General features: G+C 36.4%; 5 protein-coding genes and 6 pseudogenes across 5 annotated transcripts; 6 read left to right on the top strand and 5 right to left on the bottom strand.

Annotated features, from left to right (window-relative positions):
- The first annotated feature begins 3,214 nt into the window (after positions 1-3,214).
- LOC100734827 (olfactory receptor 8G50-like) lies at positions 3,215-4,141 on the top strand (annotated as a pseudogene).
- A 15,542-nt stretch (positions 4,142-19,683) lies between these two features.
- LOC100733988 (olfactory receptor 8G1-like) lies at positions 19,684-20,619 on the top strand. Its single transcript, XM_003472744.1, has one exon. It carries the CDS (start codon positions 19,684-19,686, stop codon positions 20,617-20,619), a length of 936 nt encoding a protein of 311 aa, XP_003472792.1.
- A 13,865-nt stretch (positions 20,620-34,484) lies between these two features.
- Positions 34,485-35,435, top strand: LOC100735384 (olfactory receptor 8G5-like; annotated as a pseudogene).
- Positions 35,436-42,965: 7,530 nt separating this feature from the next.
- Positions 42,966-43,878, top strand: LOC100735663 (olfactory receptor 10D1B-like; annotated as a pseudogene).
- Positions 43,879-50,263: 6,385 nt separating this feature from the next.
- Positions 50,264-70,549, top strand: LOC100735942 (olfactory receptor 8D1-like). Its single transcript, XM_013155422.1, is given in 4 exon segments — positions 50,264-50,319; positions 52,322-52,494; positions 68,372-68,384; positions 69,757-70,549. Coding segments are annotated over 4 exon segments (1,035 nt in total).
- A 2,355-nt stretch (positions 70,550-72,904) lies between these two features.
- LOC100734268 (olfactory receptor 8D1-like) lies at positions 72,905-73,833 on the bottom strand (annotated as a pseudogene).
- Positions 73,834-81,913: 8,080 nt separating this feature from the next.
- Positions 81,914-82,740, bottom strand: LOC100736223 (olfactory receptor 8D2-like). The gene is given in 2 exon segments (XM_013155423.2): positions 81,914-82,284; positions 82,287-82,740. Coding segments are annotated over 2 exon segments (825 nt in total).
- Positions 82,741-91,144: 8,404 nt separating this feature from the next.
- On the bottom strand, positions 91,145-92,090 carry LOC100734547 (olfactory receptor 8B3-like; annotated as a pseudogene).
- A 12,255-nt stretch (positions 92,091-104,345) lies between these two features.
- LOC106028240 (olfactory receptor 8B8-like) lies at positions 104,346-105,248 on the bottom strand (annotated as a pseudogene).
- Positions 105,249-112,136: 6,888 nt separating this feature from the next.
- Positions 112,137-113,170, bottom strand: LOC100713114 (olfactory receptor 8B8-like). Its single transcript, XM_003472617.4, has one exon. It carries the CDS (start codon positions 113,156-113,158, stop codon positions 112,226-112,228), a length of 933 nt encoding a protein of 310 aa, XP_003472665.2. The 5' UTR covers positions 113,159-113,170; the 3' UTR covers positions 112,137-112,225.
- A 14,056-nt stretch (positions 113,171-127,226) lies between these two features.
- On the top strand, positions 127,227-128,168 carry LOC100713389 (olfactory receptor 8B8-like). The gene has a single exon (XM_003472618.1). It carries the CDS (start codon positions 127,227-127,229, stop codon positions 128,166-128,168), a length of 942 nt encoding a protein of 313 aa, XP_003472666.1.
- The last annotated feature ends 16,011 nt before the right edge of the window (positions 128,169-144,179 follow it).

The raw sequence follows: 144,179 nt of genomic DNA, 5'->3' as shown, positions 1-144,179 counted from the left end.
CTTTTTGTCTTTAAAAACTTTCACTGGCCCTATTGTGCACCTACATCGTAATAGCTATCTTCCCATAGGACGTCTCCTGTGACCTTTATCCCACCATCTATTCTGCCTTTCTGGCCCATCTGCCCTGAAACATTTTAAAGAGCAAGGATTCCATGCCAGGATCTCTATCCTGAATACCCTCAGGGACCTTTCAAATATATTTTTAAAAATTTTGGGTCAGGGATTTAGCTCAGCAGCGTAAGCATCTGCCTGGTAAGCACGAGGTCATGAATTTGAACTCCAGTACCAAAAAAGCTTCAAAACCCAAAAACTATGTTCTGCTTTAATAGAATTATTAATGAGTTAAAAGAATGAACATAATATGCAGTTTCTTTAAAAGTTTTGGCATTCTGCTTGTGATTCACTTATTTCTAAAATAGACCTGAATAAAAGGAGCTCAGAAAACTGACTCAGAACAAGTTATCTGGAAATGGACACAAGATCAAAGGAATTCAAGCATCCAGGTGTAGCTCTCAGAGCAGAACAGGAAACAAGGGAAGGAAGAATTGTACCATTCATAGTTCATGGGGAGCTGCTCAGACGAGATGGATCAGAGCCCCACAGGTGCTGTCAGGATTGAAAAGACCGAGCAGGCTGTGGAAGGAGGAGGGGTTAGTGGGATGTGTGTGTGTGTGTGTGTGTGTGTGTGTGTGTGTGTGTGTGTGTGTGAATGTGTTTGCGTGTGCAGGGGATCCACATTTCTTGAAAAATCTAATGAGCACATTTGTCATAAAGACACAGAAATCCACAATGTAAAACCCGGGTCAGCAAGGCTTCCAATTGGAGACACTATGTTCTCATGGAATGTTTTGTGGTCCATTTGGTATCATTATTATTTTCTTATGGTTTTAACATTTATTGTGGATTTTACTGTATTGTAAGTGACATGTAGTTCAGCACTTTCAAGTTTATAGATAAGTAGGGGGATGGTAAATTTATGGGTTGTACAAACATAACCATGTTCAACTTGCATTTGCCATACCAGGCCATGTAGAGCTCCACAGCTTTACCAGTCCCATCCAGTATGTCCTTGCCATGGCCCTGGCACCCCCCAGCTGATTTTTAACTCTGTGAATTTGCCTATTTTGAATCAAACTCGTGGATTCTGACAATGGACAGGTTCTGGGTGTAATTTCTCTCATCTCAACTCTTTTAGGTTCATTTAGGCTGTGGCAAAATTCATTAATGTATTCATTTTATTGCAGAATTCTGCTTCTTTGATTTCCACACTTTGCTTCTCCATCCCCACTGGATGAGTATTACATGGATTCCTCTACGGCTGTTTTCAGCAATGTCACTTTATATACCCAAGTACAGTTTTTGTGGAGATGCATGCCTTCTATTCTTTGTATAGCTATGAAACTGCTGGACCGCATCCTAACTCTGTTTTTCAAATTCTGATAACTGCCAGTTTGTTTCCTAGCAGTCTGTACCATTTTACAAAGGCACAAACTGTATAATGGCCACAGTTCACCTTCTTGCCAAGGTGAAGAACTTTCATTTGTCTTTTGATTACAGTCTCCCTGAAGGACATAAAATGCTCTCTTACGGTGGTCTTGTTATGAATTTCCTTAATAATCAAGGCTGATACAGGTATTGTCACATACTTAGCAGCCACTCACATAATTTAAATGTAGCAGTGTTTATTCAGAGTCTCTGAGCATTTAAAATTTTGGCCATTCATCTGTCTACTTACTTATTTCTTTAGGTTTCAAGAACGAAGTAGAGGATGTGGACTCCCCAGACAGGTGCCCTGCTGCTCAGGTGTGACATCCCTGGGCCCTGTCCTTCTAATCTTTGGGTTGTAAAAGTTTATTTTTAATGAATACTAAAGATAAATTATTTTCTTTACAGCATAGAAATCATTTTTCTTTTTCGGTCTGTTTTGGTTTCAAGATCTACATACTGTTTACTAAATTTTCCAATTTTCATGCTCAATTTCCTAATACATGTTCTGTTTCTGTTGTATATCCTAAGACTTCTTTTCCAAATAAGGGACCTCATGTATCTCAGTCTTATGTCATTACACTGAAATGATTTGAAAATGACTCTTACATTTAGTTCTATGATCTATTTGGGTGAATTATAGTGAAGGATCTGAGAATGTGATTCAAATTAATTTTTATCTTTACTTTGCTAATTTTCTCAGAGACATTTGTTGAAATAAAGTATTTATTCCAGTTGAAATATGACATTTTAGTTAATTACACATGTGAGTTTGTCATTGAGTTTCACTATGACAATGTCTTACTCAAGATAACTCAATAGAACCTTTCCAAATGAGTAAGTATGAATCCTGTAACTCCAATCTTGTATTTCAGATCAGCTGGGATAACACAGAGTTCCTTATGTTTTCACTTATTTTTGTCACTATACCATCAATATTTGAATGTAACATAGCTGAGATTTTTTTATAGAGTTGCATTGAATTTATAAATTAATACCAGAAGTATTAAAATTTCTCATTATTCTGTATTTTCATTCAAGTACATGACTGTCAATTTATGAAGAATTTTATTCCACTCAATGCTGTTTAACAATCATATATAAGGTGCTATACATATCTTTTCTTTAATTAAGTCACAAGCTTTTTATTCTTTTTTTTTACACTTTTTTTTTCTTTTTCTTTTTATCGGTACCAGGGATCGAACTCACGACCGCCTGCTTGCAAGGCAGGTGCTTATGCCGCTGAGCTAAATCCCCAGCCCCTAGCTTTTTATTCTTTTATGGATACTATTCCAAATGTAGTTTTACTGAGAATTTCAGGTGTAGAGATTTACAATAGATTTTTGTTATTATTTTCTTCTACTAGCTTCATTAACATTTCTATTAGTTGTCATATTTTTTATACATGCCTATATTTTCTATTTAAAGTTATGTGATTTCAAAATAGAGCAACAGATAATTCTTGGCTTTTGTATTCAGGAACAAGACATTATTACTCATAACAATGAAAATATAGGTAAATATAAATAGCTATATCTGATATTTATTTGCTTGCCTCATGTTTCTGAGATCTAAATGTCTTTCATAGTTGACCAATATCAGAATATGGCTGAGAACTAGAGAAAAGAAGATGAAAATGATAATATTATGTTTTACATTCCATTGTGTGCTATAACAATAGCGAGGCATCATAATTCTCTTCTATTTTTCTTGAAATTCCCATAAGAAAATGGCAAAACAAAATCACTCGATGGTGACTGAATTTATCGTCACTGGATGAACAGAGAACCCAGAGCTCCAGCTGCCCCTCTTCCTCCTCTTCCTGGGAATATATATGTTCATTGTGGTGGGGAACCTCAGCACGATCACCCTGATCGGGCTCAGTGCTCCCCTGCAAACCCCCAATACTATCTCCTCAGCAGTCTCTCCTTCATTGACCTGTCCTGTTCCATGGCCATTGCCCCCAAATGCTGTTCATCTTTGTGACAGAGAAGAATGTCATCTCCTACCCTGAATGCATGACTCAACTCTACCTCTTTGCGTTTTTTATTATCTCAGAGCATCATATGTTGGCTGCAATGGCGTATGACCGCTATGTTGCCATCTGCAGCCCCCTACTTTACAATGTCACCATGTCTCCCCAAGTCTGCTGCTGGATGGTAGCTGTGATATACAGTGTGTGTTTGGGTGGTGCCATGGCTCTCACCGTCTGCATGCTGAGAGTGGATTTTTGCAGTGCTTATGTAATAAACCATTACTTTTTTATCTCCTTCCATTACTGGAGCTCTCCTGCTCCAGTACATTTGTTAAAGAGATAGTGCTTCTGTGATTAAGTGTTTTTAATTTTTTCCTCCCAAACTGACTATGCTTTCCTCCTACATCTCCATCATAACCAGCATCTTCCACATTCGCTCCACCTTGGGCAGGTCCAAAGCCTTCAGCACTTGCAGCAGCAGTAGGTGTCTTCTTTGGTTCTGTTGCATTTATGTACCTGCAGCCTGTATCACTCAATTCCATGCACCCGAGTAAAATGTCATCTGTGTTTTACACAATTATCATCCCCATGCTAAACCCCCTGATATATAGTTTGAGGAATAGGGATGTAAAATTTGCCTTAAAAATATTCTTTGACAACAAAAGTATACAGCTGAATTAGTGAAGTTTTTGTTGCTGTGACCATAGCATTTAGAAAGAAAGGTAACTCACAGGATGAAACATGTATTTTACTTCATGGCTGCAGGCGTCTCCACCATGGATCACTGGTTTCATTGCAGAAGGCTCTGATGTCAGCGAGTGGCTAGTACACTGCTCACCTAATGGTCCTCAGGAAGCAAAGTAAGAAAAAGAACAGGAGCGAAGGCTCACCTTCATAGGCTCACCTTTGCTGACCTACTTCTTATACCAGGCCAAAGCCATGAAAGATCATTTAGCAATGACCCTTCTCATGGTTCATCCATTGATGGAGTTACCAACTTGCTAATCCAGTAACCTCAGTTGGTATCTATTCGTTGATAATCATGTATAATCATCATATATGACAAAAGGAATATTTTGATTAAGTAAAATTTTATAATTTCTGTAGATCCATGGGGGAAATATTTAACAACCATGTATGTGAGACAAATTATGAATTTATTCCCCGTAGTATGTTATTTGGAGAACAATTGTAAGAATAGTACTTGATTCACAGGGTCTGACACAGAGGATGTGACTTTTGAGTTGTGCCAATATTCATTCACCCAGGATAATACAAATAGCTTTGAAAATTGACAACCTGTGTGCTTTTTCATCTGTCTAATATTGTTCCATTTATGTAAGATTCATTTATCTTTTTTGTGGTGATAAATACATTTGGTCAGTTTTCTATGATAATCTGACTATTTTGTTTATGATATTTTCTAATCTAAATTATTATCAAATATTTCTGAAAATCTGTACTGTAAAAATAAATATTGTTGACCGTTTAGAATATATAAAATACAGCTTGGAGGGGCTGGGGATTTAGCTCAGCGGCCTAAGCGCCTGCCTTGTAAGCAGGCAGTCGTGAGTTCAATCCCCGGTACCGATAAAAAGGAAAAAGACAAAAAAAAAAAAAAAAAAAAATACAACTCGGAATTCTTACTACTTGTGTAGAATTATAAAAAGAAATATGGGATCATATGATAGGTGGTAAGAAATTTCTTACCCACAAGGAAATAACAACATACTGGACAATATTTACAGTATTAACCGGGGTGAACGCAATAGTTACGTTTTAACATATGTTTATGTAATTCCTTTCCAAAAGTTGGGGATGATTCCACGTCCTCATTTTCCTGTGACTTCTGGTTTCATTTTCTCTTATTCCAAAGAGATTATATTTTGTTTTTCCCCCAATTCAAACTCAAATTTAACATTGGCTTTCTTTCACTATTGCAATTAATGTGAGTTCTTTACTCTTAGGAAAGCCAGAGATGATAATTTTTTTCTGACTAATGATAAATAACCCTTCTTCACAAAACTCACTATCTACTCAGGGCAAAAAAAAATACATTTCAGTAAGATATTTTTAAGCCAATAAATTGCCTTCTGTAGTTGGCCCAGTTATGCTGATGTTCTTGAAAAATTACAATCCAAAGATATGAGGTAATCTTCTGTAAAGTCATCATTCTCCTGATTAAGTTTCACTGTCTCTTTATAGGCATACATATGTGAGATAAATAAATATATACATGTACAACAATGTGCATCACATGCTAATAAGTTGGAATTTAATTTGTATTATTTGAATGTGCTTTTCAAGATTCATATGTATGATTTTTATATTTATTACCCTAGACATTAAACAAGTAAGTCCATGTTTTTCATGTAAATGAACATTAAACATATGACTGTAAAAGGTTTGATATTTTCGCTAATATTTCTGTTTGCCTGAAACTATTAATATATTTTAAAAAGATTAGAAATGGCTGTACTATTTTTAAAATCATGTTTAGGGATCTGGGAAGACATGTTGTTAAAATATTATCTCAAATATTATATGTAGTCCAAATCGGAGATGGAGCTCTGTTATGACTTGTGTCTAGATGACCCCCCAAAGCTTCATGTGGGCAGAGATGGGATTTTTAGGAGGTGGCTGGAACTAGAGTGTATTATGCAGCAACATAGGGCAATGCTAGCCTCCTGGGCTCTAGGTTGAAGGATGTGATTGCTACCTGCACTCAGTAGCCTTGGTAATATAATAAAAGGGGCACAACCCATTGTGGTTCTCCCTTGTTTATTTTTCTACCTTCTGTTTACTATGAACCCAATCTCCAATAAGCCACCTTGCCCTAGAGCCAGCCAATCATGGACTGAAATGTGTACATACTGTGAACTAAATAAATCTTTTTCCCTCTAACTGTGGGTATTGGAAATTTTCTCTCAGCAATGATAGAAAAGAAACCAAGACAAGGTGTATCACATAAATGAGAAGCAGAGAACTTTGAAGGAAGGGTGTTATTGCAAAGGAGAAAAACAGATCTAGAGAATGTAATACATAAGCTTACAGAAAAATGCACATAATTACAATTTTAACAGTTGAACACAAGAGTAAATATGCTTATTATAACATCAAACAGTCTGATTAGTGTGGTATTTTCAGAGCTTACATCACATCTCTCATGAAAACATGCATTTACTTCCCAGAGAAAGTAGTTTCTAACTTATAATCAGCATTTTAATGGACCAAAGTATGTTATATAGGCAGACTTATAATCATTTTCCCCCTGTTTTAATTATGATTAGATTTGGATATGGATCACACACATGTGTTTCCACACAGTGCACATTTACACACATACACACACACACATAGACCCCTCCTTAAACTAGTTGATTTGGGCTGCTCTGTGGCTCCTCACAGAAGCAAACTTCTTGCTGCTGTCTTGTGACACACAGTTTCCAAATGGATCTCAAAGGATGGTACCAGGTTTATCTCTCATCTCCTCTTTGCCATCAGCCAGAATACATGGAAGGAGAAAGGATCATTTCCAATGCAGAATCCTGCCTGATGGTAATAAATGGTCCTTCTATTTTATCCCTTTAATTGAAAGCTAGTCACCTAGATTATTCCACATGAAAGAGTGGTTGAGAGGTTGACCAAACAGAAGTTGTCATTACAGATGCAGGAAATTCTTTATTTAGGAAAGAAGGGAGACTAAAGATTGGTGATGATGATTTCACCTGCATTTCCCAACTTTCAGAGATTTGAAAATTTCCAGCTTAAAATTTTAATGCAAATATTTTCCAGTGTTTAGAGAGACAACTTTGTCCTTTCATTCTTGGAGATTAGCATTTGATTTTTGCATTGAATCTAAGAAGGAGAACAGTGTTCAGTGTGATTTGAGATAAGATATTTGACACATAAGAGAAATGTGTAATATTTTGTCAGCTGATAAGGTACTTCAGAGAGGCACATGCTGTGCTGGATGAAGGAGTCTTTACAATATCTCAACAACTGTTGAATCATTCATATGATTTGCGTTCATTCTTTTTCTTTACTTTTCTTTTCCTTGAGACAGGGTCTAGCTCTGCAAATCAGGCAGGTCTTCAACTCACTATGTAATCAGGGTGGCCTTAATCTCATGGCAATCCTTCTACCTCAGACTCCCGTATGCTAGGATTATGGGCCGGGAAAAATAAAAGGTCCCAGTAATATCTTTAAAATTTTCAGGAAACTTTCATTCCATTTTATTTTATTTATTGCATTTTACTTTTTCTAAATGAATTTCCAGGGTGGCAAAACAGGGCATTGTAACCTTGGTCTGCTGTGCTTTTGTCCAGAAGGTACAGTTTTCTTGAAAATGTAGTTTTAAAATTACAATAGTCCTGGTCTGCTTTCTAATATATCCTTTGTTTCTTCTTTCCACTCTGGAATTAGTTGATTGCATTCTTGGAATTGCATAGATATTCACTTGAGCTTTATTTGAGGTAAGGGAAAATATTGAAAATTTAAGAACTTCATTGTCATTTACTCTTGGAAAAGCTGCTGAGATATAAAAGCATGATCTGTAAAGCAGTAGGTTCCTGAGTTATCGGGTAGCAACTCGAGTGAACAAAGTTGGGGCAGGCAGAGCAGAATTTTCTAGATGGGAATATAACACACCACACAGTTGCCCTATTATTAAGCTATTTGTAGGTGGAACCCTAGCAAGGACAGCAGTTAAGGCTCACAACTACTACAGTAGTTTTAGATCTCATTTTTTTTTTCTTTTCAGCACCAGAAATTGAACACATGACCTCACTCTCTTCACGTGGGCACTGTGGCACTGAGCTACACCCCTGGCCCTCCTACAGTAATTTTAAAAGTAGCGAATCCTGTGTTAAAATTTAGAAAGCAGTGTTCTGCTTTTCCTTTCTCTCTATCAAATGAAAACTTAATGTGCCACTGATGTGCATGACATTAACAAATAGTATAGCATATGAGACAGAAGATCAGAGTACTCACGATATCCTTTTTTCACTGAGATAAAAATCCAAAACGTAATACTTTCTTTTAAAAGTTGAAAAACTGTCTCAAATTAAAGACCTTGAAGGTATCTTTCCTGGTGTGTGTGAGCAGAATCATCAATTTCCCCATGATCGCAGGAAATTTGCAAGAGATTTTGCCGTGATTGTCTCCTCTTATAAAGATAAAATAACTTCCATGCAATCTTCCCCAACTGACACAAATACTATGCACACTCAAGGAAAAATACATGTCAAGTTTTTAACAAATAATGTACTTGCAGTGGTGAGGAACCGGGGTACAAACACTGTGATTAGACTCGGTTCTCCCCTGCACATCCCATGTATTATGTCCTCAGCAGTCTGCCCCTCACTGACCTCTGCCATTCCATGGTCCTCACCCCAAAAATGCTGGTGAACTTTCTGTGAGAAAAGATTTTTATGTCCTACACTGAATGCATGTATCACCTCTACTTCTCTGCATTTGTTACTGTAGTGTCACATGTTGGTTTCAATATCACGTGACCACTATGTTACCATTTAATCCCTTGCTGTCCAGTGCCATCATGTCTTATTCCTGTGCTTCTGACTCTAGCAGGTGTTTATATCTGGGGTATTACTGGATCTACAATTCCCACAGGCTTTATGTGGAAACTCATTTTGTGCAAAACCAATGTCATTAACTACTGTTTCTGTGATATTTTTTCACTCTTAGAACTACACGTCTCCAGTGTCTGCATCAGTGAATTACTGGTTTCCTTCTTAAGTGCATCTAACATCCTGACACCCACCTGACCCATCCTTACCTCTTACACCTCCATCACAGCCAGCACTAGCTCCACTGTTGGCAGGTCCAAAGCCTTCAGCACTTGTAGCTGTCATATCTCGGTTGTTGCTGGTTTTCTTTGATTCTGCTGCATTCATGTACCTGAAACCCTCATAAATCAGTTACATGTAATGACAAAAAGTATTCTCTGTGTTTCATACAGCTTTTGTACCTATGCGGAACCCACTTATCTATAGCCAGAGGGGTAAGTATGTCACATGTGCCCTGATGAAAATTCTGGACAGGTGAGCAGACCCACAAATAGAATAAATGTTACCCTGACATATTAGACATGAGCCACTGTTTTTCCAGGTATTTAACTTGTTACGTTTATTTTTTTTTTTTTGAGGTTTTCAAATATTGGCAATGCCTGTGTATTCACACAACTCCATAATCCTCTCCTGTTTACTTTCTTTGAATTTGTGTGTAATCAATGTATCAGGATAAGAACAAAAGTAAAGATTCTTGAGTATCAAAGAAAACGTAGTTTTATATTTCAGCAACAACAAACCAAGAACAAGGATAAGATGATAATGATAGAAATAAGATACTGTTGAGATTTCATGAAATATCAAGAACTGTGCTTAGAACTTTGAATGGGCCTCTTCATTTAATCCTTACATTATCCCTCAGGGATTGTTCTTTAAAACATTATATAACCAAAGCTTATTTGAGTGTATTCCCTGGATCTTCAACATAAGAAGATATTAAATCTATGAAGTTTGTCTCTAGGAGCTGTGATATGATTCAGGGTGACTCTTGGCCCAGATAATTTTGGAGATCTCTAAAGTATCTTGAGAATCCCCTTGTATACACTGAACTCTACAGTTTCCTACATGATCGTGTTGCTGTTTTCTTGATAAATTTCACATTTTCATTGTCACTTCACCCAATACCATAAAAATGGCCAAAAATCCACACTTACGGAAAATGATAGGGCACAACAATGTGCCCTACTGTTTTTCTGTTGCCGTCTCTCCCCTGTGTTCTACAGTGTCGCCAGGTTCCATGAGGCCTGATTTTTCCTGATGTTAGAATTGTTAAATACAGGGGTGGTCTGATTTGTGTATCAGCATCCACAGGCTGCATGGTCAGAATTCATTTCTGCTGAGTTTATGTGATCAACCATTTTTTTTCCTGTGATCTTTCTCCATTTCTCAAGCTCTCTTATTTGTACATATGTCAGTAAACTGATAATTCTATGTAGGCTATATCTATTTGCCACAGGAATTCTCAGTTTATAAACCTTAGGAGCAGTTCACCACTAGGCTACTTCTGTCACTCACTGATAAATTAAATGATTTATAAAAGCAACGGATTTTTGCATTCTGACTGTTACATCCCAGGACAATGAGTGAGCAAGATGCCAGAATCTGTGCTGGAAAATGGACTTCTCAAGAATATAGGAACTTAAACTTTTCTTCCCCAGGAGACTCCTCTTTGACATTTCACCTAAATTAATTATGAGGAAATGACTGTAACTTTTTGCTGGCTGCTTATGATAAGTATGTAAGACTTAAATATTCCTTGCATTTTCCCCACCTCACTGGACTATAATCTCTGGTGGAACAGATAAACACTCAAATAGGTTTTGATGCTCACACTAGACTTTTCTGCTTTCCCTGTTTTCCTCAGACTACCTTCCATTCAAAAGATATGAGACAGATAACTACTGCTGTAAAAACAGGATTTCACTACAAACTAAATCATAAGCCTTTCTCTTTCATTTCAGAAACATCTCCACACTTCCAGAACCCAGTTATCCTTTGAACAAGTCAGCAGGGAAGTTTTTGTCTTTGTGCTTAACCTTACCCAGGAGGACCAGGGACTCTATCAACAATTTAGCTCCCTGCCCCTTGTGGGGGCTACCTAACAAATCACTGTATCCTGTTTCAGGAGGTTTGGGCAAAGATGAGTTCCTATTTCCCTTAGTAACTCCTCCTCACCGCACTCCTATGTTGGCTTTCCCCACTTCCTAAATCTGTAATTCCTACTCAAATCAAAGGATCAAAGCTTTGCAGATCATACTGTAAAGCAATTTCTAAGTAAATTCAATTACAAGTAATGTAATTATTTTCTCAAAATTATATTTTTGACGTTTTCCTTAAGAATTTAAATGTAATTTTTTTAATTTCTAAACAGATAATCTTGCATAGAACCTAAATAATTTTTGTAAGGTATACATTTGCATTCTTCCTCAGTATTCCATATTTACTTATTTATTTTGGTGTTGATGGATTGAATATATGATCTCAACTTGGCCAGTCAGGCACTTGTGCTGCTGAGATAAATCCCTGGCCTCCTCTTTAATTTCTAAAAGATTATTTCATCATCTCTCTTATCAGTGCATTAAGGACTGCTGCCAGTGTTACCAGAGGTCTCATTCAATAGCCACTCTTCCAAGCATTTCTCTTTTTGATTCTCTGTCTCAATCTCTCTGTCTCTTTGTCTCTCTCTCACTCTTGCAGCTATTGGTCAAACCTACAACTTCACTTGATGAATAATGACTGTGAGCTATACCCTCAACCTCGCATTCCAGTTATATGATAAATCAGGATATTTAATAGACTTGGTGAACGTTGGTGAAAAGTAAAATTTTGATATAAATGCAAGCAGTGAAATGACTGTACTCAAGCAGATTAACATATTAATTGCTTCTCGTTATTTATATAGGGTGATAACATCACTTAAATATGCTCTCTTAACAAATTTTCCTCTTATCACAATGCTAACTGCAGCCACCTTTCTTTGTCTTCCTGTTTATCTGTCCCCACTCATACCTGGTATGGAGTGTTCATTAAAGGAAACGACACTGAAATTTTAACTACATATTTTAAATCTGACAGGCACTATGATTTGAGCAACTATTTCTAAGATGATAATATGTAATCTATTAACAGGTGATTTCTTACTGTTATGTTTTTTTTTTTGTAGTTCTGTATTATGTGTAATCTTACACTGCTTTGTTTTGTTTTGTGTTTTTCTCTTTTTCCTCTTAAAAAAAAATCTGTAAAAACTGAAAACATAAACCCAGTAAGTAATTTACCTTGTGTGTGAAATCTGTGACTGTAAAGGACGTCTTAGGGACTTGTGTGGTGTCTCTTTCAAAGTCGAGTGTCTTACCTGTCACTGTCTGATCAATCTTCATTTGATATCTTTTGTATTACTTACTTACCTGATATAGAACTTGCATGCTCTATTTTATCATTCCTGTTTTATACGTAAATCACAATCTTTATCTGAAGTAGATAAATCAATAAATATGACACCTTTTGAATCATTCATTGAGAAAACCTAACAGCGAATCTAGTGACTCAGAGCAGCTCACTATTACTACCATACAGCTGGGCAGTTTGGAAGTCCAAATCCAGCCTCAGTAGTTAACAAACTGTCAGAGCTGCTTCCTTTGGGGCCCAGATGGAGGTTTCCTTTCCATGCTTTCATCAGCTCAGAAGCTTCTGGAAATCCCCTGAGCTCTGCCAAATTTCAGCCATATGCTCAGTCAGTGTATCTCACACCTTGTTCATCTGGTCTCCCTTTTACTGGAACTCCTGGGATACATGAGGCCCACCCAGACAGGAAAATGAGCTTCTCTGTATCAGCACTTTAAACCACCACACCTCAAAGTCCCCTTTACTATTTTATAAAATGCTTGCACAGCCCTGGTTGGACTCCCTGGTTATACCGAAAGCCAGCTTAGGAAAGTCACCTCTAAACATCCTGTGCTGCTCACTGGTAAGCACAATCACCCTGGGTCTGAGGGACAGTGACACGGGGTCCTCCACAGGTGCTAAAAGACATTCGTGCTCCACTGAGCTCCTGATTCTCATTCATTCAGCAGCCTCAGGTATGAATCAGCCAGAGTCTACGCCATGAAGCAGTAAGGTGACTAAAAGTATTGTCTTAAAGGAAGCCCAGAATCCGGCCTGCACTAAAATTCCAAATGCGTCTTTCTGAAGCTTTGGTGTGCTAGGACTTGCTAAAATATGAAAATGATATAGATTAGTCATATGTAAATCTAGAGATTATCTAACATGTTACTCTCAAAGAAAGAGGTTCCACAGGTGAACAGCGTAGGCAAATTTCATGGGGTGCTTACAAAATATAATCTCAGACATTTGACAGACCAGTACCTGAATCCAAATATGGTATTAACCAGATCGTTAAATGATTCTCTTCACAATATAATTTAAGAAGCATTTATTTATATTTACCAAACTTTTATATCTACCCCTTGACTTATAGATTTTGGTTTAATTCTGTATTGCTTAGCATAAACATGAAACAAATGACTTCATTCTCTTTAAAGATAAATGAGTCTTACTGATTTATACTATTCTTTAGGGCTCATAATATGACTTTCCCAGATTTATTCAATTTCTTTGTTAATATTTAATTAAAAGATTATTGAAAATTTATAAGAATGTGAGATATATCACATGTATAATTATTAAGTAATGCTTTAGATTTTAAATCCAGGAAGCAGTATTGAGATCAACAAGAAGCCCCAATAAATATGATACCAGTTTCCCCAATGTAAACATTAGGATTCCTAAAATATAATTTAAAGTGGAGATTTTTAATAAAATATGTGAGCTATCCATTTATGCATGATATAAAATTAAACATTTGTGTGCAAGAAAATGAATGGCTTATTGTTTTAAATTCTCTAATCCTAATACCAGAAATATATAATTTGACAAAATGTTCCCTGGTCCTCTAAAATTTACTTATTACAGTGTAGTCTGTGAACCGATGACACTAACTAGGAGCTTTTCAGTATGCAGAATCTCAAACCATACTCAGTTCTGGTAGATTGCAATGTGCGTTTTAACACAAATAGTCCCTTGTGCAAATCTTTACCACTAATTGGAAAGTTTAGAGCTGACACAGAAGATTAAGCAACTGGGGGAAAATGTAATTAATAACTGGTTCCTTTCTACAAGTCCCTAAGAAACAGAGATCCTTGGAGACTGCTCTGTGTTATTTGCTGCCTGGTGCACATGTACGCATTGAAAAACCTTCTGAACACAGAAACCAGAGCTGCTTAGGTGATTATGAAACTGAGGATGTTTCTATGTCTCCCTGAAATTGGGGACACATAGAGGACAAAGGAAGCACTGGAATTCCTGAACAGTATAGCAGACCAGCTTCAAAACCAATGCACTGAGAGTGAGCCCCACCCTCTCAGCATTTAAGATTGTCAAATACTGAGGATCTGTGACTCACACTGCCAGACTTAGAGTCATTTACAAAGTGGAAAATCAAACCCAGCATTCAGGTGCTCAGTCTGAAGAACAGTGAGTATGTTCATCTTGCACTTGTAATTTGAAATTAGGATTAATGGTACACTATATGGCATCAAGAAATAAGATACTGGAATGAACACCATGATTATTAAAGGCTTTTTATCATGTTCTCTGACTTACTCTTGATTACCTCAGTTATAGTGAGGGAAAGAGTTGTTGGAAAGAGATCTGTGGAATTAAACTTTATGAATTATGAACATGATTAAGTATAATAGACAAGAAATTTGAATTAGGAAATTAGGAGAATTGGGAGTTCTGATTTTAATTACTGAAAGATCCAGGGAAATAGTTTTCAGTGATTTATTCAGTCATTGGCAAAATGTTCTTTTAAATGTATGACAGTGTGCGAGCTGTTTTGTCAGTTACTGAGGTTTCAGAGAATAGATGGTTCCATCACTAGACTATAGCATTTTTCACATTTTTGGAAAGCACTTTTTCAGAAGTCAGCTTTTAGTAGGAGGTGCAGTCAGTTACACTAAGTTGGAAGGCGTTTCTGTGATGGTTTCAATTCTAAATGAGTTTTGAAAAGACAAATATTTATCAAACGAGAGAAAAAGTTGTCATTAACATTATTTAGTATAGAAGAAATAGTGAATAAAAGGATACACAGCTGAGTGAATGTGACTTAATCCAGGAACTGAAACACTCCTGTAACCAAGAGTGAAAACCAGAACTAAACAGACAAAGAGAGACAAGAGACGCTGTAAATGTGTGGGCTTTCTCTTTAGCGCAGTCACAGAATATGTTGCAGTGTCCCTGAAGATGGACCATCATCTTCTTCAGGTAGACCACACCTTATGTCCAGAAGTAAGTAGCTCATTCATTTCAAAGAACTCTAACATTTATATGGCTTTTATATTGATTTAGAGATTATAACTAACTCAATTGTCTAATTATATCTAACTTAATTATCTAATATATTGATTAAAGGATGTGTTATTGAATATTGCAGACAACATACAAAAGCTGAAACTTTCCCTTGTGTTCTATTAGGGTATATAAAATTGCCTGTCAATTGTCTCCAAATATCTTCCTTGGTATTACTGCTTAGGCCTACCTTGTACCTTGTGAATGTCCCTCTCTAAAATGTGCACTTACGACTGAGCATCAGGCTCTAGATGTAACACTATGGGGGTGCAGAGCAGTGCTTCCTGACATCATGAACGCTTAGTAATTGGTAATTTTATATTCTGATTTATGGCACTTTGGTTGGACATTTACACATCTTATCTGCATTGTGATTCATCATAGTCTAACCAGTGTATCTTTACATTGGGAATGTTAATCTCCTATTGCTTAATTTTCCATCAAGCGCTCTACAAACAGCATTAAGTTGATGAGGAATTATGAATTTGTTTTATATTAGCAATATTGAATGAGATATTTGTATGTGAAAAGTCTATTATTTAACTAAGATTAGAAATGGATACATGTTTTTCTTGGTAAATTTTGTTTTACTATTTTCATAGTCTGCCAACAATTTTTGGTTGTTCTAGTGCTTTCAGGATGAAGAGGCAGCAACTAGACAGTAGCGTTGAGTACAGGGAGTGTCTCATTCCAAGGGAATAAGCAACAGCTAACTCAAGGTAAGCCTCTCTCTCTCTCTCTCTCTCTCTCTCTCTCTCTCTCTCTCTCTCTCTCTCCACACACACACACACACACACACACACACACACACACACACACACAAATTTTAACTCCACAGATCTCTTTCCAACAACACCAACTCTCTCCCTCACTGTAATTCAAGTAATCAAGAGTAAGTCAGATTGTGTGAAACAAAGTCTTTACTAATCATGGTGTTCAGTACACTACCTTATTCCTGGATGTTACCTAGTGTACCCTTTACTGACTTTATCCATCTATGTTTAATAACATGATTAAGTATAACAGACAAGAAGTCCTGTGTTCTCCTTTTAATCTTGTGAGGATAGAGGATTATGACTTGTCTTACCACCAAAGGCATTTTTCACAACCTTGTATTAATCATAGCGTTTTAGAATGACTAAATAATAGAAACTATATTTTTAAAGGCTGCACACAATCAAACATATTTATCCTCACAGCTTTGAATCAGTTAGGGGAAATACTACAATGTTATATGCTTATCTGACTATATCACAGTTTTACGGCCATATTATACATCATTTTGGTGTATGAAAATAAAATATTTCTCTATTTCTTAGCACAAGTTAATTGGCATGAATTAATAAACAACTCAGCTATTAATTGTACTGCCTGTTCCTTCCAGTTTTATTCCATGTGTGACTTTGATGATCACGCATCTTAAGTTAAACTAAAATGCTGAAACAGGAAAGAATTACATTATGAGTTCTAGTACAATAGAGTAGGTTTCATTTTATCTTTGGTATCTGTAGGTCTGAGTCTAGTGTCTTTGTTTTTTTATAAATATTTGCTTTGAAAGAAACATATGTAGAGAAAGAGGGGAGGAGAGAAGAGGAGAGCTGAGCAGAGCAGAGGAAAGGAGAAGAGAAAAAGGAGAAGGGGAGAGAACAGGTGAGGACAGAAGAGGAGAATATGGGAGGGGAAGGGAGGAGAGGAGATGGGAGAAGAGAGGGTGGGAACAGGAGAAGAAAGAAATGCGAGGAGACCACATCCTGAAGCTTCCCTTCAGGCCCCCACTAGACCAGTGATGGCGAACCTTTCAGTTCTCCTTGATAGTGAACAGCCAGCGGTGGCATGAATGCCATAGTTTCACCACCATTGCACTAGACCGATTTTAATTTCTTAACACAGTCACTCTCATGTCTAGCAGATCATAAGAACTATATGGATAGTATTGGGTTAATATGTTGTTCTATCTCAATGTTTTTAAGGATCAAATCTCTAAGCCCTACCATAAGAGATTGTCACTCATAAAGTGTGGTGTAGAATGTAGAGACATATATTAAACAAAGGAATCTGTGTTGTAAATATTTTAGTAACTTATGAAACTGTTAAATACTTTCAAAACTTTATTGTGCTTTAATAAGCTTTCAAATTTTTCTCCATTCATCTTGAGAAATTGTGTTTTTCTAAAAACCCATTCCTGTGTAACTGTACAAAAGTATCTTGTTTTCTTTCCTGTTAAATATGACATGCATTTATTGACTATTTCTCACAGAGTTTGCCTGTTTTTAAAGAAAATTAATATTTCTGGTATTTTGCTTATTAAAAATTTCATCATTGTACTATCATTTATGAATCTATTTTATATAGTTTGAAGGATGTCCTTTTTGCATTTGGTTTGTTTTTTGGTCTTTTTTGAGACAGGGTCTTACTATGCTTTTTTGGTTTTTTGAGACAAGGTCTCACTATGCAGTTCAGGCTGGCTTTGGGCTCACTTTGTAGGCCAACCTGGTCTCAAACTTGCGATGATTACCCTGCTTGAGCTTTTGAAGTGCTGGGATTGCAGGAGTGCACCACCATGCCCAGCTTATTTGAGCTGCATTTTCTTGATGCCTTTTGAAAAACAGTTCTTAATTTTATTCAAATATGAATTCCCTATCTTTCAGTTAGGCTTTTTGTTTGGGTTTGTTTTTATTAGTATTTTACTTGGGTGAAAATGTCCATATTAAGAAATCTTAAACTTCTCCAACATGTCAAAGATTTTCTTTAGTATTTTCTTCCATATGTCTTTGTTTTAGACATTTTGCTTATGTCTGTGAATTTAGGTTTATTTTCCCATACAAGAAAGGTATAGCTTTTTACATTTGCTTTGTATTTCTCATTTTTAATAATTCAACAGTAATCCATTTGTGATTTCATTTATGTATGCCATGATTAAATTATCTTTTCACAGTTTAAAACACTATGTTATAAGACATAAAATAATGTTTCCCCAGTGTATGTGTTTTACTTTGCACTGCGTCCTTTTATAACAGATAAAGTATTCAGAAGAATCATTGGGATGTTCTTTCTTGTATTTTGAACAGGTCTCTGTCCCTTGCTTTCCAATTGATAGAATGTTAATTGATCAAAACACAACAACCACATAGGTCATTATCTCATTATTGGGTCTCTGCAAATTTTATTGTGAATTAGGTTTCACTTTCCCTTCTCAAATACAGTTGTAAAGTTAAATAAACACTAGTTTATCACTTACAGGGTGTCACTTAGCCCATGGGAAGCTCAGAGTACGAACATAGGCCCTTAAGGCCTGGCTGTGTAACCTCTGCTGATCCCACTTCTCTCAAGCATTGATCTGGAGATCTCAAGCTGGAACAATTGTGAATCAGTCCACCCAGTGGATTGTTTAAAGGCGCTTAGAGAAGTCACTGCACTTTAGTAATATCTGAAAACCTGAGCATTTTATGGGGCCTAGATTTTCTGATGTAATGAAATGTCTGAAGATAGTATCTACATCCATCCCTGCTAGAAATTAAGTTGCGTTTACTAAAGGTTATTTCCAAAAAAAAGGGCTTGCTTTCCCTTAGGTTGTGGCTCAAGTCAGGTTTACTCTTTGACCTTGGCTTCTCTGAATATGTAAGCCTTCAAGTCTTGGTTTAGTAAGGTTGGTCAGAAAGCAGTGTAAGAGAGAGACACTCCAAAAGAGTTCCAGATAAGGTAGAGACATTTCAAATAACTCAGTGATTACGAATGTTGCTACAACAGTATATGTGTCCCAGCAGACACCTGCAGTCCCAGCTCAGGCAAGACTGCCAGCTGGAGGCCCTTTTAGGCAACATAGAGAGACCTCATCTTAAGAAAGAAAGTAATTGAGGCTAGGCATTTAGCTCAGTAGCAAAAGCACCTGTTTTGCATGTGCATGTTCATGAGTTTGATCCCCAATGCCAAAAAAAAAAAAAAAAAAAAAAAGATAAAAGAAGAAAAGCAAAGAATTTGGAGGTGAATTCCACAAAGTGTTTGACTTCAAGCTCAGTACTAAAAAAAATTGCAAATGGAGAAATAAGGCTTAATAAATATCAAACTAGGAAAAACTCATTCATGTTAAGCATCCACATTAAATAATCATATAGAGACCAATGAAATGCTTAACTAGAAATAGGGAGAACACATATAAATGGAAAAGTTGATGTAGTACCTCAACAACCAATCTTCCTCCTCTTTCTCCTCTTTAGAACCTGCACAGAAGACATGGAAACTGGAAACCATTCCAGAGTCACTGAATTCATCCTGGCTGGGATCTCAGAGCAGCCAGAGCTCCAGCTGCCCCTCTTCCTCCTCTTCCTGGGAATCTATGTGTTCACAGTGGTGGGGAACCTGGGCATGATCATCCTGATCGGGCTCAGTTCTCACCTGCACACTCCCATGTACTATCTCCTCAGCAGTCTGTCCTTCATTGACCTCTGCCATTCCACTGTCATCACCCCCAGAATGCTGATCAGCTTTGTGTCAAAGAAGAATGTCATCTCCTACCCCGAGTGCATGACACAACTCTACTTCTTCTTGGTTTTTGCTATCTCAGAGTGTCACATGTTGGCTGCAATGGCATATGACCGCTATGTTGCCATCTGTAGCCCCTTGCTTTACAGCATCACCATGTCTCAGCAGGCTTGCATTTCCCTGATTTCAGCGGTGTATGCAATAGCTGTGGTTTTTGCATCCGTTCACACAGGCTGCTTGGTCAGAGTTCACTTCTGCAAGCTGAATGTGATCAATCATTATTTCTGTGATCTTCCTCCACTCCTGAAACTCTCTTGCTCTAGTACTGACATCAATGAATTGTTGATTCTGTGCTTTAGTACGTTTAACATTTGTGCCCCAAGTCTCCTCATCCTTACCTCCTACATCTTCATCATAGCCAGCATCCTCCGCATTCGCTCCACCTCGGGCAGGTCCAAAGCCTTCAGCACCTGCAGCTCCCACCTCTCAGCTGTTGCTGTGTTCTTTGGTTCTGCTGCGTTCATGTACCTGCAGCCCTCATCAGTCAGCTCCATGGGCCCAGGGAATGTGTCCTCTGTGTTTTACACCATTATTGTTCCCATGCTGAACCCTCTGATCTACAGCCTGAGGAATAAGGATGTCAGTATCGCCCTAAAGAAAATATTAGACAGAAAATTATTCCTGTGAGAAGATGTAAAGTGAGGATACTTTATTAGATAAAAATCATTTACTATTATGTGAGTGACTTAATATTCCTATTAGACCATTTGTCACTATGTTCACTCATGTCCTGTATTTTTGAGATATTTTTTACAACTCTGATATTTTCATGCCATTTTCTTGTGCAGAATTAGACTTCAAATGTATGGTAGAAGCGTGTGGATCTAGGTGTCCATTAATGCCTAACTTGTTACCTTACTTTTCTTCCATACATTTGGCAAAATCTCAGGACTCAGCTTTAATGAAATGACATTTTTCGGAAGTGACTACAAACCTCCCTTCTTCAGTATATACAAAACATCTTAAAGCACAGCAGTGTCATGGCTATGACTTCTAGTTTTGGACCCAGTCTACCCTGGAAAAGTCCTTCTCTTGTCCTACTCTTTCACATAAATCATGTCTTGCTTTGTCTTTTAATTTGCAAACCTAAAATTTTAAAATATAAGATAAAGACACATGTAAACATTAAGCATTAGTTCATCCAGTACTTTAACTATTTTTCCAGTTTTTATTTTTTTAATTTAATTTCATATTTTAAATTTGGTTGTAACCACACTGGACTGAGATTTCCTGTAGGTACTTTCAGTATCTGCAGCTCATCACCCCATTTCCGGAGCATAGAATACTTCCTACATACAATTGCATCCTTGATAATTTTCTTATTTTACTCTTATGAAATATTTCAAGCAAAATATGTGTCCCACACACTACCTGCATTCATTAACCTCTTCCAGGTTTCACCACCACCTTCTAGGAACTACTTATATTTCAAAAAGTGGATTGAATTAAATTGAATTAAATCTAATTTAAATTTTACAGTTAAAGCCCCTTAAGTTTAATTTTGGTGAATTCTTCAAAGATCTGAAAATAATAACATTTCTACTGTACACAAAGCTTTAGAAATTTCTGTCCTGACTACAGAAAACTCAGTAGAAATATGATAATGCAATTTCTCCAGTAATTAATTGTTCCCACAGAATAAGAAATTTTTCTTGATTTTTCATTCATGCGGTTTAAAGAGGTTAAAAATAACAAGATGTTTGTCACCTGATGAGCCAACATAGAAAATTTGATGGCAAATTGATATCTGGATTCCAACAGGCCTGATCTAAACCATGGCAGTTCAGTGTCTGTACTGATAATACTGCTAATAAAATTCTCTTACATAGATTTTCAGTGAAATGAAGTTAATTTTAAAAAGAGAAAAAAGTGCACTGCATTATTGGATACAATAACCTGGGTTGCTGTATCCAAAAGAAATATTTTTCCTCTTTTTTGTTGTTTTTTTGGCTGGGGCTAATCAAATGGTTTCTATTAAAAGCTGTGAAATGCAGCTCACTTTACCTATTTATGTTTATTCTCAAGTTCCTGACCATCCTAATGGCTGTCTTCCCACACTCTTAGCGGTGGGAAATGCAGGTGAATGAGCCATAGCTGTAGATGTCTGTCCCCTAGGAATTCTAAAACATGTGGCACAGCCTAGTTGATCACACCAAGGAGCTGGACCTCTTTGCTTGAGAAAACAATTAGTCATGAGTTCTCCGAACTTGAGCCTAGGAAGATACTATTATTAATCTAATGTTTTCCAGTTGAAGCTGAGTAAATGATTTCTCTAAGCTTCTGAGTTACTATGAACAATGTACTGTGGGCTCATTACAGAAATCAATATGCCAGAATCTCTCTTCAAAACTATACCTCTCCAGGCTATGGAGACTTAAAATCATGTCCTTAGAAAATTCATCTTTAAAACTACCTTAAATTACTTTTTCACATTAAAACCCTCTCTCTCATAAAAAAATTTGTTTAATTTATCGGTAGCCTGTACTATTTGCTGCTGTGTTTTTTAGCTTGTGCTGCTGCTTGAGGTAATCATTTAAATGTTTATTCTTTTGCTTTCCCTTACATCAATGGACTTTTTGCCCCAGTATGGTGCAGAATACACAATTATATTCACAATCATACCAGAGTCCTGGAATCTCTCATTTTGGACATGGGGCATGATTTCAGTTCTGGGCATGCTCCCAATGAGATTTAAATTTTCATTTCATTTGAATCTTAGAAATTAAACCTAGTTGTCAATCAGGCATCTGCACTCCCGTGTTTACTGCAGCACTATTCATGAGAGTTGTGAAACAGAAAGGGAATAGTCTGTCTTCTGGTGACTGGATAAAGCAGATTCATTGTACATACACAGTAGAATATTAATCAGCCTTTAAAAAGAAATACTACCTTTTGTGACAATGCAGATGGCCCTAGAAGACGGTATTACACTGAGTGAAATCAAGTGGACACAGTGACACAAATATTTCATGATCTCACTTATATGTGCGGGATCACACTGTAGTTCTGTTTTTACCTTTTTGAAGAACCACTGTACTCTTCTGTATGTTGACTGTATTATAGTAATTTTCACTCCCACCAGCAGCATGCAAGGGTTTGCTTCTCTTACACCATCACCAACATTTGCTCTTTTTTGCTTACAGCCATCCCTAAAAGAGTGAAGTGATGTAAAACTGTTGTTTTACTTTGCATTTCTCGGATGATTATTGATTTTGAACATTTTTTCATATGACTGTTGGTCATTCACATTTTGTTTTGATAAATTTTATTTTGATTCTTTCCCTTGTTTAATCAACTACTTTTCTTTCTATTTTAATAATTTGAACTCCTTACATGTTATGACTTGTGCTTTTCCAAATATAGTTTTATTAAGCAAATTGTTGCAATTGTTGCCTCCAAATGTTATATTTAACCATTTTGCATAAAACTTTAAATATAAATTTTCTTTCCAAGCTAGTCTATACATAGACCCAAGATAATCTGTATCATGTGTATATTTTAGTTAGTTCTCAAAACTTTTCTTTAATTTTTAGAAGAAACAAAAGTCCTCATCTCTCCTTGTTTACAAACTTAGGAAGTCCTTGTATGTTTATGGCAATATCTCCTAGAGGCTCTCATTCAGCCTCTAGGTTAAAGTTTCTCAAACCTTATCACTGTGTTATTATATCACAGCATTTGTGTAAGTCAGGATCAATGGAAATAAATATGTCCAATCCTTAACTAATGCATCTACTTAGTGAGTTTGTATCCTGAAATTCTGTGGAATTCATTTATTAGCTTTAATAGTGTTTTGTGCATAACTTAGAGTTTTCTGTGTGTAAGATCATACTCTCTGCTAGCAGTGACAATTTGATTTCTTTTTCTTTCCATATATATGCCCTTGTATTTTTATTTTTCCTTGATTGGTCTAGCTAGAACTTCTACGACTATACAGATTAAAGTGGCAAAAATGGGAATTCTTGATCCATATCTTAGAAAGCTCTTAGTTTTTGTCCATTAAGTATAATGTCAAGTATAGGTTTATATTACACATTTATTTTGTTGAGGTATGTTCCTCCTATTCCTAAATTGTTCAGATATATTTTCATAGAAGACGTAAAATTAAGTTAAATTTTATCAAATGCCTTTTCTCCATCTATTGAAGAGATCTTATGAACACCCTGGAGCAAAACAATACAAACCCTAAAGGTAAACAATTTTCAGTCCAGAAATAAAACTACCTTTCACAGTTAATGGACAAATAGGGTATCTTCTTTTTTCTCATTTTTTAAATTTCATTTTTGAAAGTAGTAAAAATTTGCCCTTGATTATGAGGAGGTGATTTTTTCACATTTATTCAGTAGAGTCTATCGAACCATCAAACCCTAGGATGAATTTCACTTGACCAAGGTAAGTGATCTTTTTAATACATTATTCAATTTAATTTGCTAATATTTTGTTAAAGATCTTTGTATGTGTACTGAAATTCTGAATTTTTCGTTATATAGATATCATTCTGGAGTCCTAACAATGGCACATTCTAGTTTCTAAATCATAGTCAGCAAAACAAACAAATAATAGTGATGTGAAATATTAAGTAATAGGAAAAAACGGCAATAAAGGAAAACTCTGCTTATTTTCCCAAGAGTTGATAATGTGGGGACATGATTCTGGCAGGAAGTTATTATCACTGTGCTTATAATAAATTCGCACACTTTATATTTTGAGCATATTTGAATATTTATGTTTAAATATAACATTATACCCAGTCAGTCCTCATAGAGGATTTGTAGTTCTGGGACATTAGCTTTATTATGTGTTCACACAAATAACTCAGTATAATTCTACAGGAAACTATTAAGCTATGATCTCATCAGCACCAAAGAACCTTGAAAGTTCAGTATTCAGTGTTCTCTTCTAATATTCTTAACAGCCTTTAATCCCAGAGTGCAGTGAAATTCCATATAACTTTGCAGAAATAAAAAGAGGTTCATCTGTGTTCTAATCGCTGACTTTTACAACCTTGGGATCCTCTATATGACCAGCACTGCCAGGGCACATAGTGATTCACATGACTGTTTACCTCTCTACCTGCCCACATTCCAGTACTGATAAAGCCTAATGATGTCTCCTTCCCTTATATTTAGCATGTCCTGGAATATTAAAGGAAGTACACACTGCATGCTTTCTCATTTAAAGAAATAGGGAAAAAGGTTTTGTTTTTAAGATTAAGCTAACACTAACTTATCTGTAAACTTCTTTCAGAAATTCGACGTAACATTTTTATTGAGACTTTCTATATGCTAGATACTGGTAGGCACGATACTCAATTTATAATCCAGTGTAAAAATATAGTCAATATTTCATGACAATAGAAAATTAAATAATATTAAACATAAACTTGAGAAGTGTATTGAAGAGTACATAAGAAATGGTCTTGTTAAACCCTTTGTGGCTGCTCTTTAGCTGTTAAGTAGCATTTAACAGGATGGAAAGTTTGGAGAATTAGAAAATCTGAAAGAAAACAAAACTGAGAAACTTTTAAATGATTTCTTATGGTTCAGCCAAAGAATGGGATATTTTTTGAGCTATCAGATATACTCTACATACTCTCTGTCAGATTACAAAAATTTTTCAAAGGTAGAATGATTGGTTTGATCTGTATTTGGGTATCATGAAAGGATGATGGTTTTTAGTTTGATGTTTGGTAAAAATATCCTGAATTTATCTATATTAAAGGGAATTAAGGTAGATAGGACTTTCAAGGAACAGACACAGAGGTAAATCAACTACCATTGCTATTTTTTGAAATGAAAATGTTTGAGAAATGAAAGATGTTTCAGGGAGAAACACAATGATTTACAATAAGAATAACGATTATAACATTTGTTAAGTTCTTACAAAGAGCAAAAAAAATAATACACACCTTGCAAGCATCATTCTATTTAATATTCATAACAGAAAATACTTACATAGTTTATTTTAATAGGAAAAATAATAAAAACAATGAATGAAAATTCAAAACAAGACAGTAGCAGAGTAACAATGGTTAATAAGTTGCTTATTATCTTCAATGCAATTGCTCATATTACAAAATATAGGCATGAAAGACTGATCAAACAAACACAAAACTTTCTTTTCAGTGAACAAGTACAAATCAGTAGTGTAACTATCTTAAGTATGTTGCATGTATGTGTGTGTGCATTTGTATTATTATTAATCAGATGCAAAGTGAAAGTAGTTTTTCTACAGCCACATAGCAAATACGAGTTAGAGCTGATGTTTGAACATTGGTTTGTCTATTTTAATACAAGTTACTGTTAGTAATTTTAACCTCAGGAAATATTATAATTGGAAGAAATTTTGAAGATGATTTAACCACCTTCCCCCACCCTGTACAATGTCCTTGATCATCATCTTCTCAGTGATTGCTATCGGTTGGGCTGTAACATATTTGACTGTAAGTAACTAACACATATTAAGATATCTACTTCCATTCACAGTTGGACCTATTGGTAAGATTTTTGTTGTGAAATAAGGTATGTCTTCAAATCTTATTAGCAGTTTGTATTGTATCTGTCTTTTAGATTATGAAAACAAAAACAAAAACAAAAAAACCAAACAGCAACAACAACAAAAAAACGGAACCCAACCAAAGACTTCAGACTGCAGTGACATATACATACTAATGTTTATGACAGCACAATTCATAGTAACTAAATCTTGGAGGGGTAAGAAAAATGCAGTACTTATATACAGTGTAGTATTACTCTACCATAAAGAAAGCTAAACTTGAGTCATTTGTAGGAAAATGGATGTACTTGGAGACCATAACTTTAAATAAATTAAATTAGGCACACAAATTTAAATAATGCATTTTTTTCTTTTATGGGACAAATTCAAAGAGTAAATAGAGGGTAAAATATGTGATAGAGTACAGTAGGGAGATAGATCTTTTTTGGGTGGAGGTAGATCTTTCTAAATGGGAAAAATATCAAGAGAGAGAAGGAGAGGGAACAGAGAAGAAGAAAAGAGGATGAAAAAAGGGATTAAGAAGTGTTATGTACACAAACTCCACACCACAAACATAAATACTAATGTACTAATAAAAAATGAATCTAAAAAATAAAAGAATATATTCAACATTGATGGCAGTTGCAGCATTTTAAATGGACTGTATCTTTGTTAGCTAAATTAACTTTAGTTCTTCCAACCACACTCCAAATGATAAGGTTTTCAGAATATTTTTTCTGGAATTTTTAAGTTTTTCAATCTCATATAATTTATCTTATTACACACTGAACATACTAGTCCTATGATCTCAACTGTTAAGTCTATGCATTTCTTTTTTCTAAAATCGATTATTTTGCACATTATAACTAAAGTAATATTCACTGTCTTCTAAAGAGCAGCATCATATAGTCGACTAGAACTGAAACAGATTGAAATTTCTAATTGTATCTCATACAAATTTCACTAATCCAGAAGTTATCATATTTTTAACTTTTATAGCAATACACATAAAGTATAAATTATTAAAGACAAAAGACACTGATCAGTATAGAAGATAGCTAGAGTTCATTTTGTGAAACTCTTTTAGTATTTTGAGAATTTAAGCAGCTCTGACTTCAACCATGAAATCAAGTTAGCATATATGAATCATAATCCACTGCTGCCCAGGTTAGAGTGGTAAAAGTCCACGAGTTAAATACAGGACATTCTATTACCTCCTGTGATTGCTCAAATTATCAAGACAGTTCCTTGGTAATGGAAAAGTTATTGATAATACACATGAGAACCACATGTAATTTAATTAATGATTTTAAAATCATCAATCCAATTGCCCGTACTATGTAACTTACTGGTAAATGGCTTGCTCCTGTGAAATCTGTTCGGAGCTAGGGATGTAGTACAGTAGCAGAATTCTTGTCTTACAGGCTCAAGGTCCTGAGTTTGATCCCAGAACCACACACAAAAATAGATCAATCAAATATAAAAATAAAACCTGTTAATCACAACGTGTTTGAGAACCAGTGACATCTTCTAGGAGCTGGTAATCCATGTAGTCTCAAAATCTACTAAGACTCAGTAATTCAGGACATGCATTTTTAGAAAGACCATGGCTGATCTGTATGCACAAATCTTTATTGTAATTAACAAGTTAACATTCACAAGAATCCATTTAAAGAAATAGTAGAGAATTAGAAAAATTTAAGTTGCAGTCCTCCTCATCCCCTCCTTCCCTGTCACCAGGAGCTTTATTCCCAAGAAACAAAAATGCCTGGAAACTATTTCTTTCTGTGATATTTGGTGCCTGGCTTACTTAAACCAAGGAAAAGCCTCAAAACACAGCAATCAGAACATTCCAGGTGACTGTGAAAGAGAGAAATGTTTAACAACATGAAGATGGAAATGTACAAACTAAAAGTTAAATTTCAAGCTGCTGACTTGTGATGCAGATAGGATTAAATACTCTGGACTGAGGCCAGACCATGCACTCACTGCTCCAAACTGGGTGCCTGGGACTCTCACTGGCAGCGTTCATGCCATTCTTCTACAGGTCAAAGAGAGAAAACTGCAAGCAAAATTTGACATTAAGGCATCAGACATACAATGGTGAGTTTCTTACTCTGTGGCTCTGATTTGGAACTATTAATTAGGTCCAATAATAACCATTGTGAAACCTCAGGCAAATGTTCCTGTATTTATTTATTTATTGTTATTTTTTACACTTCCTGTTACGTGTCAGAAGTGTAACAGTTACTGGCAAGTCATAGGAGGAGATCTCTGAGATACTGTCAGCCTTATAAGGTAGGTCAGAGTTAGTTGCTGCTGGTTACAGACCTGGCTCTTGGGAGACTGGAACAGGAGGATCACTTGAGCCCAGGAGTCTGAGGTAAACTGGGACATCACAAGAAGAGCCCCTTAGGGAAGAAAATGCTCTTTAGAAATTAAAGCAATCAGAGCAAGTAGCTGAAAGGTCCAATCAAGGATAACAAAGATGAATATAATTTTAGATGAAATACAAAAGGAAATAAATATTTACCAGACAACAGAGAAGGTGTCTGCTAACATCATTTGGGGTATAAGCAACAGCAAATAAAAATGTGAACAACTGAGTAAATGTGACAGACTATAGGAATTCAAAGAAGCCAAAATTGTCATTGCAAAGGAAGAGGAAGACATCTTGGGCTATGTAAGGTTGGAGAAGTGATAGTATTATTATAAAATCACTTAAAATCCTTTTTTCCCATTCTCTAGTGGATTATCATTGTTTGTTTTGCAATATCTTCACCAGTTTCTCTGTATGCTCTATCTTGTCAGTGTCCACACATATAAATTAATTCATAGCTGAAAATATAACGCACTAGTCTCAGCACAGGTCTTGCTAACCTCCTGCATGTGTGTGAAACAGTAATACTTATACCAGTGCAAGTACTGTGAAAATTGAGCATATCGTGTAAGTAGTAAATAGTTTATGGCAAATGGTGGTATCTAAGAATTTTTGGGTATTACAGGTACGTCTTCTCTAAGAGCTAAGGAAAACAATTCTATGCCATAATGACATATTGAAAGAAATTCAATTCTATGGCACATGGTTTTGGAAACTATGTTATAGCTTATGGCAATTATTGTATAATAAAAAAGCAATTAAGACCAATCCACTATAGTATTTCAATAATACTTTTAAGTGAATTCCAACTTTCCAATTTTTTTCACCGTATAGTTTTCCATGGGCTTCATTATGTTTCGTAACATGAGCAACTACTTTGAAGATAACAATACCTAATGTACAAAGCATTGTTACGCTACTATGATCTTGTTTCAAAATGTTGTATGATTGTTATCAATTTCTTTAAAAATGAATAAATAGAAGAAGGAGAAGGAGAATGAGAAGGAAAAGAAGAAGAAGAAGAAGAAGAGGAAGAGGAGGAGCAGGAGGAGGAGGAGGAGGAGGAGGAGGAGGAGGAGGAGGAGGAAGAAGAAGAAGAAGAAGAAGAAGAAGAAGAAGAAGAAGAAGAAGAAGAAGAAGAAGAAGAAGAAGAAAAAGAAGTGATGCTTTTATGTCTTGTTGCCAAACAGCATGAGGTCCCTGTGCTCTGTTGAGACAGAGCTGTGCACGGCATTTCCCCTCTGCCAGGCTCTGATGTCTGCTGTCAGTTTTATCTCACTGCTGGTGTCTGGAGCTTATCAGAGCCAACAGCCCCCAATGCTTACCACTATTTATTTTTCAAGGACCCCTGCTGCATCACAAGGAGTCAGTACAGTGGAGGGGTCTCCTAGACTGATTGAGAGGTGCTCAGAGTGCTGTTTGTAGAGCAGCTGCAGGCCTGATTGGCTCGGGGATCCAGGCCAGGCTGAGCTGTCCTGGTGGGATCCTATGAAGGGGTGGGGTGGAAATCAGGGAAGATTCTGGAATGCTAGCTGGGGACGGGGAGGTAAGAATGTTAAATATGGTCCCAGGTATCTCCCTCCCTGATCTTAGCCACACCTGGTTGCCCGCTTGTTTATTTAAAATGGCAAGAGTAGCACCTGAAATGGCAGGAGATGAGGAGGGAAAACTGACACTGGCACTGCACCCACGCTGAGAGCCAGAATGGAGAACACTGGGCTGCCAGGCAGCCAGGGAAGCCACAGAAGGCAGGGCTGCAGCCCACGGGAGGGCAGAGGAGGCAAAAGGAGGGAAGGAGAAGGGTGTGACAAACCGGATCTAAACTACAGGTCCCAGAAGGCAAGAAAAACAGGACTTTGGGGTCTTGGCTGTCTCATTTCCATATGAATTTTCTCAACCAGGATGTATTGTTTGTGAAGGATTTTTATTTAAACTAAATTTAGAAGTTAACAAGTACTTTTTGTTCGTTTAGTTTCAACTTGCTTGTTTCAACTATTTTCCTAAATATAGCTAATCATATTTGAGAGTTTATTTTATTTTACTATTGAGAGAGTGTAACTTTCTGAATTTTATCTTTAGCGATTCGGATTTACTAAGTCTGGTAAGGCCTGAGCAAGCCTACCCTAACACTGTAACTGCCAAAATCGTTTTACATATGAATTTTGAAAATTGATAGACTTTTGAGAAGATTTGCAAAATTCCAGGAGCTTGCAGGGAAATGTCTGAAATATATTACAGTTTTCAAGTATTCGACTGAGAAAGAAGTGGTACCAGTTTAACTGGTAATCAATCTTACCTGACAGTGGATATGATACTATTGCTAACTATAAGCATATTAATGTAGTAGTTTACTGATCATGAGTAACAAAGTCAGAACACCCCAACTACAGCGTCCCACAAAAAAAAAAAAAAAAAAAAAAAAAAAAAAATAAGAGCCCACTTGAGTAACTTAGCTAACTCAAGCAGCTAAGCCAAGGTTAGAGATACAAAGATAAACACGGAAAGAAGCAATATAAAAAGGAGAGGAGAACCCTTTCTCCTGGAAGAAGCTATGCTAAGCTGTTTGACAGCCCCTCACAACCTCAGATTTCTGGACTTCCAGTGGATTTTGAGACAACACTTGATATGCAAGGTTATTAGTTGTCTTTTGAACCCTTTGAACTCGCTTCTTTTGAAATAAGTCCCCATGCCCTATGTAAAGATAAGACAAAGAAAATGTTTAGCACTTTTTTTTCCCTTCATTGTTTTTTAATTTTGATAAACATCCTTATAAATTCTACCTGTTGTTCTCAAATTTATTCTTCACTTTTGGGATGCAAAGAACTTGGGTTTATATAAAATTAGCTTTTTTCTATGTGAACCAATCAATTAGAGCTATGGAGATTATCTTTACAAGAAGTAAAAACAAATGACCAAATTCTACAGAGATGAAGTTGTCTGGGGAACAGGGCCAAGGGAAGCGATTCAGAAAGCTGTTTGTATTTATAAATGTGTAGCTTTCACCATGCATTACTAGATGCAATAATCTCCATGAGACACCTTAATGATCACCTATACCGAGAAATCTCTGTTATAGTATGTTGTCTTTGTACTCAAATATATTCCACATCTTGTTGTAAAACAACACTCCCTCTACCTAAACTCTGTCTGTGTCCTATTCACACTGAGGAACTAAAATGTTGGCTCTGTCATAAAATTCCTTTCTCTGGGACCTGCTGGCTGTAGAAACATGGGCATTTACTGATCTTATATATGATATTGATCCAAGACACAGCCACAAATCAGTGTTTATGATTCCAAGGACAGCAGATTATTACACCCACCTGTTCTGAAAGCCCAGTATTAGTAAATTTTTGAGAATCAACATTTTGATTCTACAAAACAGTAGACTAAAACTACATTTTTCCATAAATTCTAAAGGCTAAATGATTCCTTCAAGATTCTACCATTGACTTAAGGTGTTGGTTATCTGATTAAGTATTATATCCAGGAATAAGATTTGAATCTAAACATGTGTTTGATTGTCTTCGTAATAATGAATCTTTTAATCCATCAACATGGTGAATCTTCCCCCTTAAGTCTTTCAACTTTGACTCAAAGTGATTTAAGTTTCTGTGTGTAAACCTTGTGTGTATCTTGTTGCTTTTATTTCTAGGGCTTTGATGCTACCTTGTTAATACTTTCTGTAACACTGTTTTAAAATTTGTTTGTAGATTTTTTTAAATGCAGTTTAATGTAAGAATACAAAAAATCTAATGGGAGATGAGGAATGGTATGCAACCATTAACCAAGATGAGTGCTATTATTAATTAAAATCAGAGTAAAATTCCTGTTAAACAAAACACGTTATCAAATATAAATTGGGCTATTTCAGAATGACAAAGGGTTCAACCTAAAATGTGAACATCTGAGGGAGAAAAAAATAAGGAATTTTAGAGGTATATTTAGCATAATTTGCTGAATAATTATCGCAGCACCAGATGAAAATGTCATAAAACATATAAAGCATACAAGCATAATTGGTGAATTAAGAATAACTGAAATAAATACACACACACACATATATATGTATGTATGTGTGTGTGTATCTTCTCATAACTAGACAGTATAGTCTTTAAAATGCATTGGAAAATGTATAAAACCTGGTGATTCTGTATTAAAAAGTAAACCTCAGGAATTGACAATATTATAAAATTTAGTGTGTGTTCATTGACCACAATGAAGTTGAGAGATTTTTAAAATAGGAATAGGAAAAAACCTGTAACATATATAAAATTGCCAGTTCTCTTTTACATAATACATGACAGTGAAAAAATGAAACAAATTATATAATATTTTGAACTGAATGATATTGTAAGTTTAATACATAAAAACTTTTGAGATGTAACTTATTGAGACTGACAAGGAAATTGATAATGTATACGAACATAGGAAAAAGAACACAAAGTGTTAATTTAAGATTGCATTTTAAGAAGTTAGGCAAAGAAGATGAAATCGTAAACGAAGACATATGTAGAGATGGGAATGAAGTAATTATAAGTAGCTATTCGATATTTCATCCTGTTTAACATTCAGGTTTAAATCACTTGGAACTTTACTGTTGTATGACATAGTTAAAATATCTATTCAATGTTTAATAGAATAGGAGGCCAAATTTATAATTTTAAAAATTAGATTAAACATATAATCATAAATGATTATGATTCTAAGTTTCCTAATTGTGTGTCTCCACTTTCTGTTTTCTAATTCACAACAAAAAACAGAAATACTAAGATTTTTCCTTCTATAATTTGGAATCAATAAGTACCTCACTTTCTAGTTGGTACAGTGTTAATGTGTATTAATGCAGTGACAATTATGTTTACTTTCTGATTGATAAATCTCTTTCCAGTTATAAATTAGTTAATACTGTTTTCTTAAAGATTTAAAAATCATGAGGCGAGCAGGTCATTTTACTTGTCCTATGGTATCAATGAATAAAAGATGAGGTTGGGATGTGAACACAGTAGCTTTGACTTCAAGACTTAGATGTTAAATGAATAGTCCTGTTTCCCTCAAAGGAAATCAAGGGTAATTGTTATATGAAACAACCACAAATAGCTAAGTGTGGCTACTACAGCCTGATAGAGTTGTACAATGATTGTTGCAGGTGTTGATTCTTTTTAATAATATTTGAAGGGCACATTATTTTATGCAGAAATCCTAATTTCTTAATATTGTATGAAAGTGGAAAATTTCAAAATAATGAGATCTCTGTTCACTCTTACCAAAATTAGTTCTCTCTGTGCAACACTGTGGCCAATAGAACTTGTTCTCATCAGATCTAAATCACTATAATTCATGAACATCTCTATATGTTTAAGTTTGCAATACTCAAGTCAGATATATTGGCTTGAAATTATTGAAATGTTCAAGCCATAACAGCCTGAAGATTCTGAATTATTACACACATAAGGAAATTATTCTATATAAAAATTCTAATACATTTGAAAAAGCATATTAATAGATATTAAATTGATACAAATTCTGCTTAATTAATTGACCAGACTGAAACAATCATATAGAAACCAAGAAGGCACCTTATCCCCCAAAGAGGTACAGCAATCACATCCCTCCAGCAATGACTTTTCTCTCCCCTTCAGAAACTGCACAGAAGACATGGAAGCCAGAAACCTTTCCACAGTCACTGAATTCATCCTGGGTGGGATTTCAGAGCAGCCAGAGCTTCAGCTGCCCCTCTTCCTTCTCTTCCCGAGAATCTAAGTGTTCCCAGTGGTGGGGAACCTGGGCGTGATCACCTTGATCGGGCTCAGTGCTCACCTGCACACACTCATGTACTATCTCCTCAGCATTCTGTCCTTCATTGACCTCTGCCATTCCACTGTTATCATCCCCAAAATGCTGGTCAGCTTTGTGACAGAGAAGAATGTCATCTCCTACTCCGTGTGCATGATAAAACTCTACTTTTTCTTGTTTTTTGCTATCTCAGAGTGTCACGTGTTGGCTGCAATGGCCTATGATGGCTATGTTGCCATCTGTAGCCCTTTACAGTGTGACTATGTCTCACCAGGGTTGCATTTCCCTGATTTCAGCGGTGTATGCATTAGGTGTGGTTTGTGCATTGATTCACACAGGCTGCTTGGTTAGGGTTTATTTCTGCAAGTTGAATATGATCAACCACTATTTCTGTGATCTAATTTCCATCCTGAAGTTCTCTTGTTGCGGTATTTAAATCAATGAGTTATTGATACTTTAGTGGAATTAATATCCTTTTCCCAGCCTGACCATTCTCAGCTCCTACATCTTCATCATAGCCAGCATTTGCTCCACCGCAGGCGGGTCCAAAACCTTCAGCACCTGCAGCTCCCACCTCTCAGCTGTTGCTGTATTCTTCAGTTCTGCTGCATTTGTGTATCTGAATCCATCAACATTCAGCTCCATGCACGAGGGGAAAGTGTCCTCTGTGTTTTATACTATTGTTGTCCCCATGCTGAACCCCCTCATCTATAGGCGAAGGAATAAAGATGTCAATGTTGCTCTGAAGATGTTAGAGAGAAGAATATTCCTGTGAACAAAGTACTATGGAAGACATCTTTCATACACATCATGAGACTCAAGGCTTTGACTATTTTACTACATGAATTAATATGTGTCATTTTTAGTCTGTAAAAATGTTTTTCACATGTTGGGATTCTGTTGACATTTTTTCTTATTATCATATTCCTTTTAATACTATTTCTCTCTAGATTATCTCACAAGTATAACTAAGACACAGACTAAAAGAAGTAACAGAGCATGACATGATTATGTAAATCCCCTAAGGCCATCTCCATCACTTTCTCCATTTTCTTCATGTGTTCATTCCATAGTCCTGGCACAGTGACAACACCATCTTCCAGCAGTGACTGGTGCTCACTCTTCATCTACACACTCCAAAAACAACATGAATCAACTCAATGCTATGCCTGTAATCGTTAGCTTTGTCTGGCTCTAGGCTAGGCAAGTATTTCCCCACCATAATCAATCCCTGGTCTTCTTTAAGGTTATTCCTGTTTCTCTGACTTAGTAAAAACTAAACACAGTTTAAAATCTGTTGTCGACCCATGTACATGCTGTGATATGCCAAGTCTAATGGGTCGCCATTTGCCTTTTATTATTCTCACTTTATAAGAGCCTGGTTGTAGCTGAGGTCTGCATGGACTGTGGCCTCCACATCTGTCTTGCACGTGTGCTCTCAGTCACAGTCCCATTCCCTGGGGAGCACCAGTATGCAATAAGCTCTTGGTTTATTTAATATTTATGTGGCCTGCACAGTGATTGTGTGAAACCTGCACACCCAACATAGCTCCCACTCATGAGTTCACTCAACTGCTACACACAACTTGTTCACTTTTTTTTTCACACTTTTTATTTGTTTTTTGTTTTTATCAGTACTGGGGATTGAACTCACGACTGCCTGCTTGCAAGGCAGGTGCTTATGCCTTTGGGCTAAATCCTCCAACTTGTTTATTTTTAATTCAAACACTTTATGTCCAAGTTTTGAAAATTCTTCAAGAATCAGTCTGAGAACTTATTTGTAACTAATTTTTAAACATATATTGAAATACTAGCATAGGGTTACTCCTGTAGTAAATCAAGTCTCAAGTGTGATAACTTTTGAATGAAAAATTTCTAGAGTGCTTATATCTCACTGAAAAGCATGGTCTCACTGAGGCAGATAGTTATTTACCTGGGACAGATGAAGGGGAAAATGTTGATGATGAAATATATATATATTTTCACATATGTAAATGATGATGTCTTTATGTCAGTTGTATACATTTACATGTAATTATTTATCTATGCATGTGATCAGGGAAAAAATCCTTACTAAGCTACGTGTTTAAGTATAGAGAGACAATTTTATGTCAACTGTGTCATACTACAGGTCCTGAAATCATAAATAAAAATTGAAAAAAACTAAAATACATTCATCATTTACATTCTATCATAGCATGTTGTTTATACTCAATCACAAATTTATCTAAATTTTTCTTTATTTTTCTTTCTCTTTCTGTCTGTCTTGTCTTGTCTACTTTTCATGCATAATTCTATGCAGAAAATTTATCTAATTTAGATTTTCTACCAACGTTATTAATATTAAAAATCTTTTCAGGGACATTTTAATTTACTGTACATTTTTAGGTGAACAGCATTCATTTAGTTCTCAAAAGGTGCTCAAATCATGCTCTACATATATCTGATTGTGAACTTGAAATTGTCACAGTAGAAAACTTCTTAAATTTCAGAAGGTTTCTAGTTACTAACATTCTTAAAATTTTTCTTTTTAGATATGTTTGATAAGTATGCATTTGCAGTACGTAACAGTTACATCTATTATGGGGACACACACATGCACATAAGACATCTTAATTCTTTTTACTTCCCCATCTCTCCTTCCTTCCCTTTCTCCTTTCTTGAATAAAAAATGTAGATAAGAAACTAGGACTTGTATAAAGAAATAAAGAGGACTAGAGAAGACATATTTCATACTCTTAATTGATTTCACTATTCAGATTAATAATCATGATGTTGTGTTTAATTACCTCTCTATGTTTATGTGAGAGTAAAATGAGTAACAGCAGTAACACAAGCTGGATAAATAACTCTTGTTAATTTAGAAGTATGAAGCCTGTAATCTAGATGGAGTCCATTCTCCAAATGAACAAACTAGAAAGGGGTGCAGGCACTTTGCAATTTAAAGCATCTCCCTACTACTCTACTTGAATGGTGAATATGGTTAATTGTAATTTCTCCCTCTAAGCAAGCAATGATTGAGTCATGAGAAAGTCACACAGTAGATTGGAAGGGGGTGACCCAAAGGGAACAAATCTATTCAAGTTCCCACAGCAGGTGTCCATGACACCTTATAGAAATATTGAATCTCAATTCCTAAGCCTGGGCTGCTGTCGTCTCCTGAGAACTAGAGAATACGACTTAGGTTGCCTTTTACAGCACAGTAGAAAATACTGCCATTGTTTCTGTGGAAAATATATATGCTTGTATTTTTTTCCTCACCTTTGACAGATTTGACAGATTTCTTAACAGAATCCCAATTTTGGAAGCGTCTGGAGTTTTAGTTTTTTAGGATAATTCTTGGTAAAGACTCAAAAATGAACAGGATTACAAATTTAGTACCTTAAAGACATGTTTCTGGGTAATAATAAGTTTTTACTTCTCTTGAATTAAACACAGGGAAGTTGAAGAGTAGTTGGTCTGTATTCTCATGGCAGTAGGTTCTGTCAGGTTCCTTTCCAGCTCATCCTAGTACATGTGGTTTAATGTGTATTTCTGTTGTTAATGATGCTGAATATCTTTTAATGGTTTTTTGGCATCTATATATTTTTAAATGAAATGTCTGCTTAAATAATTTGCCCTTTTTTCTTCGGGGAGGTAAATGGTTTATAAATATGTCCTGGATGCTATTTCTTTGTTGAACGTGTGGTTTCTCAGTCTCAGTTATTTTTATAATTCTCTCATTAGTGATTCACACAGAAGTTTGCAGTTTTCTTTTTGGTTGTTTTCTACTGGGGCCTGAAATCATGACCTCACACTTGCCAGGTAGGGGCTTGTGACACTGAGCTGAATCCCCAGCCCCAAGTTTTCAAGTTTTTAAATTTTTTATTCTGAGTCAATCAGAAATAATATCTAAATTTTCCATATATCAGTTTCCCAGAATTCTTAATGGTTACACTTTATAGGAATTTAGTATTTGTAATCCAATAATAATATTTACACTATTGTGATTACTAAGGCTTATTTTAAATTGACTAATTCATCAGCCAAGTCTTTTTATTGTTACTATTTTTTAAAAATTTTTGGTGACAGGATCCTAGTGAGGGTTTCTCATTGCCTTCAATTACTATATTTATTTTTTTTTTCAATTACTCTACTTCTTTATACCCTTTTAGTTCATAACAGCTCTTTATTGTTTAACTATCTTTCTCGCCTCAACAGAGCAAGTTGTAATTTTCAAGTCATTCTTAACTATCATTTAAAAAATATGGGTTGTCCTTTCAGTGTATTGGATACACTTGTCCAAACTAAGATCACAAACATATTCTGTCTGTTTCCAGAACTATTTTAGTTTCAGGTTTTTCATTTCAATCTATAATTTATGCAAAGTATACTTTTGTACAGTATTATTGTAATTTGATGATTTTTCTTTTATTTTGCTTTTTATGTAGAGGTTCCATTGTTCCATAAATCACTGCAGGATTAACAATGAAAAGATTATTTTTGTTAGCCTTCAAACAGTTTGTTAAAAATCAATTGACTATGTATATGTATATCTTCTTGGTTTCCCTATTTGCATTTTAATGACCATTATAAATATGTGATCTTAGTTAATATTAGATTTTAAAATCTAGTGATGTAAGCTTTCCAACTTATCATTTTTAATTTATTTTTCTAATACATGTTTTGTTGTCAATTTAAACTTTGTAATAAGCATTATAATATCAAGAAAATAGTGACTGAGGTTCAGATTCTGGCTATGTTGATTATATAGGTTAGTTTGGAACTCACTTCATAAACACTGAGTCTTCTGATTGTAAATGCAGTTTGTTTCTCCTTTTATGCAGGCTTTGAGTAATCCTTTTATTAATGGTTTGCAATATCTTACTAGCTTTTTTCTATTGCTTTTTTATTTAAAAGAAAAAAACAAAACAGTATAAGAGTACAAGTAATACAGAATTTCAAAATATCAGTAAAAAATCACTAGTTAATAGATTACATATTGTCATCTTAGAAATAGTTTTTCAAGTTATAGGATTAAAGCATACAAAGTGGACATTCAAACAATGAGACTGAAAACAGTTGTGTTCAATGATGCAACAAAAACTTGATAATGTGGCCACCTATTTTAACACTGTGTTCAATGATCCACCAAAAACTTAGTAATGTGATCATCTATCTTAAAAAACCTAAACACACTAGCAGTTGTATCTTTTAGAGCACTTTTTTTTCCTCTCTGTTTTACAACAACATTTACACATTTTGCGTTTTATTACTCCCATAGTTCTTAGTACTTTTTTTTTGGAAGAGAATAACCAAATAAGACAAAACAAAGCAGTCAGTCAAAACAAAGGATCGACATAGCACATGATATAAAAACAGAATGCAAGGTAATCAACAACAGCTGCCATAATGCTTCTTGCTACCTTAAAAAGAATTGCCTATATCATTAGGTATAATAAAATTGAGCAAAACAGTACTGAACAAGACCAATTAAACCTAAACATTGGAGACATTACAGGACTTAAAAAGAAGGTAGCAGTCAAATCAGAATGGGCGTCATAGTGAATTTTATTGCGTTTAAAGTAGTTGACTACCCTCAAAATTGATACTATCAAACAGAACAGAGTAAAATCAGTCAAAACAAGATAGTGGGAGCAATACAGGGCTTAAAACCAAGTTAACAGGAAATCAAAAAAGTTACTACAATATATCCTGCTTTTTTTCTTAATTAAAGAAATAATAATAAAAAATAAATGAATATTTTTAAAGGGGGAGATTGAGATAAAAGAGGACATAACAACATAACAATACAGGTCAAAGCATAACAATTTCAGCAAACTAGTGCTTCACCTCAAGATAACGGAACTTAATAGTAGTTACCAAAGTGTCTCTTTGCCTGAAATATTTGAATATAACTTTGTATACTATGACGTCAAACATATCAAGGCAGTGTGAAACCATTCAAGAGGATGAAAGTATTACAGGGTATTAAGAACCAGCTAACGGAAAATGAACAATGGTTTCTATATTATCACTGTGCCTATAAAAGTTTTTGTTTATACTATCACATATAATAAAATCCAGTAAGATACAACATGATAAAACTAATGGAGACAGAAGAACAACAGTTTGGTGGGACTTCAAAACAAGATGATATTAAATCAGCACTGGCTATTATGATGTCTTGTTTTCTTCAAAATAGCTGTTCATATCATCACAGGCAATAATATCAAACAGCCCAGAATAAATCCATTTCAAATGAGTGAAAATTTTATAAGGCTTCAAAGCCATGTAATGGGGAATCATGATAATCACATACTTTTATATATTTGAATTATTTCTTAAAGTAGGGAAATATTTGGTATTCATACATGTGAGTTTAATTTATTTCACTTATGAGTATGTTCTCAAGCTGAGTCCATATATTTATAAATATCTCAATGTGATCCTTCTTTATAGCTGAGTAGTACTCAGTTGTATAAAAATACCACAACTTTCTTATCCATTATCTTGGTAGCTTTTAAACTGTGTACTTTGGTGTTGTTACTAGTGCAATATCAGTTTTAATTTAGCTTCTAGAAGTGGTAGAGGTCCTATGGCCCTTGTGCTATTTATTTTTCCTTTAAATCAGAAAATGTTAGTCCATGAGTTGTTTTTTTCTAACTAAAATCTCATTGTTTAGGTTTAGTTACAGGCTTGGTACTTTGTGAGAAATAGGTGGATTTTGGGTTGCAGTTTGGAAATTCATTTGTAACAGGCTTGACATCAGTGCTATAAGATAGTGATGCAAATTTTGTAAGTTATTTTTATCTATTCAGTTACCTTGATAAATTTGCTTATTAATTCCAGAACCATTTATTATAGTATTTTGAGATTTATTTATAAACACATTGTTATTGAAAAGTTTTTTATTCCTTTGTTTTCATTCCCTTGTGTTTCGCTTTTCTTCCTTGTTACAGTGATTACAATTAAAAGTTTCTGATATTTTAAGCATCAACTATAATTTTCAACACTGCTGTTTCTCTCTGTATGGGTTTTAATATATCAAACAATCCTGCAGAAAATGTCTATCCTTTCATTCATTTTTTTTGTATGCTTGTCCATTCTTCCCGGAAAGTTTATCTTTGATAATTTCAATGTGTGGGTAATCTCTCTTAAAACTGGTGATATATTCTTGTTTGTTCATATTTAAATGTTAAATAATTTCATCTTCAATTCTGGAAAAATTTCTTTTATGTTTCTTAGATTCAATTCTGCTAAAATTCTTTATGAATCATTACTCCTTTATTTATTTGTTTTTAGTGAGTGGTCATTGTCGTTACACTCAGAGATGTATTTCCTCTTGTCTTCTGTAAGCAATGTTTCCGATGTCAGTTTCTCTTTAAAAGCTTTAATTTACTGCATTGTGCTTGTCCTTCAAAGGTATCACTGACTAGCTTGAGATTTTGCCCTTCCAGTATAATATGACACCTTGATATATTTCAAATTGTTGTTTAATGCCCTGAGTCTTTATAGTATTTCATTGGAAATGTATTTGTAGCCTAGAGTAAAATTTGACTATGTTCTCTTCCACGATACCCTTTTCTGCAGAATTATACACCCCACCAACAAATATATGCACACACATGCCATCCTTCAGAAATCCAGTGTCCATCCACTGAAGTTTCTCTACAAGTTTTGACTTTTTGCACTATCGGTATGTTGTTCCCAAAATGATAGTACTTCATGGGTACAACTGAACATGAAGAAATGGAGAAACAGAAGAAAAGAAAGAAGAGGGAAAAATGGGATTCACAGAGAGATGAAGTAATAGGGATTCCTTCACATATTTTGTTGACAAAGGGCCCTTTTATCGGGTTCCCTTGTCAAAAGATGAGTAAACCACTGGATTTCCATTATTTCTGGTAACCACCACACGATTCTGTACTTTTAGCCCTACTTTATCAAAAAGAGAAAAGATAGGAAACAATACAAACTCACATTTGCTCAGGTTTCTTTTCTAGATTTTATTTCCTTTACCGGTTTGTCTCTTTCTGATTACTGTTCAGAGTTCTTTAGAATGTAATTTTTATTATCTGAAGTTGTGATGTAAGATCACTATAGTGATCTTAGTCCAACTGGACCAAAACAAAAAAGTAAATCATATTGTAGTAAGGAAATTTTATTGATCTTGTGTTTTTATGTAGATGTCTGCTAATATTAGAAGGTTGATTGTTGATTGATGAAAAATGAAAACAACACATCCATCAGGGAGACTCTTCCTGTGAGAGCAGGATGTACACTTTGGAGCCAAAGGTTCACTGTGAAGCCCATTTTAAGGAGGATGAGGAATCTCTCAGCGGTGACTGAGGTTATCCTGCTGGTTATTCTGTAACAGAGGGTCTGCAGACCATGCTCTTTGCCTTGTTTCTGTCCTTCTACATCTTCACCCTTGTCAGGAACCTCATGTCCTCCCCTGGGCTCCACACTCCATGCACTTCTTTCTATGTGAGTTATCCCTATGCGACATTTTCCCCCTTCTGTGAGTTCCCCCAAAATGCTGTTCTACCTCTTGGGGAACAGTCAAGCCATCTCCTATGCAGCATGTGCATCCCAGCTCTTCTTCTTCCACTTCCTGGGCTGCATCAAGTGCTTCCTGTACATAGTGATGGCCTATGACCACTTGGTTGCCATCTGTCACCCTCTATGCTAAGCTGCGATAATCATGAGCCACAGAGTGTGTGCCATCTTGGCCTCAGGAACCTTTCTTTGGCTGCATTCAGGCCACTTTTCTCACCACTCTCACCTTCCAGTTGCCTTACTGTGGTCCCAACGAGGTGAACTATTACTTCTGTGATATCCCAGTGATGCTGAAGCTGGCTTGTGCAGACACCATGGTCTTGGGGATATTGGGGTTCATCAGTGTTGGCCTCATGCCCCTCAGCTGCTTCCTTCTTATCCTGACCTCCTACAGCTGCATTGTCTGCTCCATTCTGAATATGTGCTCTGAGGAGGGCCAATGTCATGCCTTCTCCACCTGCAGGGCCCACCTCATGGCCATCCTGCTTTCCTTTATGCCAGTGGTCCTCATCTATCTGCAGCCAACTTCAAACCCTTGGCTTAATGCAACTGTGCAGGACCTGAACAATCTGGTCACTTCCATGCTGAATCCTGTGATCTACAGCTTGAGAAATAAGGAAGTAAAATCTTCCCTGAGGAAGGTGCTTCAGCAAGTGGCTTTCCTTCCTGAGAAGTGATGGAGGATCAGTAACTAAGATTTTAATGACATGAAATAATTATGGTCAGATTAAAAACCATTGTCATGGTGCATCATCCATCAACAAACTTTCCAGGCTCTTCAACAGTTTTATGCAGGTTTTCTTTGCATCACTGAATATCCAAGACTCTAAAACCAAATGTGACAAAATAAAACAGAGTCAGTCAAATCACAAGGATGGACATAGTACACGATGTAAAAACAGAATACAAGGTAATCAACAATGGATACAATAATGCCACTTGCTATCTTAAAAAGAATTGCCTATATCATCAACTTATAAAACAATTGAACAAAACAGTACAGAACAAAAGCAATAAAACCAAAACTCTGGAGAGATTACAGGATTTCAAAAGAAGATAATAGTCAAACCCGAATGGACATCATAGTAAATATTATTGTCTTCAAAGTAGTTGCCTATACCCTCAAACTTGATACGATCAAGTAAATAGAATAGAGTAAAATCAGTCAAACAAGATAGTGAGAGCAATACAGGGCTTCAAATCATGTTAATAGAAAATCAAAAAAAGTTACTATAATATATTCTGCTAATTTTTAACATTTTCCCTTAATTAAAAAATAATTTTAAAAAATTAAATTTTAAAAAGGGGGGAGACTGAGATAAAAGAGGACATAACAGCATAACAATACAAGTCAGAACAGAAAAATTTAAGCAACATAGTGTTTCACTACAATATACCCTCACTTAATAGTAATTACTATAGTGTCTCTTTCCTGGAAATATTAGAGTGTAACTTTGAATACTATAGCATCAAACATATCAAGACAGTGTAAAACCATTCAAGAGATTGAAAGTATTACAGGGCTAACAGAAAATGAACAATAGTTTCTATATTATCTCTTTGTCTATAAAAAATTTTATACATAATATCACATACAATAAAATCCAATAAGATACAACATGATAAAAGCAATGGAGACAGAAGAACAACAGTTTGATGGAACATCAAAACAAGATGATATTAAAACAGCACTAGCTATTATGATGTCTTGTTTTCTTCAAAATATCTGTTCATATCATCACAGACAATAAAATCAAGTAGCCCAGAATAAAATCATTCCAATTAATGAGTGAAAACTTTATAAGAATTCAAAGCCCTATAATGGGGAATCATGATTACCACATACTTTTATGTATTCTTACCTTTTTTTACACTAGGGAAACTATTTGGTATTCATACAAGTGAGTTTGATTTATTTCACTTTTGAGTATTGTCTCAAGCTGCGCCCATTTATTTATAAATATCTCAATGTGATCCTTCTTTATAGCTGAATAATACTCCACTGTATAAAAATACCACAACTTTTTTTATCCATTCCTCAATTCATGGACACTTAGGTTGTTTCCAAGACCTGGCTGTTGCAAATTGTGCTGCTATAAACGTGGGTGCACATATATCACTGTGGTATGATGCTTTCAGTTCTTTTGGGAATATACCTACAAGTGGAATAGCTGGGTCAAATGGGGATCCCAATCCCAACTTTCTGAGAAGTCTCCAGACTGACCTCCACAAAGTTTGCACCAATCTAAATTCCCACCAGCAGTGCAGGAGAGTTCATTTTTCACCACAGCCTCTCCAGCACTTGTTGTTGGTAGTTTTCTTCATCTTGGTCTTCTTTCAGGAATGAGATGAAATCTCAGTGTGGTCTTAATTTGCATTTCTGCCATGACTAATAATGATGAACATTTTTTCATGTATTTATTTGCCATTTGTATTTCTTCATCTGAGAATTGTGTATTCATCTCAGATGCCCATTTTGGATTGAGTCTTTGAATTTTGGGGGTCTGAATTTTTTAAATTCTTTATATGTTTTAGACAGAAATCCTTGGTCTGAGGGGCTGTTCATGAAGTTTTTTCCCAGTTTGTGGGTTTTCTTTTCACTATGCTCGAGATTTCTTTTTACATGTAGAAACATTTTAATAAGAGGTGATCCCATTTATTAACTCTGAGAAGTATTTCCCTTGCGGTTTGAATTCTGTTCATGAATTCTCTATCTACTCCTATGTCTTCAATATTTTACCCAATTTGTCTTCCAATAGATTTAGTGTTTCTGTTTTAATATTTAGGTCTTTGATCCATTTAGATTTTATTGTAGTGCACGGTGATAGGCACGGTTCTAGTTTTAGTTTTTGGGATATTGAACCAGTTTTTCCAACACCATTTATTAAACAGACTCTCATTTGTCCACTGAACATGTTTGGCCCTTTTCTCTAAGATAAGGTAGTTGAGTGTGTTTGTAGTTGTGATTGTATCTTGTAATCTATTCCACTGATGTTCGGATCTATTTTGGTTCCAGTACCATGCTGATTTTACTACAGTTGCTTTGTAGTATAACTTCAAGTCAGGGATTGTGATGCCTTCTGCCTTGCATTTGCTACTTAGAAATGTCCTTGCTATTTTAGGTCTCTTCTCACTCCAGTTGAATTTTAGGAGTGATTTCTCGAGATCTATGAGGTATTTTTATGGTATTTTTATTGGGATTGCATTGAATCTGTATAAGTTTTGGGAGAATGGCCATTTTCACAAAATTTATTCTTCCTATCTATGAGCAAAGGATGTCTTTCCATTTTCTGAGATCCTCTTCAGTTTCTTTTTTCAGTGTATTATAATTTTCCCTATATAGGAAAATTTTACTTCTTTTATGAGAGTAGTTCCTAAATATTTCAATTTATTGGTTGCTAGTGTGAAAAATGTGGCTTCTCTTATTTCTCTGTCAGTGATTTTGTTGTTAGAGTATAGGAATTCTACTGATTTTGAGTATTGATTTTGTTTTTTTTTTTTTTTTTTTTTTTTTTTTTTTGTCTTTTTCATTTTTTTTACCGGTACCGGGGATCGAACTCACGACCGCCTGCTTTCAAGGCAGGTGCTTATGCCGCTGAGCTAAATCCCCAGTCCCGAGTATTGATTTTGTATCCAGCTACATTGTTGAATTTATTTATTATATCTAGGAGTTTTTCAATGGAGTTTTAGGGGTCTTCTATGTAGAGTATCATGTCATCTGCAAACAATCATAATTTAACTTCTTTATTTCCTATCTTTACCCCATTTATTTCTCTCTTGTCTAATTGCTCTGGCTAATACTTTCAGTCCTTAGTTAAATAGGAGTGGTGATAAGTGACATCCTTGTGTTGTGCCTGATTTTAAAGTAAGGGCCTTCAGTTTCTGGCCATTTATTATGATACTGGCTGTTGGTTTGTCATAGATGGACTTTATTACATTGAGGTAAAGACTATCTATTGCAATTTTCTGTAGGGTTCTTATCATAAATAAATGTTGGACCTTATCCAAAGCTTTTCCTGCATCTATAGAAATGATGGTGTGATTCTTATTTTTGGCTTTATTGATATGATGGATTACGTTTATTGATTAACATATGTTGAACCATCCCTGTATGCCTGGGATGAATCTCACTTGTTCATGGTGTATAATCTTGATGATTTGCTGCATCCCATTCGCCAATATTTTACTGAGGGTTTTTGCATCTGTGTTCGTTAGGGATATTGGTCTATAGTTCTCTTTTTTAGTTGGGTCTTTCTCCAGTTTTGGTACTAGTGTAATATTTGCTTCCAGGAATCACTTAGGAAGGATTGCTTCCCTTTCAAATTCACTGAAGAGTTTGACGAGTGTTGGCATTAAGTCTTCATTGTATTTCTTTAGAATTCTGCAGTGAATCCATCTGGGTCTGGGATCTTCTTTGTAGATAAGGGCTTAATCACATTTTTTATTTCATTAATAGAAATTAGGTTATTCAGCAGTTTTAAATCTTCTTGACCTAGCTTTGGTACTTCATATGTATCTAGGAATCTGTCTATTTCTTCTGTACTATCAAATCTTTGAGAGTAGAGGTTTTTGAAATAGGTTTTGATGATCTTCTGTATTTCTATAGCGTCTGTAGTGATTTCACGTTTTTCATTTTTTATTGCATGAATTTGAACTTTTTCTTCTCTTTTTTTAATAACTTTTTGGGGATTATTAACTTTATTTATTCTTTCAAAGAACCAACCCTTTGATTCATTGATTCTTTGGATTATTTACTTAGTCTCTATTGTATTGATTTCTTCTTTGATTTTTATAATTTCCTCTCTTTTTTTGGCTTTGGGCTTGGCTTACTCTTGTTTTTCTGTATGTTTGAGGTGTAACATCAGGTTACTTATTTGTATTCGTTCTGTTTTCCTGATGTGGGATCTCAGTGCAATAAATTTTCCTCATTGCTTCCCACAGATTCTGGTAAGTTGTATTTGTATTTTCATTTGCTTGTAAGTATTGTTTAATTTCTTCTTTAATTTCCCCTGTGACACACTGATTACTCAACAGTGTGTTATTCAGTTTCCATGCATTTGTGGGATTTTTGTAGTATCTTGTATCATTAATTTCAAATTTCAAGGTGCTATGATCCAATAACATGCTAATATATGGTGAGAATGACCCATTTACTGCTGAGAAGAATATGTATTCTGGTGTTGTTCGATGGAACACTCTGTATATGTCTATCAAGTCCATTTGTTCACATGTGTGATTCAGTTCTGTTATTTCTTTGCTTATTTTCTGTCTGGTTGATCTGCCCTTTGGTGTCAATGGTGTCTTAAGGTCTCATGTTATATTTGTGTTACTAATAATTTGGTTTTTCTTTTCTATCAATACTTGTTTTATATAACTTGGTGCTCTGGAATTTGGTGCATGTATATTTAAGATAGTTATCTCTGCCTCTTTTTTTTTTTAATTTAAGAGGAAAAAGAGAAAAACACAACTTGAAGTTTTCCCCTAAGCAGTATGTAGTGACCTTCTTTATCCCTTCTGATCATTATTGTTTTGAAGTTCACATTGTCTGCAAACAGAATAGATAATCCTACCTTTTTGGGGGTTTCTGTTGCATGAAGTATTGTTTTCCAGCCTTTGAATTTCAGTCTGTGAGTATCCTTTTGCATTAGATGGGTTTCTTGTAGACCGCACATGGTTGAATTTTGTTTCTTGGTCAATTCTGTCAGTCTGTTTCTTTTAATTGGCGCATTGAGACCATTTATATTAATGGCTATAACTGTTATATATTGGCTTATTGTTGACATGTTATCTTTCTGCTGTTACATCTTTGTCTTTCTGTTTTGTTTAATTGTCTGCTTTGCTTAGTGGGTTTTCCTAAGTGTATCTAAACTGTCTTTCAATATTCTTTGCAATGTTGGCTCAGTGATCATGAAGTTCTTTAGCTGTTCTTTGTCATGGAAGTATCTTATTTCTACATTGATATTGAAGGACAGTCTTTCAGGGTACATCAGTCTAGGTTGGAAATCATTTTTCCTTTAGGGTTTGAAATACTTCACTCCATGCTCTCCTTGACTTTATTGTTTGTGCTGAGAAGTCTGATGTGATTCTGGTAGATTTTCCTTTATAAGTGATCTGTCTTTTCTCTCTGACAGCTTTTAATATTCTGTTCCTTTGTTGGATTTCTTGGATGGTGATTATTATATGTCTGGGTGTAGTTTTATTTTTGTTATGACTATTTGGAGTTCTATATGTTTCACTGATCCTGATGTCAATTTCCAAATTCATGTTTAGGAAATTTTCAGCTATTACTTCTCTAAATATCCTCTTGACATCCTTTATGTTGTCCCCCCCCTTTTTTTTTCATTTATCCTTATCAATCTTATGTTGTTTTTCTTTGTGCATCTTACAGTTGTGAATTGTTATTTTCTGATGCCTTGTTACTTTTAAAAGACCTTTCCTTTCCTTTTCACAATCTGCAATCTTGTATTCAAGTTCTGAAATTCTATCTGCACTTTCATTGAGGTGATTTTTACAGCTTTCAATGGAATTTTTGATTTCCTGTATAACTCTTTGCATCTTCTTTATGTATCCTGTTTGTTTCTTATATTGTTCATCCAGGGATTCTATCTTTTTGGTTCCTCCAATTTTGTAACTGTCTTCTTTAGATATGTTCAATATCTCCTTCATTTCTTTATCATTTCTTCTTTTACCTGGGATATTATTACTAGTTTGAATTCCTTTAAAGCTTCCTAGATTTGCTTCTTTATTTCAGTGCCATTATTTCAGATATTTCAGGTGTATGGCATATATTTTCTTCTATGTACATAGCTCCTAAGGTTTCTTGGGATGAGCTTGAGGTTTGAGTTTGTAATTTGGTATTTCATTTTGTATTTTCCTATATTTCTGTGTTTCAATTGTTTCAAATGTTATTCTAAGGCTTCCTCAGAGTCTGCTGGAAATTGTCTTCTATACACTCAGTTCCTGGGACTCTGACCACCCAGTACCCCGGATTGACAGAGGGCCACTGGGGATTGGGCAGGAAGGCTCAAGATCTGCAAAGCTGGTCAAGTGCAACAGGAAGCCATGAAGTTCCTGTCTGGGCTGATCGAGGATCCCAAACTAGCTGGGCTCGGGGAAAGGTGCGGGGGACACTCCCCGAGGCCACCCAGCCTCTGGAACTGTTGGTGTTCACTTGTTTGCTTTGAACTCCAGAGTCCGCCAAGCAGAGCCAGGAATGGGGAGGCAGCTGCAGCTGAATACATGTTTCTTAAGTACATATTTTGTAGGTTTTTTGTTTGTTTCACTCCTGAGGATCAAACTCACTATCTTGCGCTTGTCAGGCAGACATTTGTGCCACTGAGATAAATTCCAACCCCCCTCTGTGTTCTTTTGATGATTCTTAGATTTATTCATTAAAGAGAATTTCAAAGCAGATGATAAGAAAATGTTTGAGAAAATGAGAAAAATACAGATTGAGTTTGCTTTTTGAAAGCCTTTTATATTATATTATACTTCCCAATAGATTTAAAATTTTAGCATTTATATTTCAAAATTTTAAATTATGTTCATTGTACTGGCATATAAATATAAAAATATATATAATAATGGAGTATCATGTGATTTTTTTAAATAAATTCATGCATTGTATTACGTTTAAATCAGGCTAAACACATCTTACATCTGAGATTTATTTCCAGTGAAAACAGTCAAGTACTCTTTCTAGTTTTTGAGATATACAGTAATTAGCTGTAATCTGTAGCCCCTGATACACACCATTCTATTCTGAACTTGTATGAAAAGTTGAGGTAAGAAAATCAAAGTAACAGTACTTAACTTCCAACCATTGTTAAGTCTATGATCACCTGTATTCAATGTGTGGCTTACTTAACTGATGTAAGCCTATAATTTTGATATGTTTTGTTATATGCCAAAATAAATTTTTCATTTATGTTTCTAAGTAGTGTTCCATGTATGAATACTATAATTTGTTTAACAATTCATTAGGTGATGGGCATTTCCCTGAATTGTTTCTAAATTGTTACTTTACATAAAACTGCATTAGACATTCTAGTATATTTTTTATTTCCACAATGTTTGTAAGGTTTTACACATCTAGAGAGATGCCACTGTCCTCCATTTGTGTGTGTGTGTGTGCATATGTGTGTATGTGTGTGCAGGCACATATGCAAATAATTTTCTTGTAGCTTGTGGGGTGCCATTTCTTTTCTGTTAAAATGATGCCATTTGGTAATCATACATTTTGTACTATATGTAATGTTATTTATCATTTTTGTTGATGTTCTATTTCAGTAATGTTTGTATTTCTATGAATCACAAGGTACCCTCTTTTACTTTCTTCTGTAATTGATCTCTAGTTAGTGTGTATCTTAGTCACATTCCCTCTCATTGGTGACATCCTCATATTAAAGGAAAACAGGTTTATTTTGGCTCATGGATGTAGTTCCTGATCAATTGACTCCAAGAGAAAAACAAAATCGTAGAAGGGTCTGCTGCAGGGAAAACCCATGCATATCATGATGACCAGGAAATAGAAAGAGAAGGGAAGAAACAAGCAAAGAGATATACCATTCTAGATAACACTCCCAATGGGCCACGTATTCTGGATTGGTGCACCTCGGTCCAAAGCAAGTGGGTTCCCAATGGTTCATTTACATTCCTAAGACCACACCTTTGAGTACTTGAGATCTTTGGAGGCTGTTCTCAATCTGAGCCATAATATTCTTCTCCTGGCTTGAAAAAGATTCATTTGTACATCTATATATCAAATACACTTAGCCCATCTCTAAGAATCACCAACATTAGCAGTTATAACTGTGCAGAGAAACCCAACTCCCAAATCTCCTCTAAGTCCAAAGAAAAACACAGCTGTGAGCTTCTGTGAAAACTAGATAAAAGAGAAACTCTGGTCACATAAATGACCCAGGGTAAGCCTCCAGTTCCAAAGTTGAGAAAGGGATAGAAAGGAATGGAACCAAACACGACTAAAACCCAGCAGGGCCAAGATTAAATCTTGTGGCTCCATGTTCAGCTGCAGTGGTAATGTGTGGTAAGAAGTGGACCCAAGTGATTTGGTTGTCCTCCTCCCTACTCTTGGCTTCAGTTCTTGTGTCTTACTTTCAGGTGCTGTGCTCACAGCCTGCAGCTTCTGTCACCAGACTTTCCACATTGCTGGCTTCTCCAGATTCTTGGAGTCTCCTGCGACTTGCAATTTCACCCTCAAAACTTCACAGGATCATCTCATTTCTTCTGCAATCTGACTGAAAGTCTCCCTGACACTATAACTCTTGGATTCTGTATGTCTGTAAATCCAATACCACATGGATGATTGAGATGTTGCCAGGCTCCTTTGCACAGTGGATGAAGAGGCCTCTGAGGATCTGGATGGTTGAGCATGAGAACCTAGATAGCCAATGCACTAGGCAGCTCCTCATCAGCATTATACATGGGTTCTCTTCTTAAAGCAAAGTATTTCACTTTTGCATCTCGTAGCCAGTGTAAGTGGGATACTAGTGAGTAACCCGCAAGCATGTGATGTAAATTACTTAGTTTTTTCAGCCCCAGTCTTTTCAGCAAAAAAACCTTTTCTCAGTTAGATGTTTTCAGGTCCCAGTTTTACAGATGCCAATTTTATAACTCCAATTTTATAACTTAAAAGTTTCTTTTCTAACTCCTGGCTAGGTTTTTCAAGTTATTCAGTTATCCTCTTTGATCCTAGGTTTTATGGTACATTTAGTTCATAAGTACCAGTAGTACCATGTCATAAACTTAGCATTGGGATGCCTTGAAATTCCCTCTGTGAAATTAATTAGTCCATCATCTTAACCTCAGTCTCTTGCACAGTCTCAGAAATTGAGCAAAATGTAGACAAATTTTCTTTTATATTGTAACACACTGAGCTTAAAGTCCACTTGCCAGTCAAGCCTTTGTTTCAACCTGAAACCTCCTGAGATTTGTCTTTACTGTCTGAATTTCTAAGCATTCTTTTTTGAACCCTGAGCAGAAATGCTCATTGAGCATGACTTATAGCATTCTAGGAGTTCTCTAGATAGCATCTCCATACTTTTCCAAACCCCTCTTACAAACCAGTTATAAAACCTTCTAAACCACATGGTGAGTACTGTCATAGCAACAAGCCCACTTCTGCTACTAAAATCTGTATAACTGTGGTTCACTAAAGGAAAAGAAACAATATACAATTCTGTATAATTATGCAAGGGATTGGTATGCAAGGGCTTACAAGATCAAAGCAGGAAAAATCCCAGTGGTTGTCTGCACATTCTTAGGAGAAAGAATCCAAAATTACCATCTTGACACTGCAGGACTGGAGGGTCCATTAGCAGTTTATGGTCAAAGATCTGGAAACTCACCATAGTCACTGGTGAGAGTTTTAGAAGGCTGAAATGTCTGGATTGAGAGACTGAGGCATCTATAGCCAGAAAGCTAAAGTGTTTCCAGAAAGACCAACATCCAGAAGCAATGGCAAGGGCCAGAGCTCTTCCAATAAAAACAAAAAAAACCAAGACTTCCTCTTTTTTTTTTCTTTTTATTTTACCCAGACTTAAACCTACTTATTGCTTCCACCGACTTCCAGGGTGAGTCTTTCCTCCTCAATTTGTAACCTACTTGTCAATCACCTAAATATTTACCCAGAGCTTTCCTAATCTGCTAGGCAGTTCTTACTCAAATCAAATAGATACGCAGCAATGAATAATTATAGTGTGTAAATTTTATGGGGTATGTAAACATGTTCAAGCTTTACATGTTGATATTCATTCATTAAATCAGCACCAATTTGTTGAAAAGATTTTCTTGTTCTCATTGAATCCATTGGTGCGTCTGTCAAAAATTACTCTTGTCAACACCTCTGTCTCCTGGTACACATTTCATTATGTTTCACTGACAGATTTTTTGCCTTATTAGAGTAAAATACTGTCATAAACATGGCAGTAAGTAATAAATTAAGATCATCTAAATTTCCCAAGTTTTCCTATTTTGAAATTGTCTTAACTATTCTAGTTCCTTTCTATCTTCCATAAAATTTAGGATCAGCTTCTTAAAAAGTCAGCAAGGGTTTGCGGAAATATTTCATTGAATTTTAAGTCAACAGATGTTACACATCTTAAAACAGTGAGACTTTACATCCATGAGCATGGCGTATTTTTTATTTATATGTTTCGTTTTTCTCAGTGATATGCTATAAATTTTAGTGAAAAAATTTCTTTTTACATTTTTAAAATTTGAATTCTCTTATTGTGTTGATGTTATTATGTTGAAATTTAGGTTTTTTCCATTGTTTGTAGAAAATATTTAGGAAATTAGTTTATTTTCAAATTGATTTTTAGACTCTGTGTTTCATGAACACATTCACTAGTTTAAATAACTTTTGGAGAGAGGTACTTCAGTTTGGGATAGACATTTATGACAGTTGGAAAAGCACAATTTTCCCCTTTGCTTTTTGATATATATTTCTGTGGTTTTTACTTTTTGTTTCATTAGCCATGAATCCAGGCATATTACTCAATGAGTTGTAACAATAATAATCCTTTTATTGTTCTTGATTTTCATGAAAATATATTCAGTATTTCCACATTAAGTACAATGCTAGTGCTTGGTATTTTATGTAATCCTTCTTTAAAAATGTATATGTTTGTCATATATTTTGATCATTTCATGAATGTCAGTTTTTTATATTGCTGGATTCAGTTTGCTGACAGTTCGTTCATTAAAGGTTTTCACATCTATATGTAATATTCTTTTTCATTGCAGCAACCTTGTCTAGTTCTGAATCTGGTAATACTTTCTCACAAATTGAAATGAGAGAAGTTCCTTGTGATTTCCTTAAATGGTTAGCTTAAGACTTGGTACCATTGTTTCTTTAAAATTGTGAGAAAGTGTGCAAACATAAATATGGGTAGAGTACTTATTTGAGAGGATTGTATTTATACAAACAAATTATAAGGTTAAAACTACAAAACTCACCTACCCACTACTGTATATATTTAATATACTGTTTCAACATGGAAAATTGCAGCTACATTGGCAACAGCCACCAGCCACTTGCAGCTTGAGAGCCTGGGTTGGGAGTTGGGAAAATCAAAGATGAGGCCAATTTTCTTAAACTCCCAGTTAGGCCCACATCAGCTTAATAGGCAATAATCTAAATTATCACTTATTTTGATTGTGAAACATAGGTCAGATCTCCTATAATCTGAGAAAATAGAACAAATCAGAAATACTTGCCAGCCTCCACTATGGTTCTACAGGGATCTGACATGATCTGATCCAAGTGATCATTAAGTCTATGTTTATGCATATGTGTGTCATGAAAAAAGGAGAGAAACTGGTCATTTTCAAGGAAAAATACCCCAGGAATTAATGAAAATGCAGCAAACATGAACTTAGCTTCTCCCATGCTGCTTGGATGACAGCCCCTGAGGGAAACATCTGCTCATAACCATCTCAGGTCCAGAGAGATTCAAATGAACATTTCCTTTAACAAGAGAAGTTTAGGATTTGTAGGATTAGTTTTCTTACTCTGCTTGGTTGGATCTAAACTGCCATTTTTCAGTACTCCTTACATTCTTGTACAGACTTGACTCCACTATTTATAGGATCTTGAAGGCACAGGATGTTAATATTCAATAATAAGTTCATCTGGTAATTGTGCATGCTCACATACATCTAATAATGAAACTAAAATTAAAATTTCATCTGAGACCAGCGCATTTTCCCTGGTGATAATATTATGGTAAGTCACTCAGATCTACCGTGCTTTGATGACATATTATAATTAAAATTTAAATTTGGAAAATCATCCAAAATGTTTATTATTTGTGTGAATAGAGCTACTGTTTTGTACAGGACAGACAAGATTGATGAGAGGACAATCTCTGCTCCACATCAGAGTGCAGTGCATGGAATCTGTTTCTTTCTCTTATTCTGCATCTGTCCTGATCTCTATCTCTTCACTCTCTTTCCTATTTTCAGTCTCCTCATCATAAGGCCCCTCATTTGTATTGAACTTTTAAATTCACAGAATGTTCTCAGATGCATTAAATAACTCTCACAATCATAATGTTTAGTCAGGTCATAAATTCCTCACACAAAAAAAGACACTGATATTAACTTATTTATCCAGTATCTCTTAGTAAGAAATGTTTAAACCTATAAATAAAAACCCAAGTACCTGTGTTATAGCCCAGCTGATAACCTACTATATTCAGGGTATAAAATGAAGTCCTTCCATACTTTATGCTTTTGCAAAAGTGAATTTAGAGGAGCCCCTAAACCTAGCCTTAAGAATAAAAGGAAAATACTACTGGCACTGCCTCTGACTTATTAATTCCAGGTAATTTTTCTGCATATTCCTCTCTCCTCTTTTATAATTCCAGTATGAAAAAAAATATTCTACAGCATTCATTAGGACAGATGGCCTCAACAAAAATCCTACTTGTGCAAACACCAACACTCCTCCAGGACTCCCTCCTCCAGGTGGCTTTTTATATTTGTAAATGACCAAGAATCTTTGTATCTAATATCTTGACAAGCATAAAAAGATCAGATCATGGTAACTGTATAATCCACCTGGAAAACATGTTTAATAGTTATAAGAAGTATAATAGTTATAAGAAGTATAGCAAGCTGGAACTGCAGTGCTTAGTTCAAAATTGATCTTAATTTATAGTGCTCATTACTTGAACACTTCTAAGAAATACAATTGTGAAAAAGGTTAAGGCAAAGCAAATAATTGAAAGAAAATATGAGGCAATCTATTGCATTTCTGATATGTTAATACTTGAGCATTATAAAATATTAAAAGTCAAGAAGTGTCCACAAATCACTTTGGTGGTAGAAGTTGAAGGAAGAGAAAAGAAAACAGAAACATTCAGAATCTCCACCAGGTCCCAGATATGGTGCTAGGTGCTTCTGATTAATCAAGGTGGGTTCTCAGTTGGACATTCACTACAGATTTACAGCAATGGGAAATGATTTAAGAAGACAAAGAAGTAAAAGGGAACAGAAAACTGAATGGATTCTAAAATTTCCTTTTGTCCAGCACAATATCCAGTAAAAAAAAATAGCAGTGCCAGGTGGCAATGCCAAAAATATTGATGACAACTTCTGGGATAACATGGCGGACAGATACCAACAGCTATGGAGGCTCTCTGAAAGACCCAGCTTAGAACCCAGGAATGGTGAGGAGTGAGGAATCCTAAGCAAGAGAGGAGATATACCCTGCTGACCCAAGAACGAACTGGGCTGAGAGAAACCAACTGGGAATGCAATCCTGGTGTTACAACAGGAACAGATAATGCCTCAGCGTGAAAGCTGGAGCCTGCGCCATTGAAAACTGCAATTTGGGTTTCCTGCCACCGCGGCTACATCTGAATCAGCTCAGTAGGGAGACAGATGTGCGAAAGCTCTGAGAACAGGAATCAGTGAACGGAGTTGAGAGCAGGACGGGTGGGGAGCCGTGCATCGACCTGCGGTGAGTCAGAGAAACTGGGACTCTTCCACGATCTAGGAGGCTCCAATAGAGGACATTCTGGGACCGGGCAGACTTGCCGGAACAGGGTGCTGTAGTGACTTCAGTCACATATTCCCCTCTCAAGCGGGACTGGTGAGCAGTGCCTAGCCTATGTGACGCTGCTGGCTGAGACCCAGTAGGCTAGCACAGCCCAGGTCCCAGCTTCTGAAGGAGACCTGGAGGGGCGGGCCCCGCATAGGCTGCCTAATCCAACTCCCTGGTGCGCTGCGGTGGGCAGGAACATCTAGCCAGTGCAATTCAATCAGACTGTGGCCAACAGGGAAGGAAGCTGGGCCGCCTACATATGCTTGCATATATAAGGAACAAAGAATATGGGAAGAGGGAGTAACAAGAAAGGCCCCTCAGCCCCCAATCCTGAGAAACAGGCAATAGTGGACACCGCACCAATAGACATAAAGCACTATCTCCAGAGCCTCATAAATGAGATTAGGAATGAAGTTATTAATGACCTGAAGCTAGAAATAAGCAGAATAGTTAGAGAAATGCTAAGTATCACCCAAGAAAAAACAGATGGTGGAATGGAAGAACAGCAAAAGAGGGGAAAATTGTTTGATGGATAAAATAGAGAAAGCATAGAATATGTGAAGCATGTTCAAAGAGATTACCAGGAAAATAAAAACTCTATCTAAAACTGGCATAACAGCTTGAAAGAAACTAAGGATAGATTATCTGAACTGGAGGCCAGATTTGTAATATGGGAGCATGAAATGAAAAACTTCTTAAAAATAACAAAGAAACAAACAGCAATAATACAAAGACTAGAAGATGAGAAGAGGATCTATAACTTAAGACTTAAGAACATAAAAGAAGAAGTAGGGACACAAACAAATGAACTACAAAAGCTACTCACAGAAATAATCCAGGAGAATTTTCCTAATATAGCAAAAGGTAAAGATACACAGATGTATGAAGCATTCAGGACCCCAGCTACCTACAACCCAAACAGAGCTACACCCAGGCATATAATAATCAAACTACCAGAAATCCAATATAAGAACAGAATATTAAAAGCCGTCAGAGACAAGAAACAGATCTCTTACAAGGGAACACCCATTAGAATTACAGCAGACTTCTTGGCACAAACCATCAAATCACGAAGAGCATGGGGGGAAATAATTCAAGCTTTGAAAGATAATAACGTCCAGCCAAGATTGAAATATCCTGCACAACTATCCCTGGAAATTGATTGAAAAACAAGGTGCTTCCAGGATAAAGAGGAACTAGGGGAATATGCAACCACCAATTCAACTCTACAGAGAATACTGCAGGATATTCTAAAAAAGAAAAATACAAAGAATCCAGAAATAGTGGCAGAGAGGCCACAACGAATGGAGCAGAAAACAAAGTGAAGAAGGCAAACTGACAACTAATGACAGAAAAAGAGCTCAACAGAAATGAGGCAGAGAAGACTGGATAATAGGAACAGCTATTTTGGAGAAAACAACATCATAATAGGTAATGCTGATTTAGTATCATCTTGTTTTGAAGTTTCATCAAGCTTTTGCTCTTCTGTCTCCATTGGTCTTAGCATGTTGTATCTTATTGGATTTTATTATATGTGATAGTATAAACAAAAACTTTTATAGACAAGGAGATTATACAGAAACCATTGTTCATTTTCTGTTACTTGATTCTAAATACCCTGTAATACTGTCATTCTCTTGAATGGTTTTACATTGTTTTGATATATTTGATGCTACAATATACCAAGTTATACTCAAAGATCTCAAGGAAAGAGACAATATGGTAAATACTTTTATGTCAGGATTATCTTGTGGTAAAACACTACTTTGCTTAAATGGTCATGATTTTTTCTGCATTGTTTTGTTGTTATGCCCTCTTTTATATCAATCTCCATTTTATTATTTACTTTTTTATTTTTATCCTTTTAATTAAGGGAGGAACAAATAAAAAAATAGCAGGATATATTATAATAACCCACTTTGATTTACTATTAACTTGATTTGAAGCCCTGTATTGCTCTCACCATCTTGTTTTGACTGATGTTCCTCTATTCTGTTTTGCTTGATAGTACCAGGTTTGAAAGTATAGGCAACAGCTGTGAAGATAGTGGGATTCATTATGACGCCCATTCTGGTTGACTATTATCTACTTTTGAAGAACTGTAATGTCTCCAATGTTTTGGTTTTGTTTGTTTTGTGCTTTACTGTTTTGTTCAATTTTATTATAACTGATGATATAGGCAATTCTATTAGAGATAGCAGGAGGTATTATGGTAACCATTGTTGATCACCTTGTATTATGTTTTTACATTATCTATTATGTCCACCCTTTTGCTTTGACTGACTCTGTTCTGTTATGTCACATTTGGTTTTACTCTCTTCCAAAAAAAGTAATAAGAACTGTGGGAGCAATAAAACCCAAAATGTATAATAGTCATTGTACAAAAGAGAGGAAAAGAAAGTGCTCTAAACAATATAACTGCATGTATATTTAAGTGTATAAGATAGACAATGATATTACTGAGTTTTTTTGGATCATTGAACAGAACTGTTTGGTCTCACTGTTTGAATGTCCACTATATAAGCTTTAATTTTGTAACTTGGACAAATATTTCTAAGATGACAATATGTAATCCATTAACTAGTGATTTCCTACTGTTTATTATTTTTCTGAAATTCTGTATAACATGTACCCTTTCTCTGTTTTTTTTTTCTTTTTCTCCTTAAATAAAATTTTAAAAAAATGTTGATGACCTTCTGTGTGCCTGTCACTGTTGTGAAGTCTTTTCACATGGCATACTTTGGAAATATCATCTGATTTCCCTTTTTTAAATACTATACGTGCTCTGATGACTCAAATAATCATATGTTAGCTATAACTTTTTATGAATCCCTGACTCTGCACCATATTTCCTACTCAACATATCTGCTGGCCATAAAGCAGAAATCGGACTTACTATATAGAAACAGAAAAAATACCTCCCAATCCTGGTCTTTTACTATCACCATTAATCTGTCTGATACCAACTTCCTTGGTCCAAAAATGTTCCTCTTCTCAGGTAAAACATTCAGCAGTTGCCATCCATACAAAGTTTCTCTGACTTCATTTTGCCACTTCTCTCATTACCAGTCCGGATTATGCATTTCTTTTAACTGAAGTATATTCTGTCTCTGGGACTCTCTAAATGTGTTTCTGCTTGACTTCTTAATGGATATTCTTGATATTATGAACAGATCTTAATGGATCCTTTTAAAATATGAGTCAGAGCACATAACGCTCGGCATACTTCAGACTGTCCAAGAGTGTCCCATCACACCTCGAATAAAAGTTCTCACCAATATTGTCTATCAGAATCTAAATCTACTACTATCATTTTCTTTCTTTCTGTTTCTAGATTTTCCTCAAACATGCCAACCTAACCTCTCTCTCTCTCTCTCTCTCTCTCTCTCTCTCTCTCTCTCTCTCTCTTCCTTTCAGGTTGATATTCCCTCTTTTGAAATGTTCTTTCATGTGGACACTCTTTGCTGCCTCTTTCAATACAGTCTGTACTCAGCTCCAGGGCCTTCCCTCAGCTCCCTCCCTAATCACAGAACTGTGCTCCTTACATTACTTCATTTCTTTCAAAATAGTTCTCACTGCTTCACTCCAAATTGTCTGTGTCTTTGTTTATTAAGATCCTCCATTAGAATGCAATGATTAAGAGTGGAGAAATTAGTTTCTCATAATGAACCTTCAGAACACAGATAATTCTCAGTAGAGTCCTGGAAAATAAAAGACAAAACCATACTGTAAAAGCTTCATATGATACAAGGTGTTTTCTTTTATTTGTGAACAAACTGCAGTTCATACAGGTGGGGGAACCTCTTCAACGTCTCGCAGCTGATATGTGGCCATACCTGAAAATCCATGTGGTTCCATTTCCCTTTCAACCACTGACATCTTTATCACTCCCAGATGACTAAAGTACAGATGTGATACAAGAAATTGTAAGATATGTGTTACTAAAGAGTTAAGAAAAACCTTTTATGAAGAGAAGTCAAAAAGAAAACAAATAAGATGAAATCAGAGGATTTGTAAGCTGAGCAAAACTTTGGAAACAGTCACGCTGCCTTGTGCACTCAGTAAGGATGCATCACATTCTTGTAGGCACAGGCTTGTTTGCTTAGTGGAAGCACTGTCCACACACCCACTTCATTTTAATATGATAACTCCCTTATACTTAGTTACTAAGGCACGTTTTCCCGGGCACTTTGTGTGTGCAGTGAGCACAGGTTTAGCTTCCAGTTCTTTTTTCTCCCTTAAGGCTGTTGAAAGGACAGGAATCCTGCTTGAATGTGAGGTCAAAATGCTTTCAGTGCTTATCCAAGTGTCAAACAGATTACCCTAGTGTTCTCTAGCAAAAGGAAGAAAACATTAGAGAAGATTATTTAGAAGTAAAATTATAAGTGACATAATAACTGAAGATGTGCAGAAGTTACTGAAGTTTCCAGGATTAGGGAAAAACTGTGATTTACAGGAAACATTGGGCTTTAATTAAAATGGGTAAGTCCTGAGTCTAACACTTACTAGATGATTCTGCAAAGTTTTTATAAACTCATTTGGTTTTTTTTTAAGGGTACAAATAATACAGTATTTCTAGAAAAAAAAATATATATACAGTACGAAATCACCAGTTAACAGGCTACACATTATCTTCCCAGAAACAGTTGTCCATATCATTAAAGTATATAAAGTGAACATTCATACAGTGGAATTGGAGACAGTTCCATTAAATGATCCAACAAAAGTTCAGTTATATGGTTTTCTGTCCTACACTCTCGAACATACCTGCGGTTATATCCCTTAGTCCACCTTACGTTCCTCTCTTTTTTACAATAACAATTAGACTTTTAGGGTTTTATTACTCTCGCGGTCCTTATTACTTTTTTGAAGAGAATGAAAACAAATGTGACTAAGCAAAACAGAGTCAGTTAGGACAGAAGGGTGGGCATAGCATGTGATGCAAAAATAGAATAGCAGGTGATCAAAAATGGTTACCATTCTGCCTCTTGCTATTTTCAAATTGAGTTGTCTATATCATGAGGTATAATAGAATTGATCAAAACAATATGGAACAAAACCAATAAAATCTACACTGAGGACCTTACAAGACTTCAAAAAAAAAAAAAAAAAGGATGATAGTCAATCCATATTGGGCATCATAGTATATCTTATTGCCTTCAAAGTGATTGCCTATACCCTCAAACTTGATACTATCAACCAAAATAGAATATATAATAATCAGACAGAACAAGATGGGGAGAGCAATACTGGGGTTCAAGTCAGGTTAATAGGACAACAAAAAAGTTACTATAATATGTCCTGTTATTCTTTAATTTAGTTTTCCCTTAATTAAAAGTATGAGAGAAATAGATTAATTTAAAAATAGGGGGAACATTGAGATAAAAGAGGATATTGTAATAGAACAATGCAGGGCAGAACAGAGCAATTCAAGCATCATTGTGTTTCACCACCAGATAATCTAACATAATAGTAGTCACCATAGTGCCTCTTTCCTAATTATTTGAGTGTAACTTCAAGTGCTATAATATCAAGTGTATATAGACAGTGTGAAGACTTTTAAGAGAATGCAAGAATTACAGGGCATTTAGAACCTGCTAATAGAAAACAAACAATGGTTTCTATAATATCTCTTTGCCTATAAAGAGTTTTTTTTATACTATAGCATATAGTGAAATATAGTAAGAAACAACATGTTAAAAACAGTGCAAACAGATGCACTACACCTTGATGGGACTTTAAAACAAGAAGATAGTAAATCAGCACTAGCTTTTATGTTGTGTTGCTTGCATCAAAATAGCTATTCGTGCTATCATAGATACTAAAATCGAACAACCCAGTTTAAAACCATTGTGGTTAATGAGTGAAAACATTATATGGCTTCAAACCAATATGACTGGGAATCGTGATTACCACATACTTCTATGTAATCTTATTATTTCTTACACTAGGGAAACTATTTGGTATTTATACATGTGAGTTTGATTTATTTCACTTATGAGTATAGTGTCGAGCTGTCTCTATTTATTTATCAATGTCTCAATGTGGTCATTCTTTATAGCGGAGTAGTACTCCATTGTATAAAAAATACCACAACTTTTTTATCCATTCTACAGTCGATGGACACTTAGGTTGTTTCCAAGATCTGGCTATTACAAATTGTGCTGCTATAAACATGGGTGCACATATATCACTGTGGTATGATGCTTTCAGTTCTTCTGGGAATATGTCTAGAAGTGGTATAGCTGGGTCATAATGGGCTTCCAGTCCTAGTTTTCTGAGAAATCTCCAGACTGACCTCCACAATGGTTGCACTAGGCTACACTCCCACCAACAGTGCAGGAGAGTTCCTTTTTCCCCACAGTCTCTCCAGCATTTGTTGTTGTTGGTTTTCTTGATCTTGGCCATTCTTTCAGGAGTGAGGTGAAATCTCAGTGTGGTTTTGATTTGCATTTCTCTAATGACCAACGATGATGAACATTTTTTCATATATTTATTTGCCATTTGTATTTCTTCATCTGAAAATTGTTTATTCATCTCAGATGCCCATTTTTGGATTGGGTCTTTGAATTTTGGGGGTCTGATTTTTTTTTTAATTCTTTGTATGTTCTAGACAGAAGTCCTTTGTCTGAGGGGCAGTTCATTAAGATTTTTTCCCAGTTTGTGGGTTTTCTTCTCACCACACTGGAGACTTCTTTTGATGTGCAGAAACTTTTTAATAAGAGGTGATCCCAGTTATTGATTCTGGGAAGTATTTCCCGTGCGGTTTGAGTCCTGTTCATGAATTCTTTACCTACTCTTATATCTTCAAGGTTTTTACCCAATTTGTCTTCCAATAGATTTAGTGTTTCTGTTTTAATATTAAGATCTTTGATCCATTTAGATTTTATTTTAGTACATGGTGATAGGCATGGGTCTAGTTTTAGTTTTCAACATATGGAGAGTTGAAAACTAAATGGTTTAATAAATGGTGGTTCCAGCACCATTTATTAAAGAGACTGTCGTTCTCCCAGTGAACATGTTTGGCTCCTTTATCGAAGACAAGTTGGTTGAGTGTGTTTGCAGTTGTGGTTGTATCTTCTAATCTATTCCACTGATCTTCAGCTCTGTTTTGGTTCCAGTACCATGTTGATTTTACTACGGTTGCTTTGTAGTATAATTTCAAGTCAGGGATTGCGGTACACCCTGCCTTGCCTTTGCTGCTTAGAACTGTCCTTGCTATTCTAGGTCTCTTCTCACTCCAGATGAATTTTAGGAGTAATTTCTTGAGTTCTATGAGGTATGTTGATGGTATTTTTATCAGATTGCATTGAATCTGTATAGCAGTTTTGGGAGAATGGCCAGTTTCACAATATTTATTCTTCCTATCCGTGAGCACGAGATGTTTTTCCATTTTCTGAGATAATCTTCAATTTCATTTTTCAGTGTAACATAATTTTCCCTGTACAGGTCTTTCACTTCTTTTGTGAGAGTAATTCCTAGATATTTCATTTTTGGGGTTGCTAGTGTGAAGGGTGTGGTTTCTCTTATTTTTCTTTCTGTGACTTTTTTGTTAGTGTATAGGAATGCTATTGATTTTTGAGTATTGATTGTGTATCTAGCTACATTACTAAATTTATTTATTATATCTAGCAGTCTTTCAATGGAGTTTTGGGGATCTTCTATATAGAGTATCATGTCATCTGAAAATAATGATAGCTTAACTACTTTTTTTCCTATCTTTATGCCTTTTATTTCTCTCTCTTGTCTAATTGCTCTGGCTAGTATTTCCAGTACTATATTAAATAGGAGCAGAGATAAGAGACATCCTTGTCTTGTGCCTGACTTTAAAGTAAAGGCCTTCAAGTTTTGGCCATTTAGAATGATATTGGCTATTGGTTTCTCATAGATGGCCTTTATTATATTGAGATAAAGACAATCTATTCCAACTTTCTGCAGAGTTCTTATCATGAATTAATGTTGGACCTTATCAAAAGCTTTTTATGCATCTATAGAAATGATCATATGGTTCTTACTTTTGGCTCTATTGATATGGTGTATTAAATTTTTTGATTTATGTATATTGAACCATCCCTGCATGCCTGGGATGAATCCCACTTGGTCATGGTGTATGATCTTCTTGATGATTTGCTGCATCCTACTTGCTAATATGTAATTGAGGATTTTTGCATCTGTGTTCATTAGGGAGATTGGTCTACTGTTCTCTTTTTTAGTTGGGTCTTTCTCAGGTTTTGGTACTAGAGTAATATATACTTCCAGGAATGACTTAGGAAGGATTGTTTCCCTTTCAATTTCATTGTAGAGAATGAAGAATGTCGGCATTAGGTCTTCATTGTATTTCTTATAGAATTCTGCAGTGAATCCATTTGGGCCTGGGCTCTTCTTTGTAGGTAAGAATTTAATTACTTTTTTTATTTCATTAAAGAAATTGGGTTATTCAGTAGTTTTACATCTTCATGACCTAGCTTTGGTACTTCATATGCTTCTAGGAATCTGTCCATTTCCTCTGTGTTATCAAACCATTGAGAGTAGAGGTTTTTGAAATAGGTGTTGATTATTTTCTGTATTTCTATAGGGTCTGTAGTGATTTCTCCTCTTTCATTCATTATTGCATGAATTTGAGCTTTTTCATCCCTTTTTTAAAATAAGGTTGACTAGGGGCTTATCAATTTTATTAATTCTTTCAAAGAACCAACTCTTTGATTCATTGATTTTTTGGATTTTTTTTTTAGTCTCTATTGCATTTATTTTTGCTTTGATTTTTATAATTTCTTCTCTTCTTTTGATTTTGGGCTTGACTAGCTCTTCTTTTTCTAGATGTTTGACGTGTAACATCAGGTTATTTATTTGTGTTCATTCTGTTTTCCTGATGTGTGAACACAGTGCTATAAATTTTCCTCTGAGGACAGCTTTCATTGCATCCCACAAATTCCGGTAAGTTGTATTTGTGTTTCCATTTTTCTGTAGGTAGTGTTTAATTTCTTCTTTGATTTCCTCTATGATCCACTGATTACTCAAGAGTGTGTTATTCAGTTTCCATGTCTCTGTGGGAATTTTGTAGTATCTTTCATCATTAATTTCTAATTTTATAGCGCTATGGTCCAATAGCATGCAAGGGATGATTTCAACCATTTTGCATTTATTTAGATATGTTTTGTGAATTAATATATGAGAAGGACTCATGTACTGCTGAGAAGAATGTGTATTCTTTTGTTTCTGGGTGAAATACTCTGTATATGTCTATTAAGTCCATTTGTTCACAAGTGAAATTCATTTCTTTTATTTATTTGCTGATTTTCTGTCTGGTTGATCTGTCCATTGGTGTCAATGGTGTGTTAAGATCTCCTGTTAGAATTGTGTTACTGCTGATTTGATTTTTCATTTCTGTTAGTACTTGTTTTATATAACTGGGTGCTCTGGAATTTGGTGCATATATAGTTAAGATAGTTATCGCTTCCTCTTGAAGTTTTCCCCTAACCAGTATGTAGTGACCTTCTTTATCCCTTCTGATCATTATTGGCTTGAAGTTCACACTGTCTGCAAACAGAATATCCACCCCCACTTTTTTGGGGGTTCCTGTTGCATGAAGTATTGTTTTCCATCATTTGACTTTCAGTCTGTGGGTATCCTTTTGGGTAGATGGGTTTCTTGTAGACAGCATATGGTTGGATTTTGTTTCTTGATCCATTCTGCCAGTCTGTTTCTTTTAATTGGTGCATTGAGACCATTTACATTAATGCTTAAAACTGTTATATATTGGTTTATTGTTGATACGTTATCTTTCTGCTGTTGCATCTTTGTCTTTCGGTTCTGTTTAATTGTCTCCTTTGTTTAGTGGTTTTTTTCCTAGATGCATCTAGGCTGTCTTTCAGTATTCTTTGCAGGGTTGGCTTGGTGATCATGTAGTTTTTCAGCTGTTCTTTGTCATGGAAGTATCTTATTTCTCCATTTTGAAGGACAGTTTTGCAGGATACATCAGCCTAGGTTGGAAATCATTTTCCTTTAGGATCTGAAAAACTTCACTCCATGCTCTTCTTGACTTTATTGTTTGTGCTGAGAAGTCTGCTGTGATTTTGATAGGTTTTCCTTTATAGGTGATCTGTCTTTTCTCTCTTACAGCTTTTAATATTCTATTCTTTTGTTCAATTTCTGGGATGGCCATTACTATGTGTCTGGGTGTAGTTTTATTTTGGTTATGGCTATTTGGAGTTCTATTCCTTTCACTGATCTTAATATCAGTTTCCAGTCTCATGTTTGGGAAATTTTCAGCGATTACTTCTCTAAATATACCCTTGACATCCTTTATGTTGTTCCCTTCTTTTTCATTTATCCCTATTAACCTTATGTTGTTCCTTTTTGTGTCATCTTGCAGGTGTTGAATTGTTATTTCCTGATTTCTTGTTATTTTTAAAAGATCTTTCATTTCTTGTTTGCAGGCTGCAATCTTGTCTTCAAGGTCTGAAATTCCATCTTCACATTCATTGAGGCGGTTTTTACAACTTTCGATGGAGTTTTTGATTTCTTGTATATCTCTTTGCGTCTGTTTTATATATTCTGTTTGTTTCTTATATTGTTCATCCTGGGATTATATCTTTTAGTTTATCTCCTCAAGTTTTTAAACTGTGTGTTCTTTAGATATGTTCAGCATCTCCTTCTTTTCTTTTATCATTTCTTCTTTTACCTGAGAGATTATTACTAGTTTGATTTCCTTTAAGGCTTCCCAGAGTTGCTTCTTTATTTTAGTTACTATTATTTCAGGTATTTCAGGTATGTGTCATATATTTTCTTCTATGCACATGGCTCCTAGGCTTTCTTGGGCTGGGCTGGATGTTTGAGACTGCATTTTGGTCTTTTGTTTTGTCATTTTCCTATTTTATTGAGCCTCAAGTTTTGTTCCAAGTGAGGGAGGGAGGTCAGCCAAGCTGGGACAGAGGTCTCTGCTCCCTCCCTACTCACTGATTTTGACAGGAAGCTGAATTCTGGGCACCAGGCAAAAAAAAAAAAAGTTTGCCAGCCTTGGGCGCTGTTCCCTGCCTCTGCTTGTCTTACCTGACCAACAGGGAGCTGGAGGAGCCCGTCCTGCAGGCAGATAGGAGAGTTCCATGCCTTCCCTGGACTTAGGTGACCCACAGGCAGCAGGATCCTGGGCCCCAAGCAGAGAAAACAGTTTGCCAGCCTAGGGGGAGGTTCCCTGCCTCCTCTGGTCTTACCGGACCAACAGGGAGAAGGAGGAGCCCCTAAACTCATTTTTAAAATAGTGAAAAAAATGTTATCTTAAAGCTCTGTGACTTGTAAATATGTAATCTCCTTCTCAGTCCATTCATATAATGGAGAACATTACATGAACTTTCAAGTTACTTTGAAGGTTATTAGCATCATTAATACAATGCTTTTTCTGCTGCACTGGTTCCTTTCCTTTTCAACCCCAGTTTCCCTCAGCATATGACAGGAGTTGTTTTCCAGCATCCTAGTGTCACTTTACTCCTTCTATTTTCAGCCTAGCTCCATTCCCCTTGTTTCCACATGATAACATAATAGAAGAAGACAAAGAGGAAAGGAATTCTCAGGACCAGGAATTGGGGGGGTGGGGCAGGCAGTAGAAATCTCAGGTGTGTTCAAAGCCCTTTGGGATTACAGTCCAGAACTCAATAAACTATATAAATACAATGAAGTCAGAATGGAAATCCAAGTGCCATCAGTAATGAAGTGGTCAAGCTTCAAGACATCAGAGAAAAAAACTACAAGTCACTGCAGATAGAAAGCCAACTAAAGAACAAGAGCTGTGGATAGAAATTGTTTGAAGAGACTGAATAGCATAAAGATCATTTTTCTTTTCTAGGAAAAGCTAAATTTGGATTCGTGGAGGTAAAATGAATTTCACTTCTAAATATGAGTAAAAACAGGCATCAAAGGAAGTATCACCATTGTGATAAGAATTTAAATTAAAAATTGGTGGGAAACTTGTGTCTACTTGTTTAATCAGGATCAGTCCTTGGCTTCACCCTCCCATGTATTATTTTCTCAGTCACTTGTCCTTCATAGATCTCTGCTACTCCTCTATCATAATCCCATAGATGTCAGAGAGCTTTGTGTTAGAGAGGAACTTCACATCCTTTCTGGAATGCATGGCTCAACTCTTCTTGTTCTGCTTCTTTGGTATTGATGATTCCTACATGCTGGCAGCCATGGCATATGATCGCTACTTTGCCATCTGCAATCCTTTGCTCTATCATGTCACCATGTCTCACAGAGTCTGTTTGCTGCTGGTCACCAATGTGTATGCAGCGGGGGTTCTGGGGGAATTAGCTCACACTAGCTATGTTTCCACTTGCTCCTTCTGTGGAACTAAAGTAATCCATCATTACTTCTGTGACATCTTTCCTCTTCTGAATATCACTTGTACAAGAGACTACACCAAGGAGCTGTTGGTGACAATGTTGCTTGGATTTAATGTGTTCACCTGTGCTTCAGCCATCTTTGTCTCTTATGCCTTCATCATTTCCAGGATTCTGCATGTACTTTCAGCTGGAGGCAGGTCCAAAGCCTTCAGTACCTGCAGCTCCCATCTTGCAGCTGTTGGGATTTTCTATGGCTCCACCACTTTCATGTATTTGAAACCAGCTAGCAATGATATGACCCAGGAGAAGAGGGCTTCTGTGTTTTACACCACTGTGGTTCCCGTGCTTAACTTCCTGATCTACAGCCTGAGAAACAAGGAAGTCAAAGAAGCCCTAAAATCAGTTCTGAATTGTAGGATGCTCTCCAGGTCTGCATAGAAAATGACACATTAAAAAAAATGAAAACAATTTTAAACATACATTTTGTCTTTTATTTTTGTTTGTTTGTCATAGTAACTAGTATCGCATTTCAGGGCCATTTTAAACTAAAACAGCTGAGTGATTTATTTTCTCCTTTTAGTCGCCTTACTATCAACACCCAGCTCACATTTTCAGTCTCCCGAGCCTATTTTCCTACCGCTTTAGGCCCCTGTTATGTCATTGTATTCTAAAACTAATCTTGATGAAGAAAGAAAGCAAACCCAACTTGGAGTAATCTGTAAAAGATCAGCACATTTTTGTTTTAAATATAAAGGCAGAAAATGATAGAAAAATAATTCTACATTAATGTACACTAAAGGAAAGTTACATTTGTTCTGCAAGTTAGATGTTGGATTTTAAAAAAGAAGATCTTATAATAAATATTATTTGATCAACTAAAAATGTTTAAATGTGGATTATCTCTTCAAATACAGTCAATTATACAATCATGATGATATTAAATTTCCAGAGTATGATAGTTGTATTGTGTTAACGTAGGCAAATGTTTCCATTCGTAGAAGATGCGTGCTGGAATATTTAAGAATGCAGTGTCCTTCTGTGTAGTCTTTTCTCAAATGGCACAGCACATGTTTGCATAAGTGTGTGTGAGTGCACATGTATATAGGATGACCCAGGAAAAGAGAACACTGAAATCAATGTGACTAGATGTTAACGAAGAAACAGCACACTGTTATACTCTTGGAACTGCTTTTTTTGTTTTGTTTTATTTTTTGTCTTTCTGGAAAGGGTCTCATTATGCAGTTCAGGCTGGCCTTGAGCTCACTGTGTAGCCAAAGGTGATTTCAAACTTGCAATGATTCTCCTGCATCAGCCTCCCGAGTGTTGGGATTACAGGTGTGTTCTACCATGTCTGGCATATTCTTGGAACTTTCTCTAGATAATGCATTGAAATAAAAGACACAATAAATAGTCACCCAGTTTGCTCTATTCCCAATAAAATATTGTAGGACTGGAAGCAGGCAGATCAGTTAGGAACCTACTACATGAAAGAATGAAAAGAGACTTAGGCCAGGATGGATATAGAAAAGGCAGTGAGAGAAGTCTGGATGTATCTTGAAGACTAACTCATGATTTAGTGAGTTTAGTGAGGTTTGGATGGGGGCTTTAAATAAAGTAAAATGTAATTGAAGATTACCCCCAATACTTTAGACTCAGCAACTAGAAAGATTGGGTTGCAATTTCCAAACATATAGAAAATTGTGAGAACCATTTTCGGCAAGGATATGTTTAACCCACTTAACAATGGTCATCTCTCCCTTACGAAAGACCTACCAATGCACTACTAATGTTGTAATTTCATTTATATGGCATAAAATATCAATGAAAAAATGTTGTACTAAAGTGGAAAAATATTCTAGATTTCAACAATAAACAAAACATTAAGAAAACAGTAAAAAAATAGTGAGTGGATCATAAGTCAGTCACACTTGTACTCACATAATGATGAAAGTTGTATAGTTGTCACTTTGAACAGAGTGACCTTCTTTTGCAATTAGATTGAGATTAAATCTAAGCTGAAAGGCACATAGATGGGCCAGTGTTGCAAACAACAAGAAGAAATGAAGTTGAAATAACATGTTCTCACTTTAGGATGTTCATTCTTCACCTTGAAATCTATCAGAAGAAAATCATTGTAATTGGTAGGATATCTTAACAAACATGATCCAAAATAGTTCTATAAAACTTTATGATTTTTTGTATAGCTTTGGTATACAGCTTATTAAGTTTCACAAGTTCACTTACTGCTTTCATTTTCTTAGGGAAAAAAATAAAGTTGTGTGGCACATGAATTCATAGAAAACTATACAGTTGACAAAAGCATTTGTTACACCTGAAATAAGGACTGATACTGAGGAACAAGTGCATGTCTCCTCATATTTACACCAATGGAAAATTCAGCATCTCACTCACAGCAGCCATTCAGTAAGCAAGCTCAGATATGAAGAAAAGAATAACTCTGAAGGAAATCTAAATTCTTATTCCTTTTCTTTCATACTCAATGTAGTTAAAAAATCTAAATCTCAATGTTCCTGTCAAAATATAAACACATTAAAATAATTAATATATACTTAACAATTTTTTTTTCATTTTATTAGTAATTTTGAGTCTCCTGTGGATTAGACAGCAATAGTAAAAGGCTAAGGAGAGAGCTCACTAACAGAGCACTCACTTAGCTTATAGGAGGCACCAGTTTGGCTCTTCAGGAAGTCCAAAAATAATCCCAACTATTACAAAGATTGTATTTTCATCTGAACTATTGATCTCCCATCCATCAGCTTTTTAAAATAAGGTTCATCTTCCCATCCAGACCTTTCTGAGTGCTTTATCTTCACATCCTGGTTCTGCAGACTGTAGATCAGAGGGTTCAGCATGGGGATCCCTGTGGTGTAGAACACGGAGGACACCTTCTCTTGCTCCAGGGAGTTACTTGAAGAGGGCTTGAAATACATGTAGATGATGGACCCAAAGAAGATGCCCACAGTCAGGAGATGAGAGCTGCAAGTTCCAAAAGCTTTAGACCGTCCTTCTGAGGACTGGATATGAAGGACGCTGCGGAAGATGAAGATGTAGGAGACAGCAACAGCAAGGGTGGGCACCAGTGTGTTAAACCCAACAATGAAAAACAGTAGAAGCTCACTGAGGTGTGTACTGGAGCGGGAGAGACTGAGGAGGGGAAGAACATCGCAGAAGTGATGACTGATGATATGGGATTGGAAGAAGTGTAATTTCATCATGTTGCTTGTATGGGCCACAGCAGACAGAATGCCCAGGGTGAAAGAGACCAGCACTAGCAGAGAGCAGAACCGAGGTGGCATGATCACATGATAGAGGAGTGGGTTGCAGACGGCAATGTAGCGATCATATGCCATGGCAGTCAGGAGGTAACCCTCAGCTACTGCAAAGACTACAAAGAAAAAGAGCTGGTCCATGCACTCAGAATAGAGGATTGTATTCTTCTTCCCCAGGAAGTTCACCAGCATTTAGGGGGTAATGACAGAGGAATAGCAGAGATCAATGAAAGACAGGCTGCCAAGGAAATACTACATGAGAGTGTGAAGCAGAAGGCAGACAGCAATCAGGAGGAACATGCCCAGGTTCCCCATCACCGTCGCCCCATCAAGCCCCAGGAAGAGGAGGAAGAGGGGCAGCTGGAGCTCTTGCTGCTGATTCAAGTCTACTAAGACAAACATGTGCACTGTGGAATGATTTCTGCTAGCCATTGTTCTTTGGAGATTTCTGTAAAATTGAAAATAAGAATTGCATCAAAATGGACTTTCAGTATTCTTCCCTAACCCTTACAAATGATAGCAAATTTGCATAAGAGATTAGCATAACAGAAAATCTGAGTCAAAGTTTTCATCATCTGTGGTCCTCATATGCTTTCCCCTTCACTGAAAGCTTCTGAGGTTTTCTGCAAATTGGCCCAAATGTTAAGTCACAAAACTGCCCCTTGACTGATTTAGAAGATTTTACCCTGCGAATTTGGTAGTAAAAATAATTTTTATGTGAGAAAATTACTGCTAGCCATTTGCTCACAATTAAACAAAATAAATAATTGATAAATACATCTTCACTTACAATTTTCGCAGATTTTTCAAATCTAAGACCTCTAGGCAGCTCCTACAACTATGGACACAAGGCAGGCATAAAGCAATAGCACAGAACACTGAAAACTCTCAATTTAGCTGGAGTCAGGGTGACCATGAGACTGGGTGTCAGTTGTCTATTTACCACTCTGTGAAGAAAAGTGTCTCTAACAAAACAGAGTAAGAGCACGGGACAAGTACTCTTCTGACATGTATTCCTCTTGCACTCAGTTGGTAAATTGTGGGAGGCGGGGGCAGAAGCTCTAACCTTGTGACCCCCAGTGAAGCACAGGCTCCTGAAACTCAAGTTCTCAACAACAGTGTTCATAAGAGGAGTCTTCAGTCCTCACTCCCTGAAATTTGGCTTTCTTGAGCACTAGCAGTGAACTAGTGTGGCCTTGTTATTCAGACTCCAAACTCATTCACCATCTCTTTTGTGCAGGGTGAAGAAGATCCTCTGTGGTTGCCTGAATGAATGTTGGTAATGGGGACACCCTTGGTCTTCCCACTGTTGACACTCATGACAGTTGAGATGCTGGCTGAAGAAATGAGAAAGTGTGCTGTATTATTTCCTGAAAGAAACACTGGGATCTATTTGTTGCACACATTTCACCATGAACTAGCTCCCTGACAAAGCCATTTTAGGTGTTGTATATGGCATCAGGGTACAAAGTTTTCCATTCTTCATTTAGAAAAGTCAACCAGAGAAGATAATGATTCTCCCACTCATCATTTCTGTCTTCTCCTTCCTTCTTTTTTTTTTCTTCCCTCTTCTGTATCCTTATCTTCCTTATGGACTGCAAATTACTTGTATGCTTTACATATGCTATAGCATTTAGTTAATGAAAAATGCTCAACATAGAACCTCTTACTTTCCTGTTTTGCCCATAAAGGAATTGAGATTTAGAAAATTTCAGAGTCAGGATTTGAGTCCAGGGAGTACAGGCCCAGAGTCCTCTTTTTCTCAGCTCTTTGGAGTGATAGATTAATGTCTTCATACCGATTATTTTCTAACTCATTGTAATACTCATGGAAATGTGAACACGGTTAGCTGTAACAGAATGACCGGTCTTTTAGTTGCTTCCTGTGAAGAACATGTCTAGGTGTACTACAGGTGGGTGGGACTCCTGAACAGTGAGAAAACTGGGAAGACTGCCACTCGGAAGTTTTCAGAAGATGAGAACCAGAGACCTCGAACAAAATCTTTTGTGCATGATTATTTCTAAAACTAAAAGAGACTTGCGCAAAGTACAAAGGAAAAAAAGAGTTTCTTTTGACATAGAATATTAAATATTAAAAGATAACACTGAAATAATATTTTGCCATTATACCTTAAGAGAGGTACTTGAAGCACTGCATTCGTAGATGTGAGAAACATCTTCCTGATGTAATAGATTTCTTGCAGAACAAAAAAACAAAGAAAAAATAAGCAGATGTGCTTGAGTTTTCTGTAAGTATTTCTATACACTTTTCTGGAAGTTCACAGTGAGTATTTATATATTACAGTCCTTAAATAATCCTGAGGAAAAAAAATCATATGCTATAGCAGGTCTTAAACTCTGTATTTCCCATGTCTAATTAATAATGAAAATGATAAACAACCTTCACAAGATAAACTTATACTTGATAGAATAAACTAATCAGAAACTTCTGGTGGCAACAGAAGGTTAAGTCGGAATTAACTGGTAACTAGTTCACAATACTTAAGACTTTCACATAAATAATATTACTCAAATGTATTACTTCACTAAAATACTTTAGCATAAATTTTCTTTTATATATAAATTGAATATAAATGTTAATATATAAGCCACTGAATGTAGTTTACAATGTAAAAATCCAGGAGTATTTGTAAGATTGTTTTGTTTTTTTGGGTTTTTTTGTTTTGTTTTGTTTTGTTTTTTACTGCTACCGGGGATCGAACTCACGACCGCCTGCTTGCAAGGCAGATGCTTATGCCGCTGAGCTAAATCCCCAGCCCCAAAAATCCAGGAGTATGAATGACAGTTTTTCAGAGTGTTTTTAATATCAACTAAAATAATAAACTTAAAGATTGATTATCTAAAAACATGAATCAAAATTTATGTGCTAATTTTAAATTATAATGGGAAGAGCAGAGAGTGTGGGGAGACAGAAATATAACATTTTGATATGAAGATTCTCTGTATTTTGTTCATTTTTATTCTCACCATGGCTTGAATAATGAAAATATATTACAAGTTTAACACTGCTTAATTGTGTAAATATTTGTGCCTCTAGATTTGAAAATCGAGAAAGGGATAGGAGTTCGAGAAAGGGTAGGGAATTTAAGACACTGCAGCCTCTTTATTCCATAAGGAAATCACTGCCCAGTATCATTAGTTTCATGAAGAAGCAAATCAGAACTACAATCGCTGAATGAACTACAAGTCCAGCGCTGCAAGTGCAGAGCTCCAAGGGCACCGAGTAACCCAAAGCAGCCTGAGCGCCTGCTGTCAGCACAGATGAGAATGTAGATATTCATGTCTAATATTCTGGCACAAAAATTTCCTGCACATTGTATTGTGCCCTTGTTAACTTTATCTCCTGGAAATCCATGTATATAAGTTCATGTGCAAGAAGAAAAGGAAACAAATGGAGAAACCAGAAGTTCTTTGCTCTAGCAAACACTGCAGAGTCACAGAAACCTCAGTGAGGCCTGCACTCCAGAGCTTGTTAGATCAAAAACTGGAATCACTCTCACAGACTGTGTGATGTAAGCCACAAAGAAATGACAAAGTAAGATCAATAGAAAGAGAAGAGGGAGGCACAACCAACCAGAGAAAATGTGAGAGGTGAATGGCCCTGTGTAGAGCCAGTCTGCTGCACATGGGCTGGCACTGGTGATGATCACAGCACAGCTTCTCTGCTGTTAGATGTGTCACAGTGCTGTCAGAGAAGTGGACACACACCTTGATCCTGCAGGGAAACTGAAGTTCTCAAAATTTTCTCCATGTATTCATGTCAGAGATTCTTGTTACAGCCATCGAAAAACAATTCTCTACTACTGCTTCATGCAAACATTTATGTATCAAGTGAATTACTTGATTGGGAAAACATGCAATTCATCCAGTAGTACAACCTCTCAGTACCTTCACATAGATCAAGGTATCTAGCTTTCCCAATCTTCAAAGCAAAAGAGTAATAGTAAAGACATCTTTTATCTGAGATTCAGTGAGCTGAGGGATCTCATTACAAACACAAAATGCACATGTGAGAACACAATCCCTCCAAGATTTATTGAGCCCAGAGATACATGGAGTGTTCAGACTGTAATAATCCTATACAAAAGTACTCTGTCCCAAGAGTAAGTTTCTAGAATTGATTTCTTTTTACAATACTCTTAAAGGGTCAGTGAAGATTCTGTACCACCAAAGAATCAGATTAATAATTCACCAAGAGGGCTGGGGATTTAGCTCAGTGGCATAAGCGCCTGCCTTGCAAGCAGGTGGTCGTGAGTTCGATCCCCGATACCTATAAAAATGAAAAAGACAAAAAAAAAAAAAAAAAAAGAAAAAAGAAATTCACCAAAGCAAGCTAGAACTCAGTTCCTTATTATCTGCATGGTATCTATGAGAAAAAAAAAGTGGTTGGGAAGATGTGTATAGAGTAAGGACATTCACAATTTTGATCTGAAAATATTCTTAGGATTCAAGATTTATTTTATTTTTGATATGGTCCATGTAAAAAGTCTTATTTTTATGACAGTTTGCTCGGTTATTTGATTATTACCTTTAATTTACAAATCAAACATTGACAGCCCTGTGGGAGTCCTTCATTAGAATTTTGTGGTTGTGAAAATTCCTTTTTCTGAGAATTGTAGAATTGTTAACATAAGTATAACCACCTGTTTTTCCTTCTTATTCAAGAGCTCAGGTAAGAGGTCTTGTAGGACCCTAAGAAAAATTTCCCATGAACTTTTTCACAGGGAAGCAATCATTAATTTTGAAAATGTAGTCATTACTTTTGTTCTTAGCTTATGACTCTAGTTTATGTCATTAGTAGTTTAAATATCTTTCATCAATTTTTGTCACTACATCTATCCAAGTTCGCTCTGTTCCAGGACAGTCCATGTACACCCATTGTCAGAGATGTGACATTCACATCGTTGGAGTGCATTGGCTTTGCATTGCTGTGACAAAAAGAAAAGCAGTTTACAGTAGGAAAGGTTTATTTTGGCTGATGAATACAAGTGTGGGGTCTGAGACAAGGCAGAGCACGACAATGAAAGTGCAAGAGGCTGCTCCCCTCAGCCCGCTGGAAACAGAGGCCCAGGGAGGAAGCGGCTGGGACAGGAAATAGTTCACAAGTTCACACCGTGACACCCTCCCTTCTGTTTTCTACTCTTCCAAATAATGCATCAAATTATTACTCTATTAATGATTGGTCCACTGGACTAGTCAGAGTCCTCATGACCTAGTCATCTCCCAAATGTCTATCAGTGGGCAGTGAAGTCCTTTAGCACATGACATTAGAGGGGCATTTTAGATGCGAACCATAACGCTTGCTCAGATACCCTTGCTGCACTGCAGAGCAACTCCAAGATTTCCTCCAGTAAATTGCCTTCTCTGAATAAAAACCACCCAAAATTGCTAGTCATGTTTATTCATCAATAATATATTAATACAACTCAATCAAAATTAGATTTTCTGAATTGCATGTTTTAATTTTAAATTTCCCATAGTAACTAACAATAGTACTAACTACAGCAACTGAATTTATAGTATTATAACCTACAATGTTGTATAGGTACTCATTGTGGAGTGAACATTGGGGTATATATAGTATAAACTAAAAATATATTTGCTTGATTGGAAAATTATGTTACTCTGAAAAGTCATTGGTATGCTGAGATTTAGCTTTTTCATCAATAAAATAAATTCAAGTCTATATTTTAAAAATGTTTTATTAGTATAAATTTTATGATCAAAATGCTTATGCTGGAAGCAGAAGGGCAATACTTGTAATTGAGTTATTCTTTAATTCAGATCCATGTTACCACTATTTTGAATTTCATCTTCAAAATTATTTGTAAAGGTATAAGATAGAAATAATCCTCGACTGACTTTTCAGAAAATCAAACTATATTTCAAATTTTCTAATTATTATCCATGTAAATTCAAGTTTCCTGGTCTTTTATTTTCTCATTAGTTAAAAAGCTCCATCTGCTTCGTAGGAAAGGCATATGAATAACTAATATTTCATCCCCATGTTGGTTACTTTTCTCTTGTTTCTGAGAGAAAATAGTTGTCTCCCAAAATGAAGGAAGGAAAGGTTTATTGAGCTTAAAGTTTGTGAAGGTTTCCGACTTTACTTGGCTGGCTCCAAGGCAGAGTGGCACGGCTGAGGTGCAACACTTTAGGGCAGTCACAACAGTCCTTTAGGGCAGTCCCCTTTAGGGACAGGGCAACAAGGACAGAAGGGAAAAGTGCTCCTCCATCTCTTCCTTATACTTTACCCTGTGTCCCCAGCCCTGGGCGGGTGCAGCACTCACACTCATACCACTAGACTCAGCAGCTTTCAAAACGCCTGCACTGCATGACTATATGAGGTTTGGGGAGCATTTAAACACAAACCATAACAATCCCAAAAGCAAACTGAAAATTTTGAAACACTTTATAAAGTAGGGATTAATTTCACAATTTTCCAAAGACAGCCTAGAAGTAATGTCTTGTCATTGGTATCTGTTTTGGCCTGTTACTCGAGCTGCTATATTTCTACAAAATTATTCCTTCTGTAGATTATGTGAGGCATATCAATTGCCTGAAAATAATATATACAACCAATTCTGCCCTACTTCAGCTTAAAAAATATTCGTGTAAAATAGAGAAGCCCAGAGAATTTACAATGCTTCTTTTGAATCCAAGGAAGCCAATAGCTCTTAGAACAGAAAGATGTAAAATTTACATGTTTGATCTTAAGACTGGTGCTTATTATAAGTAACACATTTATGGACCTTTATAACAAATCTGCAAAGTATATAATATGAAGCAAAGGTACCATTTTTATATGATGACAACACTGGCTTGAGCTCAAAATATATCCTGCTTTCAAGAATTAGGATGTGTGTTTTGTGTAAGATAAGATTTTGAGATTTTGTGACCCACACAACTTTAGAATTATTTTTTCTGTGCCATGCCTCAGTCAATACTTTAAGAATTCCAGATGGAATATGTGATATTCAAATTAATCTCAGAGATTCTATGTTCCTGAAATTCTCTGGTAGGCTAAAGCAAATGTCTCTCAAATATATCTATGGTACTCAGGAAATCCACTTTATATGAAAGAGGGTAGAGCTTTCCAAAAGTACTACAGTGAGGATCATGATATAGAGAGATGTATGATCCAGATTGTTCCTTAATCCGAAATGTAGTCATGTGCATCCTTCCAATTTTGCATAGTAATCTTCACTCAAAACTGTCTCTTTTTTTGAGATAGCAAAGGCAGAAATAAGAGTGATACAACTACAACCTAAGCTGGAACAGACAAAGAAGGAATGATCTATAGGTCTTCCTGAAGGAATGAAAATGAATCAAAATTTTACTGTGGGCCCATTATCTCTATTGTAGGAGAATAAATATTATTGGTTTAAAATACCACATTAGTGAAAATTTGTTCCATAGAAAACTAATAAAGAGTCCAATATAATGGATTTTCATCAACACCTGGAAGGAAGAATTTCCCACACACTGAGTTATAAGTTTTGTGGTGCTCATGACACTGCAGGCTAAGACTGGAAGCTGTATGTGATTTCATCCCAAATGCTTATGGTAGGAGAGATCACATATATGGGAAGTGGTTATAGGGTCCTAACGATAGAAAGCTCATCTGTGTTTGTCTACTTGAAGCAGTGAAACCAATCAACTAAAATACACTATTCCATACTTACAGTGAGGACCACTTTGCATTTTTGTTAATTGACTAGACTGATGCCTTAATGTTCTTTTAACATTTAATCTAAAACTTGAATTTTGAAGTTTGACAAATTTATCAAAACACTTTTAATCTCAAAAAAAGAATCAATCAAAAGTGCATACACTATTCAGGAGAAAAATTTGTATGAATATTTTAAAAGTAAATTTATTTAGACATCATGAGATTAGTCCAAGTTATCCTTACACTATATATTTACAAAAGATGGTGACATGGTGGCCATTAGGTCCCAGACATTTATTTTCTTCTGAAGTATGTATACATTTTTTATACTCTGTGTACAGTATGATTACATTTTATCTTTTAAAAAGTGTACCTGAATTTTAATTAAGGACTTAATTCTGTTTAATTCTGAGGCTTTCCCAAGGAAACCAAATCCCGTTCTTTTGTACAATGTTTTTTTTTTTTCAAATTGAATGAATCTATACAGCTCTCCATGGAAATTTAATAGTAACTCAAAGTGCATATAATTCATTCAAATACATTCTTGTCCCAATCCTCAGGAAAACCTTCTTATCCATTTAACTATATCAGCTCTGGTTTCAATCAGGAAAGAACAATATTGCCATTCTAATAATAAAATCTGTGATATTTACTTGCCTTTTCTCTTCTAATACCTATTTTTCTGAAACATTTCCAGACTGTCTTATCAGAATATTTTATGTCTTTGTTCGAATTATCATCAAGTCTAAAATACATACTTTGACAGCTTTCCGTCTGATTTCTTTTCTTGCTACTGATAAGATCCCACTTTATCAGGTACCTACATCTGCACAACCACTTTCTTCAATGCATTCTTCACATCCTTGTTCCTCAGGCTATAGATCAGGGGATTCAGCATGGGAATCACTGTGGTGTAGAACACAGAAGACACTTTCTCCTGGTCCATATTGCTGGAAGGGGGCTTGAAATACATGAATGTTATAGACCCAAAAAAGATGCCCACTGCCATGAGATGGGAGCTACAAGTGCTGAAGGCTTTGGACCATCCTTCACTGGGGCGAATATGGAAGATGCTGGAGAGAATGAAACCATAAGAGATGAGGACAGCTAGATTAGGTGCTAAGGTATTAACTCCTCCGATAATAAACAGCAGTACCTCGTTAATGTGAGTGCTGGAGCAAGACAGAGTCAGCCCAGTGAGTATACCACAGCCATCATTATGGAGCAGACCCTGTGAGACATAACAATATTATAAAGCAGTGGCCTGCAAATAGCAACGTAACGGTCATAGGCCATGGCCGTCAGAAGGTAGCCTTCCGCAATGACAAAAACAAGGAAGAAGTAAAGCTGAGTCATGCACTCCAGGAAGGAGATAAAGTTCCTTTCTGACAGAAAGTTCACCAGCATTTTAGGGGTAATGACTGAGGAGTAGCACAGGTCAATGAGGGACAAATGACTGAGAAAATAATACATTGGAGAGTGAAGTTGAGAGCTGACGATGACCAAGAGGATGATGCCCAGATTGCCTGCCACTGTGACCATGTAGATTCCAAGAAACAAGAGAAAGAGTGCCCACTGAAGCTCTGGATGTTTTATTAACCCTTCAAGGATGAAATCAGTCACAGAAGAGTAGTTCGAAGTAGTCATTTCTTACAAAATATTATCTGCAGGAAGAATAAGAGAGAGGAGGAACAGTAGATATATTTTTTAATTCCCAAAGCAAAAAGATCTTTCTGATTGTTTTCTGCTTGATGGCTTTGTATGTGTCATGATTTTGTTCTTTCCAAGGACCTCTTAAAAACTCAAAATCTCTGAATGGAACAGGCTTGGCTCCAATCGAACTGATCCATTTCAATGTTCCGGTTTAAGGCAGTGCCATTTGCTTTTGTAGCTTCACTTTGGGAAGTGTTAATTACGAGATTTTCATAAAAACCACAATCTTCACAGACTGCTGGTCAAGAATCCCCATCTTCCTGTATGAGGGGTACAGCAAACAGTGAAAAAAAAAAAAAAAAAAAAAAACACAAGACAATATAGAAGTGTAGGGCAGGGCTGGAATGTCAGTGCCTCAGGATGGGCAAAGACCAAAACGTCTTTGGCTGGCCCAGTTTTATTTTTTCCAGTGAGAGGTGCAGAGAGAGGGTGAAGATACACTTCCCAGAACAGGGATAAAGTAATAGAAAAAGATAGACATCACAAAGAAAGAAGGCCCTTTCCCATACATGGGTACCTGCCCTCCTTGTATGGTCCTCACCAGATCTCATCCTGCTCTGTGAGCACCACAGCCTCTGACCATTAAGGTCTCAGCAGTGGCCAGGAGAAAGGGGAGTTTCCCTGTTCCAAACCAACCCACAAGGCAAGGCAAACACTGACTTTGAGCAGACCCTAGCCCCAATTTATGATTTGCGGTCCCCAACATTTCTCCTTTCTGTGTATTTGATTTTAAGTTGAGTCAGAGTTAGCTAGGGCTGTAGAGCCGCTAGACATTGATGAGTTTGACCTCTTCCATGGCTAAGAATAAAATCAGATGACATAAACAAATCACTATGAGTGTAACAACACACAACTGGAAGTGAGCTTTGAGATATTTAAAAGAATCTAATTGGTGGAGGGTATCAGAAAATTTACCTCAATCTAGTATTTGTTTATCAAAACCTTGCATTTGTTCATCACACTAATTAGTAATTAGAGCTTGGTATCTATTTTGTGCTGCATCTTTTAAGCCTGCATGCAGTGAGCATGAGCAGCAGAAGAGACAGCCACACAGATCAGCAGCACTGAAGAGATAATTTTAGCAAAATTAGAGTTCGTATGTAGATCATGTTAATCTACATTTTTGTTTACAGTATTAAAATACCTCAGTACATGCAAAAGCATCTTCAGACTCTGACCTCAGGGTTTCCAAATCTAGATCTGAAGTTATAAAAGTAGGACATTCCAATTTCCCAACCTGCATACCTGAATCAATATAATTAGCATTCTACACAATTGGGAGATGTCTACAAAGACATCTATGAAGAGGTCTCAGGTGTAGAAAGCACTGGTAGAAATGACTACAAACCTCTTCAGACCCTGGTCCTCTCTCTTCTGTCCTCTGAATGAACATCTTGTGTGAGCCTAGACTTTTTCAGGGTGAATGTGACAGACAGAAGTGTGGTGCCATTCTTTTCTTGCAGCACAGTTTAGACTTTTCTAGTTCCAGAAGCAGTAAAGCAGTAGGGTTGACTTTCAAGCATTAAAAAAACAGTACTGCCCATCCTGATGCATCCCTCCTCCTGTCCATCATCCAAGACAAACCCTCACTGACCATCTTTCCAAAGGAGGTAGAATAAAACTGCCGATTTTATGGATCATTGACAATTTGTTCCTAAATTTCAATCAGAGCAGAAATATTTCATATTGTCTAAAGTATTAAGAATGGTAGCTTTTCATTGAATCATGTGGATAACAAAAAATGTTACTCTGATTCATAATACAGTATCATAACTGTGACATGGCTTTAAACTATTTTTCAAAATGGAAGAATCAATGTATATATTCCATATGTAAAACAATAGCTTGCTTTTATTTTTGCAAAAACCAATATTTGTGATCACAAACGTATTAAAAGTTGCTAAGGTATATTTTCATTGTATACCTTCTCTAACATGTGAAGGATATTCAATATATGTATTGATTTAAAGGCAGAATTAGATGAGGCTCTATCTCCAAGAGAACATGAGAAAAGTGCCAGGTCTCTGATTGCAGCAAGTTAGATTCTACGCTAAGAGAAAAAGCACCCGAGAATCAACATTCAGCTCCAAGTAGCCCCATCAACAACTGTGAAACTGGACCATCTGAGGGCAAATGCTCTGAACTTGTTCCTTGAATCTTAAGAATCCGAGTGATGAAACAGATTAGAACAAATGTCATCACACTGTGAAAGTCAGCCCAGGCAGAGATGGGCATTATGGATTTAGATCCATTCAGGGTGTACCACAGTTTATGAATAGATTTACACAAGCTAACAAATTCCCTTTCATAATCCCAAATGACACAGAATTTTTCCATGAGGAAGAGTAGTCTAGAGTCAGATCCACAGAATGTATGTCTTTTTGTGTTGGAAAGAAATTCCTGATTATTTTGAGATTAAAACTACTGATCTGTTAGGGTAAGTAAAACTAATTATTGTTTTCTTTGATGAGCTCAGTAGTTTGAAGAAAGTAACAGAGAGGTAGCAGGATTTTATGTGTCTATAGATAATTGCTGAGTCACTTAAAAATTCCAAAACAAAACGTGTGACTAAACACATTTCAGAAGCCAATGTATCACAATATGAGTATGCAATATCCATTTAGTAATGGCCCACATTGGTAATCTGTAAGAGCCATGAGGAAATAATTTTTCATACGCTTGCAGGCATAAAAGCATGAAGCACTGAAATTTAAAGGGGTGGGGAGGGTGAAGAAGCTGTTAGATAAAGCTGCGGGTAGCAAGAAGAGTGGTGAATAGCCACATGGAAGGACTCCAGAAAACTATTTTTCAGTGGTAAAAAGAGACTCTCAAAATACAAAGTTATCTAATATGCCAGAAAATTTGATCATGTGAAAATAGACACAAATACTTATGATAGTTCATGTGCAAAACGGTTGGCCCCCGCTTCATCCAGATGAACATTTATTTGTTTTTAACATATTCAGCTCACAGAGGCAGGGGAATATGCAACGTGCAATATTTAAATATCCTATGAAAGTAATTGAGTGAGTGCCTTATGGATGATCAAAAATAATAAGGCATTCACATCTATGCAATTTCACTGAAGATGAACATTCTTTATATCCAGTGAAAATGCAAATAAGGAACTACTATCTGTAGTACTCTCTATAAGCAGAGAAAATGCTGCTTTATTTTTCTGCATATTTTTCTCCCCCCATCTTTAGTGACCTATGATGTTACTACCTTTGAAGGTTTGTCTAAAACTATAGTAAAACACATAAAAGTGAGTGCTTTCAATTCTGAGACACACGAAACCATTACCATAAAAGCAGCTGGTTGTTTGTAGTATCTGAATTTAAGAATGGAAGAATATACACTGCTCATCATATCCATCATCATGTCACTCATAAATTTAATATAAATAAATATAAAATATGTATTTGTCTAATGGGAAGAAAAATAAATTTTGGTGTTTGCTTCTTTCATCTAACATGTATAATTGTACAACAATGATCACAAATCACTAGTTTTTAGATATACTCTCTAGAGTGGGTATTGATCTGTTATTTTCTTCCATAGTGAAGACAGCATTTAATAAAATTAACCTAAACTAATTTCTTTATGGCTACAGAATACATAGTTACAATAATTGCAGAAATCCTACTGTTTTCCCTTTTAAAACATAATTTATTTAAAAGACAAGAAAATTGCAAAGACAGAAATTCATATTGCAAAGTCTCTTGTACTCTGTTAAGGCAGGTGTTTTTGTCAAAATAAAAGGATGCTTAAATCGAATCCTTTAGGTGGTGAATGTGTTCGGAATTTTCATGAGATTCAAAGACAGTGGGAAGGATGTCCTCCTATACAGCATGTGCTGATCTGTCCCAAGATAATGTTATGAAACACCTGTGTGGAGGTCATTAGAACAAGATCTTTATTAATTTCACATCTTTTGCTCTCTGGCTGAATGGTTGCATCCACAGAAGAATTTCCTACTTGGAGATAGAAGGATGGACTAAACCCTGACTCCAGTCCGGGGCGTAGGTCTATGTGACCCGCGTATATTATTTACCTTGGGGCTTCATTCCTCCCACCATTGACGAAATAGCTGATAAAATAAAATCTGCTCAGAACCTTACGAGTATTAGGCCCCCAGATAATTATCAGTTACTCTTGTCTTTTTTTTTTAAATTCATACAATGCTTCATGAATTTGATTTCTGAATTATTCCAAAGCAGCAAGTACCCTTAACTAGGGACTTGAATTGGAAAGGAAGCAAATGCCCTCATTGCTTGAGATGATTCAGAGAAGAGTGTTTGTTCATGGCTCTCAGCAAGAAAAGTACTCTTGCATTTGGAAAATCAAACAAAACCAAAACCAACCCAAACAGAAGAACCCTTTGGATTATTTTGAAATAAATATGGATTGAAAGATTTCTGGGGTTTCTACATTGATTGTGGAAAAATGGTCAAAATTCAGTGTTCAGGGAAGGCTATAAATAGGACACATGATTTAGAGTGCAGAAGCTGTGTCTGCCTTGTGCCTCCTCTCTCTGCCCCGTCAAGGACATTTTTGACAGCAAACTGCTCACATTAGTACTGGGAGCAATAGGATATGCAGACACAATTGCTGTCAGCCTAGCTGAGCGTATGTGAGCCTTTCCTCATACAAAATGATCTCAGCCATTTATTAATCACTCACTACATGGTTAAGAGCCCAGACATAGCTTTATTTTGTTAATTTAGTAACAAGATTGCCAATTGTGCCTTTTGCGTGGCACGATTTACTATACAAAGACATCTACAAATGTAGATTCACAGGCAAGCCAATATGACAGACTTCAGGACAATCAGAGATTGAAGTACTTTCTCTGCAAGATGTGTTTGACTCATTTATGTTGCTTCTGACAGGAAACAGCAACACCGAAATGCAGATCATGGAAAATCGAGCCATTGAAATTAAGACACTCAGGTTATATACAGACAGAAAATAAATAAATGAATCTGTGTTACACTCAGGGTTATCCTACTCCAGTCAAAGTCTTCAGGTTACTTTGTCATTTTACAGTGTTTTGCATTCATTTAAAAATAAATAAATAAAATATAAAACAATAAATGAATACTGCTAGGAGCCAGTCTACCTGGAATAAAATCTTCACTTTGCCACTTGTCAGTTGTGTGACTGAGGTCGAATTGTACTACCCAAGATCCATAGTATCCTCAATATTCTCACCTGTAAAGATTACAGAGGTTTTTTTTTTAGAATTAAGTGAGTTATAATAAGTTAAAACATTTTTTAAAATCCAGTATTTATTAATTGTAATAAAACTGGTAATACAAATATAATATATAGGATAACTAATATCGATTAAAACAATCCAAACACCATGCAGGACTACATGACCTGCTGAGAAAGTGAAACTCACCTTAAGGCAATTACCTTCAAAATTTGCCATTCTACATTATTCAGAAATGTTTTTATGGGATTCAGAAATATACAACTAGTTCCCCAAAGGCATATGAAATCTCTCAAGACTGAGCTCCATGTGCAATATATAATTTAAAAAATGCAACCTACAGTTTAAATCTCAAAAGCTTTCATTGCCCATGGGATTGGTCTCTGTTAGTGAAAATGAATGATAAAGTATATTTTGTCCATGTAAATAACACTAGAATTTACTAAGTGTTTTGCCTAAAATAATCATTCCTGACAAAGTTTTCTGTCTGAATCTCTTACTCTAGTTTATCGAAAAGAGCTCTGCCTGGGAAAACTCTTGAATTCTTCCTGTTTAGTAGCCCACCTGATTTCTGTCATACATTCAATAAGGAAATACCAGGTGCCAAGTAGAGTTATTACTGGAACAAATTTAGGTTAAGTATTTCTCTTCTGTGAAGAACAATATTAATATTTTGATTAGTTTAGGGCACTTGTTCAAATCCCCACTTCTGAATCTGTGAACTGTTACCAGGTTATGTACAGATTTCTGTAGAACAACAATGTAAATAGACTGTTAATACTTTCACACGTGTAACTCCATCAGCTCTCCCTTCTCCTTATCTGTGCATGTTGTTTTTGACAAATTACTGCCATCTTGTTTTTACATACACACATGTACTTCTCATAATCTCTGTATAGTGAGTACCTGCTTAAAGCCACCATAATGTTTACTGCTTGCTACTCCATGGTTTTCTGTCTCAGTGCTTCATTCCTGTCTCTGTGTCCTTAACTTTAAAGTGTGTCTGTTGAAGGTTCTTGCAGTGAGAATGTAGCATAAAGTGAAGGGAAAGTCCTGGGTCTTCGTCTGAAACTGCTAGATTTCACCATGATTCATCAGCGCTCACTTCCCTGCACATAGGACCCCAGACTGAGTGCTTACCTCCCCACAGCCCAGGAGACACGTTATCCCAGGGCTGTGGATTGTGCTTTTGCTATAGAAACTTTTCTTACCTGTTGTTTCTCTTTTATGTAGAAGTTTCTCTTTCTCTGTTTCTTGCTTTTCGATTCTTACTACCTATTTTCTTCGGAAGATATCACAATTTTGCTATAGTATCTGCAGTTTTTGCTTTTAAGCTTATTATTGTGAGTGTGTATAAGGACAGATGAGATTTTAAAATTAATTCTGCCTTCCTGGAACTTTTTCATTCATTTTTTCCTGATCAGTTAGAGACTTTCACATGGAAAGAAACTTCAGCATTCAAGTGTCCACTTAGTGGTTCACAATAACCTTTTACAGGTCCATACCATGCAAACAGAATTCACTGAGTTTTTAATGTTTCTCTTTGTTGTACATAATTCTTTCCACTCATAAGCAATCATTTTTGTTTGTCGATTGTTTGTTTTTCTGAAGTAATCTCCTGTAGCCTGATTTATTAAGTGTTTCCAGAGTCATTTTGAATTTTCAGGCAGCCAGGCTTATTTCACAGAATGTTGGAACAAGAGAATTTCAAAGTAAAAAAAGGCATGAAATAAAGACACAAAGGTGAAAGCTGTCAAGAATATCAGAAAAGTTTCTAGGGGGAAAACAGAAGTACCACTCGTGGAGGAAATGGTGTAGTTTGAATAAAGGTGAAATTATGAAAGGCAATACTGATCATGACATTCTCTTTTAATTTTAATGCTACCTTAGGTCTCAGTCACTCTTTTGTCTCTGGGGAAAATGTCACATGTTTGCAACCTGAAGAGAGTTTTGTGTTTTAACTGATGATTTTAGTCCTTGATGAGCTGACACTGAGACACAAACAACACAGTGAAGGCAGATGGTGAAGGAAAAGGTGTTCAATTCATGGCAGCCACTAAAACAGACAAAAAAGGAGGAGCTGGCCACAGAGGGCGCCCCTCCTGGCCCAGCCCCCGTGACCCACCTCCTACCAGCACCTTCAGCTACTGAACTCATCCTTAGAGGAAGCGATCCGCGGAGGAGTGTAGCACACCTGTGCGCAGAACACCTCCCTCACACCTGAACATTCTGGTGAGCATGTTATTCTAAATGGTAGCCTCTTACTCTACCAATGCAGTGTAACTAGGAGTCCTCAAAGGCTGTGTCAAATAATTTGCATTTAAACAACTATAAGACAAATTTGATAAAATTAATAAAATGTCAATGTCTTGAATGATGAGCATAAAAATTTTAGGATTTCTTGGACATTCCTTCAAGACAGTTTTCTTCTATCTGGTGAAATAAAGCAATGTCTTAGAGACAACCATAGAGAAAAATTTTTCTTTATTTTCCCTGTAGAGAAAAAAATGAAAATTGCTAAAAGTGTCATTGAAATATTGTTGTTTCACTACTTCTAAAATTTCTTTTTCACTTGTTCTTAAGAAATTTCCTGGTTCTTGTTTCCCTGCTCAACTTCTCTGGAGATGACAAAAAAAAAATATGCTTACCATTGGAAAATCTACTTTTCATTTTCCAACAAGCCCTAGGGCAAATCTGAAATGGTGTTTTCATCACATAAACTGTACTGTCACACAGAAGACATACCTAGCAGAATCATGCTATCATCAACATGTCAGTGTGGTGTGTTGACAGATACTTTGTGATGTTAACATGTTAAGGCATTTTTCCAAGAGATAGAAACCTTTCCCACCTTCACCTTTATTATAGAGATAGGGTCTCAACAAGTCACTAAATCATCCTCAAACAGGATGGCCTCAAACTTGCAAACCTCCTGCCTCCCTGCCCAGAGTGTTAGGATTACAGGTATACTCCACCACATTTGACTTAAAAATTCCTTAAATAAAAAGGATTCTGAATTAAAAGACCAATGTCTTGTATTTGATTGATGTGAATATCTAGCCATGAAGAAATACTGGTAAAAATACCAAAAACTTCTTTGTACAATTTCCTTCCACCTGCTCAAGAAAATACCTTTCTCCTTAGAGTCATCTTCAGAGGAAGTTTGACATCTTTGTTCTTCAAGCTATAGATCAAGGGGTTCAGCATAGACACCACACTTGTGTAAAAGACTGAGGCCACTTTTCCTGGTCCATAGACTCGATATCAGAACATTGGAGATACATAAATGATGCTGCCCCAAAGAGAAACAGTCACTATGTGAGAGCTGCAGGTGTTGAAGGCCTTAATCCTGCCCTGTGTTGAGCTGATATGGAGGATGCTGGAGATGATAAAGCCATAGGAGATAAAAATGGTTCTGGTAGACACCAAAATGTTCAGGCCAATCAGAACAAATACCACAAACTCATTGTCATAGGTGCCAGTGCAGGAAAGCTGGAGTACTGGGAAGATGTCACACAAATAATGATTGATGGTTTTGGTACCACAGAGAGTCAATCTCACCATACAGAGAGTGTGGGCCAGAGAACCCCAATACCCATCACATTCACTCCAAATACGGACAGAGTACAGACCCGCAGGGACAGTGTAACACTGTACAGCAGTGGCTTGCAAATGGCAACACAGCAATCATAAGCCATTGCTGTCAGTGTGTAACATTCTGTGCTCACAAGGAAGCAGAAGAACTACAGCTGAGGCAGACACCCTGGGCAGGAAATGGTGTTTTCCTCCAGTACGAAGCTCATTAACATTTTGGGGTAAAGATAGAAGAATAACAGGTGTCAACAAAAGACAGATTAAAATGGAAGTAACACATGGATGTGTGGAGGTGTGCGTTCAGCGAGATTAAGGTAATCAAACTCAGCTTGGCCACCACGGTCACCACATAGATCCCAAGGAATATGGAGAAGAGAGGGAGCTGGAGCTCTGGGCTGTCTGTTAGAGCCTCCAGGATAAATTCTGTCACGAAGGAGTCATTTCTGCCTGTCATTCTTTTATGGGAGCTCATCTACAAAGATGGAAGAAGAGCCAACTAGAGGAAAAGTGAACTGTCCGTGTCACTTCTTATACATCAAATGTCCACACTCAAGGGCACTTTGGACTCTGGATGCTCAGTGACATCTTCTGATTTGTGCAAAGTGCAGCATCAGAGAATGGTTCCGGGGTGCCTGAAAGTGAGAAGTCTGAGAAATTGAGGTTTGCACAGAGCTTTTGGAAACCTTAGGATTTGAGAATTATGTTGACCTCAAATAAGTACATGACAATTTGGCACTCTTACTTTAATGGGGTTGATATTTTAACCTGCACATCTGTTTCACAATGTTAAAATATTGAATGTTAGCAGTTTTATAATCACTAAATCTCCTTCAGTCTCTAGCTTTCACTTCAGTAGGTGAACTTCCATGACACTTTGGCTCAGATCTGCAGATAGTGGCCTTCTGAGGCCCTGTGGGTCATATCCTCAGATAAGTGAGGGTCAGCACTGTGTGAGGTACATGAGTACAGGGAGAAAAGATGAGAAGTTCAAGGATGGTGTAGACCTGGAGGATGTGGTGATTGACTAAATGAGGTCTGTAGACAGAGAGAAGGGCAAACCTGAGAGAAACTGACAGGTAAGGAATGGATGGACCTGGAAAGTTATCTAAGGCTCAAGGTTAGCAGAGGGTTCAGAGGGGGAGTGGGGGATACAAGGGAGAATGAGAAGGGGTGAGAACTCATAATTAAGGACGATGGGTGGGGTTACATCTGGAATGCAGTAAGGAAAGGGAGATAGAATAGGAGCCCAGGCAGAGTGAGGGATGAGGAAAAATAATGAACAAAGTATAGAGAGAAAAGTCAGGTTTAAAGGATAGAGAGAAGTGTATGGTAAGAAAGTGAAAAGTGAGCAGGGCTTTCAAATGAGTGGGGTTTGTGAGACTCTAATGATAAACCAAGTGTCGGAGTTGGGGAGGTATTTCTATAATTAATATCTTATCTTTTGCTAGACTGTAACCTTGCTCAAGACAATCCACCTCACTCACTGTATATCCCTTTTACAGAGCATAGACCTGACACAGAGTAAGGGTGAAAAACACGTGTTGTTAGCTGTGGAATAAAAGACTCTTCTTGCAGATTTGCCCACAAATGTTTCCTACATTTATTTTAATGTCTTTGTGTTCTTCCCTTCAGCACTAGGCTCTGCAGAGGTAACTGCCCTCCCCACCTCAGAAATGATTGAGTAACATAAATACTGTGCCTCCTTCAAGGCCAAAAAACTAGAATACCACGAAGTTTAGCTCTTGTCATAGAAAATCCTCAAGAGACCGAGAATCTGTCTCTTCTCATAGTGACTGGAATTTTCACTCTATGCTGTCCATCCTCTCACCTCTTGGCAGGTCCTATAGTGACAAAATTCTCAACGCTGCCTTCAGGAGAAGGACTGATGGTGCCAAGTTCTCTTCATGCCATCGGTTATGAGGTCAAAATAAAGAATCTTTCCAAGAGGTATTAGATTCCGACACTCACAGATTTTCTTCTTGAGAACCTCGTGCTGGTCCTTATTTTATCTCTGTGGCAAATGCTTTGGGAAAAAACAATTGTAATAATATCAGCCAAAAAAAAAAGTTGTCAGAATTTTTAGGTACCCAAAGTGCTGAGGGCATCGGGACACACATGCCACTGTGAAATGGCCCTGGGACTACTCCAGGGAGAAACATGAAGAATTTTCTTCACTGGACTCTTGCCAAGGAGTCCGCCCCAGTTGTAACAAAAGTAAACAATCTCTTCAGTATGGGAAGAACAACCTAGTGATGCAGCACAGAAGACTTAATTTCCCATTTGCAACGTTGCAATAACTGTTTAGTCCCCAGAGGCAGAGCCTCACACTGACAACTGAGAGCCATGTTTACGTCTGACTGTGATAATCAGTGTCTCCTTAGACATGGCATCTTTCACTCAGACAGCACCTCTGCTCTAGAGATTCCCTGGTCTCCAGTTCCGTGAGGGAATTATCTTCTGTGTCTCGAATCCCTATGTGATAAACATTAAGGATACACCTCTCCTCCAGTGCTTGACATTTATGAAAAGTCAACACTAGCATTTTACAATAAGGTGTAATTTTTGGAGCCGGCATATAAGAGCTATAGTTGCCTGTTCATGGACACACACAGGTCACGCCCAGCCCGGTTATCGGCTGTTCCCTTATAACAGTGTCTCGTAGCACTGCCTCTGCTCACTGCACTAGAAGGGAAATGTCTGTCTTCCGTCTTCTTAGAAGTTACAGCTGCAGCATCCCCAATGTTGTCCTATTTGAGAAACAAAAGTTTAATTAAATTTATTCTCAATTAACTCCACTAAGCATCCTAAATGTCCTTTAAATTTTCTGAGCATTCTTGTTAGAAAAAGTGCACAGCATGTACCAAACATCATAGTACATTCCCAATACAAATATTTTATGGGTTAGTTAAAATTTTAAATGATAAGTTCTCAGAAAATTACAAAAATGAAAAGGTCATAGATGTTTGTCCTTAATAGATGTGATTGAAGAGGCATATAGAATAATCATTTATTCCTACCCAATGCTCATAAATAGCACTGTCTTATATGAGAATAACACAGGCCACAGAGTAAGCCACAGAGATATTTTTAGTAAACACATTAAATAAGTAAAAACAAATGGGTAAAATTAATTTCAATATGTTGTATCTAACCTAATCAGTATGTTGTATCCATATCAAAATATGTTTGCTTCAGAGTGTGTAAAAAGAAATGGACATATTTTGTAAGTCTGAAAATTTTTTATGTTAATTTTATAATCACAGAGCATCTCTGTTTACATTGTCAGCACTGTAATGGTTCCATAGAGCACAGGGCTGGTGAACTGCATACCACAGTTCTAGAACTGTTTTGATTACGGTTATTTGAAAATATTACATGGAACACTTTGAGTTTTATGTGCATGTTTCCCATTTTATTGAAATGTAATTGCTATAAAGAGCTGCATCTCATTAGTGAACACAATGTTGTGAGTTTGGACACGCATACACCCTCATTTTAACATCAGGACAGTCAAAGTAGTAATCAGGCTCATCACCTCCAAACTTTTCATATAACTTTGGTTTTGTTTCCAGTGTGGGTTTCATTTAATAAGAAAATTTAGGAACATGGCAGACAAATAAGAGCAGCCACGGAGGCTCTCTGAGATTACCAGTTTAGAATCCAGGAGCAGTGCCATGTGAGGAGTCCTATGCAAGGGGAGATGTACCCTGCTGACCCAGAAACGAACTAAGCTGAGAGAAACCAACTGAAAATGCAATTCTGATGCTATAACAGGAACAGATAAAATCTCAGTATGGAAGGTGGATCCCATGCAGTTGGAAGCCATGATTTGAATTGCCTGCTGCCGATACTGCATCCCAATCCACACAGCAGGGAGAGAGATGCGTGGAAGCTCTGAGAGCTGGAATTGGCAAACCAAATGGTGTTGAGAGCAGTACTGGCAGGTAGCCCTACATCTACCTGCGGTGAGTGAGAGAAATGGGGATCCTTTCATAGACTAGGAGGTTCCAAATGAGGACATTCTGGGAATAAACAGACTAGTCGGAACAGGGCCCTGCAGTGACATTAGTCACATATTCCCCTCTCAAGCAGGATTGGTGGGGAGCACTTGGCCTGGTGACACCTTGGACTCAGATTCAGTAGGCTAGCCAAGATCAGGTCCCTGCGCCCCGTGGTGCACCCTAGCAGTGAAGCATTCAGTAATTTGACCTGGAGGGGCGGGCCCAGCAGAGGCTGCCCAGGTCTGTGTCTCCCTAGTACTCTGCAGTGGGTGGGAACACCTAGCTGGTGGATTCAAACAAACTGTAACAAACTAAGAGGAAAAAAAAAAAACTGGGCCTCCTACATATGCTTGTATGGAAGGAACAAAAAGTATGGGAAAAGGGAACAACAAGAAAGGGTCCTCAGTCCACAATCCTGGGAACACTGATCCAGGAAAGGTAAAGGCAAAGGAGAATGAGGACAGAAAACATGCAGTATCAGACACGGCACCTATAGACATAAAGCGATATCTCCGGAGCCTCATAGACGAGTTCAAAAATGAAGTATTTAATGAAATAAAGCAAGAAAGAAGTAGAATAGTTAGAGACATGCTAAGCACTGCCCAACAAAAAACAAATGGTGGAATGGAAGAATGCAAAAAAGGGGAGAATTGTTTGATGGAGAAAATAGAGAAAACATAGAATACGTGAAGCAGGTTCAAAGAGATTACCAGGAAGCTAAAAACTCTATTGAAAGCTGGCATAACAGCTTGAAAGAAACTAAGGATAGATTATCAGAACTGGAGGGCAGATTTGTAAGGTGGGAGCATGAAATGAAAAACTTCTTAAAAATAACAAGAAAACAAACAGCAATAATACAAAGATCAGAAGATGATAAGAGGATCTATAACTTAAGAATTACGAACATAAAAAAAGAAGTAGGGACTCAAACAAATGAACTACAAAATCTGTTCACAGAAATAATCCAGGAAAATTTCCCTAATTTAGCAAAAGGTAAAGATACTCAGATGTATGAGATATACAGGACCCCAGCCACCTACAACAAAAACAGAGCTACACCCAGGCATATAATAATCAAAATTCCAGAAATCCAATATAAGAATAGAATACTGAAAGCCTTCAGAGACAAGAAACAGATCACTAACAAGGGAACACCCATCAGAATTACAGCAGACTTCTTGGCACAAACCATCAAATCACGAAGAACATGGAGGGAAATAATTCAAGCTTTGAAAGATAATAACCTCTAGCCAAGATTGACATATCCTGCACAACTGTCCCTAGAAATTGATGGAAAAACAATGTGCTTCCAGGATAAAGAGGAACTAAGGGAATTTGCAACCACCAATTCAACTCTACAGAGATTACTGCAGGATATTCTAAAAATGAAAAATATCAAGACTCCAAAAACAGTGGCAGAGAGGCCACAATGAATGGAGCAGAAAGTGAAGTGAAGGGGACAAACTGACAACTAATGACAGAAAAAGAGCTCAACAGAAATGTGGCAGAGAAAGTTGGATGGTAGGAACAGCCATTTTGGAGAAAACAAGACATCATAATAGGTAGTGTTGATTTAATATCATCTTGTTTTGAAGTCCCATCAAGCTTTTGTTCTTCTGTCTCCATCGGTTTTATCGTGTTGTATCTCATTGGATTTTATTATATGTGATAATATAAATAAAAACTTTTATAGACAAGGAGATTGTACAGAAACCATTGTTCATTTTCTGTTAGTTGATTCTAAATACCGTGTAATACTGTCATTCTCTTGAATGGTTTTACATTGTCTTGATATGTTTGATGCTACAGTATACAAAGTTATACCCAAAGATTTTAAAGGAAGAGAAGCTATGGTAACTACTATTATGTCGAGACTATCTTGTGGTGAAACACTATTTTGCTTAAATGGCTATGATTTGACCTGCACTGTTTTGTGGTTATACTCTCTTTTTAATCTCAATCTCCTTTTTATTATCTACTTTTTCATTTTTATCCTTTTAATTAAGAGAAAAATAAAAAAATAGCAGGATATATTATAGTAACCCACTTTGATTTCCTATTAACTTGATTTGAAACTCTGTATTGCTCTCACCATCTTGTTTGACTGATTTTCCTCTATTCCATTATGCTTGATAGTACCAAGTTTGAAAGTATAGGCAACAACTATGAAGACAATATGATTCATTGTGACGCCCATTCTGGTTGATTATTACCTTCTTTTGAAGTCCTCTAATTCTCCAAAGTTTTGGTTTTATTGGTCTTATTCTTTACTGTTTTGTTCAATTTTATTATAACTGATGATATAGGGTCTTTTTAAGATAACAAGAGGCATTATGGTAACCATTGTTGATCACCTTGTATTTTGTTTTTACATTATGTATTATGTCCATGCTTTTGATTTGACTGACTCTGTCCTGGTATGTCACATTTTGTTTTACTTTCTTCAAAAAAGTAATAAGAACTTTGGAGCAATAAAACCCAAAATGTGTAATTGTCATTGTACAAAAGAATGGAAAATAAAGTTCTGTAAAAAATATAACTGCATATATATTTAAGTGTATAAGACAGATAACCATATTACTGAGTTTTGTTGGATCATTGAACAAAACTGTTTGCAGTCTCACTGTTTGAAAGTCCCCTCTATATGCTTTAATTTTGTAACTTCAACTATTTCTAAGATAACAATATATAATTAACTGGAGATTTTCTACTGTTTATTCTTTCTGAAATTCTGTATAACTTGTACCCTTTTTCTGTTTTTTTTTCCTTTTTCTCCTTAAATAAAATTTAAAAAAAAGAAAAAGAAAATTTAACATTAGGTGTACCTTTTCAATACATATTAAATGCTTGATATTGTATGGTTAATTCTAGGCACTGTATTGTACAATTGCTCTCTGGAAGTTACTGATATTATATAATTACAATTTTATACTATTAAAAAATCTCCATATTAAATTTTTCCTGACCTTGGAGGCCACAATTCTATGTTCTCTTTTTATGTATCTTACTATTAAATGACTTGTGCAAGAGGAATCTTATGGTATTTATTGTTCCATGTTTGACTTACTTCGCTTAATGTAATATATTCCAGGCTCATCCATGCCACAAAGAGAATCTTCTTTTTAAAGGGTGAGTTTTATTCCACCATAGTTATATTTCATATTTTACACAGCTAGTCCTCCATGGTTGGGCATTAGGGTTGCTTTCACCCCTTAGCTGCGATGAACTTAGTAATAAACAGAAGACTTTGAAATTCTGATTTCAATTATTTTTCACATATTTTCAGAAGTGGGATTGTTGGATTATAAGATAGTTTTATTTTTTGAGGAATTTCCATTTTATTTTCCATATATTGATCAAATGCAAAGCATGGCTGCACTGTGCACTGAGAAGAACACAGGGAAGCATATCTTACCTTGAGCCAAAATTCCCGAGTGAACCATAAAGTCTGAAGGGAGAAACCATGAAGACAGAGATTTCATTATGAGATTTCCAGAAGAAAACCACTGCTGACCTAACAGGCTTTGAGAAGAGGTACAGAAGCAGACTCTGAGGGGAGCCTTGAGACAGCGGTCAAGCAGATGGTTCGTATAATAATGAAAGAATAAAGAGCTAAGACCTGTGAGACACAGGAGGACCTCGCCCGACACGCAAAACAGTGAGCAAGGAAAAAGTGCAAAATGATCAGAGCCATGGATCTTTGAAACCAGGACAATGAGGTTGCCATTAGCAAAGAATGAGAAGATGATAACCGAAGTTAGTTGAGGGGACGCTGATGAATTCACCACTGTTAATATGAAGAATGAGAACAAAGCAACGCATCTTCTGGTGATCACGGAAAGGCAAATAGAGGTGCAGGTTGAGACGTTCACCTTCCCCACCCCAGGGTCATAGCTAGATGAGCCCTACTGTGCTAAGGCCCCCAATCACATGTTTTCCTGACGTTTCTTGTTTGGTCAACTATTTATGGTGATTTTTTTCAATTGCCAGCTTGAGAGAAAAAAATTGCATCATTTTATATGCATATTACTGATGAGTTTGGCTATTTTACATATATTTAATAGCAATTATTATTTTTACAATAAATTTATCTTACCAAATTTTTATGGCTTCCATGTAGATAGAGACAAACACTGATTTTGTATTGGTTTCTAAAAATTGATAAATATTTATTTTGACTCATATTCAACTTTTAATTTTTTTTTTTTTTCTGTACCAGGATGGAACTCACAACCTTGAGCTTGTCAGGCAGGTGCTTACACCACTGAGCTAAATCCCTGGCTCAGATTTTTAATTTTTTTAAATAAATGTTAGATATGTTAAATGCTTATATATAGACATGAAAATTATGAGGAGTAGTAATAAAATACAAATTTGAAACTACCATTCAGCCTAAGAACAAAAAATAAATACCTAAAGTTATTATAAGTTATATTACTTATTTATATTAAAAATAATGAAGACAGGGCAATTTTTAAATTTACTAGAAATGTATTTGTCATGGTTCTGGAGACTATGATGTCCTTGTTCACGAAACAAGGGATGTCCTTGTTCAGCAGAACTGGGACTATCTGGTGACAAGTTGCCTCCTGAGGTCTGGAAAGCCTTCTTCAGGTTGTATCTTCACATGAAGAAGAGCAGAGACAGAAAATAAACCCACCCCTGTTCTTTCCTAAGGACACTAATCCTACACAGGAGGGGCCCACCCTCATAATTTATGTACTTCCCTAGACCTCATCTTCCAATACTATTTCACTGGTCCTGGATTTCAATGTACAAATGGACCGGGGTGCAAATCTCCAGTCCATGGCAGAGGGCCAGACTGGATGAAGTTTTCTGTGACACCTTTTTCTCTTTGGTAACAATATTTACCACCCATACACTCTGAGAGGTGTGTTACATAATGTGAGGTGTGACATGCAGCAAATGTTCTGTAAACTGCTGTCATAATCACACCGTCCTCCTCCTCCTGTCACCATCAGGCTCATCCCTCCAGAGCATCTCTGAGTAGGAGCACTGACGGAGAACATGCTTACCTTGGTCCTGATAGTGAACAGCACATCTCACACATAGTAAAACAGATGATCCATTTAGGGTTTTGGTAGCTAGCATAAATCCATTTAGAGGCTTTTTAGGTTGGCCTATGCAGCGGGCCTCTAACACTAGCACTCTGACAGAGTGAGGCAGAGGATAACACATTTGAGTCTAAGTAAGGCCAGAGCAATTTAGTGACTTAATAAAACCCTATTTCAAAATTTAAAAAAATAACAAGTCATAGGTATGGGATGTGCTCAGTGTAAAGGTCCTGAATCAACTCCCAGTACAAGTAAAAATTAAACAATAAAGTATGTATTACTAAATTTTCAGACTTTTAACTATTATGTTGAATAAGAGAATCAAAATCGTTTTTCAAATAATTTGATTGACTCCTATATATTCCATTACTAAACCATTTCACTCTAGAAATAAAACAAATTGATATGATTTTTATTCTTGTCATTTTTAATTTGCTAATCTATTAATCAAAGTTCATATTTACCATTATAACAAGAATTTCCTCAAATTTTACTTCTCTGGGTTTATTTTCAAATCAATCTTCATATAATGTCATTGTTTGATGGACACGATAAGTACTAAAATTCTATGAAATGGTAGAATAAGTATAATTAGAAACCTTACATATTAAGTACCTTACATAATTAGTACCTTACATATCCCAAAATAGAAGAGAGAAATTTTAAAAAATCATAAAAGCTTAAGGTAATAGAGACACTAATTATACTGAATTGATCACTGTTCAAAAATACATAAACCAAAATTACACATTGTACCTTATAAATATGTACAAGTAGAATAGGGAAACCAAAAGATAACATGCAAGAATAAAAAAATTTAAAGAAAATTCTTTGTATAAGCAAAAGAAACATTTTGCTCTCAAAAAGTAAGGTTGCACAGATTCCTCTTTTTGTTTAGCCTCTGGGAAACTGATTAGAGGCTTATTTTCCATCCTTTGACAGCTGTGAGGATCACTCTATAAAACTGTTTGAGCCAAACTGGTCTATGTGGAAAATATTTTTTAACCATGTATTTGATTTGTGGAATGGGTGGCATTTAAAAGAAGCCTTAAGCTCTCTTTCTATTGTAAATTTTATTTTCCCATAAATATTTCTATTATATGTTTGATTTTTGGATTTATGCCTTGAAATCAATCACAAAACTTCTTCACTGTGAATATCTAGAGTACCTGTAGTTATATATTTACCTAAATTAATAATTTCCACTTCTATACTATTTGCATTCATCTATTTTTCTAGTTTGGGCTATTTTTCTAATTCACCACTTTTACAAGTTTCTACTTTTGTAATATAAGAAAATAAGATTCTTATTTCTTTCTAATCTCCTCTGGTAAATCTTAGATTTCTATAAGAAAAATATCAACTATTCTTTCCACCTTGAGTTCATACTTTATTTATAAACATTCCTATAATTTTAAAGTTTTAAATATAAATCATGGTATTTAAATCAGTATCTTCTAATATAATTCTATTTCTAGTAGAAAATTCTTTCTATAGTACTGAGCCTGAAATATTTGTGAAATGATTTGGGCATAGTCCATGCACATTAAGATGGTGTATTCTTGAGTATAATTTTGTTTTTTTTTCAATAATAGCTAGAGTACTGTAAATATTCAGTAATAAAGTTTGTTACCTGTGCTATTTAAGTCTTTAAATTTTTAATTACATCTTTGGATGTGAAAATGGTTGACAAAGGAATTTTCAATTCACCTACAAGGTGGAGAATATAAAAATAATAGTTTTAAAAATCTACATAATGTTAGGAATACAAAGCCCTAAATGACTAGTTACTCAAGTAGAAATCTTATAACAACTTTTTATTTTTATTTTTAAGAGAAAAAACAGAAAAATGAAAACTTAAACAAAAATACCAACAAAAGCAAAATGACAAGAAGAACGATAATAAAAAATGGCAAAATAGGATTTCAAAGCAAGATGATAGGAATTTAAAAATAATCATACAGTAATTTTTAAAATTTTTTAAAAGTATAGACAAGTGATTCCTGTTCACAGGTCCTTCTACTGAGTAGATCTTAGATGGAAATTGGGAGGAGGTTTTGTCTTAAACATTTCAAGAGTCATTCTGACATGCACGCAGGCTGCAAATCATTGATTCAGAAAATCTCTAACTCTTTACAATTGAAAAAAAAATACAAGTTTCAAAAATAGATAAACACCAGGATGACTCCAGCTCAACCTATTTTATAAGATCTCAGCCCGTGGATCAGTAAGGGATAGGACACAGATGTAGTGCAAACCCAGGTCAATACTCAGAGCAGCTTGAATTCCAAGCAAGTCAGAGAAAATTTTCCAACTCCCTTTGCCAGAGGTAGTATTATGTTTTTCATCCTTAGGATGAGGACACTGGTGTCTGAATAAGTTTGACAACTTTTATTAATTCACATAATTGGCACGTCTTTCATTAGTTTCAAAAGCCAAGCGAGATAGGTCTTCCTTGTGTAATACATTTCTTGAAATGGATTTCAGAGTATTTTCTTGTAATGAAGCACACAGGATCAGATTGCAGTATAATTGTAACATTTATTAAGATTTGTTTTACCAGAGACTTGATATCATGTTATGGGTAAGAGAAATACCATAGCGGAGAAGCACATTCCACCCAGAGACTAGTGGGGGACACATTTGAGGAAGGAATGCTAACGCACTGGGAGCTATGTCTAATGTGTAAGCGCTGAATGCCACAGGAACATACCCCGGAGTCTTCTGAACCTGCCTTTCAGTGTTGAAAGGTTTCCCTGAGGTTGTGATAACTGCCTACGTGCAGGATGGACAGGTCAAGCAGGCCAACCAAGCAGAGATGATGGCGTGGTCAGCTAAAGAGTTACTGTGTACACAACGTTGAACGTCGCAGCTGAATCTGAGTCTGCTCATACAAGGCAGGTTCACAGGAGGCATAATCACTGCATTGGGTCATACTAGAAGGAACACGGAGAGAGAACATTCTAGAGGTTCCCTGTAATCGGGCATTGAGTGCTGCAGAAAGGTGTGAGTGGTAATGAATAAGAAGAGTAATGAAGGGAGACCCCATCTGAGGATTTAACAATTAGGTAAGTGATCCTGCTTTCACTGTGGTGGTGATCTTGGAAAAGGATGGAATTTCCTGCAATGATGAAGGTTAATTTCACACATTAAATTCAGGTGTCTATGGAGAATTCAACTGTAGATATAAGCAATGAAATACACAGGTCCAAATTCCAAATGTGAACTCTGGAACTATCTGAGAAGGAATTCTTTACATAATCAGTATATATTCATCTACAAAAACTAGTGCATCTATTTTGAAATCTATGGAAATTATCTCTAAAATGTAAGTAGAAAAAATTGGAAGAGTTCAGGAGGAAAGTAAGAAAGAAAAGAATGAGGTAATGAATTTTGCAATTATTAGGCCTTTGAGCTACACACTGTAATTTGTGCTGAATTAGTTCGTTAATGAGATGTCTTTTTTTTTTCAAGGGTTTCAGTCCAGGCTTTCTGACCCCAGTGCTCTTTCAGTTACTCCTCTTTTCTTTCTATATGAGAAAATTCCATGCTGTATGTGAGAGGAAGGACTGTTTAAAGGGAAACCTGTATTCCTGCATAATAAATACTACTGCTTGCAGATGGAAAATATTTCCCTCCTGAAGGCTTTTGTCAAGGCAACCTTGCATCACTATTCCTGAAGCTGTCGATGAGCAGGTTAAGCATGAGTACCACAATGGTGTAAAACACAGTGGACCCTTTCCCCTGGTCCATAAACAGGACTGCAGAAGGATGGAGGTACATAAAGGCCCCCATCCAAAGAAAACAGAAACAACAATTACATGCGAACTACAAGTGCTAAAGGCTTTAAAACTCCCTTCATTAGAATGGATGTGAAGAATGCTGCAGAGGATGAATGTGTAAGAGACAATGACAGTAAGGCTGGGCACACCCACATCAAAGCCTACTACAGTGAGCACCACCAGCTCATTGGCCTGAGTACTAGTGCAAGACAGCTCCAGCAGCGGAAGAATGTCACACATGTAGTGATTGATGGTGTTGGCCTCACAGAAAGTCAACTTCAGCATGCACCCTGTGTCGGCCCAGGCACCAGCAAAAGCTCCCACATACACAACCACAGACATCAGGGAGCAGACCCGAGGAGACATGGTCACCGTTATAGCAGGGGCTTGCAGATGGCCACATAGCAGTCATAGGCCAGGACTGTCAACAAATATAATTCTGCACTGACAAAGAAGCAGTAGAAAAAGAGCTGAGTCATGCATCCTGCATAGGAAATGGTGTTTATCTTTGAAACAAAATTTACTCCAGTAGTTTTGGGGTAATAAAAGAAGAGTAGCAGAGATCAATATAGGATAAATTGAAGAGGAAGTGATACATGGGAGTGTGAAGGTGTGAATTCCATCTGATCAGAGTGAGTAAGGCCAGGTTTCCTGCCACAGTGACCGTACAGATTCCTAGGAAGAGAAAGAAGAAAAGGAGCTTTGTCCATGAGAATTCTGTTAAACCCACCAGGATAAACTCAGTGACAAGAGTCGTGTTTCCAATGGCCATTCTCTCTGAGCAGAATCTGCAGCACAAGAGAGTGGAGTTATATTTGAGGTAGAATCCGAATTTGCCACGCAGTGCTCTGCCTATATCCTTCTGGATCCCAGAAGCCCAGAGACTCCACAAAGTTTTATTTTATTTTCTAGAAAGCTCCATCTGGCTCTGCCTGTATGAGGAAAGCAGGTGCATGAGAGAGAGAAGCACAGCGTAACCACGAGGGGGCGATGTGTAAAGAGGGGAGACATGCAGATACTTGGCTTTAGCTGTGGCTAACCGCTCCTCCAGTTTGTTCTTGTTAATCTTCACTCACTACACTCTGGATTCCCTGAGCTGGAAATTGGGTGCTATGCAGGCCGCATGCCATGAGCGCTATGTTCACTGCAGACTTCAGGACACAGACGCAAAATTCTTTAACTCCCAAAGATGCATAGCAAGAGTCAGTAAGCCACCCTGGGAACCTGTGTGTCCTTCATAGAAAACTTGCTACAGGGCAGAAAGATTGAAGGCCCTGAAAATTCTGTCCTCTCAGTGGTATTTCTTACCTCTGCTTTCTTCCCACACAAACCTTGTAGTTATCTGCAACTCGGGGGGTTGAGAAAATCAGAAAAGGTCACAGGGCATAAACACATGAAGACTCAGTGATCACCCTTCTTATGCCAGGGGCTTCTGAACTGTTCTTTTGGTATCTGTGCTACTTTTCCCCAAAGAGAAATAGCTCTGCGGCTTCAGGACGTAATAATTCTGAACTGAAGCCTCCTCCTCTTTGTGTGAGGAACAGCTCACTACACTCATAAATCAGCCTTTGAGTTACTCTGCAAGTTAAAGACCATGATTTTTAATCAGGAGTTTCCCTGCTGTGATAATTAACTACAAAAACAAAGCCCAAGGAACATTCTTTTCTCTCAATTAATAGCAAGTGGCATTTTGTAAATCATTTTATCCTAAGCATCAAATACTCTGGGAATTAATTCTGAATCTTTGTCAGAAATCTCTCCATAATTAAAATCTTTTAGGCAAAATGAATTTTAAACAAATGTTTATGCAGCAACGAAGATGTTTCTACACTGGTATTTGTAGAGATGATACTATATTCAGATTTCAGCTCGGAAACTGCACATCTCCTGGGTGCATGAAATAGAAAACTTACTCTATGTTCTTCTTTCTCCATGTGCTTCTTCGATTTGTACAGATAGTTGTTAACATAGTAATGTAGTATAAGATATATTTTAAAATGTTAAAGATTTGTAGATATCCTCACACATATGCAATTTCATGTTTTAACATCTATCAGTATGTGATACACAGGGCTTTACACAGTTGATCACAAATTTCTGCCTTTTACCATTTTCAATAGTATTTCCTTTTCTTAATCAGCTCTACAATCCCATCTCTCCCCAGTATTCACGTGGGAATACTCCCCAATATTCTGGCATGCACATGCCCATAGTTTCCTAGTTACTCATATAATCAAATACATTTCTGAGGCTTCACACTTGATACACAAAGTACACATTTTTTATCTCTTTCTGTTTTTAGTTAAAAACACTATATTGAGGTATCTCCAATATCCTGGTTTATGGATAAATCATAATATATGCAAGCATTCCACATAAATGTAATAACTATTTTCCAGGTTTTTAATCACCAAAAGCAATACTAAAATTATCATTACTAAATATACATCTTGATCTGACAATTTACTTCCATGTCATCTTTCATTTACTATCACGTACTTTCTACAAAACTAAAACCGCATCACCACAGGCAGTGTGAGAAATCACCTTTCTCTCTCCCAGCACACCCATCAGTAATCATGGTAGTGTTTTTTAAGTGTGACAGTCCGATAGAGGTACACATTACTGTTCCTTTAATTGCGTTTCCCTGTCTACTACCCAACTGAGTGAACTTGTCATAAATTTGTAAATCTTTTTAATTGTTTTTCTATAACTTGCTTATCCATGTCCTTTCCTCCTTTCTGTAGCATTGTTCTCTCCCTCTTTTTTTTTTCTTTGAGAGGATACACTGGACAATACTTTTGTTGTTGTCATTTATCATTAATATTTAAACAACATTTTTCTTTTAATCTCATTCCACTGAAATGTGTAATGTTTGTTTTGTTCAGGAAAAAAATGTAAAACCTTTTGCAGTGAAAATATCACACTAACATGTATACTTCTTCTCTAACATAACTATGCACAACTACAAAGCCTTCAGGACTAAATTTTGGCTTCATCTGTAGCCACCAGCAGTTTACCACCAAGGCGAGGGAGCGCCAGGGTTCATCTTTTAAACTCTCTAAGTTTGTTTTCAGTCTCCTGCACTCCATTTAACTTAGAGAAGAAGCTCAGGTTACAGAAGTCTGCAGGCATGTCACATCTTGGCAGTGTTCTGTTCCTGTCCCCACCGCAGCCGACCTCTTCCCTGCAGTGCTCCCACTCACCGTAGCAGCCTTTAATCTTTTCAGACATGCAAGTTACCCATAATATCTGTCCCCACAGATTCCTCTCCAGATATCTACTCTAAATATCACCTTCTGATGAATTAGGGACCATCTGTGCTTTATCTTCGTATTTCTGATATGTAAATAATCCTGACACAAACATCATTCTCTCCTTTCGTTTGCTTCCCAGAGACAGTGGGGTTGGACTGGAACTGCTCTAAGGCTGGAACTCAAAATACAAATTCAGTGTGGTTGACTACGAAAATGTTTATTTGAGAATTTGGCTTTTGAACTAGTGTTTCAATATCATATTCTTGTTTTAATATGAGAACATGCAGTGATGAGAATCCTAAATTCATCAACACAATATATGCACTGATTCATTCCCAATTCATGACATAGGTCTCCTGTATGCTCATAATGGGAGACTTCACTGCAAGAGAAGGAAGAGAAGACTAGTGGAGTTGATTTTCTTTCAGGTTTTCTGCTCAGGATGCTCTTCATTGTGACACAGCTGTGTATCTCAAGAAGGCCTATCTTTACTAGAAGATTTTAAGAATACAGATTGGCCTTAATAGCACACATTAAAATATTACCTATACTTCTGAGTCATAGCTGAGTAGCCGAATAGGCTGAAATTAATAAATGACCATGAGAAACATTTTTTTGATATAAAGTAGACAGTGTTAATTTGGGGTATGCTTAAATAAAATCTGAAGTAAGACCTCTGCTTTTCAATTTACTGTTACATAATTTCTATAGTATTTATGAATATCTGTCCATGTGAATATAACAATTCATATTTTAAAGGGAGGCTTCTCTCTTCATACATATATATATATGTATATATATATGAATACAGATATATTTTATAAACTTTTGATAAACATAGACAGTGAACTGATTACCACAGTAAATCAAATTAATGTATTCTTCTCTTCACACATTTACTTTTTCTGCATATGGGAAAGCATCTAATTGTCTTTTGTAGTGATTTTTTGGAAAAATTATTAAGCATAAAACTAATATTAATGAGTTAGCCACTTCCTCATGACAGTATCAAACTACTCAAGTATTTTGATCAGTATCAAAATACCTAAAGGTAGAATGATTTAGTTTTGGTTTTTCGGTGATTCAGAAAGGTCTGATGGGGAAAACTTTTTAAAGCACAGCAGCCAGAGAGCAGACAGTGAGGGAGGAGTGCTAGAGAATATACAAGATATCCTCCAAGTCACCCTCCAGTGACCTGTCTCTTCCACGTCTTTCATCTAGGGTCACCTCCTTCCTGACACCACATCAGGCTTCGTTTCACGAGTGGATTAATTCATTAGTGAGCATAGCACCTGCATCATCCAATCACCTTCCAGAAACCAACTCTCTGAACACATGAGCATTTGGTGGGATATTCTAGATTTAAACCATAGAAAACATACATGACAGCCATAGAATTAGTCAACCTAAACATAACCACAAGCTTGAATCCTGCATCTACTTTTAAATCTATATTTCCCTACACCTACCTTCATCACAACCAAAAATATCATTATACTGTGTCTATATGTTTAATGATTCAAAGATTCCATATATAAATGAGATTATGAATTATTTCTCTTTCTGTGCCATGCTTATTACACCTCACATATTTTCCTCCAGATTTAGCTCATATGTTGTCACAAGCGTACGAGTTTCTTTGAAAAGCTAAGAAATATTCCAGTGTGCACGTGTATATCACCACACTGCTTTATCCATTCACTTGCCAAAGGACACTTAACTGAATACATATCTGACTGTGACTAACGCTGCAGTGAATATGAGAAGGCAGGCACCTAAGAGGAATTAACATCAGTGTCTGTGGAAGCAGGTAGGATTCTGTGTCAACTGCTTATTCTGAATTAAATTTAGTTAACTTCATGTGGTTTTCTAATAATGGTTGCAATAATCTCTATTTTCAACCAAGAGCATACAAAGCACCTTTCCTGTATACCCTTGCTAAAATGTCTCTGTCTTTGTGATAATGACCATCCCAGCAGGTGTGTGGTGATGTTTCACCATGATTTTCACTTGAATTTTCCTGGTATTAGTGATGTGAAGCAGCGTGTAACAACCACACTGAACTACAACTAGAATATCCCAGAACCTTTTCAGATCTTTACTAAGAAGACCTTTTTTTCCCTCAAATTTCAAGCTGTCACATTAACATAGAAATATTCTTTCAGAGTACATTCTGGGAAATCCCATGACTTCCAACTTAACTCTCAGCTATGACAACCCCAAATCTTTTATATGTTCTGCATTATTTCTTTAGTGCCGTTCACCTAGTAAACAATAACAACCAAAACCTGTGGATAATTCTGTGTAGTGTATGTAAACAGCCAGACTTAGCTTCCTTTTGAAGCTATCCAAACAGATAACTAAGCTTAGCTTAGGGGCTACGTCAGCTATTTATTTTTAAGGCTCTACTGCCTTCAACATTTTAAAAAGTGCATTTAAAATGACTTCATTTTAAAAGAAATCTACTTTTATGAAAATAAAATAGGCATCCATTGTATTTTGATATTCTTCAGATGAAAGATCAGGATTCCTGTTTGGTGCAGACCTGACCACATGAGTAGTAATGAATTGGATGAGGAGTAACCCAGCTCTGCGATGCCTGCAAAGTCACCAATGAACACTCGCGCTAATCATAAGTAATGACAAGCCTTTTATAAAAAAAACAAAGCTCAGCTGTTTTATATAAGAATAATTTGCTGAGAGCAATCACAGTGTTGATTTTTTAGTCACCCATGAAGAAATGGTAACTTTCTTAAAATAAGAATTTAGCAGTCCTGTGCATTTAAATACAAACAAGTCAACAAAGCATATATTCTGAATATAAAAATACGCAAATATGAAATAGAAAACAGAAAAAGGTGAAAATGGTATGCATTTTTACAGTTCCTTGGGAAAATATTTAATGTCACTTGTGACATCAGACTAAGAATTTTAGAGTAGGCACTTTTTTTATTGTTTTCTCACAAGGAAAATCATCTACCACTCTGCTTACAGTCTTAACCTCCATATGGAAATAACATATGAAAGCCAGATATGATTTAATTATTCCATAGTCTGCCTGCCCTCTAAGCTGAAGTATCTTTAAGATAAAATGACACAAACCTGAAAAAATTATGACTTTATATTGCTAGCTTCTTCCACAGAAGAGAGAATAATAGCCTCCATGTTCCTACTCATTTACTCTTGTATTCAAAAGATTTATCAAAGCTTTATAAATGGCTTTTAAATTACATCACTCTAGAGAACACATTCAAACTAAAAGGTTTTTTGAAATTTTCATTGGCATTCTCCACTCAGAAATATCTTTTTAATTGTCCATTTTTAAAAAACCAGTCTGAGGGGCTGAGGATTTAGCTCAGCAGCATAAGCGCCTGCCTTGCAAGCAGGCAGTGGTGAGTTTGATCCCTGGTACCAATAAAAATGAAAAAGACAAAAAAAAAATCAGTATGAGTTCTGTTCTCTTTCAGGTCAATTACTTCTCAATTAAAAGACCTTGAAAGTCAGTTCTAACTTTGTCCCAGACTACTCTGTTCCAAAATGGAGTCACTTGCCTCTCATCTACAGTAAGCTGAAAGGTATTCTCCTTCCCAGCAAAAAGGTCTTTCACATTATTGTCTGGATCAAAAATAGCAACAATAATAATAATGTAACAAGAATCCTTAGACAATGTTGTGCATTCTCCTAGAATAGCATCGACTTTCAAAGCAGAGTCACTTTCTTATATTTCATATTTAACTAAATAGTCTGAGAACATGAAGTAGAAAGTATTCCAGAATAAGGGGTAGACTTGAAATTGGAGGACTAGTGGTCTAGTCTCAGCTATTTAATTAAAGAGCTGTAGCACTGCTGAGTACTTTATTGACCTCTTTCAACTTCAGTATCTCACCTATAAAAAAATCCATGTGCTGACAGCCTAGTATTTGTGATTTCAACTGTATGGAATATATACAAAGTCTCTGAGTAAAAGCTATATTATGTTAATACCTGTAATATGGGTAGCATTGGATAGATTATGAAGTATGCATTGGATAGATTTTGCAGTGATATCTATGTCTGTGAAACATCACCATTAGGAAAACACACATTGCCCAGTGTACGATGGGAAGCACAGAGTGGAGATAAATCACCTGGTTCAATCGTGGTTGTAAGTTGCATAGGAATGGTCCTGTGCCAATGCTGCAATGTCCACCCAGATTGTCTTTATTAATTCATATGAAGAAACATCTGTTATTTTAGAGGAAAAGATCGTAGTGATAATAAAAAAGAAAAGGAAGAAAATTATTTTCCAAACATGACTTGTAAACAGGAAAGTTTGTAGAGGAGAAATTGTGGAACTGGCAAGGGAAGAAATAAAACCTACTGTAAAAATTTAGAAACTAAAGCAAGGTTCAAATTTCCTCCTTCAGATAATAAAGAAATATAAGAAAGCTGCCACTAAATTATTTTAAGTAAGGATAATCTCTCCACAACTTCACAGACATATTGAATTTGATCAAAACTTTCCTTTCCTCAAGGTTTTTATCAGGGCAACTTTAACATCTTTATTCCTTAAACTATAGATTAAAGGGTTCATCATAGGAACCACAATAGTGTAGAAAACAGAAGAGATTTTTCCCTCATCCATAGACCCAGCAGAGGATGGTTTGAGATACATGAACGCACCTGATCCAAAGAACAGAGAAACTGCAACTATGTGGGCGCTGCAGGTGCTGAAGGCTTTGGACCTGCCCCCGGTGGAGCTTAGCTGAAAGATGTTGCAGAGGATGAAACCATAAGAGATGAAGATGGTGACACTGGGCACAATGATGTTGATCCCCACCACAATGAAAACCTCTAACTCATTGATGTAGGTGCTGGTGCAGGAGAGCTCAAGCAGAGGGAAAATGTCACAGAAATAGTGGTTGATGGTGTTTGCATCACAGAAGGTCAGCCTCAGCATGCATCCTGTGTGGGCCATGGCACCAGAAAACGCCATCAGGTAGGAGCCAAGCATAAGGCTGAGACACACTCTGGGGGACATGGCCATGTTATATAGAAGTGGGTTACAGATGGCTGCATAGCGGTCATAGGCCATTGAGGTCAGCATGTAACATTCAGAAATGATAAAGAAACTGAAAAAGTACAGCTGGGCCATGCACCCTCTGTAAGAGATCACATTCTTTTCTGATATGAAGTTCATTAACATTTTAGGTGTAAACACAGAAGAATAACAGAGATCAATAAAGGACAAGTTGAAGAGGAAAAAGTACATGGGTGTGTGCAGGTGTGTGTTCAGCCCAATTAGAGTTACCAAACCCAAATTCCCCATCACAGTTACCATGAATATCACTAGGAAAAGGAAGAAGAGGGGAAGTTGGAGGTCAGGCTTGTCTGTCAATCCCATCAGAACAAATTCATTCACCAAAGAGCCATTTTCAGGTGCCATTCTTCTCTGAGACAGCCTGTGGGCAGAGAAAAGCAGGTTCCATCAGACGTCATCTAACTTGTCCAACGATATGTGAGGAATGTCTGGAAATAACAAACCCACCTATAAAGGACTCGCCTTTAATGTCACCATGATAAAAGCAACACTTGTCTTCTTCTTACAGCTTAAACACCTAATCATAGTGAAGAGCATTACCAACTTAGCCAGGGAGCTGAGGTCAGCACTGCTACAAGGAAACATGATTGCCAGATAAATCAAGCAAGAAGGGAGAAAAGTGCTAGGTTATATAAGTATATAATTGCCTTCCTCTCATATTATCATTTCTTTCCTTGCCTGGAATCTTCCTTTACAAGAACTGGAGGCAGAGGCCTTTCCTCTTCATGTTGACCTTTAAAGCTAGTTAGGCTCTGATGAGGTTGTAATCATGAACAGTTTCTACTCTAAAACAAAATAAACAGACTCTAGAAATCATTTAGTTACTGCCTCCTATCACACGGAAACTTCTTGAAAAATGAGAGATATGGTTATGAACAAAGAAGTTATTCATAAAATTACTGCACCCCTAGGTCCACTAATCCTCTGAACACTCTTTGTTACCCTCAAAGACATTCTTCTACTTGTTTCGCTTGATTGTTAGTTTGTGGATAATCAACAAATTACATATTTTAGAGCCTGCGACTTTATCCAAAAGTATGACATTATTATGCTAAGCATAAAAAACAAGACACATGCAGAAATAATTCTGACTCTTATCTAAATGTAAAAATATAAAATAGCTACATTTACATAAACAAAGAGAAGGATGTTTGATGCTATTGGCTAGTGGACGAACAGATCTGGTGAGATTTGCCAAAGACTCAAATTACTCAGCTATACAAGATAATAAATCTTTGGAGATCTATTTTGTAAAATGTTTACAGTAGTTAACAGTGTAACCTTGCATAATTACAATTAGATGAGAAGATCTTAGTTCTCCTCTTGCTATGTGCATGTGCATACAGATTACACACAACAAAGGTGATTGTAGAAACAGTGGATGTGTTAATCATACTCTTTGTCCAGATCATTTTATAATCTTTATGTCAGCACATTAATTTATAAACTTCTAAATATAAGTGTTAGTAATTTCTGAAGGAGGTATTCAAATGCAGGGCATTAATACCAATAGATTTCAAAACTAACCTTCCTTAAGAGAGGAAATTTTAATCTTCCTTTATTGATTTTCACCCCCGTGGCATGTAAAGGACAAATCAGTTTTTCAGGCTTTGTTTGCTTCAATTTCAGGAGGATGCGGCACAGACTAATTTTTCTTATTTCTTGGAAATCTTCCTGAAAGGGTGGCAATAATTAATAATGAGAAGTATTTCTCCTATAAAACATCAGTCTTGAAGAAAAATAACAAGCTTTTCTTATCACATTTTCTACTGCACATGAAGCCAGAAGGTTTAACATGAGTTTAATGACATAATGCAATTGGCTACAAGCAAGGAAGATGCTTCTGAGTGTCTCGGAAGAACAAACCTCGACATAGGAAGGTAATGAAGGGATTGTGTTTACTCCTTAAATCATGATCTGTCTTAAGTCCTTAGAGACTCAGTTCTTCACGTGGGTTTTTTCTTCTCTGTAGGGATTGTACATCCTCCATTTCCCATTTACCTTGATTTCTTAAGGGAATTTTATTTTTTGGGTTCTTCTCTCTTTATTCCCACATCTCTAACAGTAATTATCCCTGGAGTGTATGTCCAAATGTCCATGTTTATATATTTGAAAATTTTCAAGGACCATAGTAATTTCCTGCATTATCATTCCTGTGATAACTCCAAAGTACCTTTTAACTTGTGGCATGTACACTAGAGATTTAACCTCTTAACACTGACTGGAAATGTCTACCTGAGAATCTTGCTGAGGAAAATGGTGATGAAGTGAGCGATTTCCAAATTTCTCACAGAAAAAAGTAGATAGAGACTCAAAGGATTTGTGTGTGAATTCTCCAAATTTCCTCATTCCAATATTTCGAAGAATTGCTTAGCATGTCTGTAGAACATACATTTGTAGAATAGTGATGGCTTAAATAACCCTGGATGTTTGAATTTAAACACTGGATGTTTGAATTGTTCACTGGATAATTGGATTTTAAAAAGATATGAGTGGCTGGGTATTTATCTCAACAGCTCAAGTGCCTGCCTGGCACACACAAGGTCCTGAGTTTGATACCCGGTACAAGGTCCACCCTCTAAAACAATATATGAGAAAGTTCGGGTCAAAATAATACTCTGAGTGAGGGAAATAGTCCACCATCAACTGCTATGGCTCGTGTCTAAATGTCTCCACAAAGCCTCATGGCATTTCAGTAGAGAAGGAAGAGTTTGATTGCTCTTTTCCTGGTTCTCTGTCCAGAGGATCCCAGCTTTTTTATTGTCACTATTTACTGATATTCTCCTGTTGCCAATTTCTTCAACTCTAGATCAGGAACACAAAAGGTAAAAAGAAAATATGAGGATCTCATTAGTATATCTTCTTTTGTTTCTTCAGATTCGTAAGAGATTTGCCTTTTATACATTTTAGAGCCTTTTCATCTTTGTTTTATATATAGGTTCCAGGGTTTTTCGTTGTATGTAAAAGGAGAAATATTTAATTTACACTGTATTCTCAGAAGTGTATTTCCTTGCATATTACTTCTTCATTCGTTTGAAAGAAATAAAAAATAGAAATAAAAGATAACAGTTTCAAATCAGACTAATAGGAGAGTAACAATAACCAATACATTGCATATTATTATCTTCACAGTAGTTACTCAGAGTACAAGATACAGGCATGAAATTTCCAAACAGTATTACCACAAACGTTTCTTATCAATGAACTGAGGGAGAGGAGGTAATACCGTTTCTATTTATATGTATTTTTAGGGAGTTACTTTAGAAGGCTGGATATTTTCTGGCAAATGGAATTGCATGTGTATTGCTTTATTTATGTTTATAGCAACTCTGCAATGGAGAGAGTGTCTTTTAGGAGGGAGATGAAGACATTAAAGAGAAATTAAGCAAATGATTCCAGAGTTGTACAACCCAGCATGTGTTGGAATGAATTTATTTAGATTATTCCCTCACCACTTCATTTGAAAGTGTCTTCTTCACCAGTCTTACCAATTTTCAAGGTAAGAATAGCTTTGGAATCTGCCCAAAGCTGTCTTGTAAAAGATATTTAGCTTTTAGCATTCCTTTAGATGATCTCATTAATGGACTTTTCAGCCTGACTCCCATGTATACTGACAGTGAGTTCCCAAAGACTGAGGGCTATAAGACATGCCAAAGGGAACTGTCAGCTGGGAGTCTTAGTGCTTCTTGAACAGAGTGATCTTTGGTGTTGTGTTTAGGTCTTTGATAAGATCATCAGTTCTGTTACTGTTATATGATAAAGCACCTGTTAACAAATTTAAAAAAATTGTGAGGAGAGAAGAAAAATTTTATTAAGTCAGTAAGTTAAATGTTGTAAGTTGTTGTCAATACTTTGATTGAAAAAGAGCTTCAGAGCTGAAAGATTCAGTCTTCTGATATTTGTTTAAGTGTTTAATGAATTTGTCTCAGGGATGAGTGGGGATTCTGGTTCCTAGCTTGCTGACCCTTTCTAAAAATGACCAAATTTAAAGGGAAATATTAGAAGGCGCAGGCTCTATATCTGTGCTTTTTATACAACACTAAGAATAAGCTTTCCCTAAAGAAACTCCTGTTGTATTCTTAAGAAGAAATTCAAGCAGGAGGGGAAAAGACCTGCACTGGCTCCATTCTGGGAGGAAAAGTTTCCCCATATCTGTGTCTTTAATATAATTTTTCAATAAACTGCCTTCCTTAGCCTCTGGCCTCACATCAACTCAACCCTGTTAACAATATATCAGTCAGTGTGTTCTTCTTTGCTATGAACTCACAATTAAATCAGAATACCCAGTAGTTTTAAGAATGATCTTACGAAGCAGAAACAAGTATTTTATTAAAATTCAACACTTGCTTATACATCTTTTATTATTATGTATTGCCATGGAAGTACACATGATACAATCCTGTGCAGATTGCAGTGTAAAGCACTTATGTGATTGGTTTTTGCAGAGTGAGCGGAACTGGCCTCTTCGTTATGATACATCACTACATGGAAAAATAACTGATGGACAAACTGTGGTGATTCAGGCTTGGGTGTTTCCTCAAATGAATTAACGGAACCTTTCATGCCACGAAAATAATTGATAGAAAACACAGTCAATGATAAAATTTTGAACTTTCATGCAAAAATTGGAAATTCTTTTCTTTCACTACTAGCTATGCGGCTTCTCAGTGGTTAAATTTTTCACATGATCTTATCGGTAACATTAACAAATGGGAGCTTTATACATTGTAAATTAAAGGCACAGCTATTTTGAAGTTCTGCAAAATTCAAGTGAACCAATATTTTACAAATAATCAATTAATTATTTTTTGTTCATCTTGGTGAAAGATCTATTCAGATAGTAAGACATACCAATGGATTTTAAAGTGAGAGTAGGAAAGTTTCATGGCTATATTTCAGATCTAATTTGTAGGTAATTTTATTTTTTGGCATTGGGGATTGAATGAAACATGATGCCTTTGCACTGAACTACATCCTGGCCTATATACGCCTATATGTATATCTATATCTATATTTATATCTATACCTATCTATATATTTTATTATTATTTTTAAACAGGTTCTCACGGAATCACTACAGTGTCCACACTGGACTCGAAGGTACAGTGCTGTGCCTGACTCTTCTGAGTGCCTGTTTAAAAATCATGCATTATCACACCCAGCTTGCAATAGTCTTTGTATCTCTTGTTTCCAATTTAACTATGGAGGCAACTTTTGTTCACATATTTTAATCAAAAAACATATCACAAACAATGATATACAAATCCAGGTAGGAAAATACACTTGTCTTCTATAAAACCAGAAACTTTAATTAACACATTTGCAAAGCAAACAAAAGCAACTCTTCTCACTAAATTTTAGCATACCTTATAAAATAATTGTTTTTTACAATATATTACTTTATATTAATATATTTATATATTTACATTATTTTATACTGTTTTATTATATTTTATATTTTGCTTTTTTTTCCTTTTACTTTGTTTATTTTTGGAAATAGAGTCTTACTTTGCACTATGGCTGGCCCCAGACTTCCAGGGATCTTTTTGTCTCAGCCTTCTGAGTCCTAGGATAATAGGTATACAGGATCATGACTGTCCACTGCTACATTTAAAATAAATATTTTAAAAATTTTTGTTACAATTTTGGAGAGAGAGAGAAATGTAGCTCAATAAAACCTACAGAAACTAGCTCTTAGAAGTTTCTCATTTATTTCTAAGACATAAAGGGATCCTGAAATTAAAAGTGTGATTCTATTACTTCAGATGATCATTGTAATTACATTTGTCTACTCAATAAAATATCATAAATAGAACAAGAGGCTATTTAGGATTTATCAATGCCGTATTTCTACTTACTTGTGCTGGGGAAGGGATCATTCAGGACCAAGTGGTATATGCTTCTGCTGGATGTGATTCTCTAGAAAATTCTACCTGGAGGCCTTCAAAACTGGACTTGAACCAAACCAAATAGGAGAAGGGTGTTACCATAGATACCTTGACTCATTTTCATCTTTTGGTATGATTGTTCTGGATTCTTGCTGTGAAATTACTGACTACGAATCTTAATTGAACAAGAAGTTATTTAGCACCACCAAGTGGAACTGACAGGGTTTCACATAGGATCACAGCATATTGCAAAGAAAAACAAACAACAAGAAATCTATTCGTGGCCAAATGTATGATTCTCAGTGCTATTCTCCTGACATTTAAAAATTAACTTTCTGTGTTAGAATAATTTCCACTTATCAAAGGAGAGCAGGGAGGCTTAGCAAAGATGAGTGTCTTGAACATCATCCTCAGTAACTGTAGAGCCAGGAGGAGCACACAGGTGTATTTGATGTAGATTTCTTGATTTTGAATTGTCCCTGAGAAGGATGAATATTAAAAACATTTCACAGAGTGAGACGCCATTGAACAGAGGGGAGGAGAAGATTTTGTAAAAGAGAAAGCCTGATACTGAGCTGGACATCAAGGAAAACGAGGTCTTCAGTTTACAGAGGGATCTTTGATGGGTGCAGGAAGCACATTGTGCTGTCTGCATGGGGAAAGGCCACACCGCTAAGCCTTTTGGAATATTGTGATTTGAGATCAGAAAAGTGCAGAGAGGAATCCAAGGAAATCTCTGAAGGCGTGTTGAAGACTTTGGACTAACTAGGATCTCAAGGGCTGTAACTTTTACTCCAAAGTAATTCCTGGTGATTTCATTGGCAGAAGGTCAAAGCTTCTGCCCACTTGGCAGTAGAGTATTTGGTGTGTGTGGTTTCATTTTGACAAATACTGGCCATGACCTGTTAATGTGAAGCAGAACTTGGATTCTGTGATCCTCTACAGTCAGGAGCCAACTGTCAAACCAAGTTCTCAAAGACAAGCCTTCTCTCAGCCACGTCCTCACTCTCTCCCACCTTCCTTCACATGATGGGTTTTAGTCTACTGAAATCTGCTTGAATGTTTGCAGGAAGTTTGGTTTTAATCAAGTGAGGTCTCCAGCTTCACTGACAGAACTGAGAAGCCTCTCAGGCTGTCTCCTCCACAGTCCTGGAGAGCGATTAACTTCTTTGGGAAGTACTGGCAGATTGTGGAGTGAGAGGTCACTGTTTTTCCAACATGCTGGTGGGCACAAATGACTTCCCCATGATGGATAACCCTCTCCTGGTTCCCACATGCTGTTGAAGTGACTTGTCATAATAAAATTTCTATTACACCACTCTTAGAAAAACCCAAATGAATTCTTTAAAAACTAAAAAGCTAAATAAGAAGTTGCATCTGCTAATCTTTGTGGAGGTGAGGGAAGTCTCATGGTTTGTATCTGAATCTCCTCCCCCAAGCCTTATGCATTCATAAGTGAGGCTTTTGGAAGTGGCTGAGTCCTGGCTGCGTGACACTTGGCTCTTCCACTGATTTGCGTAGCATAGTTCTGAGGGTGGATGGTAGATTCACAGAAGAGGGGAGACCCAGTCTGGGTGTGGGTGGCACCGCCCAGCAAGCTTGTGGCCTGAATGGAGTGAAGAGAGAAAAAAGAAGGATCATGGTAACTCATAACAGGGAAAGCATCAGCATCATTTTTGATGAGACAACAAACCTTGCTTCAACATGCTTTATTGGCAGTGGAAAGGCCCAGGCCAGAATCCACCTACGAGAAGCAGGATCAAAGGTAGCATTTTAGATTACCAGCTACAGGAGGCTGGGACTGCAAAACACAATTGTTCACATCCATCACCCAGCCTCTCCCAGAAAGATATACCACTGTCTCAAACTCAATGCCCAGATTTCACTATTTTTTAATTAAATTAACCTCAACACTTACAAGGTGACATCAAAAAACCAAAATGGCCATCAACCACAGAATGGATGAAAAAAATGTGGTATTTTTATACAATGTAATATTACTCAGCTATAAAAAGGGATGATCTTGAGGCTTTCATAGGTAAATGGAGGCAACTTGAGATTATTCTCAGAAGTGCAATAAATCAGACTCACATTTGTAAATACCACATTGTCCCTCTAGGGTAAAAAAATAAATAATAATAAAAAACTGAAAGAGTAATAAGATCCAAAATGTATAATAGATATTGTAATAATAAAAGAAAAGTGTTTGAAAGTAAAGAACAACTTGTAGGTATACACGTATAATGTCGCCTAATTTTTAAGCCCTGTTGAAAACCTACTGAAGTCTGTGAGTAGTTACCTACCTCACTCTTCCGGTGTCCCTGTTGTTCATATTGCCATGTTTTGTCCTTGTCTATGCTCTCCAGCAGTGATCACTCACTATGGCTTCTCCTAGCAGACTATAATGTGCCATGATGGGCACCATGGCACATTACACATATCCTGGCCCAGACCCACTGGTCTCCTGTTCAGGAAGTAATAACAGAGTAAAACACAGGTAAGCGGTGTATTTAAGTTACAAGGGGACCACAGTGGTCACACCTCAGTGACAAGCTGAGACCTGGAGGTGTTTGTCTCTTATTAGGTGCACAGCTTGATTGGGGTGTACTGGTGGCTGCAGAGAGCAGTGGAGGTGACCTGCTGTTTCCATCAAGATTCAAGGATTGAGGGACACTGCACTTTGTGGAAAGCACAGACGAACAGATCACAGTTAACTGGTGCTTATCTACTAAGTGGACTACCTAGATAGAAGGAGTTTGCACAAGTCGAGTCCTCAGCTGTCCTGTTGTCCTGTTTTGCTGCACCAGAACTCCACACACTGCTAATGTCAGCTCTGGGGGATGCCAGAAGATTCATCTGTGCTTAGACCACCTGGATCTCACCAGAAGTGACGTTGGCCTAGGACATGCTCTCAATTTATTTTTTGTGTCTATTTGTTAATATTAATTATTGCCAACTTTGTACCATCACAAGTTGGTCTTTAGTGGGAGTGTTTGAAATTTCCCGAGATTGGGGAAAAAAAGTGCAGGGGGTGGCTAATTTTTTTGCCTTATATTTAAAGTCCGCATTTCTATCCAGCTTTATTCTGAAATCGTGGGTGCACCCAAATTCTTCTAGTTAACCATCTTTAATCCTTAGGAGCATAGTTTTTAGGGATTAGAAATGAAAATAAATTATATACTAAAATTAGATGAAGAAATGCAACGACATACACTGTGCATAGTTTCAGCTATAGAGGAGGCTGCAGCAGGAGGATCACTGGGTCCAGGAGTTTGGGACCAACCTGCACAACACAGAGAGGCTCTGTATCAAAAATAACAAAGCTCAGAATAAGATGTTTTATATTTTTCTTTTTTCCTCCCTTTCCTTTTCTCTTTCTCCCTCACTGTCTCCTTCCTTTATCCCATCTCAGAGCTGGAGACAGATACTGTTAGTTGGTGTGCAGTGCTGAGTGTGCTTTACAAATTCTGCCCTCCTTGCCTGTCCATAAAAATAATCTGTCCAGTTCTATATGCTGAAAAATTTATATAATGTGTTTACATAATGTGTACATGCCCTGCCTGGGTTTTTACATCTTCATTCTTTACTCAAAAGCATGTGTTTTTAAACGTTCAATCATACCAACACCAGCAGGTCTTCCTTAATTTTAAAACCCTGAAGCCAAGGCCTGCATAGGTAGCTTTTGCTGAGGTCATCTGACACTTAGCTGAGGTTCGATTCCCAGCCTTTTTCACTTGCTTCCTCTCCCACTTCCTGTTTATTTCCTAGGGGTTTCTTGGCTCTTTTAGCTTTCCTGAAGCCCAGGCATCTTTATTAAGACCAGACCATACTTCTCTGTCTACCTTCCCACAGCCTCACACTTGTGAAATAACTCAGTAAGCCGCAGATGCTGATCTGACCCTTCTCAAGGTGCAGTCACCTCGGAGCCGCCTTACATTTACTCAATAGCTGATTACAAGTGGTGGTTTGGATCCCAGTCCCCAGGCCAGGTATATAGAATTGCATTTTCTCTTTCTTTTCATTCTCTGGTATGTGGAGTTTGAATTTTCTCATTTTATCTCAATCATATACATTCAAATTTAAAAACACATGAGCTAGAATTTCTGGGTATTTGTAGCAGATTAGTTTAGTGTGCATAAACTTTCAGATTAAAATTTCATTTAGTTATAAGTGTCTGTTTTTATTTGCTGCATCCTTTTGAAAATATATTGCTAATACAGCTTTTTGAGTTAAATTTTCTCTGATGTTGGCAAAGACAAGCTCATTGGACCTAGAGATTCCAAATGAGAAAAGATGCTGTTGTACAATTGGTAAGAACCATGCTCAGCTTGTGTGCTTTGTTATAAATGAATTAGGGCAATGGGATCATCATGCAAAGGAAACAAGAAAGAATAGGAGGGAGTTTTTCAATGTGAGGACAGCTTGGAGTCCTTCTATGTCCACTCTATATTTGTCCTGTGGACACTGGCAAGTGAGGTGTGAAAATGGCCTTCATCCTGAGCTCTGGCTTGGGACTTGACATAAATTGCTCTTGCAATGTGATTCACTATAATGGCACCTTCGGGGGAGAGTTTCATGGTCTTGCATCACCTAAAAAAAAAAATACTCCATATTTCGTAGAAAACACTGGTATGAATCCCCAGAGTCTTCACCATGGCTGTGACTGAAGGAGTTTGTTCTTGGGGGACACTTTTCACATGTATCTTCAGGGACTTTTGGTCCCTTAGTAATTTGGGGAAATTTGAAAATAGAAACTGGAACTAATTTTAATGGTTGTAGGATTTTTATTAGCTAAAGTATCAAATCTATAATTTAAGGTTTTCAAAACCATTTTCCTTGGCTTTTTATTTTTCCTGTATCTTCTCTCATGGAGTTTACCAAGCCTATTGGTTAAATATTCATGGAAATGATCTTTGAATGATTTTCCATCCTCTGTCCTTTCTCCTGAACTTCACTTAGCATTATGTACACATTTTTCTATTTGATTAGATGCTTATTTTAAATGGAATGAATAAATTTTGCTAATATGTTTACTTTCCCTCAGTTTTTCTGATGTAGCACACAAGGCAGTAACTGGGCTATTTTGTTGCCTATTTTTATCTGCTTTGTGATACATTTTCCTGAAAATCCCCTAGATAGACTTTCTGCGTATGACTGTTTCTCAGAGCCACTCATCACACCAATATTAATTCAGAGAAGTTTCAATTCTCTCCAAAATAACAAATAAAAAAACCTAGTGTGTCTTCTAATATTCTCCCATAGGGGCAGGCCTGGGCATTTGTGGACTTCCTACACAGTACTGTTGCAAGCCTGTCTCTGGGCCTGGTCTATGCTGCTCTCCTGTCATGAGAGACATTAGACCGATCCTAGAGGAGGCAAAAGTTCCCAGTGATTTTAATGATGAGGAAACTTAAACTGTATAGTTATTTTTTAAAAGGAGGTCAGTAATTCTGACACAGGTTGTTCTCAGACTGCATCTGAGAGTATAACAGTGGCCCCTATACGTTTTACTAAGATCTTTTGTTCCATATGTTTTACCTAAAAATAGAAGTATTGTCACAATCAGCTTTCACTAGTGGAGTACAGCAGGGAGTTTGTACTTTCTATAGAAAAAAAAATGAGAAAAAAAATGAGAAAATGCTCTTCATTCATTCCCCTTTATAACATCATTGAGCACCTGCTCCACATGTCATTTATTACTTACTTTATTTAAAAAAGGAGATGAAGATAAAAGAGGACATAAAACAACATAGATCAGAACAGGACAATTTAAGCAACATAGTGATTCACCACAAGACAACTTGACATAACAGAAGTTACCATAGTGACTCTTTCCTTGTAATATTTGAGTATACATTGATATACTGTAGCATCAAACATAAAAAGGCAGTGTAAAACCATTCAAGAGAATGAATGTAATACAGTGTATTTAGAACCAACTAACAGAAAATGAACAATGCTTTCTATATTATCTCCTTGTCTATAAAAATTTTGTTTATATTTTCACATATAATAAAATCCATTAAGATAAAACATGATAAAACCAATGGAGACAGATAAACAAAAGCTTGACGGGACTTCAAAACAAGCTGATGTTAAATTAGCACTAGTGATTATAATGTCTTATTTTCTTCAAAACAACTGTTCATACCATCAAAGACAATACAATCAAACAATCCAGAATAAAAACATTCCAACTAATGAATGACAACATTATAAGACATCAAAACAATATAATGGGGAATTATGGTTTCCACATACTTTTATATATTCTTACACTAGGAAAACTAATCATGATTTATACATGTGAATTTGATTTATTTTGCTTATGAGTATGATCTCAAGCTGTGTCCATTTATTTCTAAATATCTCAATGTGATCATTCTTTATAGCTGAGTAGTACTCCATTGTATAAAAATAACACAACTTTTTTATCCTTTTCTCAGTTCATGGGCACTTAGGTTGTTTCAAAGATTTGGCTATTACAAATTGTGCTTCTATAAACATGGGTGCCAATATATCACTGTGGTATGATGTTTTCACTTCTTCTGGGAATACGCTTAGAAGTGGAATAGCTGCAACAAATGGAAATTCCAATCCCAGCTTTTGAGACATCTCCAGACTGACCTCCACAATGGCTGCACCAGTTTACACTCCCACCAATAGTGCAGGAGAGTTCCTTTTTCTCCACAACCTTTCCAGCATTTGTTGTTGGTAGTCTTCTTGATCCTGGCCATTCTTTCACTAGTGTGATGGAATTTCAGTGTGGTTTTAATTATATTTCTCTAATGAGTAATGATGATGAACATTTTTTCATGTATTTATTTGCCAGTTGTATTTCTTCATCTAAGAAGTGTGTGTTTATCTCAGATGCCCATTTTTGGATTGGATCTTTGAATTTTGGGGATCTGACTTTTTTTTTTAATTCTTTGTTTGTTTTAGAAAGAAGTCCTTTGTTTGAGACACAGTTCACTAAGATTTTTCCAAGCTTGTTTGTTTTATTTTTACTAAGCTGGAGATTTTCTTCGACATGCAGAAACTGTTTAATAACTCCCGATCCCAGTTATTGATTCTGGGAAGTAGTTCCCATGAGGTTTCATTCCTGTTCATTAATTCTCTACCTACCCCTATGTCTGCAAGGTTTTTACCCAATTTAGTGTTTCTGTTTTAATATTCAGATCTTTGATCCATTTGGATTTTAATTTAGTGCATGGTGATAGGCATGGGTCTAGTTTTACTTTTCGGCAGTCATTTATTGCTCTTGCAGATACAAAAAAAGTAATGAAGAAAATATACAAACACCTGGTGTCATGGAGCTTAGATTCAAGTTAAGTGTACGTATCCAGAGAGAAGACACAAATGCAAAAAAACAATTGTGTCATATACCAGCTAGTGATAATTAATAGCAATGATACAATATTAATAGAAGACAAGGTTTATTTTCTGTTTGGAGATGTTCTTATTTGGGAGTCAATTAAAATATATGTGAAGTGGTATAGCTTTGATAAAACAATGTCATTGCCTTTAGTTAGCTGACCAATACAGCATAGCTAATTTCTTTCAGCTGATCTCTTGAGAAAATTGCAAGAAATGTAAGTCTTCCAATATTTAATCATTAGTTAGCTGGCAAATACAGCACAGGTAATTTCTTTTAGGTGATCTCTTGAGAAAAAAACAGGAAACATAAGGCTTCCAATACTGAATTATTAATTAGCTGGTGAACACAGCACAGGTAATTTCTTTTGGCTGATCTCTTGAGAAAATGCCTGGAAATGTAAGTCTTCCAGTATAGAATCAGGTTCCTAGGGTTTCTTCACTCATAAAAACCCCTTTGGTCTTGCTAGAAGGTGGCTCTTTTGTGATTGGTACATGATACTTACCACGCCTTTCACTAGAGAGGATGTTTTAAGCAAATTCATCCCCAGAAATCATGATAAATAACTCGTGGCTTCTCACAGCCTGGGGAACTCAGGGCTGTGTTCTGGCTCTCTCAGTCAAATTATGTTGCGAGCAACAGCAATAATGACAAATGGAATATCTTTATTCTGCACCGTGTAACACTCATCAAAGCCACTTATCTCTCTGAAAAGAGAGGAAGAGAATGAAGCCCTCCACTGAAGCCATGGCACCAAAGGGTGAGTGTTGAATTTTATCTCTTCTTCTATTCTTCTTGCAGACTTCATCTTCTGTGTTCAGTGAACCTATGAAATGCCTCAATCATGTCTGCTGAGATCTTCACTGACTGGGGCATAAAAAGGACCATGGAGGCAGAAGTGGTCTAGGGCCAACACTGTTCCTGCTTCCTGAAATCCTTGCTTACAGAAATCGCCTCCTACAGTCTAGCTAATATTCATCTTTACTCACTCCTTCTGTCTAGTTCTACAGTGGAGAAAACGAGGGCATAGGGAAGGATGGGCTCGAGCTCACCCTCCAATTCCCTGAATCAGCTCTCATAACAATGGGTTTGGTTAGGGAGTTTCCTCATTTTAGTGTCACTGTGTGCTTTTTCTCTTTTTCTCACAGAAATGGCTCAGGGAAGAATGTCCTCACAGAATGGCTCTTCAGTGACCGAGTTTGTCCTGCTGGGTTTAACACAACAGCCAGAGCTCCAGCTGCCTCTCTTCCTCCTCTTCTTGGGAATCTATGTGGTCTCCAAGATGGGGAACCTGGGCTTGATGGTTCTCATAGGTCTGAATCCTCACCTGCACACTCCCATGTACTACTTTCTCTTCCACCTCTCCTTCATCGATCTCTGCTACACCTCAGTCATAACTCCTAGAATGCTGATGAGTTTTGTGAATCAAAACATCATCCCTTATGCTGAGTGCATGGCTCAGCTCTTTTTCTTTGCTTTCTTTGCAATAGATGAGTGTTATATTTTGACATCCATGGCCTATGACAGATATGTGGCCATCTGTAAGCCCCTGCTTTACAAGGCCATCGTGTCTCATAGGGTCTGCTTCATGATGACAGTGGGTGTGTATGCAATGGGCTTTGTGGGTGCCTTGGCCCACCTAGTGTGTATGCTGAGACTCACCTTCTGTGACAGCAATGTCATCAATCATTACGTGTGTGACATCCCTCCTCTCCTGTCCTGCTCGAGTACCTCCACCAATGAGGCAGTGGTGTTCATTGTGGTAGGTGTCAATGTCATAGGCCCCAGTCTTACCATCTTTATTTCTTATACTTTGATTCTCTCCAATATTATCTGTATCCATTCTAGAAAAGGCAGGTCCAAAGCCTTCCACACCTGCATCTCTCACATCATCGCTGTTTCTCTATTCTTTGGAGCATCAGCATTCATGTACCTTATGCCTTCTCCTGCTGAGGCTCTGGATCAAGATAAAATATCCTCTGTTTTTTATACCGTTATGGACCCGATGATGAATCCTTTCATCTATAGTTTGAGGAACAAGGATGTCCATACTGCACTGAAAAAGATTTTGAAAGAAAGGACTAGTACATAAATAGAAACCATTTTTGCAATCTTTATCGTATTAATTAGCACTGATGTAATATAAAACTATGGTGAAAATGGCAAGTAATCAAAATATGAAAATTATTTAAAATATAGAAAATTGAAGAGTTACATAAATCCTTTCATTAGGCCAAGTAATACAAGTAAGATCATATTTATTGGTTTAAATAGAAGTAATGTGATTGTTTAGTATGTCATTCTCCTGGTTAGTAAGGTTAAGTGCAAATGTGGTACACGATAATAAATCTAGAAATGGTTATTGTGAAACTTAAAAGAATTCATATCTGAAATTACTGTGCCATTGTATTTTCTTGCACTTTAGTTTGGTAATTTAATTTTTACTTGGTAAGTTTCTGTTGAATGTTTAAATAACATTAGTTTTCAGAGAGTACTTTGCTTTTCAACAACACGGATACTCTAACTTTTGTTCATACTTTAGTCTCTAATGTGTAATGTAAAAAGAGGCTGAGGATTTTTCTCTGATTACAGTTCCTAAGGTAAGGAAAGTAAAATATTTATAGCAGACAGGACAAAGGGAAGCTGCGTTACAGGCAGCTTTTAGACTTCAGCCAAGAATGTGGAAGTAAACTTGGGCAATGTCTTCTTTGTAAGCACCTTGCTCTAAATGTTAAACAGCTATGCACACTGGAATTTGACTGGTACTTCAAGCATACTCTATAATCTTAATTGAGCACCTTCAGCTCAGTAGCTAGCTCTTTACATTTTCACTCTCATTTTGTCCTAGAGTTTTGCATAATACAAATGGTGTGGTTTACCTGATCACCAAATGTAGGCTGAGAATTCTGTTTTAGACATTAAAATATTCAGGGTCTGTTTTCTGTGTAAAATTGTGGTAGTGGTGAAAACAAAATACATGTCTGCTACCTCAAAATCTTAATTGTCAACACTTAGGTAGTGATAGAGTTTAGGTGGATAGGTGGAAGAAAGAAATAATGAACAAACAATAAATCATAAATGCACACATCCAAAATTTATGCAGTCTTAATTTAAGGTGATGATACAGAGAGTAACTGTATTTCATAACAGATGATAATGGACTTCCCTGAGATGGTGGTACAGGAGCTGAGACCTAATCAAAGTAAGAAAGTCTGCCTCACTGAGAACTGAGGCAGAGCAAAGAGTTAGCACAGAGCTTAAGAGGAAGTAATGATCGTGATGACAAAGGACACAGAAGAAGTCAGTATTTGTGGTGTAGCAAAAGGATGAGAATTACATTAGTGTGGTTTATAGGAAAAGAATTAGGAAACAAGTGTAAGTAGCAGGTCTTTAGAGGGGAAAAGAATGAATGACATTAAAACAACAAACAGCACTGAAATGTTATCCCTCGAAGCCAGAGCATTCTTTTCTCTCCTTTATTTTGAAGCTTTGTTTTCATTTCGTGTGCTCATTGAAATAGGTTAAGGGTTCCACAAGCAATTTGTAATGAAACCTATGCTTCAGTAGACCTCAAATGAAATCATAATGTTTGTGGTCCTAATTTTGTATGCCTAGAAAACATGAGGCTGTAAAATCTCAACTCAACCAGGTATAGAAGAATGTGAGTGTCCCCTTGATCTTGACTTCAGAAATGTGGAATGACTCCTGAAACTGGAACCATGTATTTGGTTTTGATTTTAGACTCTAAAATTCTGTGTGTGTGTTCTTTCCACGTTGGCTTTAGATATCAAATACCAAAATTTCTGTGGTATACATTAAGTGAAATGGTACAGATTTTTAAATTTTTATTTAATTCATTTCTCTAAAAATTGTAACAGATTAATTATAAAATACATATTTCTTTCCATGTAACTTCCTGAACTCAGTATTTGCCATTGTCTGGTTTTACAGGGAAATATATTTAAGATAGGGCATATAATTTATAGGAATATTTTATGATATTCAGTCAAAGAGTCAAATACAGGTGAATGAGAGAGAACTGTCCATGCACTAGAGACCCAAAGACTGCAGCTGACATTCTGGATCCCATGGCAATGTCCTGCAGGAGTCCACCTGAAGACCTAGAGCCCATAGCAGTGTCCTCAATGATTCCAGCTGAAGACCTAGAGTCCATGACAGTGTGTCACAGAATCCCATATCAAGGACCTGCACTGGAAAGGCACAAAGGTTAGTGGTGGAAGCTGGAAAGTTTGCACTGGTGGGGTGAAGGCTTCATCACCAGGCTGAGCTACCCTCACTGGAGCCAAGGAGCGATACTTAGGAAAGGACCAGAGCACCTCCAAAGAGAACCACAGTCATCCTCAGCTACAGATAGGACACATGCTCCTCAAAGATGGGAATAGCTGAGTTCATGTCAGGAAAGCCAGCATGACTGGCTTCTCCAGGAAAATCAATAGCACACCATTTCCTTACCAGTTTTCTAATTATGCTCTTGACAACAGTCCTCACACCAAGAACCGTGCAGATTCAGTTCAGGTGTGATACACGTTGACCATTACTTAATCCAACTTAATAGGGTTTTTGTGAACTCATGTATAGGTGCTTAATTTCCTAATACCTGCTAATGGAGTTTTTAAGATGATGATTACATCATCAGTGTTAGGGTGGGCACTAATCCAGCCGAATTGATACTAGATAAGATGCGGAAATGTGAGCTAATAGCCAGGGCACAGATGGACAGAGGAAAGACCTACTATACAGGACAAAGTTAGCCATCTGGAAGTCAAGTAGAGAAGTACCGAGAAGCAACCAATGTGTCTGTCACACACTTCACAGGCTTCCAGATCCAGAGATGTAAGTGGATAAATTTCTCATGTTTCTCCCTTCTCATCTGCGGTATTTTGTTATGGGAGGACCAAAGCGAAGGTAAATGAAAACTTTTGGTTTTGCAAACATAGTAAAAAAAAAAAATGACAAAACAAGCAAAACTCTAATGCAAAAACTCAAATTCTCAAACTTTGGAAGTATTGAAGGGTTATATGAAGATTATTATTTTCTTAACTGCAGCATAACAGCTGTACATATTTACCAGGAACACTGTGGTGTTTGAAACAAACGCAGACTAACAGGCAAGTGGAGGGGCACAAACTAAGCCTGAGAACAGAGTTTATCTGAGCCCAAAGAAGGAGGAGCTTCAGGGAAAACTACAGATTTATTTCACAGACACAGTCCCTGCTGTTCTGAATCATTCAGACACAAAAGATAATATTTAAGAAGGACCAAAAAAAAATAACCCACAATAAACAATGATAATTGATAAAAGAACAACTCAAAAGTCTGATCACAAGAGTAACACTGCCCTGTGAGTCATCCAAGCCAATACTATCATAGTTAATTGTGGGAGCTCAAGGTGTACTTGCTAAGAGTTATTTGAAAGAGGATATAAGGCAGAGGGGAAGCACTAATTTCTCTTAGGATTTGGTGTACATTAGTTCCAATTTGAATAAATCTCCTGCCCAAGAGGAGGGGGACACTCTCTTTGTTTCCTTAAAAGAGAAAGTACTCCAACATTTGATCTTTTGAACTGGAATCAGTGGGTTTAGGTTGAAACAAAAGGTAATAGAAAGACGTATTTACACTCTATGTGTTTCTCCATCTCTCTATCTGTCTCTCTCTGTTCCTTCAATGTCATGTTGATTAACTTATGTTCTTCTTGATTTAAGGTGAGCAGTTCTTTTTTTTAAATTTTATTTAAGGAGAAAAAAACAGAAAAAGGGTTCAAGTTACACAGAATTTCAAAAAAATATATACAGTATGAAATGACCAGTTTATAGATTACATATTGTCATTTTAGAAATAGTTGTTCAAATTACAAAATTAAAGCATATAAAGTGGACATTCAAACAGTGAGACTGCAAACAGTTCTGTTCAATGATCCAACAAAAATGCAGTAATGTGCTTATCTATCTTATATGCTTAAATATACATGCAGTTATATCCTTAAGAGCACTTTCTTTTCCTCTCTACTTTACAATGATAGTTACACATTTTGGGTTTTATTACTCTCAAAGTTCTTATTACTTTTTTTGAAGAGAATAAATATGAAATAACAAAAGAGAGTCAGTCAAATCAAAATGATGGACATAGTACATAATATAAAAACAGAACACAAAGTAATCAACAATGGTTACAATAATGTCTCTTGCTATCTTAAAAAGAATTGCCTATATCATCAGGTGTAATAAAATTGAACAAAACAGTAAAGAACAAAACCAATAAAACCAAAACATTGCAGATATTACAGGACTTCAAAAGAAGATAATGGTCAAACCAGAATGGGTATCACAGTGAATCTTATTGCCTTCAAAGTAGTTGCCTATATCTTCAAACTTGATACTATCAAACAAAACAAAATAAAGTAAAATCAGTCAAAACAAGATAGTTAGAGCAATACAGGGCCTCAAATCAAGTTAATAGGAAAACCAAAAAGTACTGTAATATATCCTGCTATTTTTAAATTTTTTCTCTTATTTAAATAAATAAATGAAGTTTAAAAAAGCGGGAGATTGAGATACAAGAGGACATAAACAACATAACACTACAGGTCATAACAGAACAATATAAGAAATATAGTGTTTCACCACTAGATAACCCAACTTAATAGTAGTTACCATAGTGTCTCTTCCCTTGAAATATTTGAGTATAACTTCATATACTATAGTATCAATCATATCAAGACAGTGTGAAACCATTAAAGAGGCAGACAGTATTACAGGGCACTTAAAACCAGCTAACAGTAAACAAACAATGGTTTCTGTATTATCTCTTTGCCTATAAAAATTTTCATTTATACTATCACATATAATAAAATCCAGTAAGATACAGCATGATAAAACCAATGGAGACAGAAGAAGAACAGTTTGATGGAACTTCAAAACAAGAGGGTGTCAAGAGGATATTTAGAAAAGTACTAGATGAAAATTTCTCAAACATGAATCAATAACGGGGATCACCTCTTATTAAAAAGTTTTTGCATGTCAAAAGAAATATCCAGAATAGTGAAAAGAAAACCAACAACCTGGGAAGCTATCTTAGTGAACCGTTCCTCAGACAAATGACTTCTGTCTAAAACATATAAAGAATTAAAAAGAATCAGACCCACAAAATTCAAAGATCCAATCCAAAACTGGGCATCTGAGAAGAATACACAATTCTCAGATGAAGAAATACAAATGGCAAATAAATACATGACAAAATGTTCATCATCATTACTCACTAGAGAAATTCAAATTAAAACCACGTAGTGATTTCATCTCACTCCTGAAAGAATGGCCAGGATCAATAAAACTATCAAAAACAAATGCTGGCGAGGCTGTGGGGGAAAAGGAACTCTCCTGCACTGTTGGTGGGAGTGTAGAGTGGTACAACCATTGTGGAGATCAATCTGGATATTCCTCAAAAAACCAGGATTGGAAGTCCCATTTGTTCCAGCTGTTCCACTAGTAGGCATATTCCCAGAAGAACTGAAAGCATCATACTGCACTGATATATTTGCACCCATGTTTATAGCAGCACAAATTGTAATAGCCAGATCTTGGAAAAATCCTAAGTGTCCATCAACTGAGGAATGGATAAAAGAAGTTGTGGTGATTTTATACAATGGAGTACTACTCAGCTATAAAGAATGATCACATTGTAGTATTTATATATAAATGGGTGCAGCTTGAGACCATACTCATAAGTGAAATAAATCAAACGCACATTAGAAACACTAAATCTGTTGGAAGACAAATTGGGTAAAAAACTTGAAAACATAGGGGTAGTTAGAGAATTCATGAACAGGACTCAAGCCACATGGGAAATCCTTCCCAGAACCAATAACTGAGATCACTTCTTATTAAAAAATTTCTGCATGTCAAAAGAAATCTCCAGAATAGTGAAAAGAAAATGGACAAATTGGGAATAATCTTAGTGAACTGTCACTCAGACAAAGGACTTTTGTCTAAAACATAAAAGGAATTTAAAAAATCAGACCCCCAAAATTCAAAGATCCAATCCAAAAATGGGCATCTGAGATGAATACACAATTTTCAGAAACATATACAAATGAAAAATAAATACATGACAAAATGTTCATCATCATTACTCATTAGAGAAATGCAAATTAAAACCACACTGAGCTTCCATCTTACTCCTGAAAGAATGGCCAGGATCAAGAAAACCATCAATAACAAATGCTGGAGAGGCTATGAGGAAAAAGGAACTCTCCTGCACTTTTGGTGGGAGTGTAGAGTGGTACAATCATTGTGGATGTCAGTCTGGAGATTTCTCCAAAAGCTGGAATTGGAATTTCTATTTCTCACAGCTATTCCATTCTAGGCATATCCCCAGAACTGAAAGAATCACACCACAGTGATATACATGCACCCATGTTTATAGCTGCACAATTTGTAATAGCCAGATCTTGGAAACGACCTAAGTGTCGATCAACTGAAGAAAGGCTAAAAAAGTTGTATTTTTATACAGTGGAGTACTACTGAGCTATAAATAATGATCACATTGAGATATTCATAAATAAATGGGCTCAGGTTGAGACCATACTCATAAGGGAAATAATTCAAACTCACATGTATGAATATCGAATAGTTTCTTTAGTGTAAGAAATGATACAAATACATAAAAGTATGTGGTAATCATGATTCCCCATTATATGGCTTTCAAGCCTTATAAAGTTTTCACTCATTATTTGGAATGTTTTTACTCTGGGCTATTTGATTTTATTGTCTGTGATGATATGAACAGCTATTTTGAAGAAAACATGACATCATAATAGCTAGTGTTGATTTAATGTCAGCTTGTTTTGAAGTCCCATCAAACTATTGTTCTTCTGTCTCCATTGGTTTTATCGTGTTGTATCTTATTGGATTTTATTATATGATAATATAAACAAATTTTTATAGGAAAAAGATAATATAGAAAACATTATTCATTTTCTGATAGCTGGTTCTAAATACCCTGTAATATTTTCATTCTCTTGAATGGTTTTACACTGTCTTGATATATTTGGTGCTATAGAATTAGAAACTATACTCAAATATTTCAAGGAAAGAGACACTATGAGAACTACTATTAACTTGGATTATCTAGTGGTAAAACACTATATTGCTTATATTGTTCTGTTCTGACCTGTATTATTATCTTGTTATGTCCTGTTTTGTCTCAATCTCCCCCTTTTTAAAAATGTATTTATTTATTTATTTTTAATGAAGGGAAATTATTTTTAAAATAGCAGGATATATTACAGTACTTTTTTATTTTCCTGTTAACTTGATTTGAAGCCCTGTATTGCTCTCATCATCTTTTGACTGATTTTACTTTATTCTGTTTTGTTTGATAGTAAGAATTTTGAGGGTATAGGTAACTACTTTGAAGACAATAAGATTCACTATGATGCCCATTTTGGTTTGACTATTATCTTCTTTTGAAGTCCTGTAATGTCTGCAATATTTTGGTTTTATTGGTTTTGTTCTTTACTGCTTTGTTCAATTTTATTATACCTGATGATATAGGCAATTCTTTTTAACATAGCAAGAGGCATCATGGTAACCATTGTTGATTACCTTGTATTCCGTTTTTACGTCATGTACTATGCCCATCCTTTGTTGTGACTGACTCTGCTTTGTTTTGTCACATTTGGTTTTATTCTTTTCAAAAAAAAATTAATAAGAACTGTGGGAGTAATAAAACCCAAAATGTGTAATTGTTATTGTAAAAAAGAGAGGAAAAGAAAGTGTTCTAAAGGATACAACTGCAAGTGTGTGTTAGGTGTGTAAGATAGAAGACCATTGATTAGGATTATTTCCAAAAGGTGAAAAATATTTCCAAAAGATGAGAAGTATAAAACAAAAACAGACCTTTATTCTGAGAACACAAGAGAGATGACCGGCACCCCTGCACTGCTGGCTTCCAGGGATCTCTACAGCGGACACGTGGTGTGGCAGATATGTAAGTAACCTCGGTTTGGGGTGGAACATAAGGGGGCATCAGGGATGCACAGGTAGCCCACTGATCCTAGGTTTCGTACCATAGTAAGTTCCCAGTGGCGGGGAAGATGGCATCACAGGTAAATTTCTAGGGGCAGGGGAGATAGGGGCTTCCTGCTTCCGGTTGAGGCTTTCCTGGCTAGAGTGTCCTGTCTGGGCCAAAACCCTTTCAACCATAAACTAAGTTTTTGTTGGATCATTTAACACAACTGTTTGCACTGTCACTGTTTGAATGTCCACATTGTATGCTTTAATTTTGCAACTTGAACAAGTATTTCTCAGATGACAATATGTAATCTAGTAACTAGTGATTTCTTACTGTTCATTTTTTTGAAATTCTGTATTACTTGTACCCTTTTACTGTTTTTTTTTTCTTTAAATAAAATTTTTTTAAAAATGACTCCTTAGTCACTGAGTTCCTTCTTGCTGGACTAACAGATCACCAGAGCTCCAGATGCCCCTCTTTTACCTGTTTCTGATGATTTACTTTGTCAAGATGGCAGCCAACTTAGGACTGATTGCTCTGTTTGCTCTCAGTTCTCACCTCCACACCCACAGTTAGTATTTCCTCTTCAAACTCTCCTACAGGGCATTTCCGTTACTCTTCTGTTTTCACTCCCAAAATGCTGATGAACTTTGTCTCAAAGAAGAATGGCATCTCCTATGCAGGTTGCATGACTCAGGTGTATTTCTTTCTCTTTTTTGTCATCTCCAAGTGCTACATGTTGACTGCAATGGTCTATGATCACTATGTGGCCATCCGTCACCCACTGCTGTATAAGGTCACCATGTACCAGCAGGTCTGTTCTGGGATGTCTCTTGCTGCCTATGCAATGGGCTTTGCTGGAGCCAGTGCTCACACAGGCTGCATGCTTTGCCTGACCTTCTGCAGGGCCAGTGTCATCAACCATTCATTACTTGTGTGACATCCTGCCCCTCCTCCAACTCTCTTGCACCAGCACCTATGTCAATGAGGTAGTAACGCAAATTGTGATGGGTGTGAATATCACAGTCCCCAATGTCATAATCCTAGTGTCTTATATGTTCATCATCACAAACGTTCTGTACATCAAATCTACATGAAGAACATTCAAAGTTTTCAGTACCTGCAACTCTCATATCATTGCTATTTCTCTGGGGTTTTGTTGTTGTTGTTGTTGGTTTTTTTTGTTGTTGTTGTTTGTTTGTTTTGGGTCAGGAGCATTTATGGATCTTAAACATTCTTCTCCTGGATCTTATTGTACTCTAGAAAAAAGAGCTTCATTATATTTGTATTATACCAAAATACCTGTAATGTGGCCTTACTGTATATATGTTTACCTTTCCCCTTTCCCATTCCCCCTTCTCCCTTGTCCCTTTGGGTGACCTAATGGATATGTTAATCAATGCTCTCCTCTGTAAAGAATTGTAAATTCCTGGAAGACTTCTCTGTCTTCTCCTAAGGGAAGCAAAGATCTTCCTCATTCCTTAGCTGATCAAGGAATTTCTTATTTCCGGATGCACACCCATGACCTTTACAGTGCGAGCTGTGAGAGGACTAGAGGGGCGGCAAGTATAGAGGAAGGACACACACAACTTTTACAATCTCCAACTATACTGTGTCACTGGGCCCAGGGTAAAATAAATCAGCACTGCTTTTTAAAATGTTTTTGCCTCATTTTTTAAACTCAAGCTTGGGGGCTTATTTGTGGATTAAAAGAGATCTATGGACCAGGGAAAACTTTCTACTGTATTCTCCACTGATGTAGTATAGTACCCATGCTCAATCCTCTGATGTTCAGTTTGAGAAATAAAGATGTAAAAGTTGTTTCGAAGAATGTCATGATTAAAATTCAAAAAATATTCTTATCAAAAGCATTAATAAAGTAAGTAAGTTGAAAGACATTAAAATTTGCTGTGTTTTCTGTAATAACTCAGACCCTGGTAAAAAATCCAAGGAAGCAAGACACTGAAATTTGGGAAGGAAAGGCTTTATTTAGACCAGGCCTGGCGACAAGTCTCCGGGAGCCAATTTGGAGACTGTGCACAAGAGACTGAAGGGAGGGCTCTAAAAAGAGGCCAGAGGAAAAGGAAGGGGGAGAAACAAAGAAAACTGCAGAGCCATCAAACTTGTTGACCCGAATCTGGAACCATATAGCTGTCCACCTAGTTCTGACAACCTCGGGAGCCTTTGGCGCCTCTCAAGTTACTCTCATCCTGCAAATAAACATTATCTTAGAGTAGCACATCTGCAATAACACTTGGAGAAGAAAGTAGAAGGTTACTTCTCTCAGGACAGCTCATTAACACTAACAGGTGGGAAGGGGTCGAAAGTTACAAGAAGCTGAAACTTAAGTTTTCACAAGGATTTGGAACTTAACTCTTTTGGTGCATTAGGGATAAGCCACAACATTTTCCTTCCTTTTGAAGCTAAGGCACATTTTATGTCAGACCACCGCTGGGTTGGGAAGAGGTCACCAGAAACCCAAAATGTTTATGGCCTAGCCTAGATAGATAGGTAGGGAAAAGGAGAGGCAGTATGGCACTTTACAGAACAGAAAATGGCAGTTATGTTTTTCTTTCTTTCTGGGGAGGGAGATCAAGGTCAGGTAAAGGGTTATGCTAATAAGCAAATCTCCCTGCACACAAGCAAGTTACTTCAAACAAGTGTAAAGTAGAGGGCCATCCTAGTTTCCTTTAGCTCTTTAGCAGAGAATAGAGGCTCCTAACAGTGATTAACAACCCTTGCTAGCTTGTTTTAGCACCACTTCTGTTGTTTGTAGAGGGCAACAATGGTTAACATATCAATTAGGTGAGATTTTATAATTCTTTACAGAGGAGAGCATTGCTTAACATATCAGTTAGGCCACTGGAAGGGTAAAAGGAAAACAGACACATTCAGTAAGCCGTGTTACAGGTTTTGTTATAATACACATATAACGAAGTTATTTTCTTATAGAGTACAACATTTTCCTGTATAGAATTTGTTCATATTTACATGATGTCTACAGATAATCTTAATATAGTTTAGTATATTTTTGTTATCTTATCTCTAGTAATTATCTTCTCTCAACTTTTGATTGTATATCTCAGGAACTTTTCACAATGTTTGTGAATAACAAAAGGAATATTTCAGCCATGTGTACACTGTAGTTTTTAGTTTTTCTTTAATATTTTTGCTATCCTGTATACTCTTAATTTTAAAACATACAATTTTCGTATATAAAACACTGAAATTTCAGCTTTTGCATATATCTGTCATATCGTTGTCCATATTATTACTGGTGTATGCAATAGAACAGATGTAAAGCAAAATTATATCTCTCCAATCTTGTGAATTTTTATGTCTTTTCTAACCATTTTTTCATGATTCTGTTTGTTCCTTTTGGCTAATGATAAAAGATTATCACCTGTTTCCTTTTCTGAGAACCTCTAGTCTCTATTATTGAAGAGAATACAATATAACTTGTTTTTCCCAAATACACTAACAGAGAATAATTCTTAAGAAATCATATGCTTATTCCTACTATGGTGGTTCATATTACAAAACTTGCATTCATTTCTATCTTGGATGTTGTCAAATATTTCTATAAAATCCCATACTTCTTACTATATTTACTTTTGTCTCTAATACAAAAACCCTGTGTGTTAAGTCAGTAAAACTATGTTACTCAATCTTTTACTGATTTGATGAGGTTTATGAAAAATAAATGCACATGAATAATAACAAGCTTATTCCTAGGAACATTTTGTGAACTTACATAGACTTTATACCATAAAAATCTATAAGGTACTTTAACATAGAGGCCGTTGCACGTAACTTGTATTCCTCTCAATGTATATATCCTATCTCCATATTTAGAATTTTAGAAATACATGTATGCAATTAAGACCTGTTGAGTAGGACTGTCCTATTTAACATCATTGCCAGTTATTTACTGTTATACAACCATTATTAATAAAAACTATAAATGATAACATCAATAATCCATCAGAAAAGTGTGGGAGGTTAATTTGTGGTTTGGAGGTGGCCTATGGCAGACTTGAAAATAATTAGCTACAAGGAGCCCAGTTATCAAAACCATTCAGCTGACACTCCTTTGGTTATACTGTAATGTTTACTCTTGAGTGCTCCAGTCAGTGACTGAGCTTGCTGGGGGGACCTTAACAGACTGTGCCAGTTTCTGTCTAACACATTAGATCTATTCTAATAGGGATCTATTAGATCTATTCTAATAGGGAATGTTTCCTTAAGATTTCTCATTGTGATGAAGATGTTTTAAAACTGCACCACGCTCTGAGCTTTTCCTAATCATTCCACTTTCCTCTCTTCAGGTGTCAAACCTTCATCCTGGTCAGAGATCTTCATCACCAGTTCCCTTTCCCTCACACTGTATTCTGCAAAGGATGTGCCATAATAAACACTTTACAAGTCTAATCATTTTTGAATTGTCCTTCTTAGGGAATGTTAAATGAGGTATTAGGGTTATATTAACTGCTTTTTAAACTAGGGGTGTGCAGCAATAATGACCAATGTGATGCAGAGGAAGAGAAAAGACACTCCAGTCATGCCAAGACAGGCACCCTTGCATCACTGCCCCAAAGACTGGTGATCGCTGTGCTCATGGGGTATCCTGTCATCCTTTGGATCCACATAGAAATCCTCCCATCTCAAAATTTAGCAATGGAAGAGAAGCAGAAAGGGATTGCCAAGTGAGAGGAAGTGGCTTGGTAGGCTCAACTGGACTGGAATAGGAACAGTGGACACAAGCAACTGCAGGGATTATCATTTAGGGACAAGGCAGGGATCACCAGGTGATTAACCAAAATCTGAGTACATGTGAGGTCACACTACCTTCCCAACTCTGATAAAATTGAAAATAGAGGCCAAAAGCCTCCAGCTAGCCACACATTCAAAACTGCAACTGAAACCAAAAAAGTACAACCTGCAGAAGAAAAGACAGCATCAGTGATTCCACTCTACCACCCTGGAGAAAAACAAGGCAACAGATGTCTCAGAGAACTTTTAACTGCCTCAAAGCTGATCTCACAGGCACTGCAGTAGGAAAAGTAGAACAGCAAATGCTTAAACTATCTGGAGAAATCAAAGAAGAAATAAACAAGTGAATCATAAGCTAATTACTAAACTCATTCAGATGAATACTTATCGAGCTCAAAGAGCACATAAATGAAGCAAGAATTACATAGTAAAGTGTTCAAGGAACTTAAGAAGGACACAAGCAGAAAGGTGACTGAATTAAACCATCTGATGCAAGACATGAACCATCATTTAAGAATTAGGGATTATGAAGGGAATTAAGTAGAAATTCACTATATAATGAATTCTCTTGAAAGTGTAGGCACCAGAAATGAGCACTGTGAGAAGATATGTAAGAAAGCAAGACTGAAATTGGAGACCATGGACTCAGTATTATTGACTGGAGCTAGAAAAACTGTCTTTCCACATGCTTAAGACTGTGTCTTCAAAGAGTAACTCAGAGAAAGAACTAGAAGACTTAGACAGCGTGGTAGACAGTGTGCCAGGTATTTGTGAGGCACTGGGTTCAAATCTCACTACTCTGAAGAAAGGAGAAAAATAAAAGAATAAAGAATTAAAGATGTGGTTCCATTGCAGTAAAGAACTTATAACTTTTAGAAGAAATTAAAGGTCTACAGCATATAAATAAACTGACACTGTTTAATATGTGTACAAATTTAAATAAGATTAGTGATAATATATATTATGTATAATGCATAAATTTTATATGTAAGGAAATGACCATGTATTTTATATATAGATATAGCATAATACATATATGTATATATAGTCAGCTTAAATTTATGATATATGTTTAATGAAATACATAATATGTTTGCTTTATGCAAAAGTATGATTTTGACTAATATTCACTTTCTCAGTGTAATACATACATATAATACATATAATGTACATACATACATAGTTTATCACTTCATGTTCAATTGGAAGGCAAGGCAATATGATGGCTAGTGAATAGTTCTAGAACAACTAGATGTCCACATTTAAGAAATAATTTTGGATATTTGCCTCATCATATAAAATTAATTCAAGTAAAATATAGACCTAAACACAAGGCATATTGACACTGATAACAGAAAGCACGAAACACATCTTTGTGTTTGGGGTGGGCAATGCTTTCCCAGAGATAAAACTTAAAACACAAGTGTCAAAGAGGAGAAGGATTAAACAATTAGGCTTCACCAAAATTTAGAACTTTGTAGGTTAAAAGGGCTTCACAAAAGCAACACAGACACACAGCTCAATGGGACAGCGTGTAGAATTCAGAAATGGGCCAAATATATTGATTTCAAAAACAAATTAATGCCTCTGACACAATTCTCAACCAAATGATTAAAATTGATTCATCACTGTACTTATCCTAAGATAACATCACACAGGGTGCACACATATCAAACCACTGTATTTTACCCCATAAATATGCATGAATTTTATGACTTATGTACCTATAAAAATAAAATATTGAAAAAGATATGAAATAAAATAAAATGATCACATGACAACACAATAACATACAAAATGTATTTTTCATATTCAAGGACAGTTCACCAGGTGAGAATCAAACAACATGGTTTGCATATGGGGCTGGAGACACCAGAAAGAATCCTGTGTGGGGAGAGGAGAATGAATTGGAGAGAAGAAGCGAGTGAGCAATAACATGGGAAATACATAGAGAAGCCTGACACATTCACTGAATCAGATACCGGTAAAATATGCCCTAGAGATTATGGAGGGTAGAGCTGTGAGTTTCTTTTGAAGTCCCTAAAACTGCCAACAGAATAAATATATGTCTGGTTCAGAATAGTGCTTTTGTGCCAGCCTATGGGCCAAGCAGAACACTCGAGAGACCCAGCCATCAGGATAGAGAGTCAGCAAGGAGAAGAAAGATGCTCAAGGAAAGTTTCACTACTAACCAGATTGTAAATAAAAGGGAATTTATTTATACCAGGGACACAGATGTTAAAATCTCTGCAAAGCAAATATGTCGTCACCTGCTTGGCCACTGTGAGGATGGGAACTCTATTCTTACTGTGTTTCTTAAGCAACATGAAATAAAATAATAACATTTAAATGACCGCGGTGCCTAAAGCAAACAAAGGGCAGCACGGGCTGCAGTTGGCACTGCTGACGCCAGCAGCACCGCCTGCACCACAGACCCCTGGGCACACTGCCCGGGTGCTGCACCAACGCTGTGCCCCAAGTGTGTCCCAGCATCTACTAATGGGTGACTTCACGGCAGTAAAAATGACTTGATGCCTTTCCTCGGGTGAACCACAGTGCCAGGAGGCTTTGCAAGTGTGGCCACTGTGGGTTCATGGGGAGTTTCATTAAAGAGCACGTGTAGCCCTGTGGCAAGGGCCTTTTTGTAGTGATCTCACACCCTCATATGACCACGTGTGACACATCTAGAAGAATTCAGTTCTCCCTATCTGCTTATGATGCACGTCAAATGGGGTTTTATAACTCAATTCCATTACTTGCACATTCATGATGCATATGAGAAATAATCTCCTGAAGAAAGGCCTCCTGCTCAGTATACTCTGCACTCTTGTCTGAGGTTTTTAGATTTAATCAGAGACATGACCATCTCAGAAAACAGAAAACACTTAAAAAGCAATTCAGGCACTGGAGGATTGCACTTGAAGATGACATGGAAGTGACCACAGTACTAGTCTGACACTGGAGTTTTTGCTTGACCTTAGTGTTTACCTTTTTCTACGGAGCCATGGAATGCTTTCTCTATGTCACCAGGCACATTTGGTTTTGTGTTGTCTTTGCTGGCAATCTGAGGGCAGTTATTAAGAAAGCAAACTACTCTTCACTTCAATCTGGGTTCAGCCTTCTAATGGCAATTGTTTTCTGGTAAAGATGTAAAGAGAGGAGTGAATATCATTAATACTGTATTTGAAGGTAGTTGCAAAAATGTAGACACAAACAGCCTTCATCTGTCCTAATTCCTGAGTTTGGAAGGCTTAACTGATACATAGATAGAATTTTAAAATTTTGGTAAACTCTTCACTTG

This window comes from Cavia porcellus, unplaced genomic scaffold (assembly GCF_034190915.1).
Source record: "Cavia porcellus strain 051 isolate PalLab524CR breed Dunkin Hartley unplaced genomic scaffold, mCavPor4.1 scaffold_9, whole genome shotgun sequence".
Classification (NCBI taxonomy): domain Eukaryota; kingdom Metazoa; phylum Chordata; class Mammalia; order Rodentia; family Caviidae; genus Cavia; species Cavia porcellus.
This window is presented reverse-complemented; position numbering and strand designations above follow the sequence as displayed.

Bases quoted from the DNA above. Each gene is read 5' to 3' on its own strand.
- LOC100733988 (XM_003472744.1), top strand. From the start codon at position 19,684: ATGGAAACTGGAAACCATTCCAGAGTCACTGAATTCATCCTGGCTGGG.
- LOC100713114 (XM_003472617.4), bottom strand. From the start codon at position 113,158: ATGGCACCTGAAAATGGCTCTTTGGTGAATGAATTTGTTCTGATGGGA.
- LOC100713389 (XM_003472618.1), top strand. From the start codon at position 127,227: ATGGCTCAGGGAAGAATGTCCTCACAGAATGGCTCTTCAGTGACCGAG.